Below are 144,179 nucleotides of genomic sequence, written 5' to 3' on the forward strand. Positions count from 1 at the left end.
GGGGCAGAGGGACCAAGGGACCGGTTGCAGGGCAGAGGCAGGACAAACAAGGCTACAAAGGGGGGGGGGGGACGGGCGGGGCAGGAAACAAGGGGAAAGGCTGGGGGGCCGACTCGGAGGGGAAGGGGTCAGGTTGGGGAGAGGGGTGGGGGGGTGCGTGCACCCACGAGCACTCGTGCAGGGGCTAAAGGTGTGGCTGGCTGCTGCGGGAGGCCCAAACGCTGGCAAAAGGGCGCGGCTGGCCAGGCAAGCAGCTGAGTCCCAGAGGTGGGGACCGAGGCAGATGGTAAGCAGTCCGTGGGGGCGGTGGAGGGGGGAACGGTGGGGGGGGGGGGTTGGGGGGGGGCACAGACGGACCAGGGGGGCAGGCTCCACACCACACCCCCGTGCCCCCCACAAACACAGTCTACACCCCCCCCCCACTAGAGCACAGTCAAAGAGTTACTCAGTTCCGAGGGCCCCCTCCACGGCGGTCTTCAAGGTCGTCCTGTGCACTCCCCCAGCAGCCGGCGGGCCTCTCAGGCCTCACACGCCTCCAGGCTTCAGCAGCTCCCCCGGCAAACACAGCTCTAGCAGCAGCAGCAGCCCCTCCTCCAACAACCCAGGCGGCCAGGCAGAAAGGACCCCACGCAGGTGGAAGCAGCGGTGGTGGCGGCGGTGGTGGGGTCCTGGCTTCTCCCTCCGGAGGTGGAGGAGTGGGGGCTGGCCCACAGGGCCCCCCACCCCTCGGTCAGCAGCAGTAGCAGCAGTCCAGGAGGGGAGCACTCCAGCCAACAGCAACAGCAGCAGCAGCCCAGGAAGGCAGAAGGAGCTCCAGCCAGCAGGGCAGCCAGAGAAGGGTGGGAACGCTCCAGCCAGCAGGACAGCCCAAGCAGACACAGAGCGCTCCCGGTAGCAGGATGGTGACCTGCTCCTGCCCTGAAGGGCTGAAAACAGCCCTGAGGGAAGGTTGTGGCTGGGAGCTGCTAAGCTGGGCTGATTGGGAAGTGGCTGCAATTGGGCCACTTCCCTATCAGGCCACAGCTGGCCTGTATAAAGAGGCTTGAAGCCAGGAGCCCAATAGTCTCTCTGTTTGTAGAGGGAGATGCTCCTGGCTGCAGGGAGCTAGAGATAGAGGGTACTTGAGTGACACGGGGTTGGGGAAAGGCAGAGGAGCCAGGGAGGTCCAGCTTGGAAAGCCCCAGGCTGTGCCCTAGCTGAAGGCAACAGGTATTGGGGGTTGCAGAGGGCAGCCCAGGGGTAGGCAAAGGCAGCAGGTCCAAACCCACCTTGCCAGTGATGAGTCAGCTGATAATGCAATCTGCCCCAGGGCATAGGGGCTAGACAATGACTGGCAGTAGCCTTATACCGAAGAGAGGTGGGGATAGGTGGTGGGTGTTCCCCGGGGAGGGGAGACCCTGAGAAAAAGGGGTTACTGCCAGGGGGCAGCACGGCAGACAACAGGGCACCGGGTCCAGAGGACAGACAGAGGCACTGCAGGGGTGAGTCTGCACCTCTACAAGGCCCTTTCCAGTTCGGGAAATGAACAGGATTATTAGATGACTTAAGTCTTAGTAGCGTTCATGATGTTGATTTATAGCCATCTAGAAAAGTAATTGCCTTTACAAGGCCAGTTCAGATGTAGTTTGAATCAACTCCTCTCCCCACATATTCTGAAATCAGGGGCTCATACTTGTTTTCCTGGGCTGGGTTTATCTTTAGTTGAGAGCAATTTGTTTGAAAGAGTCATTTTGAGGGATGAATGTTTTCAATCATAGTTCATAATATTTGAATATCCCCACAAATATTTCTTGTATTTCAAGATGTTTGATTCAGATTTTGACCACTTTTTTTACTCTCATTGGCTTAAATTTTAAAACAGTTTTTTTCAAACCAGAAAACTAGTTTGTTTAAAAATGTTCAAGTGGGATTTTTCAACAATTTAAAAAAAACATTCTAGTTAACAAATTCACTGAAAAAAAAAAAACCAAACCCTTTTCCCTTGAAATGTTTTCGATGTATCCACTTTTTTAATTCTAAAATCACTGAAATTCCTGACCACATCTAGGTAACTTTACAACTCTAGATTTAGGGACAAGGAACACTATACTTGGGCCACTGCATTCATGCAACTGCTAGTGCTTTAACAGGAGTTAGTGGTATGCAGTGGCTGGAAAACTGGGTTGCTAGTGCATGGCTTTTACACTCTTAACTGGCCACTGTATCCTTTGACCCAAAGCTCTGTTGATCCAGATGGACCTACAGGCCTTCAGATCTATACTTGGAATGCATGGATATGAATGGAGAAATTGTGCATGTCTGTGGGAAATTTGGGGCATGGCTCCATGATCAACTATATTATGCAGGTCAAAAACATTGAAGTCAATGAGAGAATAGAAAATCAAGAGATGGTAAATCTGTGTGTGTGTGTGTGCCTGGAACAAATTTAGAGATGGTGTTTGAGGGCAAACATTTCTGTGCAAGAACTTTTTTTTGACTTAAGTTTACTGTGAGAGGTTTTTCAAACTTTTTTCAATTCATTGTGTATCAAAATGAAGAACTTATAGTTCTGATTAGAGCCAAAGCATGTGTGTGTTATGCAGCAGTTCTTGCCACTCTTTTGGAAGTGTAGCACAACTTACCACTATAGAGTATTTCAGAAAGGGTTGCAGAATGAGTAGCAGGATCTCTATAAACTTCAAAAGTGTGGATGCTGTGGGATATAATTTTCTTGATCATTGCCCATCACAGTAAACTACTTTCAGGGACAGCTTTATGATGACACTTAAGAGCACAAAATACTACTTTCTGAACTAGTCTTTCAACTTGTATATATTTCATTGGCCATACCTTCTAATGGCTTGAGTTTTTTTAACACTTTTTTCTCCCTCTCATTCACTTTCTTCATGTTTGTGCTGCAAAAGTGGAGGTTGTGACAAAGATCAATATCTTTAGTACTGAATTCAAATCAAGAGTGGCGCACCTTCTGAATGACGTGCACTAATGTGTCAGCATGGTATTTTGAGACTGCTGCTGGAGGTCCTTTTTTAATGTGAGAAATAACATTGAGAACCTGACTACGGATCACTAAAGATTCTATAGAACTCTTTGTAAATTAGGGTGGTGACCCTTATATCTTGATTAAAATCTAAATTACTCATGGCATTTTAATTGCATAAGTCATAGGTTATTTAATTGCATAGTCCCTGGATCCCTTCCTAATGGGACACAGAAGCCAGCTGGTTGCATAATATTGGCATTTTTCAGCTGCTAAGCAGTGTCAAAAGAAAGCCAAGAAGTACATTTGATATAAAGAAAATGCTGTCACTTACACAGGTGGTGGTTTTATTTGTGAGTGTGGATGAGAAGGAAGTCATGGATTGAATCATGGATTGTCCGTGAGACAATTTTTGTGCTGTGGTGTGTTCAGCACTATGGAGGCCTAAGAATCCACAGAATTATTCTTCATTTGCTTTCCAGAACTAACCTATAGTTTTTACTGTGTATTATTAAACAGCTACTGTGTTTTGCTCCCTGCTTTCAAGAGTAGATGAAGCAATAGTTGCCCATGAATACTGATATATCAGTTTAAGTGTATTTGGCTATTAATTAAATCCCTTTCTTTTTGCATGCAAATAGGTTTTTCTTCAGGGAGTTAATTACAGAACACATTTTAAGCTCATCTATCCTTGCAGTTCAATGTAATGTTAAGCAATACAACCTATTTTTAAAATGTAGTTGTCATAACCATTTCATGAATTCCTTTTCAATATTTTTTTAATCTCTTTAACTTTTTCCAAATTGGGTAGGGGAGGGGAAATGAACAGGCCAAAGTTTACTCACTTACATCATGCAATTCCACTGAGGTCAATAAGTGAGAACAAGAGATGGCCCATTCAGTGTGGGTCTCATGTAGATAGTCTGGAACAAGCGTCTGGTTCTATTCCCGCTGAAGTCAAAATAGCAAATTTCCCATTGTCTTCAATGAGAGCAAGTTAAAACCCTATGCTCACAAGTACATCTTTTGAGAATTTTAGCACATCAGATAGCTCTTTATTTATGTATTTGTTTTAAAGAATCCTGTAAACCAAAATGTCCATGTAAACTAGCTCTGTTATGACAAATTTGGAGGAACTGATTGAGAATGTGAAGGTGGAAGGCAGCTTGGGTGAAAGTGATCATGAAATGATAGCATTCATGACTGTAAGGAATGGCAGAAGGAGATACAGCAGAATAAAGACAATGGACTAACAAGAAGGCAGACTTCAGTAAACTCAGAGTGTTATGGGTAAGATCCCATGGGAAGCAAGTCTAAGGGCATATCTAGAGAACTGGTTAAGAGACAGGGAACAAAGGGTAGGAATAAATGGTAAATTTTCAGAACTGAGCAGGGTAACTAGTGGTGTTCCCCAAGGGTCAGTCCTAGGACCAATCCTGTTCAACTTATTCATAAATGATCTGGAAAAAGGGATAAACAGTGAGGTGGCAAAATTGGCAGATACCAAACTGCTCAAGATAGTTAAGACCAAAGCAGACTGTGAAGAACTTAAAAAAATCTCACAAAGCTAAGTGACTGGGCAACAAAATGGCATATGAAATCTAATATGGATAAATGTAAAGTAATGCACATGGGGGAGGGGGGAATAACCCTAACTATACATACAATATGATGAGGGCTAATTTAGCTACAACTAATCAGGAAAGAGGTCTTGGAGTCATTGTGGATAGTTCTCTGAAAATGTCCACGCAGTGTGCAGCGGCAGTCAAAAAAGCAAACAGCATGTTAGCAATCATTAAAAAGGGGATAGAGAATAAGACAACTATATTATTGCCCTTATATAAATCAATGGTACACCCACATCTTGAATATTGGGTACAGATGTCTCATCTCAAAAAAGATATATTGGTACTAGAAAAGGTTCAGAGAAGGGCAACTAAAATGATTAGGGGGTTGGAATGGGCCCCATATGAGGAAAGATTAGAGGCTAGGACTTTTCAGCTTGGAAAAGAGGAGACTAAGGGGGGATATGATAGAGGTATATAAAATGAGAGACGTGGAGAAAGTAGATAAGGAAAAGTTATTTACTTATTCCCATAATACAAGAACTAGGGGTCACCAAATGAAATTAATAGGCAGCAGGTTTAAAATAAATAAAACTGAGTTCTTCACACAGCACACAGTCAACTTGGGGAACTCCTTGCCTGAGGAGGTTATGAAGGCTAGGACTATGACAGCATTTAAAAGGGAACTGGATAAATTCATGGAGGTTAAGTCCATTAATGGCTATTAGCCAGGATGGGTAAGGAATGGTGTCTCATAGACTCATAGGTCAGAAGGGACCAATCTGATCATCTAGTCTGACCTCCTGCACAAGGCAGGCCACAGAACCCCACCCATCCAATTTTATAACAACCCCTATCCCAGGACCGAGTTATTGAAATCCTCAAAAATGGTTTGAAGACCTCAAGCTGCAGAGACACCACCAGCAAGCGACCCGTGCCCCACGCTGCAGGGGAAGGCGAAAAACCTCCAGGGCACCTGCCAATCCGCCCTGGAGGAAAATTCCTTCCCGACCCCAAATGTGGCGATCAGCTAAACCCTGAGCATGTGGGCAAGAGTCACCAGCTAGCACCCAAGAAGGAATTCTCCGCAGCAACTCAGTACCCATTGCATGCAACATCTCCCCGCAGACCATTGAGCAGACCTGTCTGGTGGTAATTCAAGATCAATTGCCCAAATTAACGATCCTATCATAACATCCCCTCCATATACTTACCAAGCTTTGTCTTAAAGCCAGGAAAGTCTTTTGCCCCTACTACTTCCCTCGGAAGGCTATTCCAGAACTTCACTCCCCTAATGGTCAGAAACCTTCGTCTAATTTCAAGTCTAAACTTCCTAATATCCAGTTTATACCCATTCGTCCTCGTGGCTACATTAGTACTAAACTTAAATAATTCCTCTCCCTCCCTAATGTTAACCCCCTTGATATATTTATATAGGGCGAGCATATCCCCCCTCAGCCTTCTTTTGGCCAGGCTAAACAAGCCAAGCTCTTTGAGTCTCCTTTCATAAGGCAGTTTTTCCATTCCTCGGATCATCCTCGTAGCCCGTCTCTGAACCTGTTCCAGTTTGAATTCATCCTTTTTGAACATGGGACACCAGAACTGCACACAGTATTCCAGATGGGGTCTCACCAACGCCGTATACAACGGTACTAACACATCCTTATCCCTGCAGGAAATACCCCGCCTGATGCATCCCAAAATCGCATTTGCTTTTTTAACAGCCGTATCACATTGGCGACTCATAGTCATCCTGCTATCAACCAGTACCCCAAGGTCCTTCTCTTCCTCCGTCGCTTCCAACTGATGCGCCCCCAACGTATATCCAAAATTCTTATTATTAATTCCTAAATGCATGACCTTGCACTTTTCACTATTGTATTTCATCCTATTTCTATTACTCCAGTTTACAAGGTGGTTCAGATCTTCCTGAATAGTATCCCTGTCCTTCTCCGTGTTAGCAATACCCCCCAGCTTCGTGTCATCCGCAAACTTTATTAGCACATTCCCGCTCTTTGTGCCAAGGTCAGTAATAAAAAGGTTAAATAAGATCGGTCCCAAAACCGATCCTTGAGGGACTCCACTGGTGACCTCCTTCCAGTCCGACAGTTCACCTTTCAATACGACCCTCTGGAGTCTCCCCTTTAACCAGTTCCTTATCCACCTTACAACTTTCATATTCACTCCCAGCTTTTCCAATTTAACTAACAGCTCCGCGTGCGGAACCGTGTCGAACGCCTTACTGAAATCTAGGTAAATTATATCTACCGCATTTCCTTTATCTAAGTAATCCGTCACCTTCTCAAAGAAGGAGATCAGATTGGTTTGGCACGATCTACCTTTAGTAAATCCGTGTTGCAATTCGTCACAATTACCATTGACCTCAATGTCCTTAACTACTTTCTCCCTCAAAATTTTTTCCAAGACCTTACATACTACAGACGTCAAGCTAACAGGCCTATAATTACCCGGATCACTCTTATTCCCTTTCTTAAAAATAGGAACTACATTAGCAATCCTCCAGTCATACGGCACAACCCCCGAGTTTATCGATTGCTTAAAAATTCTCGCTAACGGGCTCGCAATTTCACGCGCCAGTTCCTTTAATATCCTCGGGTGGAGATTGTCCGGGCCCTCCGACTTTGTCCCATCGAGCTGTTCAAGTACGGCCTCTACCTCAGTTGCAGTAATATCCACTTCCATATCCACATTCCCGTTTATCATCCCTCCATCATCGCAAGGTTCCTCACTAGTCTTATTAAAAACTGAGGCAAAGTACTTGTTTAGATGTTGGGCCATGCCTAGGTTATCCTTAACCTCCATTCCATCCTCAGTGTATAGCGGCCCCACTTCTTTCTTTGTTTTCTTCTTATTTATGTGGCTGTAGAACCTTTTACTATTGGTTTAGATTCCCTTTGCAAGTTCCAGTTCAATGTGGCTTTTAGCCTTCCTCACTTTATCCCTACATGTTCTGACCTCAGCAAGGTAGCTTTCTTTACTGATCCTGCCTTCCTTCCACTCCCTGTAAGCTTTCTGCTTTTGTCTAATCCCCTCTCTGAGTTGCTTGCTCATCCAGTTTGGCCTACAACTCCTGCCCATGGTTCTTTTCCCCTTTCTCGGGATGCAGGCTTCCGACAGTCTCCGCAGCTGTGACTTAAAGTAATTCCAGGCCTCCTCCACATTTAAATCCACTAATTCCTCCGTCCAGTCCACCTCCCTAACTAATTTCCTTAACTCTTTAAAATTAGCCCTCGAGAAGTCAAAAATCCTAATCGCAGATCTACATTTGTTTATCCTTCCATCTAGTTTGAACTGAATCAGCTCATGATCACTCGAACCAAGGTTGTCCCCTACCACCATTTCTTCTACGAGGTCCTCACTGCTCACCAACACCAAGTCTAAAATGGCATCCCCTCTTGTAGGTGCTTCAACTACTTGATGAAGAAATCCATCCGCTATCACATCCAGAAAGATCTGACCCCTATTATTCGTGCAAGTACTCGTCCTCCAGTCTATATCCGGGAAGTTGAAGTCCCCCATAATCACACATTTCCCCTTTGTGTTTACTTCATTAAAGACATTAAAGAGGTCTCTATCCATATCCCAATCCGATCCCGGCGGTCTGTAGCACACCCCAAGCACTATCTCAGGGGAAGCTCTAGTTGCTTTTTTACCCAGCGTGATTTTTGCCCAGACGGACTCTGTCTTATCCATTCCATCGCATCTTATTTCGCTACATTTAATTTCATCATTGATGTACAAGGCTACTCCCCCACCTTTGCCTTTCTTCCTGTCTTTTCTGAACAGCACATAGCCTTCAATACCCGTGCTCCAGTCATGAGTACTATTCCACCAGGTTTCGGTAATCCCTATAATATCTGGCTTCACTTCCTGCACGAGTAACTCCAGTTCCTCCATCTTGTTACCTAGGCTCCTTGCATTAGTGTACAAACCTTTTAATTTTCTGCGTTTGGCGTCAGTGACATTCTTTCCCCCGTCGTGCACAAACTTTCTACCACCAGCATCACCCGTTACTCTGGTTTCTACTCCACTATTCCTCCTTGGATCAAATCTTGGGGCCGCAAGGGTATCCCCGCTCACTTTGTTTACTTCCCTCTCCAGGTTATGTTCTGGCGTGGAGATCTCCCGAACATTTCCCAACCATCTCCCCCAACTTTCTAGTTTAAAGCCCTCTTGATGAGGTCGGCGAGCCTCCATCCTAGAATTCTATTTCCCTCCTTGCTGAGTTGAAGTCCATCCTGAGCAAACAGTCGTCTATCCGTAAATGTGTCCCAGTGACCGTACATCCCAAAGCCCTCCTTATAACACCACTCCCTGAGCCATCTGTTGATCGCCATAATCTTGTCACTCCTTCGTCGCCCCGCTCTAGGAACCGGCAGAATCCCACTGAAGATCACCTGAGCCTTGATGTCTTTAAGCCTCTTCCCCAGTTTGACATAGTCCTCCTTGATACAGTCCAGTGAGTAACTAGCTGTGTCGTTGGTTCCCACATGAAGGATAATCAACGGATTTTTTCCCGCTCCCGCTAAGATCGTATTCAGGCTCAAGTCCACATCCTGTATCTTAGCCCCCGGCAGACAGCACACTCTTCTGTTCTCCCGATCAGGTCTGGTTACAGGCCTGTCTACTCTTCTCAGTAGAGAGTCTCCAATCACGTAGACTTTCCTTTTCCTGGTGACAATGCGATTCTCCGGTCTATCCCCCACAGCAGCTGGCTGTGATTCCTCCCGATTTGTATTTGCCCTCACAATCCTCCTAGGGCTCGTACTTGATGTCGCCTCCACTGACTGCTCCCCTCCATCTGCAGGACTAGCTGCTTGCCTCTTCTTCCTTGCCGTTACTCCTTCAGCAGCCTGCTGTGTTCCATCTTCATTTCCCAACTCAGCAAACCTATTCCTGAGTTCTATTTGTCCATCGCTGGCCCGTCTTATCCTCTGTCTGGTTCTCCTAGTGACATGCTTCCACCGTCCACTTTCCTCACCCAGCAGTCCCTCCTCAGAGTCCTTAGGTCCTGCTTTTGTCCGCTCGCCTGAGCTTGTCCCCTGTGCCTCATCATGTCTGTGTTCCATCATCTGCTCAAATCCCCTTCTAAACTCAGCCAGAGTTTCCACTTGCATCTCCAGTCCCCTTACCTTTTCCTCCAGCAGCTCTATCAGACGACACTTCATGCAGATGAAACTCCTTTCAGGTGCTCCCTCTAGGACCATGTACATGCCGCAGCTGCCGCACCCAATCATCCTCAGTGTGTCTGCACCTGCTGCCTCTGCCTCCATCGTAGCGCTGCAACTCTGTGCCTGGCAATCCACAGCTCACAGCGCACCGCAGGCCACTGACAGGCGCAGGGCTGCCTCTTCCCTGGTCTGCCTTCCCGGTTCCTCTGCCTTGGTCTCCCCTGCAACCTCCCCCTGGGAACTCCCACTGAAACTCCCCTGTTAGCCGCTCTGTTCGCCGCCTCCTGTCCCTAGACTGTTTGTCAGAGAGTGGAGATGGATGGCAGGAGAGAGATCACTTGATCATTACCTGTTAGGTTCATGCCCTCTGGGGCACCTGGCATTGGTCACTGTCGGTAGACAGGATACTGGGCTAGATGGATCTTTGGTCTGACCTAGTACAGCTGTTCTTATGTTCTTAAATACATCTTAGGATATTTAAGCTACTGGCAGAAGAGTTCTCTGAGCCATTAGTGATTAACTTGGAGAACTTCTGGAGGAGAGAGATCCCAGAAGACTGGAAAGAACAGCAAATATAATTATCTGTAAATAGGGGAATAATGACAACCCAGGGATTTATAGACCAGTCAGTAACTTTGGAACCTGGAAAGATAATGGAGCAAATAGTGAAACAGTCAATTCATAAGCACCTATAAGATAGTAAGGTGATAAGTAACAGTCAACATAAATTTGTCAAGAACAAATCATGTCAGACCAACCTAATATCCTTCTTTGACAGGGTAACGAGGCTTATTGATGTGATGAAGCAGTATATTGTGATTTGTCTTGACATGGGTAAGGCTTTTGATACAATCTTACATGACTTTCTTATAAGCGAAGTAGGGAAATAGCCTAGATGAATCTACTGTAAGGTGGGTGCACAACTCACTGGAAAATACTCAGAGTAGTTATCAATGGTTCATTGTAAGCTGGAAGAGCATATCGATTCAGGTCCTATGGGGATCTGTCCTAGGTCCAGTTCTATTCAATATCTTAAGATTTGGATAATAGCATAGAAGGTATTGTGATAAAGTTTGCGGATGATACCAAGCTGAGAGGTGTTGCAAGCACTTTGGAGAAGAGGATTAGAATTCAAAATTATCTTGAGAAACTGGACAAATTAACTGAATTAAATAGGATGAAATTCAGTAAGGACAAATGCAAAGTAATACACTTAGAAAGGAATAATCAATTGCACAAATACAAAATGGGAAATGACTGCCTAAGAAGGAGTACTACAGAAAAGGATCTGGAGGTTATAGCATACCACAAACTAAATATGAATCAACATTTCAATACTGTTGCAAAAATGCAAATATTCTGGGATGTATTAGCAGGAGGGTTGTAAGGAAGAAACGAAGTAATTCTTCCACTCTAATGATAAGGCTGCAGCTGGAGTATTGTATTCAGTTCTAGGCACAATACTTCAGGGAAAATGTGGGCAAATTGGAGAGTTCAGAGGAGAGCAACAGACGTTATTAAAGGTCTAGAAAACATGACCTATGAGGAAAGATTGAAAAAACTGGGTTTGTTTAGAGAAGAGAAGACCAGGGGCCGCAGACCTGAGAACAGTCTTCAAATATATAAGCTTGTTATGAAGAGGAGAATGATAAATTGTTCTTCTTATGCACTGAGGACAGGACAAGAAGTTATGGTCTTAAATTGTGGCAAGGGAGGCTTAGGCTGGACGTTAGGAAAAACTTTGTCAGGGTGGTTAAGTACTGGAACAAATTACCGAGGGAGGGTTGGGGAATCTCTCTCATTGGAGGTTAAGAACAGCTTAGACAAACACCTGTCAGGGATGGTCTGGGCTCTAGGTAATACTTAGCTATGCTGCAGTGCAGGAGACTGGACTAGATGTCCTATTGTGGTCCCTTCTAGTCCTACATTTGTGATTCTGATGCACTGTAGAAGCTCACCCAGAAGTCACCTGCTACAGAACAGGCCCAACAAATAAAAGTACCAGATTGCCACTAGCCACCAGCCCCCAACTAAAACCTCTCCAGCGCATCATCAAGGATCTACAACCTATCCTGAAGGAAGATCCCTCACTCTCACAGACCTTGGGAGACCAGTCTGAAGCAAATACCAGCAACTACACACCGCACAACAAAAACACTAACCCAGGAACCAGTCCCTGCAATGAACCCCATTGCCAACTGTCTGCATATCTATTCAAAGGACACCATCATAGGACCTTAACACATCTGTCACGCCATCAGGGGCTCGTTCACCTGCACATCTACCAATGTGATATGCCATCATGTGCCTGCAATTCCCCTCTGCCGTGTATGTTGGCCAAACCAGTCAGTCTCTCTATGCAAAAAAAATAAATGGACACAAATCAGACATCAAGAATTGTATCATTCAAAAACCAATAGGAGAGCACTTCAATCTCCCTGGACACTCAATAACAAACTTAAAAGTGGCAATTCTTCAACAAAAAACTTAAAAAAAAAAACTCCAACGAGAAACAGCAGAACTGGAATTAATTTGCAAACTGGACACCATCAGATTAGGCCTGAATAAAGACTGGCAGTGGATGGGTCACTACAAAGTAACTTTTTTCCCCTCTGCTGATACACACACCTTCTCAACTATTAGAAATGGGCAATGTCCACCTTGATTGCATTGGCCTCATTAGCACTGACCCCCCACTTGGTAAGGCAACTCCCATCATTTCATGTGCTGTAATGTTTATATTGCTTTCTCTATTTTTCACTCCATACATCTGATGAAGTCAGTTTTAGCCCATGAAAGCTTATGCCCAAATAAATTTTAGTCTCTAAGGTGCCACAAGGACTCTAGATTTCTCTAGAATCTGTTACCATTCTGTTGAGAATTACTTATATCCTGTAGAGTGAGAATACCCCAGAGGATTAAGGTCTCAAGCCTGAGAACACTTTCTTACATAATTATTTTACTACCATATATAGTCCCATTGAGCATTTGAAGACAAGACTAGTCTTGCATACTTTGGCTTCAATAGATATTGCCTGAATATTTTCTTTTTGCTTCCTGTCTAATTTTGCTATAAGCTTAGGCAATTTTATTAATCTGTATCACTTTTTTGTGGTGGTGGGGACTTTATCAGGCTTCTATTTTACTTGCATTCTTTTTTACAGCCAATGTCCAGTAGAGTTGACCTCAGTCACATTTCCCTTCTTCCCCTCCTCCCACCTAAACTCCAGCATGTCTAATTCACCAAGTTAGGAGTAACTATTTGAGATCTTATTGCCAGCTCTCCTCTGAGACTCTAAGTGTGAATTTTTATATAAGGGCTGTCGACTTTAATCACAGTTAACTCTCACGATTAACTCAAAATCGGATAAAAAAAGAATCACAATTAATTGCATTGTTAAACAATAGAATGCCAATTGAAATGCATTACATGTTTTTGGATATTTTTCTACATTTTCAAATATCTATTTCATACAAAGTGTACTGTGCTCAATATTTTTGATTACAAATATTTGCACTGTAAAAATTTTCAATTCACCTCATACAAGTACTGTAGTGCAATCTCTTTATTGTGAAAGTGCAAAAATAATTAAAGTGAGTACTGTACACTTTGTAGTGTCATAATTGAAATAGATATATTTGAAAATGTAGAAATCATCAAATATTTAAATTGTATTCCCTTGTTTAACAGCATGATGAATCACAATTTTTTAATCACGTGTAACCCCCAAGGAGATTAGATTCCTGGAGCTCTGTCTGCTGGCAGCTCGGGGAGGAGGAGCCAAGGCTAACTCAGTCTGCCTGGCAACCAATAGGGAAATAGCCTAGATGAATCTACTGTAAGGTGGGTGCTTACAGTAGATGAGGGGAGATGAGAAGAGAGAAGCCATTTTGAGGAGAGGCTGGAGCCAGCCAGGGGAAGGGCCGAACTGGCTGTGTGGGGAGCTGGTGAGTCCTAGGCCTGCAAGCAGGGTTTGCCCTGTGAACTGGCCTCTAGGGACCTGACCGCAGATTCCTCAGCTGGGTTTTCCTTCCCCAGAGATGATTCCCAATTGATATGTTTACTGGGTTCACCTCCAGCTCCCCTGATGAGACTAGTCCCCACGTGGTCAGCGCTGCTAGTCCAGGGCTGCTACCTGCTAGGTGTGTGACTGGAGGCTGGGCTAGGAGGCTACAGTTTGGATGTTAGGGTAGTTGTATAACCTACACCTTGAGCCCTGCACCCCTTTGTGATGAGGGGAAATCCTGGGACCAATGCGGCCTGATTCCTGCCTGAGGAGGATCCCTGTCAGCAAGCAGCAGCCACTCTGCTGCGGTGGGGACTGACAACTAGAGCTATCCCACAGTTCTCGTAGTCTCTGAAAAGCATTTGCATTCTTGGCTGAGCTCCTAATGCCTGAAGGGTCAAAAACGTTGGTGCCAGTGGCTCAGGGAATGTCGTCAATTTACTTCCCTTCCCCCCTCAAAGAAAAGGGGGAAGAATAGTTTCTCGCCTGTTTTCAATGTCACTGTATGTCTACTGGATGCTGCTGGTAGACAATGTGCTGCAGCACTAAACAGCAGCATCCTCTCCCCTGCCCTCCCCAATGGCAGACAGTACGTTACAATATGACTGATAGCCATCCTCATCATCATTCTGTGAGTGCTCCTGGCTGGCCTTGGTGAGGTCGGCCGAGGGCACCTGGGCAAAAATGGGAATGAGTCCTGGTCATTCCCTTCTTTAAGCTTTATGTCCTGGAGATTCAGTCCTGGCAGATGTTGCAATAGGGCTGCTAACGATCCTCCTCATAGCAGCTGGAGGCTGAGCTCCTCTCCCCGCCCCTTTCCATGTCTAATGGAGATTCTGGACTATCATAGCAGCAGGAGGCTGTGCTCCTCTCCCTCCCCACACCCTTTTAATGAGTAATGGAGATGTCCTGCCTGGAATATCATAGCAGCTGGAGGCTGCCTCCCTCTCATTTTATCTCATTAAAGTCAGTTTTTCTTATATCTGCATTCTTTATTACTTCATCACACACATGAGGGGATAACTGCCATGGTAGCCCAGGAGGGGTGTGGTAGGAGGGAAGCAATGAGTGGGGTTGTTGCAGGGGCATCCCTTAGAATGGTGTACAGCTCATCATTTCTGCGGGATCTCTGGGGCTCTAACCCGGAGCGGCTGTGCTCTCTGGTTCTCTAGTAGACTTGCCCCATATTCTAGGCAAGACTGACTCTATTTTTAGACAAAACATAAAGAAGAGAATGACCCGGGAAGTCATTCCCATTTTTGTCCATGGGCCCCGGCTGACCTCAGTGAGGCCAATCAGGAGCACCCATGACAGCAGCAGATGGTGCGAAAGGGCTGGTAACCATCTTTGCTACCTTGCAAAGGCAAATGAATGCTGCTGTGTAGCACTGCAGTACTGCATCTGTCAGCAGCATCCAGTACACACATGGTGACAGTGAAAAAAGGCTAAACGGGCTCCCTGATTACCATGCTACGGCATCTGCTAGGGCAATCCAGAGAAAAAGGGTGCGAAATGATTGTCTGCCATTGCTTTCACAGAGGAAAGATTGAGTGATGATATTACCTAGAATCACCCGCGACACTGTTTTTGCTCCATTATGCGTTGTGATCTCAATCCATAATTCCAATGGGCAGAGGAGACTGCAGGAACTATGGGATAGCTACCCACAGTGCAACGCTCTGGAAATTGATGCTAGTCTCGGTACATGGACGCACACTGCTGAATTAATGTGCTTAGAGTGGCTGCGTGCACTCGACTTTATACAATCTGTTTTAAAAAACCAGTTTCTGTAAAATCGGAATAATCCCGTAGTGTAGACATACCCTTAGATTTGATCTACTCTGATGAAATGTACAAACACCTTACAAACTTCAGTTCATTAAACTTCTGACGTATGTAACTAGTAATAGTTCACATTTTGACCTGTTTGAATAATGGGAAGATCTGTGTGCAAGCATGTTTGCTATATGTGAATCACAACTCTTAATTCATACATTATATCCTCTTTTGTTGAATCTCTTTGACAAATTCCTTTTACATGAATATTGGTGGAGGTGCTTTTCATCTGAATGTGAGTACTCATAGATTGAGCATATGGGCCATTCACACCAATATTTCTCCCCCACCTATATCCTCTGGCATAATGTGATTAAAGTTTAGCAGTTAGGTGGCAGAGGGGGACATACAGAATGAGGAAGCCAGTGCTAATACAATCACATGTTCTAATAGTTAGCATGAGAAGCAAAAGGGAAGAGAGTGTGTAGTGCGTGACAGCATAGCTCATTAAGAGAACAATCTCTGCTGAGACACTATCATAGTGTGACCGGGATCCTAGGGGAGCCAACTGAAGTCATTCAATAGGATGAACTGCAAAGAATGGGGAGAGACTCCCCAAAGATGGTGGACATTCCAATACTTAGATTTACCAAGCCAGCACAAAACAGCTTCTGTGATACCTCACTGGTTACCCAGAAGCCGCCAACACAGTTCCCTTAAAGTAACCCAGACAACCAAGTCAAATATGATGAGGATTACTGAAAATCTTATTTATCATATAAAAAAGTTCTACCAATCTCAAAGGATCAGACACATAGACTCCCAGGTTAATGAATACTTCAGATCTTACCGAAATACATGCTTACGGTCAATCCTTATTAACTAAACTCAAATGTATTAACAAAGAGTATTGGTTAAAATATCAGTGTACATACAGACATGAGTACAGTTCTAAGATTAGATTCATAGAGATGGTGAGGTTCGTAGTTGCAAAGAGTTCTTTCTGAATAGGTTATAATCCAATGCTCATAATCAGAGTGAATCTAGATTAGGACTGGAGATCTCAGCCTTACAATTTGATGCTTCATATAGGGGAAGCTTAAGCAGATCTGAGATGAAAAGGATCGGGACCCAAGGCACCTTTATACAGTTGCAGGCCGCCTTTGATAGGTTAGAGTCTTCTGGAGAACAATAAGCAATTATGGAGCCTTTGAAGTAGACCTGTTTCCTAAGCCTCACTGGTAATTAGCTGCACAAATTAATGTGAAGCTATTTATCCATTAGGCTGTCTATCTCAAACTTTAAAGAGACACATAGACAATGACATTATTTCACCAAAGATTGATCTAAATGTTTATGTTCCCTTTTGATCTCTGAATCAATAGCTATAGTGATATACAGGAGCTGTCTGTTTACATCTAACATTTAACAAGATAGGAGTACACACATACAATTAGCATCCCCTCTAATTTCTAACAATATAGGTTTGCATTTCAAAGTTTTAGACTATCTACCGTGGAATGGCCCTAATTACCATTTACATAATTTTCTAACATATCTGTAAAGGTGGAATCTGGGTCATTTATCCTTTCTGGTCCTGCGTCACACTTAGCCTCCTAAAATATATCAAGTTGTCTAGAATATGATCAGATGACGAGATACAAAAGTGGTGTACAGAGACAATGCTCTACAGGAGCCATCCCTCCATGTGACAGGGCCACATAAAAATGATTGCTCTGCTGGTGAGTGTGTGCATGGAGTTAGTGACTGTGGTGAGTGGGTGGTGAATGATATGAAGCTAAATGGAGGCCAGTGGATCAATCCATACACTCAGCAGATACATGAAAGAATATAGCATTGTAGTGTGGGTGATGAGGGAATGTATAGCAGCTTCTTAAAATCCGGGCTGGTACTCTGATAGTTAGACATCAAATGAGTTTGAAAAATGTCTTCAACCTTTGTAAACTGGACTTCCAATGAATGCACACAATGACTTTGACAGCATAGCAAGAGAAATAAATGTACAATCTGCTACGCAGCCCATAAATCTGACTTGTCTTCCTCTGTAACTCTGAAGAAAACTCAGCTATTTTAAAATATATATCCAAATATAATGTACCCAAATATAATGCTCCTTTTTATAAAAGCAAAAACAGAAAAAATGAGAAGTCTTAACATTGCTTGGGCTTTACCACTCTTTCAAATACTCATTACCGTCTACCTATCTGAGAGACTTGCTGCTTACATTCAAATTGTCTACAAAACTGCCATCAGTGGTAGGAGCAGGAGCAGGCTTGAAGGAGAGATTCAATAAACGTTTAAGTTCCCCCCCACACACACACACACACTTTTTCCTTTTAGCAGTTTGATAGACCCATTATCTTTTGCTTTTTGTCCCTTTCTTGTAAATGTTGAAATGTTTTTCTCTGCCCTGAAGGGAGTAAGAAACTGAAATGGTTTGTTTATTTCTGGCAAACAGCTTGAGCACTGAGCATGGAAGTCAAAGCAGAGGGTCCAATATTCACAGTAGATAAATATGAATATTCAAAGAATAATTGACTAAGAATGTCCAGCTAATCAGAGGACAAAGATTTGCATAATACAGCATTCTGTATTAAAATTTATACTGATTATGCAAACGAAACAGAACCTGAGTTCAGGAAATTTCCTAGCTGTGAAATAAACTGTTCAGTCTTCAGAAACTGCACAGGATTCTTGCATGCTGATTGGTTGGGAAACTACCATCCTAGTATAATTTTGAAATAGAATTAATCTTGTATTTTTAAACAAAATAATGGATTTCTGCATCTCCAAAATTATAAAAATTACATCTTGATGGATAACAGAGTGGTCTAAATAATAATTTGGGAAACCATACAAGTTCTGATTAAGGCTGCTTGCAGCTGACAGTTTTTAAGGGAACTATGGCTATAATTCTGAATATGCACATAAATGATAGTATCTTTGCATCCAAAATGCCCTACAATGTCTACATACTCTTTGCTTCCAGAACTAAATTGGACTGATGGATCACAATACCTATTCTTTCTTTCATGCACTGGAGGGATTGATGTTCACACTACTTAGATTTTCTAAATTCATTTTACATCAAATTATTCTGTAAAGTGAACATCCAATTAATAAACCAGCTTGGATGCCATTTACATGTTTTGGTGCATCTTTTACATCCTACAATGCAAGTTATAATGTAATTATTTTGTAAATAAATAATATATGAAATACCAACATTTAAAAATGTCATTTTTTATGGTTGTACACTTGCATTCTAAGCACTAATATCAATTCTCAGTGTTTAGCAGGCATTATTTATTGAGCAAATTGAGCTTCTGATAAGAGGGTTTGTTTGAAATGTGTCCTGGAACTTTCAGTGGCTGGAAAAAGGCCCCATATCCTTGTTACATGCTCCCACTGAGTTTGTCTTGATCCATATTGAAGGTTTGGCCATCTCTGATAATAGATTGTTCTGTCTGCCCATCAGGATTGAGTTGGGTGGGTACCTTACTGCGCACCCATCCTCAGGCAGAATTTGTGTCAATGTTTCCTAATAAGGTGGGACTCAGAAATGATGTAGGGAGGGAAATGTCATTTTCAAGCTACAGCTTTTCATACAGACTAAAAAAGCTAAACGTGGTTCTCTTCTAACTCAAGAACATTAAGAAGCCTAAGAGCATTTGCATACCAACTGACCTTACAAAAGGTAGCCAGCAACTGAACAGTGAGCACACTTAATAATAACATTTTCTGTGCTTATCTTCATTTTATTGATTTTAAGAGGCTCTCGAGTAAAGGAACTGCTATAATGATATACTAGGTAGCAGCAAGACTTTCCTATAGTTCCTAGCGTTTTAAACATAATAGACATCATAAGAAAGCATGCCTAAAATTTCTGTGGGGAAGAGGCTGCTATATGACTGTATATGGTTGAATTTTCTTAAAAAAAGTTCTTGCTTGTAATACAGGGTAGCAGTCTGCGTGACTGCTAAGTCAACCTCATGAAATCTGGAGTTCCAATGTGTATAAGCATAAAGGAGCTCAGATACCTAATATGTGTATTTCCTGTATTACAAGAAGAGACTAAAAGTACTTGGCTTATTTAACCTAGCAGAATGAATGCTGAGAGCAGGGATATGGTTGTTCTCTATAAATACACTAAATGGAAAACACTCAAAACAGAGACAAGCTATTTAAGCCACAGGACAATGGTGGCCCAAGAACAAAAAACTGGCATGAATGTTTTAGACGGAAGAGTATGAGTGAGGTTCTGCAACAACCTTCCAAAAGGAGTAGTGGAGGCAAAAAAAACTAAGTAGTTTTAAGATGGAACTTCATAAATTTATGAACTGGATTCAATTACCTGGGAGTTCCCTTCCAGTCTTATGTTCCTATATGGAAGGGGATGTGAGAACCCATAGATTGCTCAAAAATACCGCTTGCCAGCCTCTTGTTTTTCTAATTGTCACTATTCCTTGTCCCATTATGTTTTATTGCTTTGTAGCTTTCATCAGCATATATACTGGCAGATTGCAATATCCTTCTCAGAATGAGTAATGATTTAGGATCAGATTTTTCAAAGATATTTATGCATCTAAAGATGCAGATAGGCACTTGCTTTTTTTCTTTTCAAAAGTGCCTAAGCAGCTTAGGTACATAACTGCTATAACCCATCAACCATGGTGGTTACGTATAGGGAATAACCCTCCACATGTTATTAGATTTCATGCTATTTTCCCTTAATCAGAAATGAGGATTCATTTTCTAGTTTTGGATTTGTCATTTAGGTTTCTTCAGTATGAAACTGAATGGTGTGATTTTTTTTTTTGTCTCTTCAATTCTGTATTAATCATTAGTGGTTGGCTCCCATTCAGGGGCTGACCCGCAATGCACGTATTGTATATCCCAGATGCACAGAGAAAACAAAAAAAAATAGCAATCTGCTCTTTGCTATTTTTGGTAGAAGGAATCCAGGTTCCTTAGAGTAATCAGTGAATGTAGAGAACCACCCCTGCCTTTCTGTTCTCCTTCAATGGTTATCAAATTGATCACTTCATTATAACAAAAGGAATGATATTCCCACCATCCCTTCTCAGCTGATGCCTTGCAAGCAGCCTCAAGGCAACCTGAGCTTGGGTTCTCTAATCTGAGCTGCCTTTTGGCTTCATTCAACTACCTAAGTCTAGTTGGTTGGACTTCTGTAACATCTTTAACCAAGAAGTGCTGTTTTCACAATTGCTTCATCTAGCCCTTGGATCGCTGTTTTGTATGTCCTGCCCCCTCTCCAAGACAGCAACAAATTTAATCTATCATGGTGGGTACAAATAGTTGGAACATGTAAAGTGTTATATTAGGGCACATTAATTATTGTAGCTGAAAAACACCTGGCATGCTGTTGGTGTGTTATAATTGTTCCTAATACTAGTAAATTAGTTTCATTAATATATTTTTATAGCCTGATTAGTACTGATTGTAGGTTTCGCAATCCAAAAATTCAAGCCTCTAATGCACTGCATGTTAAGCATCTTAGATCTTCTCCCCTTTTGAATTCTGATCTCCTGCAAAGCAACCTGAGAAGTCTCATACTTCCAAGGGAAAAACAGTAATACATTTCTCTCCCATGTTAACTACTCCAATCTATATCTGACTTGCTAATCAGAACAAGGGATTTTATCTTTATTTAACTGAATCTTTCTGCTTCCCCAGCCCTTCCAAATGAAGTTGATTTTTGAAACTGATGCATCTCAAATGCTGGATTTAAGAATGTGGAAGGTGCAGAATTTGTGCAATTTCGGATGTTTAGTTCTTCTTTTTTTATGCGGATTGCATCTTCATTTTGCATACAAAGGGAACCCAAGGAGCATGTTTATTGTTTGTTAAATAATGCCCTTTGCTCTGAAATAGGACTAATTTCTTAATGTTCATTCTGATGCTAATAATCAAAATTGGGTAGACTTTAATTGTTTTATATTACATTTTGGTTTATTTTTTCAAATAATTAAGGAACAGGTTTATTCTTTCCTGCTTGTGCCTAATTTTTTGAAGCCTTTTTTTCCATATTAGATGCTTCTTGCTTCCTTCCAGTGATCCAGATTCTTCAGGCATAATAATTGAATATAATTGTGGTTTAACAAGGGATTTGCATTAGAGAAAAATAATTAAAATAGTTTATATGAAGTCTGAAATTCTAAAGTGCATTGATGTGCTGAGTTTGGAAATCTTCCTTTACCACAGTCCATTTATACCAAGTAAACCAATTCTTCAGTTCATCCCTCATGAGAGCATGTTCCATTCTGGGAAATACATTAGAAAAGTTTAAATTATTCAGTGTACATTGCTTTTAATGTTCTGAAATCAAATTCAAGTGTGGCAGATCTCTAGTTATGTATTAATATTGAAATAAATGTGAGTATTCTGCCAATTGCCAGTGAATTTAATCTAGGTTTCCATTTATGCTTTCCTTTTTTCTCCCTGTCATTCAGTCTCATGTTATCTCTTCAGATTTAGTTGGATACCTGTTATCCTGTTGAGAGAACACTATGTTCTTGAGTGTTCCTCAGTTCTCCACTGAGGGAACATTGAATCTTCCCTGCACTGAATTGGTGCAGCTTCATTGACTTGAGTGAAATTGCTCCTGAGTTACACTGGTGGAAGAGACAGATCAGGCTCTGGGGCTTGTGTGTGCTTGTGACAGATATGGCAATTTTCTACAATATCTTTTGGTTGAGCTTACTGTATCAACTTTATTTATCATTGGGGGCCAGGGATTGTATGTAGCTCCCTGGCGAAAGATTGCTACAGCTCCTCCAGGAACTAAGAACAGCTGGTGGGTGGGTGGTGGGTAATTAGGCAAGTTAACACAAGTTGTAAGACCTCCATAGAGAGGCTCACATATGAGTTCAAACTGGATCATCCAAAGTAAACTGTTAGATCAAGCCCATATTTAAACTGACTCGGGGCCTTGTGTCCATGGAGGGGCTCAATTCTTCCTGGGAAGGGTCAGTAGGACTTTGGCCTACTGAGACTCCATGAGGCTGATGAGTGACCTCCAGTAAGCTTTTAGTATGTGTAAATAAACTTTTATTTTTAATGTTTTCTCTATAATGCAATTGCCTTAAGAATAAATGTGCTTGCTTATAAGAAGTTGAGATAACTGCTGGTAATAACATTCATAGCCTTCAAGAAAGAAGTTAGGTATAGAAGCTGGCATGTTGAGGCAGTCTGGCTTGCTCAGAATATCACTGTGTGGGCAGGGAACTGTGCAGCCTTGGAAAAACTCTGCATTTAGATCTCGGGGAAAAGTAACAGATTTTGGAACATTCTCTCTTTCCTGCACCACAGTACGGCTCAGGTATTAGCTATGCTGCTACCGATAGTACAGCTAAAGCTGCAAACTATTGCATTCTCTGAGTCAAGTAAACAGTATAGAAGCTAAACTGTTCTTAGTACCGGTCATCTCTCTGGATTTTCCAATTGAAAATACCCCATTTTTAGAAGGGCAAAATATTGCAGAAAAGTTGCCTTCCCTGAGCAAGAATGGAGGATGATGGCTAAAGGCTAAGAACAGAGTTGAGGAGGATACCTCTAGTATTCCAGTACCCATCCTGGGACTATGTCCATAATGCTCTGTTAAGAGGATTCCGTTTGGGGCTGTAGCTTTTTTTTTGAAGAGATTTTCAACAAGGTTCTGTTCTTCATGAAATTAATGACAATTTTTGAATGAATTGGGAGATAATGTGAATTCTTCATTGCAACTCTGTGGCTGAGACCTGTAAACCTGAGATAGGAGTTATAGGAGCTTTATCCTCTGTTTAGCCAAGTCACATAAATCATAAGGAAGCCTTGACATGCAAACTAAGGGATTGTTTCCTTATACATAGGAGATAAGGTCCTTTCCTTTTCGGTGAACTTACATTAAGGCTATAAAGGTGCTTATTTTGTAGTTAGGAATGAGTCCTCAGATAAAGGTAACTGGCACACTCTGCTTATTACAGAAATTTCTATAAAAATCTCAGCAATTACTATTGTTAGTGCTAGTTCCTTGTATTTTCCTCTATTATTTTAATGTAAATAAACTTCCAGTCTTTGATATACGAAACTGATGGGTGTTTTTTCTGATGTAGCTTTAACATACACAGTAGGGAAAATAGGAGATTGCTAGTGGCTCATGTGTACACTCCTTCATTCACTGAGACTTACTGTCAATGCAGTTTGTCCTTCTTTGACCTTTTGAGATACTGATGCATGGCTTCTAAGTTAATAACAGCTGCTAAAGCAGGCTACTCTCACAAATCAGGTGCTGTGTATACAAATCACTGTAAAACATCTATGAACTTAGCTGGAAAATCAAGGCAACACAGTTAATTTCATACAACACATTAACTGCCCACCTACAAGAATAAAGAATGTTAATTTTATAGAACTGGTCACCTTGTGAGATGGTCACCTTGTGAGATGAGAGAGAGGAGAGTACACAATATTGGCAACCAGACTTCTCAGTTCTCTCCAAAACAGAGAAAATACGAAGTAAAAAATATGGAATCACTATTGTCATAGAGAATCAATGGTTTTGAAAAATCTATTCACTGATTTTTAAACTCAAATACATAGAGGCCCTGGAGCTAAGGTGACTTACACCAGCTTGAGAATCTGGCACTTAGTTGCCACCTGCTCTCATAAGTAGACTTTACTTTGATTTAGGGATATAAAAGGACATTCACTGGCTTTAGATTAGACTTGTGCAGAACCCCAAGTCCATTTTTTGTAAGAATTAAGTGAAATGGCTGTTTGGATTCAGATATTTACAGTTATATGTTTGAAAAGAAATTCAGAAGCCTTCCTCACTGATTTGCATGTTGTATTTTAAGGGTGATAGCTTTGCAAAAGCACAGAAAAAGCAATTTTTTCTTGTGGAGAAGCTACTGAGAAATAGAGGCAAGGAAGAGAAATCTCAGGTGGATCAGCTGCAGGACTTAGAAAGATGAGGGGAAACATGGCTATTTTGAGAATTGGGATGGGGAGGATGATTTTTGCAACCACTTGGCAGAATGGTAGTTTCTGCAGAAATGGAAAGATGACATATCTGTTATCCTACCCTCTGTTTCTGTCTGCAAAAGGAATACCTGGCATTAGTACAATTGCATTCAAATAAGATGACCCTGTGAGTTGTGGTTAAAGTATCTGTAAATTGACCTTCTAGAACACCATTTCATGAGGCGCTATCTTGCAAACACTTTCCAACTTGCTTGACTTTACTCACTTCGGCTTCGTCTTAGGTAGAGGAAAAAAGTATGTTCTTACCTCATGCTAGTTAACAAGTAGTAACTAACATGAGGTAAAATTCTTATGAAGATAAGGCAATTGTAGGACTAATAAGCATAGGAGGTTAATAAATCCCTAGGATCTGCCTTAGGCCTTTTCTGCACTAACACTGTAAGTTAGTTACACTAGTTACATTACGCAAGTTACATAACTTAAATGGATGTAGTTTACATCAACTTAAAGCAGTGTTGGTGCCACACTGTATTAGCGGGAGATGCTCTCCCTTGGACGTAGCTTCCACCTCACTGACGTAGATTGATTAAGTCGATGGGAGAGTGCTCTCCCGTTGACTTACCGCATCTTCACCAGACCTGGCAAAGAGCATCAATCGCACTGATGCCAATTTTAGCCTGTAGGGAAGACAAGCCCATGGTCTTCTATCTCAACCTGCTAACTTGTATGAGATCTATGAACTCTTTGCTTTCTTCACTAGGATTTTACCACCTATTAGTTATCATTTGTCAGCTAAAGTGAGGCAAGAATAGACTTTTTGTTTAGCATGGCTGCACCCTTTGAACTCAAAGGGACTAAACATTTTAAAAGTTAGGCCTTGGTTACATACAAGCTGAAGTATGAAACCACAGAGTGATTGTACCAGAGCCAATGCGTTGGGATAACAATTTCAATCCACTCTGCAACTCTTAAGAAGCTTTGGTAGTATTTTCAGATCTGTGGTGTATCTGTATATATCTGATAAGTGGAAGTGAATCACTTAAAAATTAAAGGCAGGCTGTATATAAGGAATAATCAACTCAAGACTGCATTGTTTGAAAAATTCAGTTTGGATTTACCAAAGGGAGGGGTCATTAGATCTATGTAGTGGATAAGGAAACCCAACATAAGGGTGCAGATGTAGAATGGCCTCTGTTCTAGGTTTGTGGCTGGCAAACGAGCCACGGAGAGCAACAAAACTGTGGCAAACCCAGCTAGGCTGGAGGGTGCACTCAAGTGAACAACCCAGTGATGAACTGCAACTTTTTAACCAAATCTTTCCATAAAAATGTTTACACTACCACCTGTGATAAACTCCATGTAGCTTGAGATGTGTGTGATCCAAGAGCGCAAGGTCAGGCACTGGTATACCTGGTCAATTGTTCCATTTTAAATTAAAATAAAAAAATCTTAATGGTAATTTGATTAAGGCAATATCTTGAGGGAGGAAACATTAAATTTTCTCTATTTGAGTGTCATTTACTGTTACTAAATTACATATTGGAATTATGTGAATTGCAAAGAACCAGTTCTAATTTGGATCCATGTCCCTCCTAGCTTTTGAAGAGCAGTGGGAAAGTACTAGTTCCAGAGCTGGTGTAGAGAGAGTGTGTGTGTGTGTGTCTGTGTCTGTGTATAAATACATAAAAAATAGGTAGCCTCAGCCTAGTAGCTCTTTTCCATGCACCAGTCACCAGCAGGTACTGGACAAGGTGTGCGCACACACAACCCCGCCCAACACACACACACGTACATATTCAATACCCAGTACCTGCTGGTGACTGGTGCATGGAAAAGAGCTAGTAGGCTGAGGCTAGCATCAACTAGTCTTGAAACTTCCCTTTTAGAATAAGATTATTGAGGAGGTTTTGCTGAGACATCCAGACACAGAACTGTCTCACATTTCCTTGGCCTTTGTTACTTTTGTTACAGATACAGGAATGTGATGTCAAAACATTTCATGTTCGTGGCCGGCTCTGACCTTTTTTTTTTTTTTGCTGCCCCGAGCAAAAAGAGTGCTGCCCCGTTGAAACAATCCTCCCTTCCCCCTCCCCGCCGGGCCACCCCGCCGAAACAAAAACACCTCCCCCCTGCCAATTGTCACCCAGCCGAACAAAAATCCCCGAGTGCTCCCCGACACTCCAAGATTGTCCACCCCTTACCAGGTGCCGCCCCAAGCACGTGCTTGGTCGGCTGGTGCCTGGAGCCGGCCCTGTTCATGTTGCTTCAGTCACTCATCTTCTCCTAGGTGGGTAATGATCAGATTTCCACTGATATTAGATCTGGCAGGCTGCATATGTTCACACTGGCCATAAAGTGGTGGTGACTCTCCTTTGCACACATGTGGATTGAACAGGTCTATTCTTGAGTGGTTTTATTTTGTCCTGTTTGAGAGATCTCATAGGGTTGTATTAGGGAATCAGAGAATCTGTTGTAAGGATCTCTTTTGTGGAGTGCTTAGTCTTTGTAATTAGACTTCTGCTGCACTTGGTGAGGCCACACCTTAAATTCATTTGGAAACTGAACCTGGTGCAGAATTCAGAGTTCTGGTTCTTAAGTGGTATATCCCTAAATGGCTTGTGATACACCAGTGCATTTCTCCCTGTGCCACACTGGGTGCAGTCATGGTCACTGTTTCATCCAGTGCACCTTGATTTTAAAAAAATGGAGGCTGCAGGAAATCTTCATCCAAGAAGGACCTTCTGCTCAACAATTCACTTCCTCAGTTTCAGCCAAAATAGCTCATATCTATTGACCTTCAGAGCATGCTGTTAGTCTATTTGTTTATCTGGCATTTGGGAGTGAATATGAGCTATGACAGAGGACTTGTTTACTCTATATTATTCAGATTGTTTTGCTGCAGGTTTGAGCTGACTGGATATGACTGGCTTTTTATATTTTTTATTGAAATTCTTATGATGATCTTGTAGTTGCTGTCATGGTACCCATAGCTGCTAGGGTTAGGCTGTTGAGAGAATTAAACTAAATAATACAACCAAGAAGGAAAGTGGTGAAAGTATTTGGCAAAGAAATACATGAACTGCCACATACAGGAAATCTATATTCTAGTCTTGACAAATGTGCTGCATCACAATTGAGAGTCTAATACTACGATCAACTTGCGTGATAAGGAAGAGGAAAAAGTAGGCTGAAGATTTGGTATGGGGCTGACAGGGGTATCCTACTCCCTGCATGAAGCCAGCCGAGGCGTCTCGCCGCCTCTTTCCCTGCTGGTTTCTAAATGTGTTTTTCTTTTTTGCTTTTTTTGCTTTTTTGCATTACTCTTCTAACAATTTCTAATTTGTTTTCCTCCTGTTCAGCCAGACTCAGCAAATCCTCTGTTTCACAATGAAATCTATTTTCAGTGTTACACATAAGGAATAGAAAGGGGCCTGAAGAAATACTCCAGGAGGATGAGGGTCAGAAGAAGACAGTAGATCTTGGATTCAGATTTCACAAAAACATTCCTGTTTCTATAATAGACTGAACTAAACTCACAGATCCAAACAATGCTCTAACCACTGGAGCACAAAGATGCCCTGTGCCAAATAATGGCCACATCGTTCTCACTGAAGTGAAGGAGGAGTTTTGCTATTGACTTTATGGGGAGATTATCTATACGCAGTGACAGGAGAGTAGACTACTTATTATGGTCTAGATTGTCACTAGTCCTAATATAGGTCTGCAGAGGAGTTAGAATATCCTCTCCTGTCCCTCTGGCCCTATTAGGACTATGCAGATTGCTGCCCTGGTCCTCAAGAATGCAAAGGTCATTAACTGGCCACTGGAGCTGTCTGGTTATGTAGGGTGGAGCAAGATATGTCTGGAAAGGGGATGAAGTAAATCACACCCCTTATCCTCTCCACAAAATTGACAGATTTTAAGTGATTAATGATTTGGTATTCCTTGGTTTTTGTTGCACAACCTGAGAGACTTTCAAGGTGCCTGATTTTCAGAAAGTGCAGAGCACCTGCACTCTGAAACCCATGCTCCATTAATCAGAGCACACACAAATTGTGACACCCAAAATCGCTAATTGCTTTTGAAAATCTTGGCTTTCTTGGGTGACCCGGCTTAGTTCTGCCCTTACTAAGTAGACACAAATACACAATCTAGCCCTTTTGGGAAGTGTTTTTGGTCATAAGGTCATAACTTTTGGCAATAGTCGGGAACAGCAGCGAAAAGCTCAAGCTGAAATATTGCAGAGTTATCTTTTATGGTACATTTTCATTAAGATGTGTTAAAGTTTCTGTATTGATTGGTTCAATGTTTGGTGTACAGCAACTCCTTCAATTTCTTCTCTGTAATTTACTCAGATGGCTCTGTGGGGAAAGTCCCTCCAGCAAACATTTCATACAATTGTAGCCTTGCTTGTGGTGCATCGGTTGAAAAATATACAACTCTGTCCAGTTGGGACTCTGAAATTATATTTCTGAATAAAAACTTTGCCAGAATGTGCATCAAGTCCAAGCAGAGTGAAGCAGCTCATGGATTTCTCTGTGAATCTGCAGGAATTAGGCCTGCTGCAATTCCTTTTATTGCAACACCATTCATACAGGTTTGGTCATCTGAGTGTTGTCTTGTTGCCTCTTGATTGCCTCCTTTCCCCTGTCTGGCTCTACAGCAGCACAGCTCTTGCAAGAAACGACGTTTCCTGAGCTCCCCCTTTAATCCCTTCAGAATTGGTAATAGGGAATTGTTCATTTGGCAGAGAGAAGCAGCATAATTTTTAATACGGATAGTGTCAACATTAATTTGTGATCTATGGGGGAAGAATGTGGGTTTTCCCCTCCTCTCATGGATGATCTATGAAAAGAAGCTTACGAGTCTGCTACTTCCTCCAAATTAATAGATTAGATAATTTAGCTGAAGAAAGAGGCTCATCTTTTTAGATAAAAATAGTCTCAGGTTCAGTACTCTGTAAGGGACTGTAAGCAATGGCATTATTGAAAATCTGTAAGTCCTCTCAGGGTTGGGGGTTTCTACATTCTAGCCATGCTGCCATCCAGCTATCCATATCCAAAATCCATTTAGAGCCCTATAGTTACTTTTTTCATATAGAAGTTCTGCCAGCATCTCAGGGTGAGGGATCAGCTTAGTTTGTGTTCTACACAGCTAGCCACATTTTTCTGTGATTGATGGGAGCTGATTGCCTTATCCTTAACAGAATGTATGGAGAAGCATTTATTGTCTGTCTATTGTAGGAGACAGTAAAAGACACACATGGTTAATTGAGCCCAGCAAGTCTATAACTGTGCCCAACAAATGCTTAACCCAGTAAAGTATTAAATGCCCTCTGAATAAAATATAGGGCCAGAATTTTGTATGTTACTACTGAAGCTGCAGGTCAGTAGATATGCTCTTTAGTTTCTAATCCATCAGAGTGCAATGGAGTGGTGGCCTTTGTGGCCAAAATTAATTATGGAGTAGAGCTAGGGGCAGAAAAATGGGCTACGTGTTGCAGTGCCCATCAACTGATGGTAGTCCTTCTTTAGTCAACCCCGAGCCTCAAAGTCAGCATTGGCCAGAAATATGGCTCTCAATGTTCTAGCCATACCTCTACAAATACCTCATCAACTCTGCTTTAGAGGGTAATAACTGCATATGTAATGCCAAGTTCAACTGCTATTTCGGGGAGGGAGGTTTACAAGGATGTCATGGGGTTTATTGGAACATGGAGGTACCTTTTTGGACTTGGAAGCAATTGTACAGTTTGCGCTGCATGACATGACCTACTCAATGCAAAATATTCATGTGTTTTTCATAGTTGAAATCAATGAAAGTTTCTTTCACACACTTCTGGTGCTTTGTTCTGACAGCAGGGGATTGATTATCTGTGGGATTAGAATTGTTGTGGGAGGGTGAAGGTTGGGCTATAAAATACATTTGAAAAGGGCTCTTTCCTGCAAATTAATCCTTACCTCCATCTTCTGTATTTAGGACATTGGACTCATAGAAAAGCCTGAGGTTTCATGATAAGATTGAGGATTTTCTTGAGCAGCAACCTGCATGGGGCTGGGTGTTCTGGACCTGAACACATCCATCAGGGTCATGGGTGGAACTTGGAAGTGAATTTGTTTGGCCCTGGGCTGTTAGACCACTTTGAGTTTAAGCAAATCATTGACAGTTTAGGACTTTTTTTTACCTCCATTCCTTCTACAGCAGCCAGGACACATTATATTTAGATGGCATCTTTTGTTGACATTTACATTAAAATGAAGCGGTAGCTATCTAACCTAGCACTTATATTGGTCATCATTGGCCATTGCCACTGTAGTGTCTTACATTTTGGGCCAGATTTTGCAATGCAAATACATACATGCATTTCTGGTTGTTTCTAGAGGTGTTGTACACATACCATAATAATGAACCTACAGTAATTTTATCTCTGTGGCTAGTGAAAAGTGCCCACAGCTGAGAGTTCTAGAACATTTTAAAAGGGTAAAGGGGGACAAAAATAAGATGGTGTGTGTGTGTGTATATATACACACACGTATTCAGTGTTTAGGTATATATGTATGTATATATTTTGTCTCATGATTGATGTGAAGGAACATAGCTGTGACTTGGAACAAGCCTCCAGGAATCCAACATGGATTATTTGTAATAGGAAAAAATCAAACAAAATAAATTCCATTTCATTTTCCACAAGTATTGGATAAAATGGGTTTCCATGTTTCAATCTTATCATTATTATTTTACTCTCAGAATTTGTAGGGAAGAAATTTCTTCTGTTACCTTTTTTCTTTATAATCCATGTATTCGGTATGTAAAAGATATGACCTCATTCTTGGTCACAATAGAAAATCTTGATTGTATGTATTTTTTCCATTAAATGTAAACATGACTAGTATAGTACCTGGCATTGTGTTTTTAGCTATTATTTAATGTGATAAAATGGGGAATACTGCAATTCAAATGTATCATACATATTTTGTATTTCTTTCTAAAAAACATTTTTAACTGGAAAGCTTAAGATGTGCTTGTTCTCTAATTACCTGAACATTTCTTTTCTCTCTCTCAAAAGTATTCTATAATCCTATAGAATTTAATGGACAATGATGCCCTGTCTGTAGGTTTTATGAACCATTCTATATAGCAGGAATAGGGTTCTTAATTTAATTTTATAGATAGTTCAAGAACATCTGTAGAACAGTTTTCTATGGAATTGCATAGGACTTCTCCATAAGGATAAAATTGATTCCATAAACTTATATTTTAGATTAATTTCTGATGAGATTAGAAATCTGAAGAAAAAAGTCCCTTTGGGGCCCCATTCTCTCCCCAGATGCTAACTGTAGGATACTTGTAGCTCCTGTTGTTAAATAGCAGCAACAATGTGTCAATTGTTTTTGTAGTGTTATGGTTTATACATATCACCCTTCTGGCAAGCAGTTAGCAGCATCAGTCATGGATGGGTTCAATGTATCTAGGGTCCCTCTCGAGAAATAGCTAAACCATTCTAAGCCCCCACCCCTAATCATTCCCTTCTGGGTTCTCTTAACAGGCAGCATTTCTCTACTCCCAAGCACTCTGAGAGTGTACAAGGATATCTTTGCTGGGGAAAACAGAACTTGGGAAAACCTAACAGAATGGATGTACAGATAAAGAGTAAAATAAACCTCTACACTCCTAGGCCTGTGATCACACCACTTAATCCACTCGACATACCCCCCACACAGTTTTCATCAGAGAGTAGTACTAGTCCAAGTGTCTCTACAGATTTTGTTTAAGGGAGCTATTGCTTGGAGGTGCTGCTGCCTAATCCAGTGGAGGGATTCAGTGTTATGGTGCTGGGTAGGTGGAAGCTCACCAAAGCCCACGCAGCACCTGTCTTCTGTATCATCTCTTGAAGCAAAGTTCCCATGAGAAAGAAGCCAAGAGTGTTTAAGACCCTTGAGCAGAATCCTGGCTGCTTGGAAATAAACCAGGAAATAGGGTAAAAGGTAAGAGGTCTTTCCTTTAGAGCCTCTCTGGGAACCCACAAACCTCCCCAATCTAAGTTCATATTAAGTTATGGTGACTCACTGTGTCACTATAGGAATTGTGGGTAAGTCAACTATGCAAATGAAGCTCTCTGTTGCAACACTTTCCCTGTTAATTTAGCTAGCTTGCTCAAAACAGGTGGGGATGTGGTGGCATGGGCTACTTAAGCCTGCTACACCCCCACAGGCACACATGGGTACATACTTGCTTGTGTAGCCTGAGTTGCAAATCACATGACTGACTGCAGTGTAGGTGCACTTCAAAAGTGAAAGAGAGATTGCAGCCTGAGACAGATGCAGGCTAGAGGGCCAAGACCTGAGGAGGGGGCACTCAGAGAGAGAGGGGGGTGGAGCAAGCCTGGTAACCATGATGCTGCATTTTCACTGAAAAAGTTCAGTGTGTATGCTGTAGAACCTTGTGATATTGATTGCAGCTCAAATGGAGTTTGTTGCTGTAGTTATATGAAAAGGTTTTCTGAAAATGTGCTAAGAACCTGTGCTATTGATTGTAGGATGATTGGTGTGTTGCTGAAGTTTAACAGTGAGTTGTTACTGTAAATGTTCTTACAGACCCTCTGGTATCTGACTGTCACTCACGCAAAATTTGATATGAAGTTTTTACCGCACACATCCTAAAACACTTTGGCACCTTTTTACTGACATTTAGTGCTCCAGCTTGCAGCAGCAACCTGGACAGGAAGATTGGTGTAAGATGTTTTCAATAGCAAGGGCTGGCAATGCTGCCTCTGAATGTTCTTGTTAACATGGAGCTATGCTTTCTTTGCTTGTTTTCAGGCTGATTGTCACTGACTGTCAGTCAATTGGTTGTCAGTGTTCTTTGTCACAGTAGAGATGCATTTTTTTCAGTGCAACCACCATATGAGCAGCTAAATTGCTTTAGGCAGGGTGCTATGAGCTGGGTGCTAAAATCTCTCAGAAACATGACAAGAAGAGGTGGAAGGCTGTGGCATTAGCACTTAGAGGCAACCATCCCCACTAGGAAGAAAAAAGCATTGTAGGGGGTAGGGAGTGTGAAGGAGAAAAGTAATATGAAACTTGGGTTGTGTGAAAAGCAGCGACTGAGTGAGTAGATATGAGCTACTGCTGCAAGTGAGTAAGACAATCCATGATCCTAATTTATGAGTGGTTTCCACTGGTGAGAACAGTTTATTTACAGCTGGTGTGTATGAGACCTATAGTCCCCCTGCGTATGAAAGATGCCATTCTACAGGTGTGAAAATTACTACTTCCAGGAGGAGATGCTGCTCTTCAGGAGTGTGAATGATTACTCCTTGGGATTAAGGGAAGCCACAACTGCTGCTATTTGACTTCAGCATTATTATTGGAAATAAGCACTTGTTTCTTTTGATTAATTTTATAGCAATTTTGCTTCAATTGTTCATTTTAGTTGTATATACTCTTGCTATGCTATTTTGATTTTTTTCTTCTCCATTAGTGCATGCCACTAATCAAGCCCTGTTTGTACCTTTCCTGATGCTTCCACTCTTTTGTTCTATTTTCATTCCTTTATTGTGGATTGGGGAGTTAATTCTTACCCACCTCTTAGAGAGCAATAATAAGAAAATCTGAACATCCATATTGAGTTCCACTAATGGTCTATCTAGCCCAGTATCCTGTCTTCCATCAGTGCCAGGTGCCTCAGAGGGAATGAACAGAACACATCATTTATTGACTGCACCAGGCCCTGTCGTCCAGCCACAGCTTCTGGCAGTCAGAGGTTTAGGGACATCCAGAGCATAGGGTTGCATCCCTGGCGCTCTTAGCTAATAGGTCCATCAATGGCTATCTTCTGTGAATTTACCCATTTTTTTTTTTAAATCTAGTTGTACTTTGGACCTTTACAACATCCCCTGGCAATAAATTCCACAGATTGACTGTGTCTTGTGTGAAGAAACACTTCCTTAGGTATGTTTTTAAACCTGCGGCCTATTTATTGCATTGGGTGACCCCTGGTTCTTATGTTTGAAGAGGTAAATAACACTTCCTTATTCACTTTCTTGGCACCATACATGCTTTTTTATAAACTTCTATCATACTTCCTCCCCTTAGTCGTTGTCGTTGTCTGTCTTAGCTGAACAGTACCTAAATTTTCATCTCCCCTGATATGGAAGTTGTTCTATACCACTAATAATTTTTGTTGTCTGTCTCTGTATCTTTTCCATTTCTAATGTATCTTTTTTGAGATGGGGAAACTGGAACTGCACGCAGTATTCAAAGTATGAGCATATGATGGTGGCAGTGATACTTACTGTCATTTTATCTATCCCATTCCTAACATTCTGTTACTTTTTTGATTGCCACTGCACATTAAGTACATGTTTTCAGAGAACTATCCAAGATCTCTTTCTTGAGCTGTAACAGCTAATTTAGACCCTATATTTTCTATCTATACATCTCTACCTCACTATAATGCAGTCATGAGGAGCCAAAAATTCCTACCGCGTTATAGCTGAAACTCCATTATATTGGGGTAGTGGCGGTGGGGCTCCAGCTGTAATTTAAAGGGTCTGGGGCTCCCCACAGCAGCTGGAGCCCTGGACCCTTTAAAGACCACTGGAGCCCCGCTGATACCGTGCTATATGCGAACCTGTGTTATATCGGGTTGCATTATAGTGGGGTAGAGGTGTACTTGGGATTGTTTTCCAATGTGCATTACTTTGTGCTTGTCAAGACTGAATTTTGTATGCCATTTTGTCACCCAGTTTACTGAGAGAATTTCAGGCAGTGCTGGATTTAACTATCTTAGGTAATTTTGTATCATCCGCACATTTTATGACCCCACTGTTCACCTTGTTTTCCTAATCATTTATGAATGTTGAACAGTACAGATCCTTGGGAAACCCTGCTATTTACCTCTTTCCATTGTGAAAATTGACCATTTATTTCTACCCTTTGTTTCTTATCTTTTAACCAGCTACTGATCCATTAAATGACCTTCCCTTTGATTCCTTGACTACTTACTTTGCTTAAGAACCTTTTGGTGTGGGACCTTGTCAAAGAGTTTCTGAAAGTCCAAATACAGTATAGCAACTGGCTCACCCTTGTCCGTATGTTTGTTGACACCCTCAAAGAATTTGAGTAGATTTGTGAGATGTGATTTCCCTTGACAAAAACTGTGACTCTTCCCCAATATATTGTTTGAATGATGATTCTCTTTTCTGGGACTGAAGTTAGGTTAACGGTCTAATGTAGGAGGCACCACAAATGTACGTTGGTAGAAACAGAACTGATGGAGAGACATATTTGTTGATCACCCTAGTTCTAAAACACTGCCCCCACCATGTACCTACACAAATAAGGTGAGAATTTTGTCTTAAAGCTTGCTCTAACTCAAAGTTAATCTTTAGCATGTGGCAAAACCAGTAAGTAGTCCTTGAGAAATGTCCATGTTGGAAATCTTTCTTAGGGCTAGTCTGACTGGCAATGTTAAAGTGCTGTCACGTGGCTTCTGTAGTCATAGCACTAGTGTGTGTTGTTTTTTTTTTAAAAACCTCCACAGGGGTGTAGCTACCAGTGCTGGGAGCCGTGTGCTCTTGCTCTGTTTACACTGGTGCTTTATAGCAATGAAACTTTCTGCACTCGGTGTTTTTTCACACCCCTGAGAGAGAAAGTTAGCTGGGGTGGGCAAGGATGATGTCTCTGGGGTGGATCACTTGATCACCTGTTCTGGGGCACCTGGCACTGGCCACTGTTAGAAGACAGGATACTGGGCTAGATGGACCTTTGGTCTGACCCAGTATATTTGTTCTTATGATATTAAGATGGTGTTAGGGCCCTCATCTAGGACTTCGGAGACCCAGGTTAAAGTCCCTACTCTGCCACAGACTTCCTGTGACTTTGGGTAAGTCACTTAGCCTCTCAGTGCCTCAATCTGTAAAGTGGGATGAATAACAATGTCCTACCTTGCAAGGGTGTATTGAGGATAAATACAAAATAAAAATGTGAAATGCTTGGACACTACAGTAATAGGAGCAAAGAATCCTGTGGCACCTTATAGACTAACAGACGTTTTGGAGCATGAGCTTTCGCGGGTGAATACCCACTTCCTCAGATGCATGTAGTGGAAATTTCCAGGGGCAGGTATATATATGCTAGCAAGCAAGCTAGAGATAACGAGGTCAGTTCAATCAGGGAGGATGAGGCCCTGTTCTAGCAGTTGAGGTGTGAAAACCAAGAGAGGAGAAACTGGTTCTGTAGTTGGCAAGCCATTCACAGTCTTTGTTCAATCCTGAGCTGATGGTGTCAAATTTGCAGATGAACTGAAGTTCAGCAGTTTCTCTTTGAAGTCTGGTCCTGCAGTTTTTTTGCTGCAGGATGGCCACCTTAAGGTCTGCTATAGTGTGGCCAGGGAGGTTGAAGTGCTCTCCTACAGGTTTTTGTATATTGCCATTCCTAATGTCTGATTTGTGTCCATTTATCCTTTTCCGTAGAGACTGTCCAGTTTGGCCAATGTACATAGCAGAGGGGCATTTCTGGCATATGATGGCGTATATTACATTGGTGGATGTGCAGGTGAATGAACCAGTGATGGTGTGGCTGATCTGGTTAGGTCCTGTGATGGTGTCGCTGGTGTAGATATGTGGGCAGAGTTGGCATCGAGGTTTGTTGCATGGATTGGTTCCTGAGCTAGAGTTGTTACGGTGCGGTGTGCAGTTACTGGTGAGAATATGCTTCAGGTTGGCAGGTTGTCTGTGGGCAAGGACTGTGAAAGTGTGGGATCATTGTCCAGGATGGGTTCTAGCTAAAAGCCCTCCAACGCATCATCAAGGATCTACAACCCATCCTGGACAATGATCCCACACTTTCACAGGCCTTGGGTGGCAGGCCAGACATATGCCAGAAATGCCCCTCTGCTATGTACATTGGCCAAACTGGACAGTCTCTACGGAAAAGGATAAATGGACACAAATCGGATATTAGGAATGGCAATATACAAAAACCTGTAGGAGAGCACTTCAACCTCCCTGGCCACACTATAGCAGACCTTAAGGTGGCCATCCTGCAGCAAAAAAACTTCAGGACCAGACTTCAAAGAGAAACTGCTGAGCTTCAGTTCATCTGCAAATTTGACACCATCAGCTCAGGATTGAACAAAGACTGTGAATGGCTTGCCAACTACAGAACCAGTTTCTCCTCTCTTGGTTTTCACACCTCAACTGCTAGAACAGGGCCTCATCCTCCCTGATTGAACTGACGTCGTTATCTCTAGCTTGCTTGCTAGCTTATATATACCTGCCCCTGGAAATTTCCACTACATGCATCTGAGGAAGTGGGTATTCACCCATGAAAGCTCATGCTCCAAAATGTCTGTTAGTCTATAAGGTGCCACAGGATTCTTTGCTGCTTTTACAGATCCAGACTAACACGGCTACCCCTCTGATACTCTACAGTAATAGGGTCTCTAAGTATCGAAGACAGATTTCTAGAGATTTGTCTTGAAATTTGCCACACAGGGAATTTAAACAGATTTCCTGTTAGGTTTTTGTGGTAGATTCCTGTTCAGCTTCTTGTTTGTTAGGGTTATTAGAACTGTCCATTTTTGTCTTTGACAGACCTTTTATCTCTATTTTTTTTAACACCCTGTCTTCTCATGTCATTTCCTTTAGTCTTCCTACTCTCATTTATTAATCACTCATTTAAAATTATTTATTAATTTACTGAAATCCACTGGGAATTCTTTGAACTTATTTCAGACTTGGTTACCTACTGTGCATGTGTTCTTTTCACTGACTTTCATCATGTTGATTCTTTGATCACTTGCTAATGAATTACACTTAAGAGCATTTAAATTGTATTTAAACTCAACATGTTAACTATCAGATCTCTATCAAGTCCCATTTTTCTGACAGGGCTATCTCCTTGAATCTTCTCTTCTTTCACTACCACCCTCTTCTGTCTCATTTAATTTTATTCTGTCTTATTGTCCTTTTTTCCTCATTTACAATAATTTCGAAGTATTCTTCTATAGTTGAGTCAGATTCTAACACTCTGAATCAGACCAAGTAGCAATTTCTTCCATAAGTAGTTTCACTGACTTCAATGGGACCATATCTGATGTAAAGTACTATTCAGCCTGAATAAGGATATCAGAATCAGACCCATTATGACCCATCTTCTGCAAAGGACTCCCATCTCTGAACCTGGTTTATATCCATTAGATCAACACCATCTTATTGGTGGCATTGTCATGTATGATGGCCGATGCATAGTGGAGATGGTAAGAACACAGCTGAAGGGCAAAGGACTTATCTCTTCAGTTTTCAGTTGAAGGAACCAAGGATAAGGATGAACTAAGTGGAATACAGTGTAAGCATTATACTTAAGGATATGAGCTGAAGCCAGCCAAGATGCTATGTTTAGAACCATTCATTTTCTTATCTTGAGTGCCACTCACCTGATAAAAATTCATCTGTGCTCTTCAAACAACATTGGGTTGCTTCTGCAAAATAAAAAACAGTAAATATCTATAGCAAACACTTGGCCATTAACCCAAAGCACTCCTTTCCATCCTGCCGTGCTTCTACTTTGCCTCACTGATGATAAATAGTTTACATACACTCACATTCAACAAAGAAAAACCTTCATTGTGCACTGTTTCCTGAGTCTGCCATCTTTACATTCAGAAGAATCATGAGAGGAAACAGTGGAGCCACAGGTTCTCTGTTGCGTATGCTCTGTAACCCCTCTTGCCGCCTTTCCCTCTGGAGTTCAACTGCTGGGGGTTTATCTTGCTACCCCCACACTTGTTTAAAATAAGAATTTGTCTTGGATGTTGTTGATCAGATGGAGGGAATAAATGCTCAGATTTAATACCACAAACCTAATCATGGATTCACTGGCATTCTGGTGGACAGAGCAGCAGGCTAGGAGCCAGAAATTTCTGACTTCCAGTGAAGCTTCACAATGTGACTTTGAGTAAGCAACATAACTTGGAGGGGGGGGTATGAGAGAGAGAGAGGTGTCCTTCACTAAGGAGTTGGGGGGATTTGTTGTACAGCCTTGAAAATGTAAAGAAATGTGCTGAATATATGGCCTGCTAATAGACAATGCTGTGCTTAATCAACTGTGATAACCTGTCCATAGTTGAATATGTTGTGTCCATGAATTGGGGTGCTTGTGTATATATATTTTTTTCCAGTTCATTTTGTTCTGTTGGCCATGAGGTTTCTACATTGTTAGATTTTGTATTAAGTCTGGTAATAATTATCCTGCTTGAGATGCTAATTCTTACTATGCAATATTTGTCCTTATGCTTCTAGTGTGTCCCAAATTGCTCATAGTCACACAAGGATCTTTTGGTTTCCATTCTATTCCATATTTATATACTACTTTAGAGCACTATTATTCATGCTCATAGGCTTTAGTGTCCCATTTATGCTGACAACTCCCACATCTATTTTTTAGTACCTGCTGACCCAGTGCTGACTCTCCCTTTGCTGCATGATTGTCTTTGACATTATGGTTTGGAATGGATGTAATCTAACTTTCTATATGCAGAAAAGAATGAATTTTAGCTCACAGGAATATCTTATTACCATTCTCTATATTCCTTGTATGTCATTGACTTTGATGGATGCATTATGGTATCCGACCTTACTTTCAAACTGCATAAACTTAGAAATAGCTTTGTTTGAGCTTAGTGTGACATTTGCTATTGTTAATCTTTGTTGTTGTAATGAATAGAGGACCCAATTATGATCAGGGTGGCGTATGTTAGTTGCTGTACAAATATATAATATGAGATCTGTGCCCCAAAGATCTTGCAATCTAAATAAACAAGGGATGGAAAGGGATAAACATATAAGCAGAGTGACATGTTCTTGTTTTTGTTTTTTGGTGGACGAGGGCGGGGGTTTCATTTTTCTTTGTGCATGTACCTTCTCTCCCCTTCCTCTTTAACATATATACACATTTGAGTCACATCTTTGGATGGTTTAAATCAGGATAGCTCTATTAACTTGAAGAGCCCTCTGAAAAATCAGCCCATAGATGTCTCAATTTGAGCACCCAAAATTAGTAGACTCTCTTGACAATTTGAGTCTTCGTATATCTGTGTCTGTTTCCCAGCTGTAAAATAGGAGTAATCACCTATTGTCACAAAGGTATGGGGAAGATAAATTAATTCATGTGCATGAGAGACAAGGTGGATGAGGTAATATTTTTTATTGCAGTGGTTCTCAAAGCTGGTCTGCCACTTGTTCAGGGAAAGCCCTTGGTGGGCTGGGCCACTTTGTTTACCTGCTGTGGCTGCAGGTTTGGCGGATCACAGCTACCGCTGGCCGCGGTTCGCTGCTCCAGGCCAATGGGGGCTGCAGAAAGGGCGGCCAGCATATCCCTTGGCCCATGCCTCTTCCTGCAGCCCCCATTGGCCTGGAGCAGCAAACCGTGGCCAGTGAAAGCCGCGATCGACCGAACCTGCAGATGCAGCATGTAAACAAACGGGCCCAGCCTGCTAGGAGTTTTCCCTGAACAAGCGGTGAACCAGCTTTGAGAACCACTGTTTTATTGGACCAATTTTTGTTTGTGTCTCAAAAGCTAGTCTCCCACCAACTGTGGGAAGCATTCAGACACTGAGAGTACATAGAAACAACATGAAGAAATTCACAATTTTGCATTCAATGCAAGGTTTCTACATAAAATAGGGTCTGGGGCCTCACATTGCATCAGGTAGATAAAAAGATATTTTATTCAATAACTATGCATTCACTGAATGAGGTAGGAGTATTATGGGAAAAATAGTATGTGCTCACATACTTAAAGACTGTATCATAATCCAGACATGCACATGGGCCAAATCAAGGTTCAGCAGGCAAAGGGAATTGTGGCATTTCTTAACTTTTGAGTGCTTGGTTTTGCAACCTTAACATTCTTTTAATGCAGTTTTTAGTGTAATATGACAGAATAGAATAATAGAAATGTGGGATTGGAAGGGACGTTGAGGTCATCTAGTCCAGCCCCCTGCATTGAGGCAGGACTAAGTATTCTCTCTAGACCATCCCTGTTTGTCAAACCTGTTCTTAAAAACCTCCAATGACAGATTCCCTAACCACCCCAGATAATTTGTTCCACTGCTTAACTACCCTTACAGCTAGGAAGTTTTTCCTAGTGTCTAATCTAAATCTCACTTGCTTCAATTTAAGCCCATTACTTCGTGTCATATCTTCAGTGGATAAGAACAATTTATTACCATCCTCTTTATAACAAGTTGTATGTACCTGTAAACTGTTAGCAGGTCCTCCCCCCTGCAGTCATCTGTTCTCCAGACTAAACAAACCATCCCCCCTATCTTTCTTCACAGGTGATATTTTCTAGACCTTTAATCAATCTTGTTGCCCTTCTCTGGACTTTCTACAATTTGTCCATCTTTTTTGAAGTGTGGTGCCTAGAACTAAACACAATACTACAGTTGCAGCCTTATTGCTGATTAGAGTGGAAGAATTACTACTTGTCTTGCTTACAACCTTCCTGCTAATACATCCCAGAATGACGTTCATTTTTTTTCAAAAAGTATTGAATTGTTGATTTATATTTAGTTTGTGGTACACTATACACCCCAGATACTTTTCTGCATTACTCCTTCCTAGTCAATCATTTCCCATTTTGTCTTTGTGCAACTGACTATTCCTTTCTAAGTGTATTACTCTGCATTTGTCCTTATTGAATTTCATCCTATTTATTTCAGTTTCTCCAGTTTGTCCAGATTAAGGGAGATGTTCTCGTGCAATTATATTATAATATATTATATTTATATTAGGGAGAAAATGTATTCAGTACATCCAAAACTTTAAAACATAATCAGGAAATATCTTTATCACATAGGGTATTGGAACAATATGGCACATCTGCAGCTTTAGAGGTCTCTGAAACAATGTGGGAGGTCTCCTCATCCTTGAGTCAGCAGTTACCAATCTGGTAGGTTCGCAGGAGAGGCTGTGACTCACTACACCTAAGGTAACAGTTTCATCCTATGTTCGATTACATGCACTTCCTTACCATTCTGTTAGGTCCAACATTGCTGTGAAGTTGACAATTTGTTAGCCATCCTTTGAACATAGGAGTTGTGTCAAGTATCAGAGGGGTAGCCGTGTTAGTCTGGATCTGTAAAAGCAGCAAAGAATCCTGTGGCACCTTATAGACTAACAGACGTTTTGGAGCATGAGCTTTCGTGGGTGAATACCCACTTCCTCAGATGCATGAGGAAGTGGGTATTCACCCACAAAAGCTCATGCTCCAAAACGTCTGTTAGTCTATAAGGTGCCACAGGATTTTTTGCTGCTTTTATAGGAGTTGTGATACTTTTAAACTCTGGCAGAAGTAGTTGTAAAAGCAGTAGACTCAAAAGCCCACTGAAAACAATGGGAACGATGTTGATTTAAACCAGCTTAGGTACTGGCCTTTACTTTGGCAACCACAGAGCTCCTTTGTTGGTCTATTAATAAAATAGAAACATTGAGAATACTTTAATTTTCAACATTAATAAAAACTTTATAAAGTGCTGAGAAAGTACGCTCCTTAAGGCAGGTAGATCATTGTGATGCAGGGCTGAGTGACTCTACATTGCTTCCTCCACAAACATTTTTGGAAAGACAAAATGTGGCAGATTTGTTGCCAATCTGCCTGGAGTGTCAGGTGATCAGGCTGAGGCTGCAGGATTTTTAGAGGAGGAGATAAAGGAGCACACCAAGTGACTGTTACTATTGGCCTCCTACACGAACGGCAATATAGCAAAATCAAATTTATTAGGGCAGCAACAAGTGCATACACAAGCCAGTAGTGGCTTTTGGCTTTATTAGTAACATAGCAGAACACATTTTCTTGTTGACATACATGCCACATTTGGATAGCTGTGGCAAAGACAGCTTTTTTAAAATTGAATCTGTGCTGCCACACTGTAAAGGAGGAGGCATTTGTTTGGAATACAGCGAGTTGCTTCCGGATGTGCATTAATGGGAGAGAAACATTAGGCGTAAATTATGAAAAATTAAACATAATATTTTAACTATATCAACTGTACTTTGCACAACCATGAGCCAGTGCTTTGAAAAATGTTGCACCTGAGTGTAACAGCAAACTGAGGGGCACCCTGGGGTAGGTGGTCCTCCAAACACACGCAGAGGTATTGGTGAATACGTGCCTTAGTGAGGGAATATTTTGATGCCTTCCCTTTCTAGAAGATGTGTTGACCCACCTTATAAAAGCAGCCCGGCACTACCTTTTTTTACACCTTATTTGAGGGGGTTTCATAGGCATAGTTGCCAGGTGTTGCCCTTTGCAATTCATATGTTTTGATAGTTGGAGGATGCAGTTAGCACATACTGCTTAGCTGTGGTCTCGGGGGACGCTACCTTTCACACGTCACGATGGACCATCCAGTTTGAGAGGCAGCCCTTTTTAAAGACCCAGTTGGATTTTTATAGCGGGGGCCCACGCTTCTTTTATGGGACGAAGGCCGTGAAGGAGCAGACTATGTCTGTGCACTTCCAGTTAGTGAGGCTTTAAGAACAGCAAAAAGACCACTGCTTCTGGGGAATTTGAGTGGGAATGTATTTTCCCAGTCCAGGCTTTATGGAGCAAATTTTTTGGATGCTATGGACTTGTTGGGACAAATATTGTTGGAGCTGAGAGCACACCAAATTTCACGCTAGTTGGTCCCCAGCCTTAATTATGGTTTTAATTAGTTCCACAAGGTATTTCACGTGTGGAGGGCCAATTCATCAGTATGTTTGAGGACAGAGGTGGCCACTGTAACCAGTTTGTGACAGTTGCATGGCCTTTCCTAGTTGTCCCAACAGTTTGTCTCTTATGGCCCTCTTGCTGAATATTTTAAATACTATCTGCCGAATTGTCCCCATTCCCCAAGGAGCTTACTAAGGTTTGCCTTTTACAGGGGGGACAAGGACAACATCTGAGCAAGGAGGGCAAGTTGGAGGGTGTCCCCTTCCCCACCAGTGCAATTGGGAAGGAAGGCTGCTAAAATCTGCCACCACCGCTGGTGGGGGGAGATGTGGAGGTGCCTTTTTAAAGTTATTTTCTGAAGACAAAGGGCTCAGTGAAGGAGGTGACAACTTTTAAAGGGATGCTGGAAATTGGGGCATGTAATATTTACTTCCCCACACTGGCAGGAGGTGTGTGTGGATATGTGGGTGATATACCAACATTTGGAACTGCAGGGATTAAGTTGAACCCTATACCATCTGGGGACCAATACTGCAACCACATTTTGATGCCAGTTGTCAATGTGGAGCATTGACTCGGATGGCATATTGAACTTTTTTGTGACATTGACAACCATTCCATATACCTTTTTATTGGTGGTTTACTTGAGCCATGGCTTCCAGATATTTATTTATAAATTTTATAAATTGCTGGCAGTATGGATAGAGATTTTTTTTTCTTTAAAGGTAGGGGCCATTGTTTCCAGGTGGAAACAAATTTTCTGGGAGGGGGGCTTAGAGGGAGATGGGGTACAATATAGTCCTAGGCAGCGCTGTTTTGCCAGGTATGGAGTTTTCAGGGTTAATCCCATCTGGGACCCAAGCGGGGAGGGATACGTCCCTAGAAAAATACCCTGGTAATACACGGTGCCACATTCCCAGGATGACGTGCCACAACTGCCCCCTTTCCAATGGACAATAGACCTTTTCTTTCACCATGGCCAATTTTGGAAAATGGTAAAATTAACAAAGGAGGGCAAAAACATTGGAAACCAAAGGAGTCCCGTAAAAATATGCCACCAGACATACATTGTACTAAATAAAGGATTTTGTAGGCTTGAAGCAACAAGAGCACTCCCACCACCTCTGTTCGGGGTGTTCCTGGGCCTTTTCTGTTAAAGCAAAAGAGAGAGAAAAAATAATGTAAATGCACCCATTGGGGAAACTGAGGCATATGCAAAAACTGTTATTAGCCGTCTTGTTACAGCCCTTTTTGGTTTCTGTTATGGATGTTGTTTGCTGGGTTTAGGAGGTCACAAAAACAATATTGCGTCCAGGGATCAGGGACTGCTGTTGCTTGCCAAAGGGTTTCCCATTCTAGCCCAGGCCACCACATGAGGACGAGGGTTTGTTCCTCTGGGATTTATGGAAGGTCCAGGGCCATCCACCAGGTATTTTGCTGTGGCCCTACTGTGTTTATTTGGACTATGCATTGCCTACATTCCTCCAGCCTTACGCCACATTGTGGCTCAGGCCCCGTAAGCAGCTTGAATCAGGGAGAGCCTTTGGCGGTATTTTTCCTCCTCATAATTATAATTATCCAGATAATTCCATGAACAGATGGAAACCTGGATAGTTCAAGCAGATGGCAGGTCCACAACTGAGGCCCACGATACCATGACCGGAAACCTAGGGAAAAACCTGTTTTGAGCTGATTGGCATGCACCCATTTTAGTGTGCCTGGTAGCTGAAGCTGGTACACTACCAGGGAGATGGGATTTACAATGGGGTACAGACCCACCCACTTCTCATCCGGAGTGTGGGCCCTTTTCCCCAGCTTTTGCAACATAACTTATTTTCAGTTTGCCCTCTCGGATGTCTTTTAATGACGAATCCCTTACAATTGGCCTTTTTCTTATATAAAGTGGCCTCTTTGACTTTACAGGTTTTACATATCTTTGTGCAGATTTAGAAAAAGCTGACTTTTCTGGTTGTGGCAAACAGTAAATGTGATTATTGGTAAACACAGTACATACTTTTACATATATTTACTAGTGGGTTGCTAACACTATTATTCTTCCCAGCCCACTGGCTTGAGGTCTGGGGTAGCCAACTGTGCTAGCAACGAGACAAACACAAGACAAAACAGAACACACAACGCAATTTTTGTGACAGTAGATTTATGGTATTTTGGGTTGCTTTTTAACTGTATTAGTTTTTATTTTTTTTTGAAAGACAAAAAACATGTGTTTACCCCTTTGGGGATGGCAGATTATTGCTTAAAGTATGTTTTTACCCCTTTTACAATATACGCTGCACATGTTCTGGGGTAAATGCACATTTCTTTTACACTGCTTTGTTTTTACACAGCCGAATATAAATTATCCTTCCTTTATACATTTGGGGCAGTTAAGTTTCAATAGAACCCCTTACAGTCTTTTAGGAAATGTACTAAATTGTTCATAAGCAAATAGTTTTAATTAGTTTCTTTGCCTGGATTATTTACAGACACTTTTTTTGGCATAGGGCTCATTTTTCTTTAGAATGACTGTAAAGAAACCAAGAAATTTTTTTATAACTTTATTTGGCATTTTTACAAAGTTTAACTGCTTAATTTTTTTAGCCTCTGCAGTTAACTTTTTTACTTAAATTACTTGCTTATTTTCCAAAATGACACCTCTAACTCAGACGTTACCATTTTAAGTACTATTTTAGGGATCTGAATTTCCCATGTCTGTACCTACTCCTTTCCTTACTTCTGCCACTATGCCCTTAGGGCTTCTAATATGTGTTTCAGTTTTCTTATCTGTTGCCTGCCTGCTTGTTTGGGCCTGATGCTGTGGGATTTCTTTTTTTTTTTTGGTTGAACTGTCCCTTCTCATGGGCACAGGCTTTGTTCCACTACCAATTTAACAAGGCGAGTGGGCTCCTCAGCTAGCCCCTACCTCTCCTGGTCCCTTTCCTCTTCATAATCACCCCACGGGGTGCTCTCTTCCTAGTTGGGGATGCTGTACATACAACCTTCTCCTTCACCCACTGTAATGGCTGCCGCCTGTCTAGTGGCAAAGCCCAATTTTTGGTTCAGACTTTTAATTAGACTTTTAATTTTTTTTAATTTTTTCAGAGGCTTTAGCCTGATTTGCCAGGAATTTTTTTTGCATTCCCGAACTGCCTTTTTTTACTGTAACAAAAGTTTCTTATATGTTGATTCCCTAAAGAAGGCAGCATTTTACGTTGTAAAACAATGTGGAACTAGAGTAATGAGGCTTATTCAAAAGAAAAAAGTTCCAGTGCTTAGAAGTGCCAGGATAATAGTGCACTTTTATTTTACATTTTGCTTGGGTCTCTACCCTGACTCTTTTTTTCTTTTTTTTTTTTTACTGATTGCCCTGCTGTGTATCTCAGTTCCATATTGTTCATGAGAAACACAATTCCTGATCATGTTACTCCTCTGAGAGATCTCTTGGCTGGTTTTGTGCAAAGAAAAAGATTGATTTAAAGATTCTACCATTTGCTTACATGGTATTGCTCTCTGTCTGTGGGATCTCCTCTGCTTCTGAAGCCCAGATTTTATAGATAGGTCCATTTGAAAAGGAGCTGTTATGTTCATATATTTAATGATCTAGATACTCCCTTTATTCAAAGACTGTGCCTGTCTTCAAACTGTAGGTGCAGGAATCCCTCACATTTAAAAAACAACAAAACAAGCAAACAAAAAAAAAGCCAAACACATTGTATAAAACAAAGTCGATCCAATATCTGATCAAAAATACCATGGGCCCAACATGCAATCCTAAAACTCAAACAAATGGGCATCCTTGCATGAGAAAGGACAGTGGGATAGGCCAATGTATCCTACACCCCAGTCTGGCAGTAAAACACATGTGAGGAGGCTCAGCTGATGGGGAAACTTGAAGACATTCTCCATAATGTTCGGATTGGTTAGGTATGCGGTGGGACAGAGTTAGCATCTTCACATAACAAGGCTTTGGTATCTACCTCCAAATGCTCAGAGCTCCTGGTATGCATGTGGATCCTGGGGCAGCAGTGGGAGGTTGATATATCTGGATGAGGAACCCTGTGGCTCCACAGAAGTCCTGTCGTCCTGTAGCACAACTCAACTGGATCTGTGGTATGAGGACCGGCCAGAGCTGCCCTGGGAACCCTGTTAAAAGAGGATCCTCACTGTGGAAGGTTGGTTGTGGAAAAGGATGATACAGCCATGTAAACTCCTGTGAAGCCATACAGTGGATAATATGCATTCCTCCGTTCCTCCAGCTTCATCCATGTTTTCCTATCCCTATGCAGATGCTTATACTAACAGAGGCCTTTGCAAGGTCTACAAGAAGGGGGATAGTGAGCTCAGAGGAGGCTGAGCCCTGTTTCTGCATGGAAGGAGATGCAGGCCCAGGTTTGAAAAGTACTGTCTGCCTTCCAGGATTTGGTTGTTGGATTTAGTGTGCACATGCTGGCATTGGTGGTCTGTGATATACAAAAGGTCAGACTAGATGTTCTATGACATGAAAACTTTCATTTTTAGAGTGGGGAAGAGGTAAATTGGATATAGCTTTGATTCTCTTTCTCCTCACTTGAATGTATTTAAGTCTTGTCTTCAGGCCTGCTTGTTTAGTTTTGAGTATTCACCGTGTTCCCTAGTTGGATTTGATTTCACAGGCTATCTACAGCTTCACAATGTTGACAAAGAGGATGCTGAGCTGTGAGCAATGAATGTTTTACCTTCTTAATCTTGATTTGCTTTCGTGACTGTTTGCATTGTTTGTTCCACAGTTAGATTCATTTTCACTTCAGTGGGAGAGTGTCAACCACATTCATGAACTTCTACAAATGTTCCTTAACTCTGTACATTTTTACCATGTTCAAAACTGACTATAGTCTTAAACTAACTTACTTTTGAACCATTTATGATCAAATGTGAGTCTCTTCCCCCCCCCCACCATATACAGAGACGAAGAAAGGAGTCTTGTTCTGGGGACTTCCACAATAGCTGCAGGGGAATGAAATCTCCCCAACAAACTGCACCTGCTTCATCACTTCTCCTAAACTCTAGTGGGGTTAAGGATCACAGAGAGCCACATTACAGCAGTGCTTTGTGGTACACAGAGGTTCTACAATCTCAAAGCCTAGACCCTTCAGTTCAATACAACTTTCTGTGTTCCACTTTAGTTTCGGCTTTGCATCTCCACAAAGTGGGAACAACTGAGCTAGCATTTACCTTTTATTATTGTATTTGAAATTAGACCAATCAGTTTTACTTATTTATAGTCAGCTCTTTGTGATGGTAATGAACTGTCACAGGATTCTGTTTGAATCCTAGAAGGTAGGAATGGATAAGACTTGTTGTGACTGTTCCTTCTCACTGCCATTGTACGACAGTACACAGTACTAAATTTGTCTAGTGTTTTATCCGCTGTAATTTTCAGTGTCCAGATGATGGCATGCCCAACACTTTCCTTAGGAAGTTTATTCTACAGCCTACTGTATCTCAGTGCTGAATTCACAGCAGTATATAAAGTGTGAATAGCAAAAATTCTGATGTAAATGAAAGCAATAAAATATACATAAATGACCATTACTTAATTGCCTTCAGTTTGGCCTAAACTAATGTTAGGGTGTTAATAAAAGTACACTTTCTCTGAGGTAAGTTTAAACCACTATAACTTCTCTCCAAATTACTTTGCGCCATGTTATAATTACATGGAAATTATAACAAACCAAACATTTTACCATTAAAATTATTATAAAGCGAGCAGAAGATAATTGTTTTTAAGTTGATGGATTTTAATTAACTCCATTTAAAAGTCTTAGAAACTGACTCTGAAGACTGAAAATCAATTAAATAAAATGTTTACAAATGGACACCAAAATAGTTCTACAATACTAGGAAACAGACTGTTTGCAATGCTGGGCACATATATTTGCAAAGACAACATCCAGTACAGTGTGTCTTTGATAATTACATTTTGGCTTCATATACAGAAAAAAGGAAGGATGCTTATTTTTACTTTTAATTAAATTTACTTTTTTCTTCTTTGCATCCAACTTAGTACAGCCCATTGCATATGAAATTTTATGTTTATTTCATACATTTTAGTGTAAAAGTAAAACTACATTTTTAGAAATGTGGGTAAGGGTTGGAAAAAGGGGGCAATCATCAATCTGTAATATTCCCCTGAATTTTGGTGTAGCTATCACTCAGATTTCCAAAATATTTTAGGCATGTCATTGTTATACTTGAACATACATACTAGGCATGCAGTTGTACACGTAAAATCTGCCCCATCTCCATCATCTTGCTCAGCTGTGATGTTTAATTAGATGGCAATCTTTAAAATACTGTATCTTGCATTTATGCATCATTTTTAATCCTGTACAATTTTGCATTGTTTTGCAAACATAAGCACACATGCTCATGCAAGGCCTCCCTGAAGTGAAGATTAGTCTTAATCAGTGGTTGATCTAGAACTCTCTTCCTTGGTCTGGAGGTTGTGTGCTCAACACTAAATTTGAGTAGGGCACAAAAGTGATTTCCCACTTTTCAGACTCTTCCCTGAGCATAGGGCTGACTGGGGACTTAATTGGCAAGTTAGAGAAGTATCAAGGAGTTGGATGGTAATGGTGGCCCAGGGTAACAGTTACAATGAAGCAAGATGCCAGCAACACACTAACCCTCATGTCCTGACACATACATATCCCTGGAGATATCTTAGAGCCAACTATGAGGACTATGCAGAAATGCTCCCTTGCCGGGGGAAATCTAAGGTGGCTGTTTAAGTCAGTTTTACAGCCCCTTTGCACTGTTCAATCTGCACAAAGGGAGGTAGGGTGGGGTGAGCGAGGGCCCAAATCTGGCCCATAATTTTCCTCTCCTTTACAAATTTTTGTTCTTTGCACTAAAAAGGTGAGATTTTATGTATCACTTTTAGCCATTGGGGTTTTTGACAGTTTCTAAAATGCTTTGCTGCAAAATGTAACAGATTGCTAGTCACTTATTCATGTAAATAGGCTTTCCAGGCACAAGTTAACTTTTCAAAAAATGTGACAAAACAATCTCAAACCCAATTGCATGTAGTTTTATTTTGATTGTACAGAATTTGCTCCTTGTTCTCTAGTTTCAGAAAAAGCCATTTAAGTTGATTTATTTCAAGAAACACATACAGTACAAGACACTTTTATAGTAAAAAGTATATTGTTTCAAAATAGTCATGTAAATTTGCTATACATTTACATTCTGTGTTTGAAGACAGAATATTAAGTACTAGCTGCTTCCAGAAGGTTTTACAAGTGCCTATGAATGGCTTCTTCTAACATGCAGATTTTCTGAGGATTTCAGGCTAACAGAGCAATTTAAAATTGGTTTGTATGCAATCAAATGTTTTACTTAGGGTCCAATTCTGCAAGGTTCAGCATCTCCTGGGAGGAGCAGAGAGCTCTCCATTCCCACTGGAAGCAACGGGAGTTGACAGTGCTTACTATCAAACTGCACTGAGCCCATTTTATTTGTCTAGGGATGAAGGACAAAGCATCTGCTGACAGAACTTCTCATTCAGCTACTATGTTTTTATCTTGTTTCCACTGTTGACAATGTATTCCATAGCTAATATAGTTGTCCTGGTATTAAGTTATGGCCTGCGTAATACAGCTAGTGTAATTGTGTCCCAAGTTTGGACACGGAGGTAAGTTTGAATCTTTTGGCTGGCTAATAAAAATATATTCACCAAGGAGGCGACTGATAAATGCAGTCTAGTTACAGTTACTGTGCCTGGTGACATATATGCCTTAATATATCTAGAGGATGATACAAGATATCTTTTTTCACATCAAGAAAATCTTTCTCTCTTGACAACTCATAGCTGTAAGCTAGAAACACGGTAAACAGAGAACTTCAAACAGCCCTATGCCCCTTCCTGTTGCTATTTCACTCATTGATATATCAATAGTGGGGATGAATGCAAAAAAACACAAATATTTTATCTTGTTCTATTGCTGAAGAAAGCAACATGCTAACTGGCTATCAGCAATAAACATATTAGTTTTATTAATTTCCCAATGTAAGGCTTCTTAAAATAGCCCTTGAATATAATGCCTTAAGCATTTTAGAATATTTGCACAATCTCTAATCAAACAATGTTAAGTGAACTTCTTTATTGAGCACAGAAGCAAAGTTACCAGAAGTGTGTACAGTAATGTACTTTAACACTTGCATATTTTCAAGGGGCCATGCTTACTCACATTGGTCATGGCTTACTCTGCATGTTGTGCCATTGAAGTATGAGTAAGGGTGATAGAGTTAGTCCCAAGACACTTTCTGAGAACTGGATGGCTCAGGGACAGAGGGTCAGTTCTAGTGGTATTTGCATGTAGAGGTATGAGTATATTTTATGAGAAATGCACCTGTAATGTAGCCACACAACTGAGAGTCTACTCATTTAAATCCTGTGTACAGATAAATGCATGCTGAGCACTTCACTGGCTTCTGTCAGACAGAACTTCCACTATAGAAATGAGAGAATATAGTTGTTACCATAGATCTGTAACAATCTGTGAACCCTTAGTTGATTTGTTTTTTTTTCCATGAAATCAAGCAAAAGTTTCAGAATTGGGCCTGTTAATCTTCCCAATGCCCAATATACAATAATTACAAATACTTTTCTGTACAATAATTAACCACTGAAAACCATTTAATTTCTTACTGATCAGCTAGCCACCATGCTAGTTCCATATCTAACATACATGCTGAAATTAAAAATAAACATAATGTATCTATACCCAGATATAATGCTGTCCTCGGGAGCCAAAAAATCTTACTGTGTTATAGGAGAAACTGCATTATATTGAACTTGCTTTGATCCACAGAGTGTGCAGTCCCCCTCCCCCCCGAGCAGTGCTTTACCGTGTTATATCTGAATTCATGTTATATCGGATTACATTATATCAAGGTAGAGGTGTATGTAAATCTACAACTCTTCTGATTCCTGTGCTTTTCTTGTGCAAGAGTATCACGTCTTTCTAAAGAATAGTTCAAAATACGTTTCTTTTTCACTTGTATAGCTGCTTTTATCTAAACCAAGTAAAGACAAGATGCTTGTCTGTCTGTCTGTCTCTCTGTCTGCATGCAGCAAAGAATCAATTAGTTATCCTACCATCTTCCCTCTGTCCCATTCTTCAATGTGTTAATGTATGGTTGACTTCTGCATCTGAGTCACAACTAACAGACACTGGGAACAAAATACTGATGATAATACTATACATGTGTAAAATAAAATAAACGTGCACAAGGATTTCATTATTGGCCCTTTTAAGGGTTGTACACTGTAACTGTAAGTTATTGACTTTCAGGGTCTTTTGTATTCTGTGTTCATGTTGGTTACTGTCAGATGTGCAGCTCAAATTATAAAAGTGCTTGAAAGCAGCTTCCTTTCAAGTTTGACTTGCATTTGTGAAGCTGCCAGGGTTTTCTGAAAATCTTGTATTCTCAATGTCCATCAAAGCTTTTTGCACATTTGTAGTTAACCTACCTGGAATATCATACATATTTTGACACTGCTTTTCACTGATGGGTCAAACTCCAAATTCACATTTTGTGCGAAAGTTTTCCATATGGCTCATAGAACTACTAGGTCAAGTAAACCTGATGAGAATTAGTAGGAATCTATTAATCTCTATGCAGATATAATCAACTGTATAAATATATCTGAACATGTCTTCATCTAGTTACCTGGAATAAAATAACCCACTATTGAGCCCCAATTACAATTGCTAGTCCTTTAGCTCCGTGGTCTGCATTTGAATACCACCAGTGCCTATAGGGTTTATATGAAGCTGCTGCAATTTTGTGAAGAAATGTATGTGTGAACTCACTTTACCTCAGCCCTATTGGGTCACAATTAGATAGAGTCAAAGAAAACCATTTCCCCTTCAGTTTGAAACTCAGGGCCTACTGCAAGCCTATGTGAATTGGTTCTGCCATGGAAAATTTGTATGCACATTTCAAACCAAGCTCAGCAGAGCTCTGCATTTCTCTTTTCCAGCCATTGTATGGTTTGTATCTGTCTTGCTGACTACAGATAATAACGTGCCAGTTATTTTGTACAAAGATTTTAATCATGGGAAGATGAAAGGCAGTTGAATTTTAAACAAATTTTGACCAGTTTCCAGAGCTTTGTTCTATAAAGTAAGAATACTTTCCATTTTTATGGCACTTCGGAGGAGCTCAGAATGCATACAGTGCAATTTGTCTATTACTTCTACAGTACCAAGGATCCCAAAGTACTTTAAAACTGCGTATGTGATAGAATTACTTCACTCTTCACTGAAATGCAGCCACCTCAGAGGTAGAGACACTGCAGCTGGCTCCCAGAATATTGCAATAGCCTGGGGAAAACTTTGGCCAAAAACAGGAATCTCGGGGGCTCAATCTTACCTTAAGAGTGGTGTGGTGTGCTTGTTGAGTAAATCCTTCCTAGTAGCAAGGCCCTAGTGTAATTCCTCATTTGTATATTGGAGATTGCATTAACCCGTATTTCCTCTGACCACGTCTGCCCCACCATCCCGAGAGTGAAACAGTGGGAGAAAGAGGGGCTTGAGGATCTCTGCCACACAGCTTATGGAACTGTACTTATTCTTTCACTTGCAGCCGCTCTCAGTCTCATGCTGAGCATAGTCTTGTTCTCCTTGTTCCATATACTGCAGGGGCTTGCAGAATTAAGACCCTACTTGTATAAAGAGTGCAATGCCTCCTCACTCCACTTGCTCCCCTTGTAGCCTTTAGCATCACTATACAGAAACACTCCTGGTCCCCATGACCTGGCTGGCCCTTATATTGTCCCTAGAATAGGGATACTCCAGAGTTTTCTGGCAGTAAGGGGAAAAATTGTATCGTGCTGGAGATCTTTTCTAAAATGGGTGGGATGGTGGGCATACTTTCCCTCCAAAGAAGGGGGTTCAGTCATCTTTGTAAGAGCCTTCAAGATCGAGGATACCAGCCATCCAGCTCAGACATCAGAACATCACCTTCCTCTGTGTCGTGAGGCCTTGGGCAGGATCATCTAGGTATGTCTCACTTAACCAATTTCTTGCCTCCGCAGAGGCTTGTGGGATTGGTGAGCCTTGGTCCCTCCGGTTCTCTGTGTGTGGCACAAGTCTCCTGTAAGCTGTAATACTTGGATCTAATTTCAGTTGCTGGGTTTAGTGTGCAGATGATGGGTAGTGTTGGTAGTCTGTGATACATAGGAGGTTAGACTAGATCTAGTGGTCCCCTTATGGCATTAAACTCTGACTCTGAGGAAGGGTATGAAGGGTCACTGCCTCTACCCCTCAATATAAGGCAAGTTGGGAGAAACAGACAGGAAGCTGGGGCAGGCTGGAAGGGCAGTTTAGGGGACAGCCTCAGAGAGAGTGGACTTCCCTGGCATGCCCATCCCTTCTGAGATGCGTTCCCCAAGCAGGGTGGAGAAGGGCAAACAGGATATTTGTATTCTGGGATCAAACATTTTCTATCTCAGAACCCTTTAATATAAATATAAGAGTTCATCTGTGCTGACGACAGAGTCACAATGAAAATGGCTGTGAGCACCATTAACACCTGCATTTAATCATTTATCGTGATGCATAGGGACTCATTGATGGACTCATTCACCGATTCACTTGTACTGCTACTGCAGATCAAACGGCAGATCACCTACATGAATACAGGAGAAATGTGTTAAATTAGATCCTCTGACAGACTTACACTTTCAAATATATAATACTACTAGCATGTGCTACATATAACATTTATGTAAAGAAAGAAGGCTGTGGAACTGGAGCATCATATGGGTACCACAGATTAGAATAGAATATTATAAAAACTTTGTACTATTATGTAAATAATGCACTGAAGGGAAAAAAGTGGCCCAGATAATCAGCTGTTGTAAATTAGTTATGCTAATTTATGCCAATTGAGGATCTAGCTTACTTATCACAGACCTATCTGCTTTTAAGCATGTGTGAAGTTGAGTGCACGTGGTGAAGGCATAGTTTGCACATGGAAAAGCCTGCGAGACAGAACAGAGCAAGCAAGCAACCTAATTAGTCAAACACCACTGGCAATGTTCCTGCAATTTAAGGCTGTCATATATTCTCTCGGGAATCCCATTGATATATAATTAAAGTAAGATAATAAATGATGATAACATGATGAATTACAGAACCTTTCTGACTTATTGTCATGCTTCCTGCTGTGAATCAAGATGTGTATGTAAAACGTTAGGGTGTCTGTGTGTGGCATTTGCTAATATGTTCAATAATGCATTTGAGGAGAAGGATAGAATCGTGTACTATGATTTAAATGGGAGTGATTTAAGTTGGTTCTTTTCTATTTTGTCATAAACCTGGAGCTAAGACTATCCCACTATTGAATGACTTTATACTCCTTTTATCACCTTTCTCAAGGGCATAATGTCACTGAATTTTTGTCCAAGAAGGTTTTGTTCTTGTTTTGTACACTTTGAAAGTTTTGATAGTTTGACCTGTTCTGTATGCTAAATATAATTAGCTGACCTTGACCCTAAATACTACAGATGAAGAAAATTAAGTAATTACAGAAACAAGTAGAATACAGTCAAAATGCCGAGCATTAAAAAGGTCAAAGTTACAATGTGTAGCACTACTGCTGCACTGCTTGTTACTACATCTCAGATATATTGCACTGCTGACATATATTGTAATACTGTTTGAATTATAACAACTGTATGAAATCCAGCCCCCATTGATAAAAACTACAGATGAAATCTTGTCCCCATTGGCAAAAATCCCTTTGATTTTATTTAGGCCAGGATTTCACCCTACAAGCCTGATTCTTTAAATCCTTTCACCTTGTCCATGTGCTGAATGCTTCCAATGTGACTTAGGAATGTTTTACACTCAGTTTGCATGGATGTGTGTGACTGAAAAAGATGCAAGGCAGTTGGGAATCAGGCCTATTTTATATAGCTCTAGATATTGTGCCAATTTATTTGCAGGGGTAAATGGATGCAGCTCTGTTGTAGCCAGTGAAGGTAATTCTCCATTAACACGGGGCCAATGCATTGGTTGCCATTGCTACTGCTGGTGTATAGGCCCAGATGGGGGAAGGAAGTCCCAGCTAGTGCTTCCCTCCCCAGCTCCTTGGGGTATGGGAAGCTGATGTAACTGGGGCCAGACAAGAATCAGAAATACATGCATGCCTCCCCTTAGCTATGCTGTGCTGAGCATCTGGGAACTAGATCTGCACCAGCGTTTGTCAGTTTTGCCACATACAACTGGAAATTGTACACACCGTTACTTACCCATCCTGTACACACACAACTGACTTTGCATGTGAAAATATAGATTTCTCTATGCAACTGCAGAGTTGTATGAGACCTCAACTTCAGTGCCTTTTTAAAGGCTCATTGTAAACAGGCCTAAGTGTTGATCTAGCTATTTTGCATTGTGTTTACTGTATATCTCATACATATGGAATATTTAAAACGGTCTAATTATGATTAGAATGAGTAAATACATAATACATTACCTCTTTTAAAATGCATTTGACATAAAAGCCTATCACTTGATTTTGAATGCCTCAGAACTTGGGTGCCCAACTTGAAGGGGCTACATTTCACAGGGCAGGTGGTAGTAGCATGTTCTGCAATTCAAGCCCCTTTGAAAATGTAGGCCTACATCCTCTGTATTGCTAGTGCCATTAAGCCATTCAGCCAATATTGTTAGGATTGAAAGTGCCATTCCTGAAGCCCTAGAATGAGCCAATATGTTTAATACTAAAAAATGTAAATTTCCAGTTGTATGTTTTCCCAGGAGATAAATATACAAATTATGTAGCACATTGAGGAAAGCAGAACATTTTTTCTAAAGTTGTCATATCACAATACACCATTGTTCCACCAAATACTGTATTGTGATAAAAATGATCTCTAACAATATAATAGTTATCAAGGACAGTATGTTACAATCAAAAAGAGCTAACTTAATGCACAATAAAAGAGCAGCTATGAAAGAAAACATATATTTTTACTGGAGTTCTTAAAGGAGGCAAATTAGTTTTAAAATGACTTGAGAGAGGAGATTTATTAAAACTGAAATATGCTTAAATACAAGGAGAAAGGGATAAGAAAGGTGATGAGGGGGAGGGGAAGAAGAGTAAACAAACTCCGGTTCAATGAGACCTCCCTCTCATGTATTCCATTTTAAAATGTTAGTACAACCTAATATAGTCCTACCCACATGCGTAAGAGAAAATGTGGTCACCAGTACCAAATTGAAGGTCCAAGATCATGTTAATTTTAATTGAAATGCAAGGCTAGAGAAAAATACTTAACAGAGTACAACGATCCATTCTTTTCTAGCAGAGTGAGCTGAAAATGTTTTAGTTTTAGTTTTCCCTCCTCTAGAAAATTTTGATTTGTTTCAGAAAATGAAAATCTGAAAACCATTTTTTGAGGAAGAGTGAATATTTTTTTCATAGAAAGCAGAACTTCTGGGAAAACTTTTGTTTTACCCATGAAACAATTTCAATTAAAATGTTTCAACCAACTCTACCTTTTGTGTTTGATTTTCCCAACAAAAAGAATCATGTAACATATATCAAATCTGACAAGAACTTCAAGATTGTCATGCCTGAAAATATATTAGAAATACACTATATATACGTATAGCCAATCCCTTGTAGTATAGTCTATTACATTTGGCCAATTTCTGCATATGGTTGCCTATCCTTCAGGATTGTCCTGGAAGACTCCAGGATTAAAGATTAATCTTTAAATATTGTCATGTGATGCAACCTCCAGGAATACATCCAATCAGCATTGGCAGCCCTTTCTGTGGGACATGACTACCATGGAAACCAGTGAGAATTCATGTGTGTAATGGTAATGATCATACTTAAACTTGGTGAGACGCTCAGTTGTATAGTCTTCCCTTGACACAAGTGCTTCTCGCGCAGTTAGTATTACGCTGGATACATTTGCAGTAGATAAACTACCTTTGGTTGTGTAATGCTAAAGTGAGCAGATTAACTGGAATGAGCAGAGGAGAGGGATTGCAAAACATTATATTTAACATTCCAGAGCTGCTCTATCCTGTAACAATATTGTCTAGGCATGGAAAACCAAGATTCAGTTACTCTCCAATAAGCTACAAAATGTGATAGCAAAAATTGGCCACATGGGCCTTCACCGGGGGATGGCATATAGTCAAGAGAATATTAGATATTAAGGCCACAAGGGACCATTATGATAATACAGTCTGACTTCCTGTATAACTCAGGCCAAAGAAAATCCTATCTTTTAGAAAGACTTGACGCCAGCTCCTGGAAATTTCCACTACATGCACCTGACGAAGTGGGTATTCACCCATGAAAGCTTATGCTCCAAAACATCTGTTAGTCTGTAAGGTGCCACAGGACTCTTTGCTCCTTGATTTAAAAACTGCAAGTGATGGACAGTCCACCACATCCCTAGGTAATTTTTTCTAATGGCTAATTATTTTCACTGTTAAAATTATCCACCTTAATTCTAGACTCAATTTGTCTAGCTTCCTTTCCAACTACTGGATTTTCTTATGCCTTTTTCAGCTAAATAAAAGTATTGTCTATCAGAAATCTCTTCCCCACATAGGTACTTGTAGACTGTGGTCAAGTCACTTCTTAACCTTGTCTTTAAATTGAGACTAAAGAAGCTCAATCATTTTAGTTTAATAAAGTATGTTTTTTCAGATCTCCAAATCCTAATTGTAGTTCTCTTCAGAACCTTATCCACATGGGATTAGTTTGAATATATGCTGACATGTAAAACTATGAGCTAGAGTATGCTACTTTATGTTCAGTGGTATTTTACTTTTCCAGTGATTCTGCTGAAATAGTAAAACAGTGGTTCTTAACCTGAGGAACGCACACCCCCCAGGGACGCGAGACATGCCAGATTTTTTAGCAGGCAAATAATCGAAAACACAAATTAAGCACAGAAACGTAATTACTACTTTGTTTCATCAAACCTATATTAACATTATATAATTTTTAACAATTACTGTCATATACTAACAATGTAACATACAAACAAATTTATTTTCAAGTTTTTAAGCTAATTGTAGGGGTATGAACATATTTTGAGAACCAAAGGGGTGCAGGCTGCAGTAAAGGATAAGAAACACTGCAGCAAGACTACTCAGAGTAAGGTGCTGCTTGGTGAGAGTGTAGCAGAATGTGGCTAGTTTGAATGGCATTGCAATCGTGAGTCCTTCATTAGATATAACCTGCACAATGATATATTGCTGGCTGACACAATTGCTAAGAGGATTTTTTTTGATATGTTCACATTTCTGTCTAAAAATTTACTGACTTCACTGGAACTATTTGATTGCTGTATTGTCTTCCTTTGTAGCTATCAAAAGCTTGCTTAATGTTTTGCTATTTCCTTTTCATTGCCTCGGTAACTGTTCCCCAGAAAAAAGGGGAGAGAGGAAGGCATTAAGTAGACAGTTTAGCCTTTGCTAAGACAAATCTTTGTCCATTATAAACGCTCATTTAACTTACCTTTTTTTAAAAAGGTTTTTAATTAATCAGAGAAGAATCTGCCAAGGTGTAGTCACTATTTGAATACACAGATTATGTTTGAAAGATTATTTTCTCAAGATCACCTCATAATGAACCAGCTTGTGAAGAAGTGAAATCTCCTAAAGGGAATTTACATCCAGCTGAAAAAGCAAGTAAAGTAACCCACTATTCACCAACCTAGCATGTTGCTAATCTCAGTACCTCTAATTTACATCACAGTGTGCTGCCACAATAGTAATTAAACTGGATGACACTATATGACTGTTTATTTTCAGCAAATGTAATTTTTTCCCCAGAAAGCAAATTAAAACAAAGCTTAGAGTTTCTTCACAGGCAGGGGAGCCTTTGGTCAACAGTGAGCCTGGTTTCAAATGACCAAAGAGAACAGGAGTCTTCAAAGTAGTTTGCATGTCAGGCAGAGGGACAGGAGTAAAGCAAGTGTGTATGTAGGAGGGGAGGGTACATATCAGAAAAAAGGAAAAAGAATGAAGGAAAACAATAGCAAGAAATCTGGAGCTGTAGAGGTTTGGAAAGTCAGCGAGAAAATCAACCTAGAATTAGAAAACCATGTGTAGACAGAAAAGGGTCTCAAGATATATCTTTAGATGAAATGTTACTATGTGGATGTTTGTATAAAAAGCCTTATTTTGAACTCCAGATGACAAAATTCAATGCGCTGTGTGTGTGTGTGTGTGTGTGTGTGTGTGTGTGTGTGTGTGTGTGTGTGTGTGAAGTAAAATTCACTTATTCTGCATTTGTTAAATAAGTGCTAAACATTGAATGATTTGACACATATACAGATAATCATAAGTGTATCCAGAATTATAACCGTTAATGCTAACATGGTTGCTGCAAGGGATGTTAAACTGTGTGTTTCGGGGGTTGAGGCAACCACTATTACAGATCGGGATAAGACCTAAAGTGGGAGGCAGATTATCTTACACTTTACTACTTGCACCATCTTCTGAAGCACCTGCTGCTGCCATTGTGGGAAACAAGGTACTGGGCTAGATAAACCTCAGGTCTGATCCAATGTGGCTATTCTTCCATTGCTACATATCAGCTGGTCTCTTCTTTTTGTTCCTTTGCATGATCCTGCCATCTTGTTGAGGCGATTGGATTCCTGAATAGTCATATTAAGAGAACTGCCTTTTCGCTCCTAGAGGTGACCTTTTTAAGTTAAATTTTAGCCATGCACCAGTTTCCTTAGGGAGAAATCCTAAATAAATAAATAGAAAATGATCATCTTTCGCTAGATACTTCGTACCATTCTACAGAATTTAACTGAGTTATATCCCTGCTTTAGAATTTTGTAGAAAAATTTTAAAAACACAGGAAATTGTGTTAAAATGTATCTGTTTTAGAGTAATCAGTATGGAATCTTCTAAAATTTCTTTAGACTCTATTTAGATATGTTCTTAGTTCCCATCACTGTAGTTGGCCCTGTGGTGTTTAGATGCGCTTGTAATTTTTAGAACTGGGAGCACTGGCTGTTGGGAGTCTGAAAGGACAGGAAACAGGAAGGAGGGGGAAGGAGTTGTTCAGGAGGCAGTGTGACAGTTACAGAGGGTGCAGCTGCAGCTTGGTAAAGAGGTTTCCACTGTAAAAATAAAGTCCTGTTAAAGCTCATTAGCACCTTGCCTGGTTGATACAACAGGCCCCGTGAAAAAAATGGCAAAACTCCCATTGACTTCAGTGAAATCAGGATTTCACCTGAAGTGTCAGTTTCACTTCTTCTAAATTTGATAGGATTGTAGGGGCTAATCTGAAATAAATGCATGCTATGTATTATGGGGTCCAGTCAATAACTAGGGCTCCACCATTCTATAATACAAATAATAAATGATATATGTCTGATGGATTGGAAAAGGAATGGTTCCTAGAATCCTGTTTTGATCTCTGATGGAGGGACAATAGGAAAAAGTAGAGATCATTAGCATCAGTTTTTTTTAATCGGTTTTATCCTAATACTTCTGCAAAACTAGTTTAGTAATTAAAATGTTACTCCCCTTGCACAATGTATGTCTCTAAACTAAAATATATATATTTTAACATGTACATGGACCTATGCGTATAAATGGCCTGAGAATATATCATCTTTGGTGCCTTGGTGATAAGCTTACTTATGCTATGAAATATGGATAGATTTTATCAAGAGGACTTAAATAGGAGAATTCCACTGGCATGATTTGTTTACTGTAATAAAGAGGATGGTCTAGAAGTTCATAGCACATGGGATTGCTGAAATCTCTGCAGCTTGTTTCTGCAGTCAGTGTAGGTGGGGGATGGAAATTGCCAAGCCCTTGTACAAGATATTTTTCAACTTTTTCCCTGCTGCTGCTGTTCTGGGAACTTCCTGGCTCTTACAGTTGTTAAGAAGACCACTCTAAATGACTGCACTGAAAACATTATACCTTATTTTGAGCTGGAAAATTGAACCAGCATGTGATCACAGGTAGACAACAGTTTATGGCAACTGCAAATAGTTGCATGGTTACTGAAGTATAGCTGCCACTGGAAACAAAAAACTGCACGAAGCCAGTCATAAGCTGTACTGATTTCAAGCTTGTAACATTTTAAAATTTAGAATTCAGTAATTTATTGTGGATATATTTTCTGATCAGCTGTGGTCAAATTTCTTATTTTTACTTAACCATTCCAATGGTCTGATGCATCGTATGCGAAGAAATCTTGAATAAAATGCATGGTTCCTTTGTTACGCAGTATGTCACCTGTCATATCCCCCTAAGAATGTAGTATGAATTAATTGGAGCCGCAGATAGGAAAGAGGAGATTTATTTGTTCTACAAAATTTTGCAAAACTGCTTTATTCTGTCTACAGCTGGGGGAGATGGAATCATTAATCTTGTTATGTTTACTAGAGGTCAGATATAGCCTAAAATCAATTGTAAGTATCTTTTGTCATATTAAAGATTAGAAGAGCTAAATAAGCAGTGCAATGTTTTATTACAGCCTTGATTTGAAAGGTTAATTTGGAGATCACTCTCCCATCATTCTAATAATTAGGGTTTTTCTATTTATGGGGATTTTTAAATAGTTTGTTTACCAACCCAATCACTAACAGATGGCAATGCTGCTACTGCTTTTTTTCCCCCTGTTGTGTTCTCTCCCATCTGACCTCATTCACTCTACAGCAGAGAATTTCTAGTCAGCTGTTTGCTAGCTAGTTTGATAATAGTATTATAGATTCAATTTAGAACTTCAAAATCAAAACAGTTCTATGAATAAAATGCAACAGCATAACTATATAGGCAGATAAGTTGTTAAAATGTTGGTTTATTAATAAAAATAAATCTTCTTTTATGACCCTAGACAAGTTTTCATCTGTAAAAGTATATCATCTGCAGAAAAAAGTTTGAGGAATGATCTAGTCAATGTGAAGCCTTAACAAAATTAAGGGTAATAAACAGACACGTGATTCTTCTGAAGTTTCTATTTGGGTATGGTATAAAAAGATCTACCTACTCTGAATAAATCTTACCATTTATATAGTCCTTACCCCTAAGATATATATTCAGCAACATGGATACATCATTCTTGATTGCTAGCAAATATTCATCATACTTGATTGCAAGCAAATATTCTTAAACAGAGGCAAGATAATTAAGATTTCCTTCATACGATGATTCAAATGTAACTTGGATTAAGTAATATTAGAAGCACCAAATAAGAGTTTTTTGGAAGCAGTGCTACACCCAAGGGGTTCTGTGCTATGCCAGAGTCAATGCTTGCCTACAACTCTAGGCAAAAGACTCTGTCCAGGGCCAGCTCTGGCTTTTTTGCTGCCTCAAGTAAAAAACAAACAAATGGGGTACAGGGAGGCTGGAATGGTGAACCTAAAAAACCTCCAGGGTGCACACTTTCAGTGGCGAGCCTCTGGGCGGGTGTTGGCCGCACTCTGGCTAATGGGACTCCCCGCGCTGCAGAAATGCCCCTGGCAGTGGAGTGCATGCCCCGGCCAGCGGGGGGCGGGGGGGCAGAGGAGAGGAGAGAAGGGGGACAGCCAGGGCTTCCTTCAGCCGGGGAGCTTGCCGCTCAGCCCTTCCTGCTGGACCACTGGCTGGGAGGGCTCCGTGCTGCTCCCGCTTGCAGGTGAATTGAAAGTCATCAGTCGGTGGGAAGGGAAGGACGTGGGCTTCTGGGCTTGCTGCAGACCTGGTACCGGCTGAGGCAGACAAAGCATGCAGCCTGCTCCCAGCAGGGCACTCCTCTCCTCCGTGCTGCTGCCCCTTACAGTGGTGCCCTGAAAGTTGTTGGCAAAACAAAAGAAAAACAAAAAAACCACCAGGGCGCTGGGCAGTGAACCAAAAAAAGGGCAGCCGGGCCACCCTAGGATTGGACACCCCTTAGAATCTGCCACCCCAAGCATGAGCTTGCTCAGCTGGTGCCTAGAGCCTGCCCTGGTCCTGACCTATGATAGCCAGTGGTGCAAGTAGCTTTTAACTGTTACCGATATGGTACTTATGGTACCTCTAACCCCGCCCCCTCACAAAACAATGTTCCATGACTAGACACTTGCACGGATACAAATTTATCTGTGTGGATGCCGATATCCGCAGATAGAAATCAGTATCCGCTGAACCGCAGGGCTCTCCTGGAAACCGCAGTGGTGAAAGGAGCAGAACATGGGGCTTCCACTCCCAGGATCCAGCACCCTGTGCCGGCAGCTCCTCCGGCATGGTTGTACTGCCCCAGTCCTGTTCTCTGGCAGGGCTGTACAGACCCCAGATAGGAGATGCAACTGTTTGGAAGGGCTGAGGGCAGCACAGCCACAGCGGAGGAGCTGCCAGCGCAGACTCATGGGAGCAGTGGCCCAAGGTTCTGCTCCTTTTGCAGCTGCAGTTCCTGGGAGAACATTACGGTTCTGCAGATACTGATTTCTATCCATGGATATCTGCGTCCACAGGTATAAATCTGAATCTGTGCAGGGCTCTACAGTTCATTCTTGAAAATGTCTTTCCAGCACAGCGTGCCCACAATAAATGGTACTGTATACCTGGCCGTACCCACTTATTTGCACCACTGATGATAGCCAGTACTACTCCTTATCACCTGCTACCTTTTGTTCAGGTTTTTGTTTACAGATGGTGAAACTGATTCCTATGAAAAGGACTGAGAAGGCTCTTGGTATCATTTAAACCACACCTAAACCCTACAGTAAGGGATTAAATGTTGCACAAGGCTTTTTGCAGCATGTCTGACCTGGGGTTAATTTCTCCATTCATTCTCTGGTGAAATCCTGGCCCCATAGAAGTAAATGGGAGTTTTGCCACTGGCTTATATGGGCCAAGGATTTAATCCCTTGTGCCATTTTTTCCTTAGGGTATTTGTCCAATCAACATTTATATTTGTAATAACTTAGTAATTTTTACCAGGCTGTCTCTCACTACATATTTGTTCAGTTCCAAGGACAATGAAGATCTGATTTCAGTTGAAGCCTCTACATACTACTTTCATACAAATAAAGAACAAAAATGGTGGGAGTAATTTGTGGAATTAGCAGGGCCAGGCTTTTAGGATCATTGAATTTTTAGGGCATTGGAAACCTTTTCTTTTCTAATGAGTCCAGGCCTGCTTGAGTCATTACTACTAGAAAATCTAGGCCATTGTAATATGATACATTGAGGTGACATTTAAAAAAAAAATCATATCACACTCACTTACAGTAATGGAGCAGCATTTCTGTACATGATGCTAGGCAGAGAAGATGTGGCAAGTTAAAAGTTGTTGTCGTGCTTATATAAATGTGGGTGTCCCAGGCTCTGGCCAGGGGTGTTGGCGCATTGTAGCTTTGAAAGGTTCAATTGCATACCTTCATTAAGTGGGTAGAAGTGGTATCTATGCCTGTGGACACTAGGAGAATTTGGAGAGGTGCTACAGATTTGCATTTCTGTGAATTCAGTAACCCTAACACATCTCTTAGCTGGTACAAAGGGACTGCAGCTGAATTTCTAGCCCAGAGAGGAAATACTCTTAGGCCATCAGAGTGTGAAATGGAAGCTGTATACGGCAACTGCGCAATCTGTTTGGGAGGTGGAGTTCATCTCCTTTGTCTCTTCACACTCTGAATACTCTGCCTTTATGTGGGTGGAGTGAATTTAATACCAGAAGATAAAGCAATACAGAATTCACAGCTACCTTTTACAAACTACTTTTGGTTTTGCTCTTAGAAAGTTGGCATTTTTTTGTATTTTTACACATTGGTATGTTTAAAGGCAAGTACTGTAGTGACACTTAATGATGATTTTGTTGTATCTACCAGGTAATCTGTCAGTGAATATACTTACCTTGTTGATTTATACTTACTTTTGCTCTCCTAACCCATCAACAGTGCTATTTGAGTATATCCTGAGTTTAATTTTTTAACATCAGATGCCAGTGTGATTCTGATAAATCGGATATATAAAATAGGGGAGGTCACACAGACTTTATGCATGAAGTTGCTGAGAAGGGTTTTGATAGTGGGCTGGCTTGGCAGAAAGATCTATCTCAGGGTTTTCTGTAGCACTGATCACCAAAGACCTTCCCCATAGACTTCCATCGATCAACCCAGTGCACAGCTTAGTTGCTCACTGTGTTTTGTCTCTGGTGCACCGGAGTGGATAAGAGACATCTTCACTGACATCTTCCTCAGTTTGCATATTCTTCCCTGCACCTCTGCCCCCCTCCCAAAAAAAAACCTGCTAGTACAGAGCTATTTTTGCAAGGTCAGTAGGGTTGGGAGATTCCCAGAAGGCTGGCTGGCCTGTTTTGGGAGTTGGGGAGAGATCTGTGCACATGGATCTGAGAGAAACAGTCTCTCACCTTTGGGTTTGACAGACCATGTTTTCCAGTCAGTATCTAGTGTTCCTGTTCTGAGATACAGTAGCTTTGTTTCATTTGTGAGCCCTTTCAAAGGCTGGAGTATTCGTATGGTATTTTATTCTCCCATAAATATAATGTACGACATTCATTGACAATCTTCAGTAGATTTCCAGGAAGAACAATAATGTGACCTCAGCCTGTTTGCATAGAACACATCACTGGCCATTATGGGTGGTTTATGATTTAATCTTTTTTAAAGTCTTCCTGTAACTACTTAGTTTTTTCACTTAATTATATCAGTAGTCCTTCGGGGGGAGGGGAAGAGGTTTTAGAGCATTATCCAATCATGAAGCATTGATTGTACTATAAAGCTCTTGCTCTTTTAAAGTGTGAGAATCTCTTTGCATTTGGTCTTATAAATGGGATAATACTTGTAGCAAACTTTAGGTTGAACTTTATCACAGATCAAGGTATTTCTATTTGGCAATACTCTGTTTTAACCCTTCTGTGGTATATTAGTAAACGTTTTCTACGCACTTTTTGAATTCTGAAATTTATAGTCCAATGATGACATACTTAAAGTTGTGTATTTTTTAAGAGAAACGCTCTCTAAAAGCATTGATAGATATTTGGTTATAGCTCAGAAAGCCATTTTATTTAATCCAACAGATTTGCCAGATGTGCCAATTCACTAGTTGATTTCAACAACCAACAGGGTAAGAATTTGTGAAGGTCATTGATAGCAAATAGGTTCTATTCACCATTCTCAGAATCAGCAGTGAACCATATACTGATCTCTACTGCAGAATATCTCTGGAGGGAATTTTGAGAATTATAACATACTCATGGTTAACTGATTCAGATCACAGTTCAGATAAATCTACCACTGTTACATTCACTGCAAGATGCATTTCCCACAGCCCAACATATCTCAACATCTTTTTTGTGCAGTTAAGCTTATAGGTAAGAAAGCACAGATAAGTGTAGAACATATTTTATCAGACAATGGTTTGGGGATTCTGTCATAGATTTCAGGGGATGGACTCAAAGTTGTGTAGAGCTCATTCTGCAGATGTCTGATTTGGGCCAAATCCTGGTCCCATTGAAGGTCTCTCCATAAGAATCTGCAAGACCACCTCACTGTTCTCCTGCCAATCCCTGCTTAAATCTCACCTCTGTCATGGTGCTTACAGGCAGCTGGTGCACTGTGATCACACTCACCTTCATGTTACTTTGTGCCACCCACCCACAGCCACCTGTTTCAGTCAATTACATCCTAAAGTGCCCTGTTGGATGTTTAATAGCAAACAATGTTAACACAATTGAACTTTTTCAGTTGTGAGCGTAACAGGTGATGATTTATGTAACTTTGCATTAAGTATGCAAATATCAGTGTGTCTGATATGTTTTTGTCCAAAAATGGGTGTTTTGTTTAAATAATGTTTAAAATGCCATCAGATCATTAAGTATAGGCTTAGTAAAGGCTAGATCGTGCCTTTTTAGGCAAAATCCTGCATTGACAGCAATGTGAGAGACACATTGCTCCAGGGGGAGCTTTGAAGGGGGATGCAATGCAGGAACACACAACACTTCAGCAGTGTGGATGGGAGAGTGTCCAGGCTTCATCTCTAGGATGGTGTAACCTGTCCCCCAAGTGTATCATGATTGGTCTGTGGCTTGGACAGAGGAGGAGTTGTGGTGAAGGGCCTGTCCCTTATCCTCCCTTCCTTGCATCCTTTGGCATGCAGAGAGATCAGCCTCTGTGCTTCAGTGAGCACAGGCACAGCAATTGTAACTGGCTGAATTGTAATTTAAAGCTGAAAAGAAATAAGACCTGGTTGAGAAACATGGTTCAGTTTTTTTTCTTTGTTTGATCTTTTTTTAAAGTTCCACGTTATGAACTTCTTCCAGTAAATGAATGTTTCATCTATTAGTTGTTTGGGCGCAGGGAGAAGGTGTTGACCATTAACTTACAGTAGCTCCTGTTTCTGAGGTTTTGTTTCACATCAGCCTTATGACCTGCGCTGATGACGTTTTGCAAATATGGCAGCAAATGCTTGATAAACTTAAATCTTGGCACATATTTCAGCATTGTAATAGAAAACGCTAGCTGTTCTGCCTAAATGTTTATAAACATAATAGAATATTCTCCCAAAGTACCACTGGTACTTAAGGGAGTAAATGTTGTTTCTTCTTCGAGTGCTTGCTCATATCCATTCCAGTTAGGTGTGCGTGTGCTGTGTGCACGTTCGTCGGAAAATTTTTACCCTAGCAACACTCGATGGGTCGGCTGGGCGCCCCCTGGAGTGGCGCCGCCATGGTGCCAGATATATATCCCTGCTGCCCCAGCCGCCCCTCAGTTCCTTCTTACTGCTGTGTTGGTCGTTGGAACAGTGGAGCGCGGCTTAGCTGATCTCCACCTCCCTAGCTACTCGTAGTTTTTCTCGTTATTGTGTATATAGTTCAAATTTCTATACTTACAGTTAGTTGATTATTTTCTTTAACATAGTGTATATAGTTAACAGGGTTTCGGGGATTAGCCCCTTCCCCTCACCCAGTGCTGAGGCCCATGCCCAGTTCACCGGGTTTCAAACCGTGCTCGGCCTGTCACAAGCCAATGCCTACAGGAGATCCTCATGACTCCTGCCTTAAGTGCCTCAGGGAATCCCACCTCACAGATAAGTGCCACATTTGCAAGGCCTTCAAGCTGCGGACCAAAAAGGAGAGGGACTTCCGTCTCAGACAGTTCCTGATGGAGACAGCTCTTACTCCTCCACCATCGGCACCGAGCGCCAGACAGTCTGCACCGGGGAGAAGTGCATCTTCGGCACCGCAGTGCACTGGTACTGCTAAGGTCCCTCGGCACCAACCGTCACTGGCCCAGATGTCTGCTCGGCACCGCTCCCTCTTCCCGTGGGTAGAAAAACATAAGACTCCTGTGGCTTCCGTGTCCATGCCACAGTTGGAACACCCGGCTAAGTCGGACTGCCCGGCACCGACAACTACCGTGGCACTGACAACTTCAGCACCGTCGATTCCGGTCACGCAAGAGCGTCGAATCTGGTGCCTGACAGCTCCTCGACAGCGCCATGGTTGAGCTTACTATTCCCTCCACTCCGGAGACCTTCTCTACGGCAAGGGAACTGATTGCACTGACGGAGTCTACGCTGCCTCAACCCCCGGCACCACCGGTACGAGTTATACAGTCCATAGGCAAGCCTGCCCTACTGAGACCATCCTCCGTCGGCACCGCTGAGAGGCACGGATCACGATCGTGGTCCTGCCAGCATTCTCAGTCCTATCACCGATCCGGGTCCCAACACCGCTCGCAGTCCCGGTACCGTTCTCCATCTCGGTACCGGTCGCACTTGCGGCATGGTTCAAGACCCCGTTCGCCAGCCCGGTACTCTTGGTACTGATCAAGCTCCCGGCACCGCTCATAGCACCGCACCTCTCGCAGCCGCTCCCGGCATCGAGCTTCGAGGTCCTGGTCGACCTCCCAGCACCGTTCCGGTCGCAGGTCCCAGTCTCGTTCCCAGTACCGGTATAGCGCCCGGTACCGCGTTCAGACAGACTACCCAGGGATGGAGACCATTCACAGGGGTTTTCAGCTCCTCCTTGGCCGTCTCACCATGCATCTATGTCATCCCATGCAGACAGTGCTTCCTATGCACAGGACCGTGACTTAGATGTTCCCAGCCATGTCTTTCAAGAGACCCAGGCTCAAGACCAAGAATCTCATCAGTGGTCCTTCTGGACACCTTGGGCATATCACCAAGCCCAAGGTGGACCTCCAGTGCCATCATGCTCTGTACCGTCAGAGCACTGGGTGCCGGAGGCTACTGTTAGCCGCCCCTCTCCTGGGGCTACAGAGGACGACCTCAGGACTGCTATACCTGTCCTGGAAGACAGTTTTCCTCGTAGCCATTACATTGGCCAGACGAGTCTCCGAGCTTTGGGCTCTCACGGTGGACCCACCGTATACTGTGTTTCACAAGGACAAGGTGCAGTTGCGACCGCACCCAGCGTTCCTCCCTAAAGTGGTATCGGCCTTCTATATCAATCAGGACATCTTCCTTCCAGTCTTCTTCCCGAAGATGCACTCATCACGACGGGAGCAACAATTGCACTCCCTAAATGTCTGTAGGGTGCTCCCATTTTATATCGAACGGACGAAGCCCTTTCGTAAATTGCCCCAACTCTTAGTCGCAGTGGCAGACCAAATGAAAGGCCTACCTGTTTCCTCCCAGAGGATCTCCTCTTGGGTGATGGCGTGCATCTGCACTTATGACTTGGCTCATGTTCCCTTGAGCCATCTTACCGCATATTCTACCAGGGCTCAGGCTTCATCTGCCGCCTTCCTGGCTTGTGTACCTATCCAGGAGATATGTCATGCAGCTACCTGGTCCTCGGTCCGCACCTTTGCTTCGCATTATGCTCTGGCTCAACAGTCAAGAGATGATGCAGCCTTTGGCTCAGCAGTTTTGCATTCTGTCACATCTCACTCCGACCCCACTGCCTAGGTAAGGCTTGGGAATCACCTAACTGGAATGGATATGAGCAAGCTCTCAAAGAAGAAAAGACGGTTACTCACCTTTGTAACTTTTGTTCTTTGAGATGTGTTGCTCATATGCATTCCAAACCAGCCCTCCTTCCCCACTGTTGGAGTAGCCGGCAGGGGTATATATCCGGCGCCATGGCAGCGCCCCTCCAGGGGTCGCCCAGCCGACCCACCGAGTGTTGCTAGGGTAAAAATCTTCCAACGAACATGCACGTGGTGCGCGCACACCTAACTGGAATGGATATGAGCAACACATCTCGAAGAACAACAGTTACAAAGGTGAGTAACCGTCTTTTTCAGTGGTATTTAAAAGGCTATCTTCAGACACAGAGTTTCAGAAAGTCTTCTCTAAAAATCAAACTGGTGTCACAGAATGGAGACCCAACAACTGAGACACCCTGCTTGTGAAAATCTTAGACAAATATTTTATTATATATGTATGGCTTTTTCTGTTTGAATTTCATATTAGAAAACCTGCTTTGAATCAGGAAGTATCTAAGTCACAAACGGTATGTCTACATGGGGATAAAAAAAACTGTGGCTAGCCTAGGTCAGTTGACTCACATTCAGGCTTGGGCTCAGGGACTGAAAAATTACTGTGTAGATAGGCTTGGGCTAGAGCCTGAGATCTGCAACCTAGTGTGGGTGGAGGGTCCTGAGCCTGAATGTACACAGGACAAACCTGAATCAGCTGACCTGAGCCAGCCTCAGCCATGCCGCAGGGTTTTTATCCCCATGTAGACATACCCAAAGGGTTGGATCTTCAAGGTACTGAAAGTAATGGGAGATTTGACATTGACTTCAGTGTTTCATGGTAGAACCTGGAGGCCCAAATACCATTGTATTGGGCACTGTACAAAAATCTGGACTCTGTCCCAAACAGATTCCATTCTAAGTATATGGTGTGAATCTAGAACCATGTTCTCATAGTAGTTAGTTAGCAGTTCTATGGGTCCAGCATTAACAGTTCTATGGGTCCAGTTCTGTTCACATTAAAGGCAAAAGCAAAACTATTGACTTCAGTGGGAGTAAGCATGGGCCAAAAGCTGGTCATATTATTCAAGTATGTAGTACATTTCGCATCAATGAGACTATTTGTATGAATACAATGAGCAGGATTTGATTGTAAATCCTCTGTACTAGGGCTTCTTATTGCTTTCCTTTAGTCATGTTTAGAAACCAGCATATTTAATGCTTATGGGATGCCCTTGTTCAGGTACTGGACATAGAAAGACCTGGGTTTGTGACAAGTCACTAATTCACTGGTCATTTTCAGTGATGCCAAGAGATGCCTAGCTGGAAAGTTTGGTGCTCTACAAGCAAAAGTGACATCTGCTCTGCTGGAATTTTTTCATGTGCTGCAGAACTAACGCATTAGTATCTCATGCCCCTTTATTAGATATCTGTTAATATCGGTGTGTCAAAAAGTATGATTTTATACAATGAAGGAAGGGAAAGCATAGACTTTGTGCTCTTATGACTTGCCTTATGGCTTTACTCAGGGTACTTTGTATTGAATACATGTGGGAAACATCGGAAGACAACTTAATTTAATCCAAACAGGGCTAAATCCTTCCATTCCTCCAGTATTTTACTCGGCTCTTACTCAGGCAAACTCCCACTGAAAGGAATTGGAGTTTGCCCCAGTAAAGACAGAGTAAGAGTTTTAGGAATTGGCCCATGGTGAGAACACAGAGTGATTCATAAAAATTGAGGACCCTTTCAGTCTTGACCTAAATTTAGTTCCCTGTAATAGCCTTTGTTAGGCTATTATCTCAAATGGTTTTGTCTCTAAACTCATGGAATATGGTCTTTTTAGGAGTCTTAAGCACTTTCAGAACCTCTTTAACTTGCACCATAGTACAGTGGGACTTTGTGGCAAACACACACTAATGATACACCAGTGACGTATGCTGGAACAATTTGTATAGTGGGGATACTGAGTCATTGAACTGTAAACCATTTCAAGCCACGAGGTGCGGTAGCAACCCCAGCACCCCTAGTTCTAGCACGTGACCAATGATTGAGCTGGATGAATTATCAGCACAGAACTCAAACCAAAATCCTAATCATATATCCATGTGCTTTCACTGGGTGCGCCTGCTGTCTGCAATGTACTCATTTGAAGTATGAGGGAATCGCTCACTGAATGTTTTGAAGCTCTGTTCCACTTATATTCTCTAGCATGCATCTTTTGTTTCCTTTTAAATAGTACCAAATGTGGAGCAAATTGAAACAAAAAAGCTATGCTTGCTGTTTTAGACATATTGTAATAGGGTTAATCCCTGCAAGTAGCAGTACCAAATATTAAGGCATCTGCTGCTTTAGTGTTGTACAGATGCTTGGTTGAGTCTAACTGATTCAGGCTTTCCCGAGAAGCACTAAAGTCACATTCACAAAGGCAGGGAGGCAGAAACATTGGCATTTGAGACTGATGAATAAACAAAGTAAATTGTTCCTTTAAAATGTATCAGTGCAGTCATTTTTACATAAATTCATAAGCTGGTCTGGAGCAAATAAAGTTTGGTCACCGCTTCTTGATGGCCACATTAAACAATATACATGAAAGTAGAGTGAGAACAGGAGGGTATGGTCAGGCCACTCAGGACTTGCATATGTTCTCTGGGGCTAGAGTTCTGCCAATATGTGGCTGCAGGGTCAAGTAATGTGTTTAGTGATTTTGCTAGTATTGGCACACACAGTTTTAAGTTTACTTAATTGTGGGCAATGCTATTCTTGTTTATATTGTGGTAGCACCTAAAGCCCCAGTCACGGACCCCATCATGCTAGGAAATGTACGGCACAGAAATCGTGTTACTGATTTACATCATTTATACATAAGGAACCTAATGTGCTTTGCAGACTGTTGCTAGGATAAGACTCAGGTTAAACATGGGCCCTATTTCAAATGAAGGCTGTGTGCAAGTTTGAGTGCATTAATACAATCCCCTGTTGATAGTATGCACCACACACATCTAGGGGATGGGGCAACAGAGAGAACAAGAGTGAGCACAAAGGAAACAGCTGCTCAGTGGTTTTCATATTATTCCCCTAGAGCACTAGCTGTAAAGTGGGATTTTTCCAAGCTGTGTTTGGATTGCTAGTTGTCCATGAGAGGAGACAGCCTAGTGGGCAAGAACTCTAACTGCCTGTTGCTGAGGCCAAAACCGGGGGGGGGGGGGGGAGAGGGTGGGAAATGAACCCCACTAAGTTGTAATAGTGTTTATTGATTTGGCCACTGATTCATTGCACATGCAGCAACAATTCAGCTGGGCATGTGCTATTTTGGGACTGCCTATTCCACGAGTTCTTAAAAATCATTCAGATCTGGAGGTAAACAAGGCCTGTTGGTTTGCTGCTACACACTTTTCATTTAGAGTGTGTATGTCTGCTGCTTCTGCAGGTTTAGCACAGTCTAATTTCCATATACAACCTGTTATATCTAGCTTTGCTCTGTTTAGCCATTTTCTGTTGAGTGACTGGTGGGTAGATTCTCTAAGTATCCTAGTCAGCTTGTGTCTGTTTTCTGCATTGTGCTCTTCTGTACAGTAGCAAGGGAATTATTCAAAGAATCTTCAGGAAGGTTTGATCAATTTGTTTTTTTTTAAAGGTCTCTTTTTTAGTTCTCATTCTTTGCAGCTAATGACAGGACTTTTTTTGAAAAAAAAAAAACCAAATTATACTATGATGTGCATGTAAAACCTTGAACTAATTTTTGCAAGTGATTATATGACTTAGACATAGATTGAATTTAAAGAAAATGCCCCATAGAATTTTCTGAAGGAAAATGTTATGTTCTTATTTCTGTATACAATGTGCTCTCACTATTTCCTTCTCAGTTGCTTTTAGAATAAGTTTGTTGTAGCTCCTTTCATATTCAGAAGTGTGTGTGTGTGTGTGTGTGTGTGTGTGTAATTTTAGCAGAGGGAGGAACAATTTCTTCATTCTTATAATGTTTGCCAGAAAATAACAACTCATACCTATCGTGTTCTTTTAGGATGGTTCATATAATAAGGCTTAATATGAAATTAATTTTTATTGAAATAGCTTTCTGGGAATGCACATTTTTCAGTTCTGATTAATGATTAATTTATGTGCTAAATTTTAAATCCTCTATCACCACTGGTATGGGAACACCAGTAAATTAAATCATCTATTGCTTAGGAGAAGAAGAAAAATGGTAGCACCTTTAACACACCTTTTTGGATATCCTGCTCTTAACTCAAATTTTGAGTTATGTCTATTAGTTACAATTGGAGTTGACTTTACTGTACAACTGTCTTTTGGGATCTGATCCTGCAATCTGTTTGCTTGAGTAATCCTTACTTGTGTGAGAAAAGGTTTATAAGATTGGGCTCTTGGTTTGTAAATATTGAAACAATAGAAAAAAGATCTGAGGATAGGGACAATACCATTAGCACTGAAACTGCTTGTAAGCTCTTCAGGGCAGGAATACTCTTTTTGTTCTGTGTTTATACAGCATTTAGCACTACAGGGTCCTGGTTTATGTCTGGGGTTCCTCAGCACTACCATAGTACAAATGCTAAATCATTATTTTCCAGCTAATAATTTAGCATTTTGTCAGTCAAACTTTTTGACTTTATAGACAAAATGGCAATAGATGCACAGACTGCATGTCACAAAGTGGCATAAAGACACTCTGCAACATCATTAGACCTGTTTTCAGGGGAAAAAATCCACCACCACCAACTGATTGGTTCAAGACAAGGGCAACTTAACAGCAAAGACATCAGAACTAATAAATATATGGAAGCTGTACTTTAATCAACTACTGAATGGTGAGCCAGTGGCCAATCCTCTAGATATAGAGGAAAGGGAAGATCTGGATATAGAACTAGGACCTATCTCCCAAGTAAAGGGATAGAGGATGGTGGAAAGGCATCAGAGTGAGTAACATTCCAAAAGAGGTTCTTGAGGCAGAGTTGAAGAACGCAGACAATTTGATAGGCCTCTTATAAAAGATATGGGAAGAAAGAAAAATATTAAACAAGTGGGGGGGGGAAGGGGAATATAATGAAACTGCTAAAGAAAAGGGACCTCTATCACTGTGAAAACTAGAGGTATTCTATCTACCCCAAGTAAGATATTTACACAGTATTTTAGACAGAATAAAGTGGTAGATTCAAGGTTCTAATATGAACGGGCAGGGTTAAGACGTGACACATCACATATAGATCAAGTAGCAACCCTGCCAATCGAATGGCAGTGACACTTTATATGAATGCTATAGATTTCCAAAAAAAGCCTTTGATACAGTGGATAAGGCAGTTTTATGGAAATTGCCATGCCACTATGGAAACCCTCAGAAATTCATGAACATCATTCTGGGGGTCTATGAAAATGACATGCCAAATTATAAGAGCAAACAGCAATCTGACTAAGTCATCTGAGGTTACTACAGGTGTCAGACAAGTTTGTCTTATGTCACATGTTTTGTACTGGTAGTAGACTTAGTAAAGAAGAAACTTCAGAACAATCAAGAGGTATATAATGAACTTTCCAACAGACATTAGAGGACCTTGCCTTTGCCAATGATGTCAACTTGCTATGCCAAACTCATCAAGCCATTCAAGCCAAAGCAAATGTCCTCCAGGCCTGTGCACAATTAGTAGGTTTGAAAATCAACGCAAAGAAAACTAAAACCATAAGACTCAACCACAATAAACTTTAATAACACTTTCTGGGACTGAAACAGAAGAGGTCTGATATTTCACATATCTTGGCAGCACTGTAAGTATAACAGGTAGAATGGACAAAGATATTCAAACCAGAATAGTGAAAGCCAGACCTGTCTTGGCAACTCTAAGGTCAATCTGGAGAAATAGAACTCTATCCCTCCGAGCTTAATGTCAAATATTTAACACAATTTTAAAGCTAGTCTTAGTATATGGTGCTTAAACTTGGAGACTTACCAAAACCTTACTATCTAAACTCCGAGTTTTCATAAACAGCAGCCTTAGACAAATCTTCAGTATCAGATGGCCAGAAAAAATTACAGAGAACTCTAGAGGAGGACAAAACAGAAACTAATAGGATATTATGGAATGAAAATGGAGATGGTTGGCACATACATGGAGGTAAGAACTAAACATAACAAGACAAGCATTGGACTGGAGTCCCTATGGCAAGAGGTGATAATTTAGACCAAGGATAACATGGAAACACACAATAGAAATAAAACTGAAAACTAAGACTGCAGCAGGAAAATGGGAAAGATGGAAGTTAGTGGTGAAGATGCTATATTTCACATGGAATAGAGAGGCATAAGAAAAGAAATGAAATGTTTTATACATGTTAATAGTTAATTTATTTTTTCTAGTGTACTTTTAAAGCTACACACAGTGCAGCTTGGTTTTCTAATTGTAGCTAAATTATCATGGATAGCATGTTATAAGAGGTGGCAAGCAATAAGGTATTGTGGATGTTATCTTCTGTGCCAAAACAATTTTTCCCCACAAAAAACGTGAAAAAGATGAATCCCATATTATAAAAGCAATAAGACATAATGTGGAGGATTTCATAAGGCAGTAAAACATGCCTTGTGCACTTAACCTCACAACACACTTGAAACATGAGTAAATGATCCCATAAAATAAGTCTTGACATGCTTAATTGCTTCAATTATTAAAGCATTTTAAAAAGGAATTGTAATATGTGTTGCCAAGCACTGGAGAAGCTCACATTCAATAAAGTTATTTTAGTAAAATTTCTAAGTAGGTTTGATTTAACCTTTTCCTACAGTCGTTATTTATTGGGCCAGATTCAGCCATGATTATACCAGCTTCAACCCAGGAGTGGGAACACAGCTGTGTGGCACAGACCAGAACTGTAAAGGCACTGTCAGTCAGCTAAGCTGTAAATGTGCTGATTAAGAGCATTTTTGAATGTCTGCCTCAGTGCTATTTTGTTCCTACCAGACTGAGAAGAAATCTTATTTTTGGTATTGAAGCCCCTAGTATAATGTGCTGTATAGAATCTCAGGCATGAGAACTCCTGCCATACTTAGATCACTCATCTGGAAGAGCCATTTTGTCACATTGACAACTAGGAATGGCTCATAAGATTTTAGTGAAGGTATATTTATGTATTTTTTTTCCTTTATGAGACAGTGCCTAATCCAATGATGGAGCCACTAGCACATAAGCAAGTGAACACAGATTCAATGGACAAGTTATAGTCAGGGATGGAGCTGTGTGCTTTGAAACTCAATGAATATCTGTAAAGTGCTCTGAGATCTTCCAATGCAAGGAGCTATACAGAGTCAGTTCAGTTTTATTAAAACGCTGCAGTGGGGTTAGTAATTAACTTACCATATTTTGTCAGTAAACTAGACCCAGCACTAACTCAGAGGGAACAGGCCAAGTATATAAATACATAAACAAGTTTGTTCATTTGGCAGAGTAGACTTCATCTCTTATTTTAGACAATATAGTCTGCATGGGTCTCCAATGAACTGTGGAGCATTAAGATGATTTTGGGAAAAGGAACATCTCTGTTAAAAATGAATGCATTTTATGATGTTCCCATTCTCCAAATACAGTTTCCCATTGACAGCTAATCATACATCACTTTCATTAATTTACATGGCATACTAGTTATCTATAGATTGATAGGCAAAATGTTCAGACTTTGAAACATTTTTTGATTAATGATTTAATACTATTTTGCCATTTGAAATTAAGCAATTGCGTAATTTATTTTTTATAAATTTTATATGAAAGTGAAACGAAACTGTACTAGATGCAGGATATGCACACAGACACACTTAGGGCCCACAAAAATAGAGTTAATGGATAGAGTATCTTGGTTGAATATATAATTTTTACTGATTACCCAATGTCAGGCCAGATCATGCGATTCCTATTAATTGAATTAATCTATGTAATAATGACCCCATTAGCGCTAAGGATTTCAGCAATGGACCCATTTTTATTTGCTATCTGATACATAAAATAACAGGAAGGGCAGGATCAGACACATGCAAAACAATTGATGCTGAATTGGCTTAATTCTCTTGTTAATGTATGATCCCAGCACAATGAGAACTCACTATTCTTTGGTCCGTATATGGAGAGCCATATGGTTGTACTTTATGATTTTTTATCTAGAAGAGAGACTCTCCTGAAATTTATTTAAGTAATAGACTTTTTTTATTTCAGGAACAATTTAATCTTTTTAAAAGGCTTTTGGGAAAATAAACCAGACCTTGCGGTTTGACTTCTATAAGCCATCGTCTGAAATCTTTGCAAGGCAGGAGGATTGTGTTCCCTCCCTTAACAGTTAGTTTGGTTCTATTATAATAGCTGGAGCAGGGTTTAGCATTGTGGGTAAGCAAAACAATGTGAAAAGAAAGGAGAAGGTAGGAAAAACCTGGGAGTGCAGTTTTTGGAAATCATACAAGCCAGGCAGTAAATGCAAGAGCCAAAATCTTCATAGAGCTTCATAGGCTTTCATAGTGCATTTACTTTCCTTTGTTCTGAAAACTACCATTATAAGCATGTCACTTTGTTTCCTGGTATCTGCTATGATAGATTCCTTACCATCTTGAATGCATTTATCCTCACAATACAGCTTTGAGTTAGGGAAGTGCTGCTATCCCCATGGTATGCATGGATAAGGAGGCACAGAGAGAAGTGACTTGCTCAAGTTCACACAGGAAGTGTGTGGCAGAGAAGGAATGAACCTAGGACTCCTGGGGCCCTAAGCACTGGCTCATCTTTCCTCTCTGTGAGGATCCTGTTGTGCAAAGCATCATACAATACATATCTTTTGAACTAATATTTCAAGACATTTTTAGAACTCCTGTCTGGATTGTAACTGAAGATTTAAATCAAGAATATTGTTGCACTCTGGGTTATATTTTCTTTTTTAAAGGAACAGAGGGAAGCTAAATTGGGGGAATGTTAGTGTCACCCCAGAACTTTCCTTTTTTGTTGTTTTTTTTACACCAGGAGTTGCAGCCTTGAAGAGAAGTCTATCTTCTCTGTTTAATAGAAGAAAGGAACTAAGTCAAGACTGAATGACTTGTGAATGCCAGAAGCTGATAGCAACTTATTTTTCAAGATGAAACAAATCAGTAATGAAGGCAGCATATAGTCTCAAAAGAGAACTCACAAACCAGTGCCAATCAAAAAGGACAAGGCAGTAAGATATTAAATGTTACCATAACTTGACTATAAAATCTGTGGACCAAGGACTGTTATCTGATGTATTTGTCCAGTGCCCAGCACAATGGGACATAGTCCTAAGTGGAGTCTTTGGGTATCACTGTAAGAATAAGTATAATAAAATAAAGCCAGCAAAAAGGAAACAGGAAGCCTGTGAGACATGCTTCATTTTTAAAACCTTTTGAAAACTATTTCTTTTAAAGAGATTTAACTGAAAAACAGGGAGTCGTATAGACAGATTATGCTACTCCCCAGGTGAAACCTTCCTGCCCTCCTGGTCTACTGCCCTGGTAGCACTGGTCTTGCTTGATTTATTCTAAACAGAAAAATCCTGGAACAGGATGTGGTTGAAACAATTACATGGAACTTGAAGGAGGAGCATAGGATGCAGGAGGGAAGAGTTTGGGGAAGGCACCAGTTAGTCAGTCTGTATGCATATAACTAGAATACTAGCTACAGTTGCAGCATCTCTGTTAAGTTCTCTTACTAAAGAGCCGGTTAGTTTTCAAAACATGTAGCCCTCCCATGTTATTACCCAACATGTGCTACACAAAACAGTAGTAAAGCAGTGAGTCTGAGGATTAGTAAAGGCAGCAGTAAGACTGGCAGTAGTGTCTGTCTGTCTCTCACACACTTCTCTCACTCTGTGTTGGGAGGTGAGTGTGAAAGACACTTATCATTTGTAGTGTTGTTGTTAGTTCTTGATACTCCTGCAATGCACACCTATTCTCTGTAATTTTATTCTTTCAAAGTGCTGTAATTTGAGGTTTTTGACTGGTGTATGCATTTCATAATTTTTCTCTTAAGCTTAAATTTTAATTCTTTGTGTAGTGAGTTCTAAAATGCCTAACCTGTCCTGGCTGAAGTAATTATCCCTATGATAACTTTTTAAATACATATTATGTCTAGGTCTTTTGTTTTACTGGTTGCGCACAGCCGCACATTGCCTCGATAATTGGTGCACATAACAAAATTCATTCCGTGCATGGATGAGGAAAAAAGAGGAAACATTGGCCACAGTCCTCACGTGTGCCACCAACAGACAAAGTTGGCTTTAAGTCATTTTCTCACTCCCCTAGTCCCGAGAGAGTTCTGAATTAGGACAATTATTTGGTGCAAGTGAGAGCAGTCCTTGGGCTGATCGAGCTTATGCGTAGTGCCACTATGCTGGCTTGTGATCACTGAAGTGTAGGAGAGGTCCAAACACATGTCCCTGAAGATGTCCCCTGTCGTGGCCTCAAGGAGGGGGAATGGGGCAAGAACCATTACATGGCTTTCTGCTTTTTCAGGCTATGGCATTAAGGCCAATCTATCCTAAAAGAGCAGCATAGAGTGGTCATAATGGAACCAAGAATCGGGGCCAGTGCTCTTACAGCAACATTAACCAGGCAGAGTTGTTTGGTGCTGACCTTAGCTGCTTTTCTTTATCTGTGCTTGTAGTGGATTGACCTGGATTTCTTTAGTGCATCTACTGTTTCAGTACCTGAATTTGACCTTTCTGAGGAGCTGCAGAATTGGGTGTGTTGTCCTGAGTGCACAAATGGTACACAGAGCCTGTTGTGCCAGCTGACAGAACATCTGCATCAATGAAAGTGCAGAGATCTGGAGACGGGGACTCTATAGTGGAAATGAGTGCCTTAAGAAGGTGCTTGCTTTTGAGAATAACTGCTTACTCCTGAGACTAAGTCTTAGACAGATTTAAAAACAGCCACCACAGATGACTGTATGCTGTTACCAGAGGCTGAGAGCCTGCTGTTGCTGGTAATAAGAGCTGCTGTCCTCAATATGTGAGTTGCTGTTCCTTGGCACTGAGAATCCCTGTTGTCAAGGAGAATTGCTTCTGTTCAAGAATGAAAATCACTATTCTATAAGATTAAGCATTGCCACTGCTGCTGCTACTGTTATGTGACTTTCCTGTTATTGCCAGTGAGCAGTGCATCTTGGTTTGACTCAGTCTGCGCAGTTCAATTTTGCTCAGTTGATCTTTGGAAATATTTCAAGCTGTGAAGTTGCTAATTTTCCCATAACTGAGGGCTAGTTCCATTCACTTTCCCATAACATTCAACAGGGATTTTTATTTTGTGTTTGAGGCTGAAAAATGTGCATTTATTGAGCATATCCATAAATAGTTAGATTGTGACTAGCCCCATATCACATGCAGAGGAGTAGGCGGAACAAAGGATCTTCCAGTTGGTGGACCGACTCTTCAGGGAGGCAACCCCCCCAGCACCCTATTCTGTCCAAGGCCCCACCCCCAAACCTCCCCCGTGTTCTCCTCCCATGGTGGCCGGAGGAGCCCTGGGCTGGCTGAAGCTCCGAGCACACCCCCCCACCTCCCCTGCAGCTGGAGGAGCTCTGGCCCGAGCCTCAGCCTCCCCTCCTGAGACCCCAAGCTACCCCATGGGAAAAGCAAACGCTCTTCCTAAAGAACTTGAGCTTTTTATATGTGCCATGTAGATTCCAGGGCAGCTGAGGAGGCAGTATTTGCTGGTCAGCTTCCTGGGTTCATCAGTAAACTCTCTGGAGTCCTCGAGCCTCTTGTACTCACCAACCTTCACATGGCTACATTAGAGCTACCTGGGGAGAGCTCATGGGAGCTGCATGACAGACGTTCCCATGAAGGGGGCGAGGAGGCACAGGGAGCAAGTGAAGAGGGCAGAGCCAGATCTGGTCTGATGTATGAGGAGAATATTCTCAACCCTAGAAGGGGTGGAGTTTGAGAGGAATGGTGCCCTGACACACTGCCTATTGGTGCCTCTCTAGGAGCTAGAGTGTCTGTGTCTCATGACTTATGCACAACTGTCTACGAATACAGTCTAGCCCCATATGAGGGGAAATGTAAATGTAAAGATTTAATGGGCACACGCATCAGCCTAGCACAATTGATCTCTAACTACTGACCATTTTTTGAACAGCTTTTCTCCAGATGTTCGTTGCTACTAATCAACAAAATAAAAAAATTAGAGTCCTGAAAGCATTTTTAAACTAAATGATAGATGTGGAAATTAGCTGGAGTCTAGTGTTAATAGGATTTTCGTTACAGTTAAATAAATAACTTGCCCATATTGCTCTTGAGAACATATTCAAAGGGAAAATGTTTGGATAGGACATTGTACAAATAATGATTTGTTTTTCTGAAAGGCAGACTATGCAATCTAAGCAAACAGAAATAACAATCTTAAAATAGCAAACCCTGTTTCTATTTGTATTGCTTCATCAGCTAAACTGCTTTATGACACTTTCTTTATCAAAAAGACATTTAAATCAAGGAAATGATTTTTAATATTAGGGCAGAAATTAATTTCATGCATCCGCTAGCAAATGCTACTATCTAGAACTGAGTAAACAAACATTTGCACATCTGCTACTTTATATGAAAACAGAATATGAAATTATAAAGAGCTGGATCTTCCTTTTTTTAACAGTGTATTATACTGTTGGGAAAATATTTAATTAAATATAGAGTTTGTTAGGATAGAGCCACATATTCCTGTCTTGGGAAATAAGGGAGGAAAAGGTTACAAGAAATTTCACTGGGCACCTATTGCTAAATTTCATCCACATATCTTCTGAATGGGCAAAGCTTGGGGAACCATAGAGGGCAAGGCTTGAAAGTCCCATAAAGCCTATTTGCATTGCACAGGTGGTTTCTCGGGCAGGTGCAGTTAAGGATGGGTCCCTTCAGAATGTTCCCCAAATTCTACTTTGATAGCATGGTACCCAGATGAGCCATGTTCCCATTGTGGTTTTGTTTGTTTTTTTCCTTTCCATGTCTGCTGCTTATCCCACAGGCAGATGGTGTGGTGGGAAGTTAATGTTGATGAACCTATCATTAACTCCAATGCCATTTGGAAAGGGTACCATGTCTGACCATGACATATTCCTTCTAGCCAAATTCATGCAACTTTTACCATGTGGAAGAGCTTCTGTTAGCTTCCAAGGAGAGAAGGGCACATAGAGCAGAATACCCTACCCTACCCTTTCTCCTCTGACTGACCTGGGGGCCTTTCCATCCTTTCCATGATCTCTTGAGTACTTGAACTATTAATCTAGTCCAATTGTCCAGGTACAATGTCCACTGAAGTCAATGGGAGTCTTTTCATTCACCTCTATGGGCATTGGATCAGACTAATGATGGGTCACTTCTGCAACCCCAAGAGGCTTTCACTACATGTCGCAGTGTCTCATTCCTGAGGAAAAGAATGGCTTTTAAAATAGCAATAGTTAGGAAGTGGTAGATCCACTTCTTATTTATAAATATTATGAATACCTCAGGAACATGAGTTTTGCTTCATTTATTTTATGCTCTGTAGTAAAATGTAGAATGCTGACAGTAAGCTTTGAACAGATCAGTCCTTGCTGACAGACACACATAACTCACAAATGTTAACAAGAATCACAAATAAAATTCAAAGTGAGAACCAATCCTGAAGTTATTTTCATTAACCTGTCTGTTTACAATATACTGAACTTTCTTGGAGTAATGTTTACAGAACTGCCTGAAGTGGGAAAATGATAAAATGTCAATGTTGTGCATTCCCACCTGAAATCCAAACTCCTAATAGACACACTCCCTTGGAACTAGTGTAGCCTCTTGAGCTGACCAGCTGAAGCTCCCAACAGCCATTCCAGTGCAGTTCATATACTGGACCATATCGTCCTTTCCTGGTGTATCACCTCTCCAACTCTTTCCCACACTTCAACTACTCCAGTTTCTGGTTGGCACCTCTGGCAAAGCTCGGCCTTAATTTAAAAGAAGGGAACCATGTTAGAACCAAGGAGTACTGTGCTGCAGAGCTACCTGGGACGGAGCTACATGTGACCAGAAAAAAATCCACAAGGGATGACCTTGGTAGGTTTTGAACCAGATCAGTGGCTGCTTGAAGCCAGTGTAGAAGCCATTAAGAGCAGGAAATTCAACATGTCTTTAGCTCAGGAGTTCTTCAATAGGTAAATACAGCTATATACTAGTGGGAATTCCCATCAGACTAGATGAAGGAAAACATGAGGCCAGGAGGATGTCTGCTGCCAGGGCTGGGTCTGAAACCTGCAATATTCTGGACACAGGCAAGATTTTTCAGACCACACAAACCAAATACAGCAAGTCCTCACTCAGCAGAGGACCAAGTGCTGCTGGCAGAAAAGAGCCAGTGTTTCTCCTTGCTAGTAAAGCAGAAATGTCGATTTTGGACCCGCAGCCACTCTTTGAGGTTTCTGAAAATTCAGATTATACATGGCCACATGATAGTCAAGGAAATGGTCTCTAGGGAAACTGTTTTGTACATACAAGTGTGTGCTAAAACAATGGAGAGTAAATATTCTACTGCAACTCTATTGTTGATGCAGGGTTATATGAATATGTACTGTAGAAGAATCAGAAAATGTATGAAAGTCTGTACAGGAAGGATTTAACTGCTCATCTTATTACTCAGTAGCTGTTGTTGAAGTGAGTTTAGATATCTTTCAAGGTCTATTTAAACGCCATTCTTTACAGCAGGGGTCAGCAACCTTTCAGAAGTGGTGTGCTGAGTCTTCATTTATTCACTCTAATTTAAGGTTTCGCGTGACAGTTATACATTAAGTTTTTAGAAGGTCTCTTTCTGTAAGTCAATAATATATAACTATAACTGAACTGTTGTTGTATGTAAAGTAAATAAGGTTTTTAAAATGTTTAAGAAGCTTCATTTAAAATTAAATTAAAATGCAGAGTCCCCCCCGGCCGGTGTTAGTGCCACTGAAAATCAGCTCATGTGCTTTCTCTGGCACACGTGCCATAGGTTGCCTACTCCTGCTTTACATTAAAGGTAAACATTTGTAATATGTAATGCTTCTGTTGTATTTCTCTCTGACAGTGACTGGAAACTAATTAATAAGAACTAAGATTTGATAAGAAATAAGATTTAAACTCAGTTACCCTGGATAAGACTCCGTAGTCATAGTTCATTTTATGATCCATTTATCATTTTTATGTCATGTTATGGTCAATTCATATGCTATTTGTTATCCAGGACATCACAGCTAATTATGTACTACTGCTAGTACAGATAAGGAAAAGTAAATTGGCACTTTCATCAAATGAATACGGTGATAGGTGTGGTCAGAATTGCAATACAAAAGGAGAGTTCCATGGTTGGGTAAACATGGTAAGATGCAAGGGACAGCTCCATGGGGAAACCTAGGCAGGAGCCATCCATGTAGAAATCCTAATCTACTGAGCAGTTCATTTAACCCTAGAATACCTTTTTGAGAATATGAGGATGACTACAATTATACCTCTTGCATAGGTATTTGTAGGATCTCTATATGCATGGGTAACTGTAACTTTACTTATTGTTTTATTAAAACTTGTAGCATGGATAAGACTTTATATTTCTGATTGTCTGTGGTCACTATCCTTGGACTTTGTGTTTCCTGAACTTTCCAAATTTGAGGTGACTTTCACTCTGTCATGCTTGAAACTGTAGCAACCAGAGCCAAACCCATGGTAGGCTAATATAACATCACTAAATTTTTATAAACAAAAAAAGGGCTACAACTCTGTATTATGCTTCCTGGAAAGAAGAAAATCTGGCAGGTACTCCAGCAAAAGGTTAAGTTAAAATGCAAATAGAAATATTGTAATCACAGTAGTACATAATTAGCTCTCATGTTCTGGATATAATTTTACTGCTCATGAGAACTGGTGTAACATAACTTATGTAAGGAAAAGAAAGTGGAGTGTGGGAAACAGTGAAACACAGGATGATGTAAAGCGTGAATGGTGATGGTATGTATACAGGGATGCTGGAACAATTTTTAAAGTAGGGGTGCTGAAAACCATTGAACCAAATTGTAAACTCTATATATAATGGAATCCACGTCAAGCCTGAGGTGTGGCAGTACCCCCATCACTCTTAGTTCCGGCACCTATAGTGTGTATTTTTTATAGGTATAGGGAGAGAAGGTGAGATAATCTGCAATCTAACAGAGAATAGAAACTGATACTGATAAAACTTACTCAGCAATCCTATTTCATCTTAGTTTGGTTTTATGTTAATATGTCTTAAACTGTAACAATGCTTAGAATAATTATAAATAAGAGATCATCAATTCCATCTTTTTATAAAATATTATCTATTTTACTGTTTGTTCTGTTGTACCTATTGATAGCAATGGGTAAAAACCTGGTCCCGTTGAAGTCAGTTTTGCCATTAAACTTAAACCAGGCCAGGATTTCGTCCTATATGTTTCTGGCATAGAGCGGATCTAAAGCCAAGTGAAGTCAGTGGAAGGCCTTTTTGTTTTTAGTGTAATATATATGATAACTCGCGATGCTGAGTTCTCATATAGGTATTTAAAAAACAATATAATACATGTTATCAACAATGAGGAGTCTGATGGTTTGAGATGCTGAACATCTTGAGCTCTGATTGACAGAGGGAGATAAAGGTGCTGGGATCCTCTGAGGATAAGGCTCCAGATTTTAAAAGTAACCCTAAATAAACTTATTAGGTGCTACAGCATGGAACATATTTGTGTTTTAAACTATGACTATGCAGAGCTCACAGAAGGCAATAAAAGAAGAAATAAGCCACAGCAGAACAAATCTTCAGAATTAAAGGACCCAAATTTTAATAGAGAGAAAAAGTGTAAGACACAAATCGCTTAAATTAAAATAACTGACTCTCAAGAGGGGTGAAACAGAGCATGGAGTAAATCTCCTCAAATGAAATACCAGCACTCTAGAGGATTAGTTGCATGCTCTATTTCCTTCCTATAAATGTGCCTCAGGGTGATGGGCAATCACCCTTATTCAGTGTTAGGGAAGGTGTGCTATCACTGTGATGCAGAGAGAGTCAATCATCATAAACCTGTTGAACTGGGTACTTAAATTGTAGTTGCTTGTTAAAGATTTCAAAAGGATCGGCTTGCAGAAAATAATGAATTTCTCATCGCACATTTCAAAACCCTCTGCTGGACTAAACAGCGATGTTTCAATTAATTGAAGTCCATGATGCTCAAGCAGTACAGGGGAGTTTCAGATCTCTCAGTTAAGGAGTTTGCATCTTGTTACTAGCAATGTGTTGAGGAAGAGAATGTGCTCTTACAGCCTGCCCTCAGTAAGGGAGTAATCCTAGCCATTTTGCTGGCTAAGACAGAAGGCATTCTTTCTCCCTCACTCCCCCACTCCTCCCCTAAACCCTGAGTGGCTAAGCACGCCCCTGCACACACACCCCCAATGAGCAGCTCAGCAATTCCACACCTCCTAGAAGCTGGCTCCTAGGGTGACTGTCATGCGCGCCTGCCCCTAGACCCAGCCCTAGACATTGCAGTGCTGTCTGAAAGGAGGGCAGAGACCAAACCATGATTTAGAGGGTATGCCTATACCCTAGGTGGGTGGTGTGATTGCAGCACATGTAGACAGACTCAAGCAGCGGTATTGGGCAGGAGGGACTAGCATGTGCTGCTGCCCATTCTGCCACCGCTTCACTGCTATTGTTCGAGCTGGCTTTGATCATGGCTCTGTCCTCATCGCAGTGCAGACACGGCCAGACTCATCATGCAGTCCCTGTTTTCCCCTTGCTCTGGGAGAGAAGTAACCTGGGCCAACTCTTTTCTGGGTGCAGCTTACTACTAACTCAGTTGTGCTAGCTGAAGACGGGGAGGGATGGGAAGGGGCTGGGCCAAGGCTCGGCTTACTTCCTGAGCCCTTTATCCCTGGTCCCACTCTCCATCCACCTGCTCAGGAAGAAAACTAATGGTTCAGTAGGAGCAGCTGCCCTCCCTCCTGCTTTACTACCCGCAGTACATGTAGAAAGTGCAGGGGAGTGAGAGCAGCTTTAGTTTCCTGTATGATTGCACAGCACGGGATCACAATCAGGCTCTTAGCTTTTTATATGGAAATAAATATTAACTTTAAACAGAATTTTGGTTGAGTAGTTTTATAGGTTAAGACGCCGCATTTATCTTAGAATGAAGCGCTACTATCCCAGGAAATTCAGTTATGTTCTGATGAAACGAATTCTACATATGTTAAGGTAAAGCTAGGCCACTCAAACAACCTCAACCCTGTTCTGTAGTGATACCCTACAAAAACAATATGATTCTGATTAAGGCATTTGATTTTTGTGGTCCCAAATTGAACTGTTTAAGACAATTTAGATTATGTTCATGTGTGTTCCTTACCCTTACCTGTGGCCACACTCTAGACACCATCCCTGTCTTGAAGACCTTACAGTTTTAAAAGAGAAATAGCATTTGAGGTGTCTGTGGGCCTGGGCAGGAAGGAGGGAAAGAGAGAGGAGGAGGGATACAATTAAATATCATCATCTCTGTCCAGGCCTGAAGAACTCTGTAAGCTCTAGAGCTTGTCTCTTTCACCAACAGAGGTGGTCCATTAAAAAATTCACCCACCTTGTCTCTGCATGATTGTATACATTTTCAATGTTTAAATAATTATATAAATTCCAACTATCCCGTTTCGCCCCTCAGCCCATCGTTAAGTTGTTTTCTAGTGGACATACAAGTAGGTCTTGTGGAGGAGGTTTTAGTGCCTTTCCTCCACTCTAGCTCTAATTCAAGTCATGCAGACGGTAACTGTTGAAGCAAAGGCTGTCCTGTAGTGTTCGCTCTCAGGCAGTCCTGAAAATGAAGTGAGACTTGCATTTTATAATGCCATTTAAAATGGATAGAGGAAAGAATTTCAAACTCTCTCTCCAGTGCATGAACACATTTTTGCTTACATAATAAAAGTGTGCAGTGAATATCATGACCTCTGTCTCTTAGGTTCCTGTCTCCACATACTAAGAAGCAGCTGTTTTGGGTTCATACTTCCTCATTCTACATAACTTATTTTGGAGGAGAGCCGACACAATTGCAGTCTGACTATTTTAGTGTGTCAGGAATATTTGCTTTTGCTTGTCACCAGCATATTCTGAGAGATAATGAAAATAACCTATATTTTGTTTTTTAGTTCTTTGTCATCTTAATGTACAAGGGCCCAGATTCTCACAATATTTAGACACTCAAATCAATGGGAGCTAGGGGCCTAAATACCTTTTGAGGATCTCAGCCTCCGTGCCTTTCAGTAAAATAGCATTGCTAAGGGAAGGCTGATGCCAGGATATTCCTGGCTGATGCTACAACTTTCTATTATTCCTTTAACAAGTTAAATAAAAGATGTGCCAAGGTCAGATTTCACCAAATTTCATGGTCTTTTGGGCAAAAAAAAGTCCTATTTGATTGCCAGGATGATAACGATGCCAGGACATGGTTCTTATTGTCTGCTCATTCATCAACAGTTCTTATGTTTCTGTCATTCGCTCTTCTTTCAGCCTGCCTTTGTCTCTGAAAAGAGCAGAGGAACAGGCAAGGGTGCTAACTAGGGGATGGAGCTAGTTTTGGCAGCAGTCCCATCTTTGCAACCAGCGGCATCGCTGTAACGTATCTGGTGAAGACACTCTTAAATTGGAGTAACTTATGTCGCTCAAGGGGGTGGCTTGTTCACACCTCTGAGTGACATAATTTAAACTGACCTAAGCAGTACTGTGTGCATGAATATGTTCGGGCTATCTAAAAGCTCCCCAGATCTGGTCAGGATTAATTTATTACAACTACAGTTCAGATTATGGGAGCATGAACCTGTTAATTCATTATGAAACAGATTGTGGGAGTTTCACTTTTGCCTCTGTTCTCTTGTACCATCTGCTGCAATGTGACTAAGTGTGTTCATCTATGACTTGGAGGGCTTGACAGCAGTTGTGGAAAATCTGCCTATAACCTTGTGTTGCAAAGCCAATAAGATGTGCTTCAAGAGTATGAACAGGCCCACCCTTTTCACTACAGCATCTGTATCTCCGCTTCTCTAGGTTAGGAAGGTATAATCCGTGTCTATTCCAAATGTGAATTTCACACATGTCAAGATGAAGAACTGCAGTCCTCACAGAAAAACAACTGCCATTCCCAAGTGCCCTGCCTGAGCATCTCAGATGAGCATTTAGGAGTATCTGCATAAGGAAAGGGAGGAAAGAACACCTCCCTGCCAAGCTGCAGAGTGGACATGGGGCAGCACCACATACCTTACCCTAGCCCAAAGTAGGGAGGACCATTGCAGGAAGAACAGGCTTTGGTCATTTAAACATTGCTGTTGAAAAAGCATTTCTATGAACAGGCCACTAAAAATGAGGGTGGTAATTGTATCAGTTGCTAGCAACTCTTTCCGGAAAGATCAAATCAGGAAAAAACTTTAGCCTAAGCAAACAGTGTATGTATATGGATGTTTTCATATTTATGCCACTTTTTATATAATCTTCTGCAGTAGTAAGAGATTATAAATGAACGGTTTGAAACAACTAAAGCAACTTCTGTCTCATCCTGAAGTGGTGCCTCATAATAAAGTAGGGCTACTCTATATTACTTTTGTGGGAATAAGACACAAAATAAAGGTGCAGCTGAAACAATCAAACCTTTGACCCCCAAATTAAAGTGAGTTTATACTTGAGTCTATCATAAAACTAGAACAGAAAAGTGCAAACAGTCTTTTATTTGTATAGGACATTGCACTGCAATGAAACAGAAATCAGAAGACTTAATTAAGAATTATAGTGATAAACAATAAAAAATTAAATTTAGGGGCACAGCCTGAGGTGGCTTAAATTAGCATAGATTTTAATACAACTGGGCTAATTTACATCAGCCAAGTATCTGTCCCATAGGCCCATTGAAATCAATGGTACTATGTGGTTTACAGCGCCTGAGGATCTGACCCACTGATCCAAATTCTCCACTTAGTTATGCTCTCTTATTCTCTGTGTGTGTGTGTGTGTGTGTGCATGTAAATATTTACTAGATTCTTTTCCATAATATTCTAGTACTGCTTTACAAAATAAATATTAAAATAGAAAACCTGAGTGTTTGGAGCCAATGATCTCCAAACAGTATAGCAGTAGTAATTGCTATTTTTATAGTAAAGGAAATGCCTTTGAGAAATAATGCTTAAAGGAATTGTAAAAGACATCAGTGTGTTATCTGTGACTACCAAAGCTTTGATTTCACTGCAAGGTAATTAAGAATGTCCAGAAACTAAGGTCTTTTGGAATAGATTTTTATCTTTCTTCACTTAAAAAAAAAAGTGTTACACAGGGGGGGGAAGCATAATTGACTTTGGGAATCTTTATAGTGTAAATGAACTATATTGTTGACTGAAATGCCAACATTTGAGGCATTTAATTTAAGCCAAGCTAATGTTGCAATGTTAAAACTGTTATTCTCTTTTACTGAATATATATATTTGAACAGTTAGCTTTAATAGTAGCTTAATGAGTTACTTTCAGGAAATTGAATTACACATTACAGAAAATGTTTGCTTACAGAGCACTTAGATCATTCACCTATCCTTTCTAATTTACACAATTATTATTGATCAGCACTTTTTTTCTCTGCAAGGCTCTCTTCCTGCTTTCTCTATTCAGGCAGAACTTTCAACATGCTTCCAAAAGACTGGAAAAGGAAAGCAGAATCGGGCCTCAAATTGTCATTGCTTGGTTATGGAGGCACAAGCTGTAGGGGAAGGATAAAATATAAGGAGGAAATAATAGGATTAGCAAAAAATTGTACAAAAATATTGATTCACAAACAGAAAATGTTCTGAATGGGCAAGCTGGTCTGGTCGTCAGGGAGGTTATAACTTTTTGGTAACTAGGAGTTACATAATATGAACTAGGATTTATATAACATTAGGGTGACCACATTTCCCAAAAGGAAAATGGGACACCGTGTGGAGCTAGCCTGAACTCTCACCTTCCCACATGAGGCTGGTCAGAGCCACTTGCTCTTGCCAACTGATTTTGCTTTTGCATTTGCTCTTGCCAAATTCTCCACTGGTCTTAATCTGGCTTAAAGAAAGGACTGTCACAGGCAAAATGGGATGGATGGTCACCCTAAAATGTAATCCAAGCTGATGCTGATTTTGTCAGAATTAAAAGGGTCTATTGTACTGTTCTTGACCAATGTCTACATTGTACGAAGCACATGCTTTCTTTGCAACAAAAGTAGGCTTTCCAGCTATGTTATTTTATTAAAAATAATTATTACTAGGACTGAAATAAGAAAAAAAATCCCCTCTAATTTTGATTGAATTCTCCCCAGTCTCGCAGTTTCTCAAGGTAGTTAAGGTTTGAGTATGGAATCTTATTCCAAACTCGTGTTTGCTTTTTTAGATCCCCTTTTAGGAAACCAGTTTAAAAAAGTAAGGGCTAATGTTTAGTGCACTCTTGCACCATTTGTGCTGTCATTTGAGGACAGAAATGGACGTGTGGTTTGTGTGGGTGGCTGGTTGTGGTTTTTTTGTTTTGCTTTTTTTGGAAGTTGTAGAGATAGCATGCATTGTTTACATCAAGGCCTGAGAGAGTATATAGCAAAATTGGCACAACTGAGTCCAAATTAAAGCATGGGAAAAAATTATTCAAATACTGATGAAAAGACCTTTTAATTTTCACAGGAACATTACTGCTGTACTGCCACACTCTGGCAAACTTATATATAAAAGTGGGTTTGGGATGGAAACTAATATGCAACCTTAAATATAGGGCTGCAGAAGGTCTAATTTTAATACCTCTTCTCCAACAGCACCCCTATAAAATTATACTGAAATTTTCCTTTTTCTTCGCTGGTGCTTATGAAGTTGGGTTTTTTTGGTTTTTTGTAAATGCAAGCCTGTATATGTCCACCTGCTGTCTCTTGCCTAATCCAGCCAGTGAATTCACTATGATAATACCTATTTCAAATCTTAGCTACCATTATCACACTCTTATTAAATCAAAACAGGAGCTGGTTGGAGAAAGGTTGAAAAATTCATTGGAGAATGGGGAAAAATGTGAATATATATATTTTTTTCTATTATCAGACCATCTCTGACTATCTTTATTTATGGTGAGTTTCAATAAAAAAAATTTATACCAAGAAAGATGACTTCTTATGAGGCCACTTAACGTCATGTATATTGTCACTTTTTTTCTTTATATATTAAGCAAAAAGATCTTTGAAATTAGTCATTTAAAACACCAATACTGCATGAGGGTGGTTGGAATTAAAAAGCAAAACACTTGTGAAAAAATTAAATCGCTTTTAAAAATTTAGCTTGTTGGCATGAATTTTGTTAGAAATATTAAATTGTGCAAAACGTTGTTTTCCATCCCCACCCCAATATTTAACCTCAGCAAATCTGCAATAACTGACATTTCAAGGAGCACGTTAATTCTGGAAGTGACTAAATGTTGTCTGAAACATGATCTTTCAAGAACTGTATTTTCCAGCAAGGGATTTGTACCCACACACCAATTGGTGTGAATCAACATTATTAATATAGCTAACTAGCATATGCTATGCATTTTTTTCTGTAATCAAAGCCAACTTTTATGCTAGAAGACTGGAATTTCCTGTGGAAAACTAGAAAGTGAGAAATCAGAGAATCTCCTTTCTCCCATTTTCTGATTGTTTTCAACTGTCAAAAGCATAGAAGCAGAATTCACTATGCATGATGGGGACTGCGTATATTGGCATGTGAGACTGGAACGGTGACATCTTTTATCATAGACTCATAGACTCTAGGACTGGAAGGGTCCTCGAGAGGTCATCGAGTCCAGTCCCCTGCCCTCATGGCAGGACCAAATACTGTCTAGACCATCCCTAATAGACATTTATCTAACCTACTCTTAAATATCTCCAGAGATGGAGATTCCACAACTTCCCTAGGCAATCTATTCCAGTGTTTAACTACCCTGACAGTTAGGAACTTTTTCCTAATGTCCAACCTAAATCTCCCTTGCTGCAGTTTAAGCCCATTGCTTCTTGTTCTATCATTGGAGGCTAAGGTGAACAAGTTTTCTCCCTCCTCCTGATGACACCCTTTTAGATATCTGAAAACTGCTATCATGTCCCCTCTCAGTCTTCTCTTTTCCAAACTAAACAAACCCAATTCCTTCAGCCTTCCTTCATAGGTCAAGATCAAGACCTTTAATCATTTTTGTTGCTCTTCTCTGGACCCTCTCCAATTTCTCCACATCTTTCTTGAAATGCGGTGCCCAGAACTGGACACAATACTCCAGTTGAGGCCTAACCAGCGCAGAGTAAAGCGGAAGAATGACTTCTCGTGTCTTGTTTACAACACACCTGTTAATGCATCCCAGAATCACGTTTGCTTTTTTTGCAACAGTATCACACTGTTGACTCATATTAAGCTTGTGGTCCACTATGACCCCTAGATCTCTTTCTGCCATACTCCTTCCTAGACCGTCTCTTCCCATTCTGAAACTGATTGTTCCTTCCTAAGTGGAGCACTTTGCATTTATCTTTATTGAACTTCATCCTGTTTACCTCAGATCATTTCTCCAATTTGTCCAGATCATTTTGAATTTTGACCCTGTCCTCCAAAGCAGTTGCAATCCCTCCCAGTTTGGTATCGTCCGTAAACTTAATAAGCGTACTTTCTATGCCAACATCTAAATCGTTGATGAAGATATTGAACAGAGCCGGTCCCAAAACAGACCCCTGCGGAACCCCACTTGTTATACCTTTCCAGCAGGATTGGGAGCCATTAATAACTACTCTCTGAGTACGGTTATCCAGCCAGTTATGCACCCACCTTATAGTAGCCCCATCTAAATTGTACTTTCCTAGTTTATCTATAAGAATATCATGCGAGACCATATCAAATGCCTTACTAAAGTCTAGGTATATCACATCCACTGCTTCTCCCTTATCCACAAGGCTCATTATCCTATCAAAGAATGTTATCAGATTAGTTTGACATGATTTGTTCTTTACAAATCCGTGCTGGCTATTCCCTATCACCTTACCACCTTCCAAGTGTTTACAGATGATTTCTTTAATTACATGCTCCATTATCTTCCCTGGCACAGAAGTTAAACTAACTGGTCTGTAGATTCCTGGGTTGTTTTTATTCCCCTTTTTATAGATAGGCACTATATTTGCCCCCTTCCAGTCTTCTGGAATCTCCCCCGTCTCCCATGATTTCCCAAAGATAATAGCTAGAGGCTCAGATACCTCCTCTATTAACTCCTTGAGTATTCTAGGATGCATTTCATCAGGCCCTGGTGACTTGCAGGCATCTAACTTGTCTAAGTGATTTTTTACTTGCTCTTTTTTTATTTTATCTTCTAAACCTACCCTCTTCCCGTAAGCATTCCCTATACTAGACATTCCTTCAGACTTCTCAGTGAAGACTGAAACAAAGAAGTCATTAAGCATCTCTGCCATTTCCAAATTTCCTGTTACTGTTTCCCCCTCCTCACTGAGCAGTGGGCCTACCCTGTCCTTGGTCTTCCTCTTGCTTATAATGTATTGATAAAAAGTCTTCTTGTTTCCCTTTATTCCCATAGCTAGTTTGAGCTCATTTTGTGCCTTTGCCTTTCTAATCTTGCTTCTGCATTCCTGTGTTATTTGCCTATATTCGTCCTTTGTTATCTGACCTAGTTTCCATTTTTTATATGACGCCTTTTTATTTTGTAGGTCATGCAAGATTTCGTGGTTAAGCCAAGGTGGTCTTTTGCCACATTTTCTATCTTTACTAACCATCGGAATAGCTTGCTTTTGGGCCCTTAATAGCGTTCCTTTGAAAAACTGCCAACTCTCCTCAGTTGTTTTTTCCCCTCAGTCTTGATTCCCATGGGACCTTACCTATCAGCTTTCTGAGCTTACCAAAATCCACCTTCCTGAAATCCATTGTCTCTATTTTGCTGTACTCCCTTCCACCCTTCCTTAGAATTGCAAACTCTATGATTTCATGATCACTTTCACCCAAGCTTCCTTCTACTTTCAAATTCTCAACGAGTTCCTCCCTATTTGTTAAAATCAAGTCTAGAACAGCTTCCCCCCAGTAGCTTTTTCAACTTTCTGAAATAAAAAGTTGTCTGCAATTCAGTCCAGGAACTTATTGGATAGTCTGTGCCCCGCGATGTTATTTTTCCAACATATATCTGGATAGTTGAAGTCCCCCATCACCACCAAATCTTGAGCTTTGGATGATTTTGTTAGTTGTTTGGAAAAAGCCTCTTCCACCTGATTAGGTGGCCTGTGGTAGACTCCCAGCATGACATCACCCATGTTTTTTACCCCTTTTAGCCTAACCCAGAGACTCTCAACACTTCCATCTCCTATGTCCATCTCCACCTCAGTCCAAGTGTGTACATTTTTAATATATAAGGCAACACCTCCTCCTTTTTTCCCCTGTCTATCTTTCCTGAGCAAACTATACCCATCCACACCAACATTCCAGTCGTGTGTATTATCCCACCAAGTTTCAGTAATGCCAACAATGTCATAGTTGTATTTATTTATTAGCACTTCCAGTTCTTCCTGCTTATTACCCATACTTCTTGCGTTTGTATATAGACATCTAAGATACTGGTTTGATCTTGCCTCCCAGCTTTGCTCTGACCCTCCTTTCTCTCTGCCATTATAGCCCGTGCTCCCTCCTGTTTCCAACCCATCTCCCAGGTCTTGTTCCCCACTTACCTGTGGGGTTTGCTCACTTGTCCCTGTCAAACCTAGTTTAAAGCCCTCCTTACTAGGTTAGCCAGTCTGTGCGCAAATAAGGCCTTTCCCCTCCTCGAAAGGTGAACGCCATCTGTGCCTAGCAGTCCTTCCTCGAATAGCATCCCATGGTCAAGGAAGCCAAAGCCCTCCTGGCGACACCATCTTCGCAGCCAGGCATTCACCTCCACGATGCATCTGTCTCTGCCCGGGCCCCTACCTTCGACAGGAAGAATCAAAGAGAATACCACCTGCGCTCCAAACTCCTTAACCCGTACTCCCAGAGCCCTGTAGTCACTCTTGATCTGCTCAGTGTCACACCTCACAGTATCATTTGTGCCCACATGGATGAGTAGCATGGGGTATTAGTCAGAAGGCCGGATAATCCTCGACAATGCCTCTGTAACATCTCGGATACGGGCCCCTGGCAGGCAGCGTACCTCCCGGGATGAACAGTCAGGGCGACAGATGGGTGTCTCCGTCCCCCTCAGCAGAGAGTCTCCAACCACCAGTACCCTACGTTTCTTATTATCAATGGTGGCAGCAGACCTCTCAGCCTTAGGGGTACGAGGCTTCGCCTCCTTAACTGTTGGGGGTGATTCCTTCTCTCCTGTATCAAGAAGAGCATAACGGTTATCTATTACCACAGCAGGAGGGTTCGCAGCAGGGGTAGAGCACTGCCTGCTGCCAGAAGTAACCAGCTGCCAGTGTCCACCCTGAGCCATCTCCTCTTCCACTGGTGTGTCAGTAGTCCTGTGAACTGAGACAGCTACGTTAGCTGTCTCCACATGGATACTGTCCAGGAATTGCTCATGGATACGGATGTTCCTCAGCCTAGCCAACTCCTCCTGTAGCTCTCCCACCTGCTGCCTGAGAGACTCCACCAGTAGGCACCTTTCACATTGGATGCCACCCCCAGCCTGGATATCAGTAAGTGGAAATTGCAAGTTACAGTCTTTGCAAGCCCACACCAGAATCTGGGTAAAAGCATCCATGCTTTAGTGCTCTGTCTGGCTACAGGCGCAGGTGGAGGAGACAGAAGCAGTGCTGCCACAGGTGTTGCAGGTCCTCCTCACCATCGTAAGCCTCCCTCTGTTAAAATCTCTAAAATTCCCGTCTGCAGCTCCCTGTCTGCTCTGCTCCCACAGATGCTGTATGTGCTCCTCCTTCACCTGGAGAACTCCCTTGCGAAACTCCCTGTTAGCAGCTCCTGTTCGCTAAGCCATATCAGTAATCATATAATTAAAGTTTTTTTTTTCCTTTTTAGAGCTACATATTTGTGTCTTTCAGTGAAGCTGCAGCCTTTTCCCAAGAAATCATTTAATATAATAGTATCTGCAAGATGCACTTATCATTATTATTGTATAATCTGTGTTGTGGTAGCACGTAGGCTACCAGTTTGAGGCTCAGGACCCCATTGTGCTAGGCACTGTACATGTAAAATATTGTCCCTGACCCAAATAGCTGGTAAGTTTTGTTTGTCAAAACATTGTTCAGAGCATCTTTTTTAACATCATTAGATACTAAAGGGCCAACTTTTCAAAACCAGGTTCCCAAATATCTAAAATATACATGGGGGGGTTACAAGCAGCTAGTTTGTAGAAATTTGCCTACACATGTATTGACAAGTGCCTAGATTGTGATCAAAACTGAAGACCATATTTTCAACTGAAATTTATCAACAAAACTGCATTGATTCATTGGGGGGAATCTTGACCCCAGTAAGTCAATGTCAAAACTCCCATTGGTTTTCAATTCAATGGTCAGGAGTTTACCCACAGACTTCAATGGAGCTTTCTGAGTAAAAATCTAGCCCATCCACGTCTATTCTATGTTGCCACAGCAAAAATTTAGGCATTTTAAAATATTTTTAAGTTGAGTCTCAATGGTAAATATCAAACAAGCCATATTTAGCTATTTTGTGAAATCTATTGCCCAAATTTCCAAAGAACAGTTGCCTGCATTTTCATGCATGTCTGATTTAAGTGTGCATACCTTGATGTCTGTGCATATGTCATGGGTTGCATGCATGATGGATGTGTGCAAAGGGAGGGCATGCACCTGTTTGAAAATATGGTCCTGATCAAAATCTTTACTAAAGTTCAGACCTAATTTTGAAACTCCTCACAATAAATTATCATCACTCTGTCTTTTTAAAACTGGTGTTCACATTAGTATGAATGGTTTATTTCAAAATAGTAGGCTGAACCTAAAAATAATCCATTAAATACTGGTTGTTCTGATATGAAAAAAAAACCTGGTCATGTGATTTGTAGAGTATTAGAGGGGTCACTGTGTTAGTCTGTATCCACAAAAACAATGAAGAGCCCATTGGCACATTAAAGACTAACAGATTTATTTAGGCGTAAGCTTTTGTAGGTAAAAACCCCAGTTCTTCAGATGCATGGAGTGAAAATTACAAGTGTGGCATTATTCTACTGACACGTGAAGGGTATGTCTACACTGCACAGTTGTCACCAAAACTTTTGTTTTTTTTCGGGTACTTAATGCTCCCTCCCCCTGCGAAAGACAGAAGTTTTGCCAATGCAAGCGGCAGTTTGAATGCAGCTTTGTCAGCAGGAGCGCTCTCAATTTTGTGTGGGTTTGTCTCTGAGGGACTGAAACAAATTTGGTTGTATTTTAGGGCTTGGCTGTAGACAATGGATTGTGTTGTGTCTTGGGTGGAAGCTGGAGGCATGTAGATAAGTATAGCGGTCAATAGGTTTCCAGTATAGTGTGGTGTTTGTGACCATCACTTATTTGCTCTGTAGTGTCCAGGAAGTGGATCGGTCCAGGCTGAGGTTGATGGTGGGGTGAAAATTATTGAAATTCAAGTGACATTTTTCAAGGGCCTCCTTCCCATGGGTTTATATGATGTCATCCAGTGTAGTGCAAGTAGAGCAGGGATGCTAGGGGACAAGAGCTGAGGAAGCATTGTTTTAATTCAGCCATACAAATGTTAGCATACTGTGGGGCTATGCGGGTACCCATAGCAGTGCTGCTGACTTGAAGGTATAAGTTGTCCCCAAATCTGAAATGGTGGGTGAGGACAAAGTCAAAGTTCAGCCACCAGGTGTGCCGTGGCCTCATCAGGGATACTGTTCCTGACAGCTTGTAGTTCATCCTTGTGTGGAATATTGGTGTAAAGAGTTTCTACATCCATGTATCAGAGGGGTAGCCATGTTAGTCTGGATCTGTAAAATCAGCAAACAATCCTGTGGCACCTTATAGACTAACAGACGTTTTGGAGCATGAGCTTTCATGGGTGAATACCCACTTCTTCAGATGCATGTGGTGGAAATATCCAGGGGCAGGTATATATATGCTAGCAAGCAAGCTAGAGATAACGAGGTCAGTTCAATCAGGGAGGATGAGGCCCTGTTCTAGTAGTTGAGGTGTGAAAACCAAGAGAGGAGAAACTGGTTCTGTAGTTGGCAAGCCATTCACAGTCTTTGTTCAATCCTGAGCTGATGGTGTCAAATTTGCAGATGAACTGAAGCTCAGCAGTTTCTCTTTGAAGTCTGGTCCTGAAGTTTTTTTGCTGCAGGATGGCCACCTTAAGGTCTGCTATAGTGTGGCCAGGGAGGTTGAAGTGCTCTCCTACAGGTTTTTGTATATTGCCATTCCTAATGTCTGATTTGTGTCCATTTATCCTTTTCCATAGAGACTGTCCAGTTTGGCCGATGTACATAGCAGAGGGGCATTGCTGGCATATGATGGCGTATATTACATTGGTGGATGTGCAGGTGAATGAACCAGTGATGGTGTGGCTGATCTGGTTAGGTCCTGTGATGGTGTCGCTGGTGTAGATATGTGGGCAGAGTTGGGATCAAGGTTTGTTGCATGGATTGGTTCCTGAGCTAGAGTTATTATGGTGCAGTGTGCAGTTACTGGTGAGAATATGTTTCAGATTGGCAGGTTGTCTGTGGGCAAGGACTGGCCCGCCACCCAAGGCCTGTGAAAGTGTGGGATCATTGTCCAGGATGGTTTGTAGATCCTTGATGATGCGTTGGAGGGGTTTTAGCTGGGGGCTGTATGTGATGGCCAGTGGAGTCCTGTTGGTTTCTTTCTTGGGTTTGTCTTGCAGTAGGAGGCTTCTGGGTACACGTCTGGCTCTGTTGATCTGTTTCCTTATTTCCTCGTGCGGGTATTGTAGTTTTGAGAATGCTTGGTGGAGATTTTGTAGGTGTTGGTCTCTGTCTGAGGGGTTAGAGCAGATGCCCTTGAAAAATGTCACAGGCCTTGGGTGGCAGGCCAGTCCTTGCCCACAGACAACCTCCAACCTGAAACATATTCTCACCAGTAACTGCACACTGCACCATAATAACTCTAGCTCAGGAACCAATCCATGCAACAAACCTCGATCCCAACTCTGCCCACATATCTACACCAGCGACACCATCACAGGACCTAACCAGATCAGCCACACCATCACTGGTTCATTCACCTGCACATCCACCAATGCAATATACGCCATCATATGCCAGCAATGCCCCTCTGCTATGTACATTGGCCAAACTGGACAGTCTCTACGGAAAAGGATAAATGGACACAAATCAGACATTAGGAATGGCAATATACAAAAACCTGTAGGAGAGCACTTCAACCTCCCTGGCCACACTATAGCAGACCTTAAGGTGGCCATCCTGCAGCAAAAAAATTTCAGGACCAGACTTCAAAGAGAAACTGCTGAGCTTCAGTTCATCTGCAAATTTGACACCATCAGCTCAGGATTGAACAAAGACTGTGAATGGCTTGCCAACTACAGAACCAGTTTCTCCTCTCTTGGTTTTCACACCTCAACTACTAGAACAGGGCCTCATCCTCCCTGATTGAACTGACCTCGTTATCTCTAGCTTGCTTGCTAGCTTATATATACCTGCCCCTGGATATTTCCACCACATGCATCTGAAGAAGTGGGTATTCACCCACGAAAGCTCATGCTCCAAAACTTCTGTTAGTCTAAGGTGCCACAGGATTCTTTGCTGCCTCTACATCCATGGTGGCCAGGATGATGTTCTCAGGAAGATTACCAATTCATAGTCATTTCCTCAGGAAGTCAGAAGTGGCTCGAAGATAGCTAGGCGTACTGGTAGCATATCATCTGAAGAGAGTCCAAAGAACCAGGTAATTCTGCTGTCAGAGTGCCAATGCCTGAGATGATGGAGCATCCAGGGTTTCCAGGTTTATGGATCTTGGGTAGCAAATAGAATACCCCTACTCTAGGGGTGTGTCCATGTAGATTTGTTCCTGTACTATAGCAGGGAGTTTCTTGAGCAGATGATGTAGTTTCTTTTGGTACTCAGTGGGATCAGAGGATAGTGGCCTGTAGAATGTGGTGTTGGAGAGTTGCCTGGCAGTGTCCTGTTCATAATCCAACCTGTTGATTATGACTACAGCTCCTCCTTTGTCAGCCCCTTGGATTATAATGTCAGAGTTGTTTCTGAGGCTGTGGATGGCATTGCATTCTGTACAGCTGAGGTTATGGGGCAAGTGATGTTGTTAGTTCACAATTTCAGCCTATGCACGTCTGTGGAAACACTCCTATGTAGAAGTCCAGTCTGTCATTTTGACTGTCAGGAGGAGTCCATCCAGAATAATTCTTCTTGTAGTGTTGGTAGGAGGGTTCTTTTGGGTCAGTGCACTGTTCAGTGGTGAGTTGAAAACTTTTAGAGAAGAGCAATTAAAAAAGATAGATGAGAGTAATATGTTTACATGTACAACAAAGACTGGTAGGGTAAGGATAGATAGGAGTCCACATGGCTTTATGTAAAATGAAGTAAAAAAGCTATGTGAGAGCTGCTGTGAAGGAAAATTTAATTAACTCAAGAAATATCTTGTTTCTGGAGAATTAGTGTTAAGGGACAATTCCAAAGTTATTTCAATACCAGTAAGTCTGGGCCCCAAACTTCTACAGTATTGGGTTTTTTTTTAAATGTACTACAGTACCTTCCCTCTCAACCTGTGTATATTTCATTTCAAACATGTACTTTAATAAATTTTTTATAAATCCCAGTTTAGTATTCATGATACAGTAGCAACGTCAACAACATTTAAAGCAATTGATTTAATTTTATGTAACATATAAGCAGCTATGTAATTGCATAAAATGGAAATGATTATTTGGTAACTTAAAATAGGTACAAGGTTCTGCAAAGGATGCAAATTAGTCATTTTACATATGTCACTAATTCTATTAATACCTTATAAGTGGCCAACAGGCCCCCAAAGTAGTTTTCCTGTCAACTCGGATAACAGGGTTGTGCTGTAATGAAGCATTCTAAAATGTATTACTTTCCCAGTAGCAGCATGATCAAGGAGAGAGAAGGCTAGCCAAGTGGTATTAATCTCTGGGTTAATAGAAACATTTCCCAGGAGAGACATGAAAGGTAGGTTATAGATTTGAAGAGGTGAGACCACAGCAGCTACCAAGTCAATTCAAGCAGCTTTAATATAACCCTCCCTTTGATTAGTTGATATAAGCTCTAATTTAGGGGAAAATGGAAAGGTGATATTAATGTTTAATATTAAGCACTTCTAATTTTCTGTTTAAGAATGGTCTGGGAGACTTTTTTATGGAGGTTTATTCTTCCATAAAAATGTTAGAAATTTTAGGTTGATAATGAAAAGGTTTCAAAGGCATGACGATGGGTGAGCACAGTCTGGAACAAATAATTTGTGGAAAAATGTGATCATTTTGCTATATTCCAGTCTACAATCCAGTCCGTCACTCCATGTGGTTGGGAGGAACTCAGATGACCTTTTTCTAAATTATATTGTTCATTATTTCTAATACAGATGAACCTAAACCTTGGCCTTATCCTATCTTTCTTTTGAGATAGGATAGTTTCAGAGCATATAGCGATATGGTTGCAAGGCTAGTTTGATCAATTACACTTATCCTGAAAATGGGGGGAGAGGGGTATGGCTGGAGTTAGTGGGAAAAGAATCCAATGGTCTGCATACATTGCTTCCCTGCATTCCTCAGCTACCTCCTTTCAGTGCCAATGCTCTGGCCAAGGACACTGACTACTACTGTCGTACACTATGAAGCTGGCAAATGGGAACTTGAATATCAAGAATACTCAGGTGAAACCCTGACCCCATTTTAATTGATTTCACTGTAGCCAGAACTTCTTCTCTGGAACCTAAAGGTCTTTCTGCTCAAATACTAGTTGTTTGTAAGTGAATTTAAAAAAGACACCATTCAGTGAGGTCCAATCACAAAGATATCATAATCCCATGGTAAGGCATATACTACTATTTCCTTTGAGAGTGCCTGTGTCTAAAGCAGCAGTAGCTAGGGTGACAGAAGCCACATTCTGCTGGAACAAGGGAATTACCACCTTCTACTGTGAGACTGTAACTGTGGATTGCTTTCAGAGGAGATGGAATGATGATGAACCTTGGCGACTTCAGAACAAAATTTAAAATCTGTTTTTTCAACCTAGTCTTTCCCAAACAGCCCCATAAAAAATCATATTTTTAAAATAAGTCTTTACAGAATTGAGGCATCAGAGGAATAAAGAAAAATAGGTGCATCAGATACTATGACAGTGGGCGCAATCTAAGAACATACACTCTCATACAATACCTGCAAGAGATTAGCAGTTTGATCAAGAGATGCTGGCTCAAAATATACTTAGGGAAGACTCAAGTGATTCTTCGAGGAAGCGAGGGGGAGGAGGGGGGAAAACAAACCAAGACCCAGACCTCACCACCCACTGAAGGCCTCTGTCCTCCATTCATCAATGCAGTACAAGTCCTTGGGGTCTTACAGGACACCATTTGTTACAGTGGCAGGAAATAACATGTTAAACATAACAGGAAACTTTGTTCCTTCTGGAGCTAATTGAAATATTTTCATCTAATTTTTTCAACAAAAATGGCTTTTCAATTTTTCATCACTGATTTCTATTCACATTCAAAGAAAAATGAGTTTTGGTTTTCAATGTTGTCTGTTGCCTGTCTCCTGTTTTCACATTTTTCCCCAATAGAAGAAAGGAGAGGGAAAAGGAGAGAAGGCTGAGAGAGGGATACACAAATGTTGTTGTTTTTTTGTTCTAGTGGAACTGAAACAGTCTTTTTAAATTATGTATCAATGGTAAGTAAATTTTCAGTTTTGAAATGACTCCATAGGAAATTTTCAGTTTCAAATAGAAGTGGAATGAATTTTCTTTTAAAAATACAAAAATTGAGGAAAAATGAGTTTTGTATGGAAAACACTTTCAATCAGCTCTGAATCCTTCATCTTGAATAACGGATCATTTGTCATCTCCAGGGTTGACTATTGTTACATATAGCCTGGAGCTAAAGGTAAAGGGAACATAGAAATTCTAGTTTTGTATAGGGCTTAAGAGGTTCCTGCCTTAGCTGGAAGGGAATTGCTGAAGGATACACATTTGGTGGTTCTGCAAAAATATCTTTTGCATATCAGGAAATACTGATTAGTTTCCCCTATTTTCTGTCAACAACTGCTCTTTGCGGCCAATGACCATAGACAATTTTCTATGGTATCTTTCCCATGTAATTCACCATATTGCTGCTACACACAGACATTATTGACAGCTGAACATGTACTTATGCTATTGTCCAAAGAATGTATGAACAGAGACAGCATTTGCTTGACTATGTAGGTCAACCTCATAGTTTACCCTTTGAATCAATTTGAAAGCCCTATTTACACAATGTAAAGTTCATTTTCATCTGGCACAAACTCAGGCTGCACATTTGGCTGTGTTGGAAGAAGAAAATAAACAATACATCTTTGCACATATCAAGCAAGCTCAAAATAAGGCAACTTGCCAATTTTCATATTTTATCCAGTAGTGGAATAAAATTATTTTAAATCATGATGGGGTCAAGAATCAACAAAACTTTTAGGCTGCACAAATTGTGTGTCCAGACATCATAACTGTCCATAATCAGTGGTTGAAAATTTAACCTCATGGTAAAATGAATAAAACGATCACACTAATCAAACTGGCAACAAGTAAATATTTGTTTTATTAGTAGTAGTATTTATATTAATTACGTATCTGTTCTTAAATTTTACTGTTTTCAGTCATAACTATCTCTGTAGGTAAACTGCCAAATGTTTACAATTGTTAAAAACTGGCAGGACTGTATTAACATAATAGCATAATGAAATATTTCTATTCTGCTCTTGGTTCTAATACCTCCGCCGTCATTATAGAATCTGAGCAACTTCCAGTGATATATTAGCCAGCAGTCATTTCAGATACTATGAATCAGCAGCAAATACAAACACCATGGAAAAGTATAATGGAATGAATGGACTGGAAAGTTCAGAAAACCTGTAATGGGGCATCAATTGCAGGAATGAAGACTTTGAAGGTACATGGCTTTTGTAATTGGATCTTATTAGTCAATAAGTCCTATGATGGAGACAGCTGTATATACTAGCTATAGCCATGTGATAAATGAACCTTTGATTGCCTCACCAACACTCTGCACTCTAAATGAGCTAAACTAAACATGTCTGACACACAAATCCTTGTATCTACCCTACCAACGCATTGGCCAGGTAAGAGAAGGAATTATGCTATACCTAGTAAATACCTGTAGCAAACTACTCCCCACCTCAGTTGCAAAAAGGGAGCAGAATGACTCATACTCAGAACACTGTGGAAAGGCTCAAACTATGCCCATTTATAGAAGGAGAAAATGAATGCTCTTTACAAACTAAAAGTCAATGTGTTATAAATATCACCCCAGTGTAAGAAAATACAGGAACTGATTTTACACTGTGCTAATTCCCCCAATCCCACTGGATGTATTCAACACTTCACAAAAACTTGTTTTATAAAACACAGGTAGGCAACATATGCCATGCAAGTTCCTTGTATGTTTTACTAAATCTTTAAAATGAAGTCTTAATTTTGTTTACTTATGGGAAAGATAATTATTGAGTTAAAGTATGGGAGTGAAGGAGGAATATATTGCTCAGAAGAGGATAGGGAGTTTTGTGATCACCCATTCAGTAGAATGGATGGAGTTAATTTGTTTTATTTAAAAATAATTTTGAAGTTCTTTTGAATTAGATTTATTGTTTAAGTCCTACCCTCCCCGTACACTGTTTTGCTGCAATAGTGAGCTACATTCCTTCATGAGCTGGCACTGCCACCATTCATTGTTTTCCATTATTTAGGAAGTTGGAAGCTGAATTGTAGCTTTGAGACATTTTAAGTCATGCCAGTTGCTGATAGGCATTTCCCCTGGAGAATGGGACTTGCAAAGAGACTAAATCAGACTACATTCTTCTCACAGCTGCCACTTACCTTGCTTTTCATTATTTATAAAAATAGATGTGAATTTTTTTATGGAAATAGAAGTCTCAAACTTTAGTGCAAAATCTCTGAGATGGGATACCATTGTTGGTATGTGCAACCCTCACCCACATACATAACCAGAATGTTCAGAAAGAACAGGGCCAAGAAGGTATATATGCAAAATTGTGTAGAGTTCACAGTAAGGTCAGAAATGGTCTGATGCTTCTGTTGCTCAATGAGTGTCTATTAACTAATTGTGCTGCCCCAGCCATTGTCATCGCCATCAGTATCCCAGCTGCCATCAGTACTCTCCCTTTTGAGTAACAGTAGTAATAATTCTAGTCCTACTTTTCCTTATAAATTCTGAGTGGTGGCCACTCTCCAGCCTGTGACATTGTCTCTGGTAGAAGTCCATGTTAGACTGTGTGCTCTTCCTATTTCCCAGCCTTCTTTTTGTCCAACAAGTGGCTGTATGTCTCAGAAAGTCCATCTTACCCTTTCCTCACTTTTCATGTGCCCTCGGTATCATTTTGGACACATGTGCCTTTGTGGCACTGTTCAGCCATTTTGGTAAGATTTTATTTTTTTATGAGAATCATGAAATAAATATATATATATATATATATATATATATATATATATATATATATATATATATATATTTAATATTTTGGAAAGATCTAGACTTATCACTCCTGGTACCCCATATATGCCATTCTATTGTAATATAATCATATTTGCTTTCTAAGATTTAGTGCAGCAATATCTGTTTTCTGAATTATAGTGAGCAAGTTCCCAATCTTAAAAATACGAGCACAACTACAGTAACTACAAAAATTGAAACATCAGCATCTGAACTAGCATTGTCACATGGAAAATCTGTTAGCACATTCGGGATTAGACCTGTAGTCTAATTTAGGCCAGTGTTCTATCTGACTGTGTCCACAAACTAGATGCTTTGGAAGAAGGTACAAATATTTTTTGTAAGAGGGTTGTCATAAACAGACAGTTAAGGGTTAATGTCTCTTTTACCTGTAAAGGGTTAATAAGCTCAGTGAACCTGGCTGAGACCTGACCAGAGGACCAATAGGGGGACAAGATACTTTCAAATCTTGGTGGAGGGAAATCTTTGTGCTTTTGGTTGGTTCGTTGTTCACTCTTGGGGCTAAGAGAGACCAGACGTACACCCAGGCTTTCCCTATCTGTCTGAATCAGTCTTTCATGTTTCGAAATTGTAAGTAGTAGCCAGGAAAGTCTTGTTTGTTTTCTCAACTTGTGAATGTGTCTTTTTGCTGGAAGGATTTTTACCTCTGTTTGCTGTAACTTTGAATCTAAGGCTGGTGGGGTCCCTCTGGTCTATATGAATCTGAGTGCCTTGTAAAGCATTTTCCATCTTGATTTTACAGAGAACATTTTTACTTTTTTTCTTTCTTTAATTAAAAGCTTTCTTTTTAAGAACCTTATTGATTTCTCCTTGTTTTAAGACCCAAGGGGTTTGGGTCTGGGTTCCCCAGGGAAGGTTTTGAGGGAACAAAGTGTGCCAGACACTAAATTCTGGCTGGTGGCAGCATACCAGATTTAAGCTAGTAATTGAGCTTAAGTGTTCATGCAGGTCCCCACTTTTTGTACCCTAAAGTTCAAAGTTGAGGAAAAAACGTTGACAAGGGTAGATATTGGATAAACAGCCTCCCAGAAAACATCTAATCCTTAATGGTTAGAAACTGAGTTAAACCCAGGAGCATGAGGTTTTGTGTCCCTTACAAATTTACATTGAAGCCCTGGCTATTCTGATTATCCATATAAATGTACAATCATTCTTTAAGACTTAGAACATTCTTGGCCTCAATACTATCCTAGGGTAATGGGTGCTCAAGATGTGTTATGTAAAAAAGAATGTTTAATCAATTTTGTACCCTTCTTCTACAGGGAATACCCTCTAATTCTTGAATTATGAAACTAGGGGAATAGAAGAAGCTTCTTTTTTTATCCCATTAGTTATTCTATATAGTTTAATCATGTCGCCTCTTACTTTCACACTCTCTAAAGTCAACAATACCAATCTTTTAAATCTTTCTTCATATGATTTTTTCCATGTCCATAATCTGTCCCATTTTCAGTCTCTGATCTGAGATGGGATGACCAGCACTGAACACAATATTCCAGATGAGTGAACCATTGGTTTATATAACAGTGTTATCTTTTCTGTATGATTGTCCATCCCATTATTTACGCATCGTACCAATTTGTTTGCTTTTTTTGACTGCACAATGAGCAGTAGTAATCATGTCCAGAATATTTTCCTCGGGTGATAGTTAATTTAGAATGCAGTCTGGTAGGTCAGATTTTCCTCTCCAATATACATTACTTTGCATATATCAACACTGAACTTCATTTGCCATCATGCTGCCAATTCACCTTGCTTGAACTTTCATTGAGATGTAACACAGGTATGGAGAACTGAAAGTGCCTTCATTATTTCAGTATTCTTTCATTTCCTCTTTTGGTTGCTGTTCTTACTTTAGCATTTGACTTCTCATTTAGAAGTTTCCTATGTTCATTTAGACTTAGCTAGCTTTTGGGACATTTTTATGTTTATGTTTGCATACCATATGGTTTGGGAGGCAGATGATTTTCTAAATTATAATGGAATTTCTATGTAAGTACACATTATATTCTCATTAATACCAAGAAAGGTCATGATTATTTTTGCTATTACAATAAATACCAAAGAATGTGTAATCTGCAATTTGAGCAATAGTTATTGAATGCTCGGGAAATAAGATTTTAATCTTGGTTTATATTCTTGACAATTCATTACCTCCTTTTATTTGACCTTTTTGACATCCGTTTGAATGTTTGAAATTTCTCTTTCAAAGAGAGCACCTGCATAGCCCTAAATCCTGTAATAAGGGTTATCAATGAACTCTGCTAAGTCTGGGGTCAAGGAAATGGCTTATTTCTGCTGGCATTAGTTATTGTAAGATTAGAAGAATCAGACACACAGTGATTAAGTACACAGGTTTCATTCCACAAGTTTTACAAAGCCATCTTGGCCAAAATCAACTGACTTGGAAGTTAAAACAAATTTCAGTGCAGTTGATGATACCCAATCTGCATTCCACATTTTCATTTAAAGTCTCTTTTTAAAATTAAAATGGAGGCTACAAAGTCAAATTCATCTGTTACGTGGATTTAACCTCAAAGAAACGTCGACAAAGTTACTCTGGAGGGAAACCTGTGTTCATGAGCGCAGAATGTTGTCTATATTCTTCTCTTTGAGGACATGCAGAATTGCCTTTTAGGTAAAGGGTGCAGTTCCCATAAGGTTAGATCAGTCATAGACACCTGTGTGATCCACACTGAACAACACTAACTTGACAAAAGCTGCAGTCTTTCAGGGCTGTTTAAAAGCATGACTGCCTGCTATAGGAATTTGAGGTTTTACTGTTGGCTGACACCTTTCAAACTTTCCAGCTTTCAATCACATTTGGGGAAGGGGATAGAGATACCAGATAAATTTCAACTACAAGGCAATCAGCAAATATTCCCTATGTTTAAGTGCATCCAGAAAATGAGACTGAAAAGTCATTTACTGTGTAGACTTCTCTGGACTTGATCTTCAGCTGTGCAACTGAGTAAGGGAGGAAAAAACAAATGTCCTGATCTGGAATGCAGTCAGGGCCTGAACAAGCCCCTGACACACAACACAACTGCAGGGATGTTCTCAGTTTCACCAGTTTGAAAGGGTCTCTTCTTACCCCTATATACCTATGAGGAGGTGGGGAGTAGATGGCTGATTAAGCCAGTGTAAGGTGCAAAGGAAACTTAACTGCCCCTGAAGATCTAGTCCTCTATTTCTCTTCCCTTTATTCATTGTCACGGAAGCTGCATGGCATGGCACCGCCAAAAGCCTATATTCAGTCTCCCATTGACCGAGCATGTTCAATCTCCATGATGAGGGCACAGATGAAACCTCATTTTGAGTTCACCACTGGCTTTTAATGAAATTACAGATGATTTACAAGTTTATTCTAGTTGTCAGAATGTCTCAAGCTTCTAATGAAAATCACAACATCCATTTCAAATGAGGTCAGGGTAGTTTTCAATATCATGAGTGAGTCACACATTAAGTGGCAGGGGGCATTGTCTGGCTTGCTGGAGGAAGGTGTATGCCTCTTTAAGGGATAAGCATGGAAAGAGTTTGCAGCAGCTTCAGAGCAGGTCAGTCTGGGCATGCTGACCCATCCCTCCAAGCAGTGGAAGAGAGGGGAGGCTATATCAGTACATGCCAGGCAGGAAACACTCTCTTTTACCTGGACCAGATAGAGCAGCACCCAGCCTTCCATCCATGGAAGTGGAGAAATACCAGGTTTGGATCTGCCATGGACACTGTGCTAGTCACTCCTTTTTTTTCCCTCACCGCCAGATTGGCCTAGGTGAAGTGGGTTTTTTTGCTTTCTCCACAGTGAATTCGGGAAGGAGGGACTTAGTTGGGGGCAAATGTGAAACAATATCATAGCCTAACTCCTGTAGCTCATTGTTGTGGGCTGGATGTCTAGTGCAGGTACTCCTAAGGGAAGGGATACAATGATCAGATAAATGGATTGGTAAGCAGAGAGTCGGCTAGGGACCAAGATGGGAAAGTGGGGGGAGGGCTGACAGAAGCCCTCCAGGTATATATTGAAATGGTCATGGAATTACCTGCACTTTTATCGCCTGGGTACTCCCAGACACTTTTTCATAGACCACAACTTTATTAACACCACATCCAGTGTCTCCTGTCCTCTCGCTGGCATAGCCAGACAAAGGAGTTTGTGAATTTGAGGGGGAGCAAACTTGATTTCTGAACTATTTAAGTAAAACATGCAGAAGTTCAAGATATTCTAGTTTGGAAAACTAGTAGTAAAGAACAGCTTCACTGAATCATAATTACTTCCCATCTCCCCATGCCCACAATCTCACCCACTCCGCCCTCACAAAGTTTAAAAAATATTTCAAGAAACTTTCCCAAAGTATGTTTTATTAAAATTGTGCTCACTACTGACACATAGATGAAACTCTTCTTTCAAGTTGAAGCTTCGGTGATTTTCATTTCATCAAGAAAATACATAAAAATCTAGTAAGAGAAAAAGCATCAAACTCCAATAAATCATTTGAAACAAATTAAAGTGATGACTGAGTTGACATATTCAGTTTTCAATAAAACAGATTTTCAACAAACTATAGACATTATTACTCAAAGATTTAAATCTGGAAAACACAATTCTGCTTGTTAGTTCACACTTGAGTGCACTAAATCAATCTGGTGGCTGGGCTATAAAGCAGAACACTAACAATGCTATACCACACAGGAGAGTGACTCAGTGAGTTGGGACCCTGGTAGTTTTTTATTATTCAAAACTACTTTTGGATTATGAAATATTTGTTTCATGTGGAATTTCTACACAAGTGATGTGAGATTAATAAGATCCTTGAAGTATTTCACTTTTAGGGTTGGATGTAAAGTTATGTATTTTAACAAGAATTGAATAGGCGTGGTGGGAGACAACTCGGAAAACTATATGCTTGGCATTTCCATTGGTCATATATCTTTCTCTATTGAATTATGCTAAACCTAGACAAGGAGACCTAATCATGTTGATAGGCCCCTAGAGCGGATAAATGCTTATGAGCAAACAATGCAATTTAAGAATGAAAAACACCTGTGCTAGTTGCCTGCCTAAGAAGCTTATGAAGTAAATAAAGACAACATTGTGAATTTCACTTTAGATAGGGGCCTACATGGGTAGTACAATGGTAGTGATGTTTTCCAACATAGCTAATGACTTCCATAATTCTCAGCGGTATGTGTTCATTCTGCAGTCTATCATTGGTTGTATTTTGATACCAAAGGAACCATTAAGTTAAACGTGTTCTGCTTTTGCAAATATAGAGCTAAACATTCACCCTAACATTTCTTGTTTTCTTGGTAAGGCCTGGTCTACAGTGGGGGAGAGGGAGGGGGAAATCTACCTAAGATACACAACTTCAGCTACTAGAATAGTGTAGCTGAAGTAGATGTATCTTAGTTTGACTTACCTCATGTCCTCCAGGTGCGAGATCAATTGCTGCGGCTCCCCCATCAACTTTGTTTCCGCTTCTCGCTGAGCTGGAGTTCAGCCGTCGACAGGAAAGTGATCGGGGATCAATTAATCGTGTCTACACTACATGCGATAAATCGATCCCCAATAGCTTTATCACTATCTGCTGATCTGGCAGGTAGCGTAGACATACCCTAAGTGTAGTGGGATACTTCTTTTAATTTGAAAACTGGCCCTATAAATATATTTTAAAAGAACTGAATGAAACAGCTGAGATTTCCAAATCCTCACTACCCATAACTGAAGTCAGATTTTGAAAACAGCTCAGAACACATTTAGACACCCAAACAAGGGCAAATTTTCTAATGTGCTCAGCAAATAAGAACTCCCATTGTGACACTAGGGCAGTTAAGCAAGAGCTCATCATCCAACATGCAACTAATAAGCTTAGTTCTTCTGGAAGCCTGGCCACATATTTAAGTGCTTAAATGAGAGCCAATCTCCTTTTGAAATCTGGGTGCTCGGTAAGGCTGGTTGAAAATTTGTCACAAGTGGTTTTTATATGGAAAATTGAGTCTTTGACTAAACACATTTTTCCATGAAAAGTATCTGCTTTCTGCATAAAGTTGTCTTTTTCACTGAAATATTTCAGCTGAAACCACAATATTTTGGATGACAGCGGGAGTTTTAATGCCTCATGAGAGTTGTACTTTTCTCCCCATGTCCTCATTCAATTGTATGCAATCTGCAGCTGGACTATGGCTCCCATAATGCACCATGGACAGGTAATCCATGTTGCACAGTTTCCTCTCACCAAAAGCGGAAACCGTCATGCAGTCCAGTTGAATGTACTGTAGCAGGAGGGTCCTGGCCTATAGAGGAGAATGGAGAGGTAAGGAGAAAACTGCAACTCATATGAGGCATGACATATCCCATATTCTACAAAAATATTTTTGGTTTCAAATTTTCACAGTGAACTTGAAACCTCCCATGGAGAATTATGATAAAAATAAGGCATTTTTATTTTCATCAAATTTCCAAAGACAAAAAATTGGATTAGCTCCAGTGCTGAGCCTGTCTGAAATTCTGACTAGAATAGCAAATTTTCCTGTATCCCATATTAAAAAAAAAACAAGTGTGTATGTTCACTATAATAACTATATCAGGGCTATAATGCTTTTTAGTTGGTGCTGTTATATCAAACCACGGCATTTTGGTGGACAACCTTTTGATATGAGAGGCGTTTGTAGAATGTCCATAAGGAGGTTGGGGTATTAAAAGTTTCAACACTTTCCTATCACAAATGGAAAGATAATTAATTCCCTTAATAACCTAGGTCAGCAAAAAATATTTTATGGCCAGCACACTGTGTCACATTTGTCATTTGTTTCTTTCCCATATGTCACCACCTCTTACAGCCAGCAATGAGATGTGTCTGTATTTATGAGAGGTACCTAATGAGTGACTAAAAACAGTGTCAATCACTCTGACTTTTCTAGTACTCTCAGCTTGATGTGTTTCTGATTAATTAAACAGCATTTTTCAATCAAGAAGCAATTCTAAAATCCCTTTAAGTAATGTACAGTAGATGTCAATTACAGTTTGGCTTGTTCATGTTTGATTGGTGGATCCCCTCCTCCCCCACCCCATTTTGAACAGCCTCCAAATCTCATTGCCTTCAATGCTTGTGCTAGTATTAGTATATTGCAATAATGAATATAGGTGACACAAGCACATGGTATGAATACTAGCAAGAGCAATGATGGAATTCCAATTTTAATATGGGAGTTGAGACAAAATGCCTCCTGTTTTCCAGTGCCTCAATTGTATTCTTTCTGTGCTTTCCCTTGGGTGGAACAATGTGTACTATTTATCAACACGAGAAGATGTTATTGATTTTAAAAAAGCATTGATGTTACATATATCTACTTTCCACTTTTTATGAGTAAAGTTTGGATTTCTTGTAAACAGAACATAAATCTTTACCGGAGATAGCCTATCCGTAAGTGTGCCATAAAAGTGACCTGTTAAATATTTCTAGTAATTTGCAACATGATTCAAAGGTCAGTCATTAGCTGTCTGAGAGGTTGAGAAGCACATTGTACAGTTACCAATTTATTCTGGGATTTCTGCCTGATTTCAAATGTCTGTCAAGCATGATAGTAGGGTTTTACCAGGAGTTAATGTTCTAGAATTTTTAAGGACTTTATAACTATCCTAACCCAATCTTTAATTCAGTCACATAGTTTCATTTTCTAAATTCAAAAGACTGATGTGTTAAACAGATGGATCATTCCTTGTGTTTCATGTTAATGGTTCCGTTACTGCACTATTTTGATTCTATTGGTATTGATGCATTCTGGTCCCATCCTATTAACCAAAAAGCCCTGCAATCAAATCATTAGTATGAAGCCCACTAGAACAATAGTAATAGAAATTTCTTGAATAATTATAGTGAAATTGAGGATGAAGCAAATGTTCAGTTATTGCATCACCAAGACCCACATTATAGGGAAGAAAATCCTCTCAATTAATATCAGTTCCACAGAAAGACTTACACTAAGACTTTTATTTCAGAACACAGTAGCTTGACTGAGCAATTTGGTGACATTTAAGGTTATCTGAAAAGTACACCAGTTTTTTTATGAATATGCTGATTGTCTATTATAAATCCTTTTTGCTTCAGGTTAAATTAACAAAATTTGGTACATATCAGAAGTTACCATTTGTTACGAGCACATTTTTGCTACTTAAAAGAACATGTACTTTGTCATTATGGATATATTTTCTGGAAAGAATTTAACGGAGGAGAAAAAATTGTTGTCTCTTCCCTTTTCTGCCTGAATAAAAAGAGTGCCAGTAACTGAGCTTTGTGAGGCCTGGCAAAACTGTATGCATTCAACCAAGGAGCCAATTTCATTGTATCTGGTCTACAAAGCTACTTCTGCTTTTTTAAACACTTCTTAGTGCTTTTCTGCCCCACTCCACTCATTATTTTATTGTAAGACTATCGTTTGAGTTTGTTTGCTCAGCTATTTTAAATCATAAATCACCTATCATGTGGAAGAACCCATGCCCCTCCCCCCCACAGAGAATCTATGAACTTGATAACTCATGGCTTGAAATAACATTGGGAAATTCAGCGTGCCTATGATATCTCTGACCTGTATTCCTCCCTGTAGGATGTAATGTTTGCATTTTATATGTAGTCCTAGTGCTATATGAGTAGTTTATAATGTATTGTAAACTGCATATTTGAATATCTTCATTATTGTAAATGATGGGTAAAGTGGTTTAAGAAACACTGTATCTGAACCTTCTTCTAAATTGGAAGTGGACAGGACCTGAAACTACTCTTGAGTTTGGCAGCAGTACCTTATGGCTGTAAATCTGCAGTCTTTATGCAAATGAGGCAATGCTCCATGCAGAACAGCGGACACTCACCGTCGCAGCACCTCCTGCTGGTTGTCTGGGAATTAGCTCTGTTCCAGCCTCGGAGTACCTCCTGCTAGCCGATGTCTTCCTACTGGTGCCTTCTTTCTCCTGATCTCCACCACTTATAGTACTTCAGGCCCCGTGGCCCTCACCTTGGGCCTTTCAACAGCAGTGTCCACACACTCTGCGTTTCCCCTCCCCAGGGAACCCCAAGTCCACCTCACCTCAGTGATCCACTGCCAGTCTTCATCTAGCCCCTTCCCTCAGGGGCAAACTGCAGTCTGAAGTGGCCACTCATCAAGGGGGTTTGGAGCTGCTGCCTTTCTAGCCCTAGCTGCCTCCCTGCAGCCTTAGTACCTCCCCTGGCCTTTAGCAAAGCCTCAGCCTGGGGACTGACCAGGCCAGAGCTCCTCAGCTCGGCCTGCCTTTCCCCAGCCCTTCTCTGCCTCAGAAACCCTGCTTGCTCTCCCCAGCAGCCTGGTCCTCTCTGCCCCTCAGCTGGAGCAAGAATCTTCTCTCACTCCCCCTCACTTTCATCAGGGCCAGCTGCACCTCAGTTGGGTGCAGCCACATCTATGGCTGATTCCCCAACCAGCCTTCCTTGGCTGCTTTTAACCCCTTCCTAACTGGAGGGGGGTGACAGCCCTGTTACACCTCAATTTGCATAATTGCAACATTTGCATTGCTTATTTGCACAAATTTCCACAGTCAAATCCATTAGTTTGGTCCTCTTGCTCCCCATCTATTAATTCTCTGCCCTTATGCCTTAAATCCATAATTCCTCCCTTGAATTTTCCCTCATTCCCCTGATTTCCGTGCCTTCCCCTTCAAGTTTACCTCATCCCAACAGCACTTTCCCCATTATCCTCTTGAGTCTGTCCCTTCACTCCTCTGGTTCCCACTGAGGTTATGATAAGCATTCATATGTTCAGATGTTTATCTGAACAAAGCCAGCCAGACCTTCAGAGTTCAAGTCTCCTTACCTGCGTGCTCCTCCCTGCACCCCATTACTATGGTCTCGATACAGTAGACAACACCTATAGCTCTAGAAGTCAAACTGCACTGTGTTTAGCTGATTTATTATGGGGGAGAAGGTTAACCTGAAGATGGAAGGTTTAAAAACAATAATCTGGTGCAAAGTTGTTGTTGCAGCATTGGTTGTGTTGAGGAAAGCTCATTTACAGGAGCCTGAGGAAAGGGGATTGCTTGCGATGGTGCTATTGCTTTTCCCTTCTTTGCCAAAGCAATAGCACTATCACAAGCAATCCCCTTTCCTCAGTCTCCTGTAAATGAGCTTTCCTCAACACAACCAATGCTGCAACAACAACCTTGAACCTGATTAGAGTTTCAACATGGCTGTCAACCATATTTTTATATGGGGCCTGAGTCTGAGAGATGTTGAGCACTGACACCTGTCAACATTATCTATGGCTTAGCACCTCCCAGGGTCAGGCCTATAACACTTTTCATCCTAAAGATTCACAAAGCACCTTACAAATGTTAACAAGGGGTTTCTTGCTGACCTTTATGGATTATAATCCATAATATATCAGAAGCACTCTTCTCATTAATGAAGTGCAACCATCTCTTGGGTGAAACACGGCAACTGTTTATTGGTGCAGAGCAACAGTTCATAGCATGTGAAAAGGGTAACAAGAATAAGCTTTCCCAAACTACTTTAGCCAATCCTCATCTTAAGTGCTTGTTTTCTTTAAATATACATGCTTTTTGAGGTTTAAATCACTCTTATTTTTACATATTTTTTTCAAGGTTTAATCACTGCAACTTTCATGACTCCACAGTTCCAATTTATCACTCTTGTTCTTGAACATTGTTTGTTAATTACAAAAGCATGTTTAGTTATCGAACATAAAAAATTGCAATCCAAACAAAAAAGATTTTCTAAAAGATCAGAGCATTTAAAAAGCAAACATCTCTGAAAGCCAACTTTGCTGTTTACAAAGGATAATTAACCAATTAACAGTACATATTTGTACTTTAGTCTAAATAATTGGAAAACTACAAAGCACACTTACCATCATTTAATAGAGTACAAACATAGTTTGTATAACAAGCAGCCAAACATTTTTTGATAAGTCTGTATTTCTTAATGTATGGTAGATCAAAAGGGTCATAATGAGGCTTTGTGTGGCACAGTTGCATGCCTGAAGAATGAAATATTCTTCTGTTTATTTTTATATAAAGGTTTTCTGTGCCTACTGTATTCAGAGCACCAAAAGAGAAATAAAGGTTGCATAGGAAGAGGAAAGAAAAAAGGGGGATGAAAATGAAAGAAGGTACAGAACTAAGTGAAAGCTGAGATAGAAGATCCACTTCTTGTTTTTTCTCCTTAACAATAATACAACAAACAATAATTATCCATTTACTCATAATAAAGCCGGATACGTGTGCACTTATTCTTCTGGAGAATCTGAAAGCATTTCCTAAAATCTAAAGTAAGAAAGTTGTTGTTCCCATTTGTTCCCAGATGTGTAGGGAAAATGAGACAAAGTTTATGCACAATATCTACATTTTGGAAACCAATAGTCATCTCAAGCAGTGCACACAACAATGGAAATAACCCAAATTAGTGGACAATTTGGAGCTTAAATAATCTCTTCCTCAGATTTCCCCCTACAATATAAGGAAAATAATTATAGGGTTTTGTGAAACTTAATACGTACAATGTAATTAGCACTTTGAGACCTCAGAATGAAATTTTAAGTGCAAGGTATTCTTAGCATTATTTCTTGCAATTAGTATTCTATTAATTATATTAGGGTCATGTAATTTTAGGGACCCTACCTCTGCCGCCTCCATCACTGCTTGTTGAAATGTGGAGTTTTAAGGTTATGCCTCATGTTTAGGAAGTGTTTTCTTTAGCACTCATTCACTGAGCTGATCAATATGGTATTTACAAGAAAGTATCAATCTTGGTTACAAAGTTGCCTCTACTTAATTTTTCAGAATATACATAAACTTGAGACACTGAAGGTAGTGGCTTATCAGTTTCCATGCTTTCAAATCTAATCATATTTTTAGACATGGCATTAAACACTGAAGGTTAGACTTGTAACAACCCCTACCCCATTCTATTTGCTATAATAATCCTCCTTGATTAAGACTTATAGTTAAATTATACCAGAGATCAGAAATAAATTCTCATTGGAGTGACATTTATATTCTCTCTTTAAACAAGTGAGAATTATCTACATTCAAATGAAAGTGAACATTTTTGATGCAAGCATCAATTTTCCTTAGAACATTTTCTCCTAGCTTATTGTTTCATTATTGCAGGAAATAATAGTTTGTACCTGTACTTTAGCATATATAAAGGAGTATTATAATTTCATCTAGAAATTTTTGAGGATATTTTCTTTGAAGTATAATGTCCTAAATTGCCACTGCATTTTTAGTAATTCTGGTAAGTAAAATATATTTTTGTTGCGAATTCCTGAAGCTTAGAGACTACAGATACTTTAATAGAGGTGTAAAGGAGAACTTATTTTTTCCCTCAATTTCTCATCAGTGGAGAAAACTATAGGAAGAGCAGATACTACAAGACAGCAGAATGGAGTACAAATGATAGAATCCATAGACTTGCTGTTGCTTTAGGGCCTTTTCCAACTCCCAGTGAAATCAATGGGACATTTTCCACTTTCTCTGAAGGGGGGTGTGATTGGATCCCTTGAAAAGATTTCATGACAAAAGGAGAAATAAATAAATGGAATTAGATTTAAGTGTACACAAGCATTCGCTGTGGATATTTCCTTGATTTCTCAGTCCAGAGGAATACAAGTACCATGTAGCTTATAAGATTTCTAGTTAGGGTGACCAGACAGCAAATGTGAAAAATCAGGATAGGGAGTAAGGGGGTAATAGACACTTATATAAGACAAAGCCACAAATATTGGGAACGTCCTTATAAAATCAGGACATCTGGTCATCCTATTTCTAGAGGTTCTCTGCAAAGGGTGGTATTCCATCCCAAAATATTCATTTTCTAAGTGCACCTAGGTAAGTTTTATGGGGAAAATAGTATACAGTGCAATAAACAAGGGCATTACTGTGGTCCATGGTAACACCATCTGTGCAGTCCAAAATAGTTCAGTTGCTGGCACTCAGGATGCAGCAGGATACACAGTTACCCTCTACAGGCTCCTACTAAAGGCTTACCTACAGCAAGTTATCACATAGCAAACCAGGCTGTGAATCTACAGTGCACTAGCTTGCCTCACACTAATTCAGTGTAAGGATCCTGCTACAGTGCACTACAGTTGTCAAAGTGTACTATGCAACATTCAGTGCTCTGCAGGAGGATCCACATTGTGAGTTAGGGTGTGGAAAGCTAGCGTGCTGTAAATTCACTCCTTGGCTTACCACATACTAGCTTGCTGTGTAGACAAGCCCTAAGTTCAAAACAGTTAAGAGTATCTTTGCTATGTAAACTGAGCTAATCTAGAGGAAACTTTTTGGTTTTGAGTGATGTATTAGTGGATGAAAAAGAGGTCGGAGTGAATAGGTGCAAACACATTTCCAACTGAGATAGTATGGGCATAGCTAGTGATGTGTTTATTGTGTAAACTTTTGGCAGAGATTCTAACAACTGATAAGAAGTGTTAGGAGTTAAGTATGAAATATTTGGTGCACCTGAGTAACTCTGTCTACCAGCAAAATAATCGCAGTTAAATCAAATAACCTGACATACCTGCTGCTTCAGAAAGCTGTCTGATGCTAGAAATAATGCCATGAAATATGACTGCTTAGCATTAGTCCAAATATTATTTCCTGATCATTCTGTGCCACTATGTCATAGTGCGAGTGAGAAGAAAACAAGAAGGAAAGGAAATAAAACAGCAGGCTTTGAGAAGGGAAAAAATACCTGGGAAGAAAGAGTACAATGAAATCTTGACCTGAAATTTTGTTTGAGAAATTATTTTCATTAAATTATCCTTCTGTCAGAAGTAATGTATTTTGGACTATTATGATTATCCTGGAGTAATTTAGTAGCAAGTTTAACCTTTTCACTAAGAAAGTACAGTAAAGCTTCTCACGGGAAATACAATAGAGTAGATAGAGCTACTATTAGGTGGGTTCATAACTGGTTGTAAAACCATTCACAGAGAGAAGTTATCAGTGGTTCTGTCATGCTGGAAGGGCATATCAAGAGGGGTCCCACAGGGATCAGTTCTGGATCTGATTCTGTTCAATATCTTCACCAGTGATATAGGAAATGGCGTACAGAGTACACTTATAAAGTTTGCAGATGATACCAAGCTGGGAAGGGTTTCAAGTGCTTTGGAGGATAGGATTAAAATTCAAAATGATCTGGACAAACTAGAGTAATAGTCTACAGTAAATACAATGAAATTCAATAAGGACATATGCAAAGTACTCCACTTAAGAAGGAACAGACAGTTGCACACACAGAGAATGAGAAATGACTGCCTAGGAAGGAGTACTGCAGAAAGGGATTTGGGGGGTCACAGTGGACCATAAACTAAATATGGTTCAACAGTGTAACACTGTTGCCAAAAAAGAGGCAAAAAACATTATTCGATGTATTAGTAGGCGTGTTGTAAAGAAGACGCAAGTAGTAATTCTTCTCTACTCCACACTGATATGGCCTTAACTGGAGTATTGTGTCCAGTTCTAGCTGCCATATTTCAGGAAAGAAGTGGACAAATTGGAGAAAGAGCAGAGAAGAGCGCAAAAAACAAAACCAAAAACAAAAACTAAAGGTCTAGAAAACATGACCTATGAGGGAAGATTGAAAAAATTGGGCTGCTTTAGTTTGGAGAACAGAAGACTGCAGGGTGCGGGGGGGTGGGGGGCAGATGACATAAGTTTTCAAGTACATAAAAGATTGTTACAAAGAGGAAGGGAAAAATTGTTCTCCTTAATCTCTGAGAATAGGACAAAAAGCAATGTGCGTATATGGCAGCAAGGGAGGTTTTGGTTGGACATTAGGAAAAACTTCCTAACTGTCAGGATGGTTAAGCCCTGGAATAAATTGCCTAGGGAGGTTGTGGAATCTGTTGGAGATTTTTAAGAGCAGCTTAGACAAACACCTGTCAGGAGTGGTCTAGATAATACTTAGTCCTGCCTGGCATTCAGAGGACTGGAGTAGATGACCTCTTGAGGTCCCTCCAAACCTGCTGACTCTTTTCAACTACTCAAAATAAAAAAACCTGTTGTACATGTAGTATAAATAGAGCAGAAGTGATATAATATAAATTGGCATTTGGGCTTACAATATTTTGGCTATAATTAGCTAGATACTGGTAAATAGATTTTTTTTGATGGTGGGGAGGGCTGATATGGGATTTGTGTGTATTTGTGAAATGGTGCATCTTTTGTATGAGAAGATACCTTGTGGCTGACCACTCTGTATCACTATAATATATAGGTCTGATTCTTCCCTCCCTTGTGCCCTGATCCAGTAAATCATGAAGCATAGGACTAGCCATGTATTTAAAGTAATGCATATTGAAGTTGATGGGTCATCTTTCTGGCTGTTCTGGTGGATTTGAAAATAACCATGATAAAACAAATGAGTCCATAGTGCATTAAGAAACTTATTCCAAAGTAAACTCAATAAAACATGTAAGTCAAATGTAATTACATAAAACTAATCCCTTCTAACATAGGAGGGATTATTAATATTCAAAAGTAAATTATTTATTTATAGTATCTAAAAGTGTACTCATTTTTTATGTCAGATAAGACATAAAAAGTGTGCCTACTCCAAAGACTTTACCATCTAAATATACTTAAAGTTAACATTATATGGTATGTAAAGACATCTCAAAATGGTAAGTTTGACAAACAAATATTTCAAAATTTTGTGCAAAGACACAAAGAGAATTTGTGTAATCAGAACTATCATGAATATTCTGAAACATTAAGAAAAATGGGTTATTTGTAAAGTGGCTTAAGAGTCAATTGAGAAGCAGCTTCTGTATAACTTAGTCTTAAGGATGATTATTGTTCAAATGAATTGTAAAAAATATATTTCCTATGTAAATAATGGATATACTCTTGTGCTTAGTGAATCAACGTTTTTAAGGGATGTTTTTTCGTATATGATTTTATACTCTAAATTAGTGGAAAGATTCTTCAACATGTAGTTAGTTCATTCCATTACTTACAACTTGATTGTATTTGTTTTATTATGCATAGTATGTTTTATTACAGTAAACATAGATAATGATGGATTAATGTCAAAAAGTTTGGGATTTTTAAAATAGGCACATTTTATTATTTTTGTAATTGGATGAGAAACACATTTATCTCAATCCATTTTCAATTTCTCATGTTCTGTTCCTTGTAAGTGGGTCTCCTGTTACAAAGGTGTCTTATACTGGTATTGTAAAAAGTTTAAAACTTTCTTTAAAGTTGTTCAAGCCTCCCATATTCAAGGTAAGTATGATTATTATAAAATCCTTGTAATAGAAGAAGCAAAAGCCTCAGAACTCAGCTATCTGTTACCTATGTTTGAACCACAACAAAATCTGCTCCCATTTGGACCAGAAACACTATTACATTGCCTTTCTGATGATATTCTAGTGTTAGGGGAAAGGAGCATTGAAAAAGCTCTGAGTTACTGAAAGTACCTCTATATCCAAGAACAAATATACACACAAGCACAGAAGTTCCAATGTCTCATTCTCATAACGAAGAAAGATGGCACAAAATCACAACATAAGAATGGCCGTACCGGGTCAGACCAAAGGTTCATCTAGCCCAGTATCTGTCTACCGACAGTGGCCAATGCCAGGTGCCCTAGAGGGAGTGATCCTAACAAGCAATGATCAAGTGATCTCTCTCCTGCCATCCATCTCTATCTTCTGACGAACAGAGGCTAGGGACACCATTCATTACCCATCCTGGCTAATAGCCATTTATGGACTTAGCCACCATGGATTTATCCAGTTCCCTTTTAAACATTGTTATAGTCCTAGCCTTCACAGCCTCCTCAGATAAGGAGTTCCACAAGTTGACTGTGCGCTGCATGAAGAACTTCCTTTTATTTGTTTTAAACCTGCTGCCTATTAATTTCATTTGGTGACCCCTAGTTCTTGTATTTTATATACCTCTATCATATCTCCCCTTAGTCTCCTCTTTTCCAAGCTGAAAAGTCCTAGCCTCTTCAATCTTTCCTCATATGGGACCCTCTCCAAACCCCTGATCATTTTAGTTGCCCTTTTCTGAACCTTTTCTAGTGCCAGAATCTCTTTTTTGAGGTGAGGAGACCACATCTGTACACAGTATTCGAGATGTGGGCGTACCATGGATTTATATAAGGGCAATAATATATTCTCAGTTTTATTCTCTATCCCCTTTTTAATGATTCCTAACATCCTGTTTGCTTTTTTGACCATCTCTGCTCACTGCATGGACATCTTCAGAGAACTATCCACGATGACTCCAAGATCTTTTTCCTAACTCGTTGTAGCTAAATTAGCCCCCATCATATTGTATGTGTAGTTGGGGTTATTTTTTCCAAAGTGCATTACTTTACATTTATCCACATTAAATTTCATTTGCCATTTTGTTGCCCAGTCACTTAGTTTTGAGAGATCTTTTTGAAGTTCTTCACAATCTGCTTTCGTCTTAACTATCTTGAGCAGTTTAGTATCATCTGCAAACTTTGCCACCTTACTGTTTACTCCCTTTTCCAGATCATTTATGAATAAATTGAATAGGATTGGTCCTAGAACTGACCCTTGGGGAACACCACTAGTTACCCCTCTCCATTCTGAATATTTACCATTAATTCCTACCCTTTGTTCCCTGTCTTTTAACCAGTTCTCAGTCCATGAAAGGATCTTTCCTTTTATCCCATGACAGCTTAATTTACATAAGAGCCTTTGGTGAGGGACCTTGTCAAAGGCTTTCTGGAAATCTAAGTACACTATGTCTACTGGATCCCTCTTGTCCACATGTTTGTTGACCCCTTCAAAGAACTCTAAAAGATTAGCAAGACACGATTTCCCTTTACAGAAACCATGTTGACTATTGCTCAACAGTTTGTTTTTCTATGCGTCTGACAATTTTATTTTTAACTGTTTGTTTCAACTAATTTGTCCAGTACTGACGTTAGACTTACCAGTCTGTAATTGCCAGGATCACCTCTAGAGCCCTTTTTAAATATTGGCGTTAAATTAGCTAACTTCCAGTCATTGGGTACCATAGCCGATTTGAAGGACAGGTTACAAACCTTAGTTAATAGTTCCGCAACTTCACATTTGAGTTCTTTCAGAACTCTTGGGCGAATGCCATCTGGTCCCGGTGACTTGTTAATGTGGAGTTTATCAATTAATTCCAAAATCTCCTCTAGTGACGCTTCAATCTGTGACAGTTCCTCAGATTTGTCACCTACAAAAGCCAACTCAGGTTTGGGAATCTTCCTAACATCCTCAGCCATGAAGACTGAAGCAAAGAATCCATTTAGTTTCTCTGCAATGACTTTTTCATCTTTAAGCGCTCCTTTTGTATTTCGATAGTCAAGGTGCCCCACTGGTTGTTTAGCAGGCTTCCTGCTTCTGATGTACTTAAACATTTTATTACCTTTGGAGTTTTTGGCTAGCTGTTCTTCAAACTCCTCTTTGGCTTTTCTTATTACACTCTTGCACTTAAGTTGGCAGTGTTTGTGCTCCTTTCTGTTTGCCTCACAAAGATGGGTACAAACATATACAAGATGCACATCAGTTTATATGCATCAACCAGCTATATTAAGGGAGGATTCTGGTGGCCAAATTTCCTACCTCCTTTCCAAGACATCAAAATCATAGTGTAGAGGCTGCTGGTGGCCTGATCACTTCCGTACAGATACTTCCCCCTTTCACTTATTCTGCTTACCCTTGAGCAGCCCCATATGTTTTCCCACTCCAATGAGTCCACTGTTTCTTTCAAAAGTCTGTCTTATACATTCAAGTTCAGGTCTGCAGTCCTGCTTCTCCAGGACACTTGTGTTCACTTGGGTATGATTCAAAAGTCAATGGAAATAGTTACACAGGCTGGTGATAGTGCTTTCTCTCAAGAAGAAAGCTCCTTTGATGTGATACAAGCTGCATTGGTCCTCCCCTGAGAGAGATGTCATGCTAGCAGCCTGGCTTTACTGAGTGGCAAGTCCACATTACTTTATCATAGCATATCTAAAATTCTGTCTCCATTATCCTCCATGCATTTCTTTTATGATCATGAAGGAATGTATTTCTTTGAAAATAATTAGAGTTGTTTCTATTAAATCTACATAACAAGAGAGAATTCTTGTGTATACAAAAATGTCTGTATGATAAAGCAGGTAATTGCTCCCTGATGCTTATCATATTTTTTAGCAACTGAATCAATGACTCGATTCAAACATCTTTGTAATACAGTTCAAAAGTGAATCCCTTTTAAAGTGAGGGGAAAATAGATATGGTATAGTAGATAAATTTCATCTGGCTTTCCAGCAACAGGCTTTTCTGCTAGATGTGCTGATATCTACTTAGTATCCATTTACCTCTTAAAAATCAGTGCTGCTCTCTGAAGCACAATGCAGAACATGGCATTGCCAATATGGGTAAACAGTGATGTAGAGTTAGGATGACCAGATTTTTAAAGGGACAGTCTTGTTTTTTGGGACTTTCTTATTGGCACCTATTACCCCCCATCCCATCCCATTTTTTCCACAGTTGCTATCTGGTCACCCGATGTAGGATGAATTCATGAAGTCTATTCTTAGTACTTATTTCGGCAAAACTCCAATTTACTTCAACAGGCGTACTGTTGGAGTACTCAATGGACTGAGTCAAGTCCAGTTTGGAATGAGATATTTTGGGGAAAAAACACTTTCCCTGACAACAGTTCAAGAAAGGAATGCTCATAGATCATAGCTAGGTGGAGGTACCTGTGATAACTATAAGCCCATCTAGTAGCCCATGGCCTATGTCCAATTAGAAGAGTTGAATCATGTCTTCACAAAGATTATTAGGATCCATAGGGGGGAAAAGCCCAGACTGTATATGATAAATAAAATAAGTTAACCAATCACAAAGCAACATTAAAACAAAACCTCAAGACAGCAAGGTAAATGAAAAATCTTTCACTGTACCTTCATTCAAACTAGCCATCATTGCTGTTACCTGAAAGTACAGAAAGAGTGCTATTCTATTAAAGACCATATTTTGCTCAAATTTATCCTAGCTTACATTAAAAGAAGCAGAAAGCACATGATATACATGATTAAACAGTATGCAATTAAAAAAACACATAGGTTCTTTCAAGCTCTAGCATAACTCATTTAAAAACATCATAGGATAAAAATGATCCCTTTGTCCCAATGATAATTATAAAGAGTAATTTCCTCCAAATAAGTGGAGATAGTGGGGAAGTCCATGCTACAAACCCCCAAACAATCCTTAGAAATAGAAAAAGTCAATTGCTTGTCTCCTGCTCTTTATAATAGGCTATTTAGTGATGTGAAATGGGAATAAACGCTCTTCCTGGGTGTCTGGAAGCATCTCCTCCTCCTCCTCCTCCCCATGCATCCAAAATATATCTGAAATAAGGGCAAACCATGACAGTACTAATCTCCTTTTTCCTCTGATAGTGTTGGAAAATCTTTTATAACGATAAAAACTGCAAACAAAACCTGTCATTAGTTTAATCCTACAAAGCCATATCTATTGTAGAGGCATGGATAAATATTGTACGCATTTTTCAAATTGTGGGTTTTTTCCTCGCCACATAAAGTTAACTTCTCAGTGACATTTTAAAAAACTTTTTGTGGGCTGGATTTTCAGTCATGGTTGCAACTGTGAGAAGAGGGGCATCGTGTGCTGAATCCTGCAAAGAATTTAAGCATATGCTGCAGCTCTTCACTGGACCAGGGTCTATGAAAACACAGTTGTGTGTGCAGAATCAAGGCAATGACACTTCCAAAACAGATGTAAAGATTTTTTTTTTCAGATTTCACATCAAGGCACCAATATTTTCCGAACTGTGATGTGCACACTAAGTCAGAATGAGAATTTGGCAAAGAAAGCAAGTGTAGTTATAAGTGAATTCCATTGCTTGCACAAATTAGAAGGCAAAAAACTCTACATCTGGAACAGTTGATCCACTGTCAGCTGTGGGAAGCCGGCCACTAGAACCGTTTGATGCACCCAACCTTAGGAGCATCTCATGTATTCCTGTTACGGTCTCTGTTTCCCTGTCTTATTCTTTGTAATGGAAATGAGACACTGGAACTTGAATGCCATGTATATATGATCTAAATCATGTATTTTAGGTATTGGGCAACTCATCTGTCGTCTTTTCCTCTCTTTCATTCGCCTCCATCTAAAGAGTTGGGCATTGATCCCTGTGATTCAAGATGTTGTTTACTAAATGCTGTGTGTCCTGTCTCAGATAAACCTCTCCCTTGGTGAGGCCTCATCTGGAATACAGTGTCCAGTTTTGGGCCCCACACTACAAGAAGGATGTGGAAAAATTGGAAAGAGTCCAGCGGAGGGCAACAAAAATGATTAAGGGGCTGGAGCACATGGCTTATGAAGAGAGGCTGAGGGAACTGAGATTTAATCTGCACAAGAGAAGAATGAGGGGGCATTTGATAGCTGCTTTTAACTCCTGAAAGGGGGTTCCAAAGAGGATGTATCTACATTGTTCTCAGTGATACCTGATGACAGAACAAGGAGTAATGGTCTCCTTGCAGTTGCAGTGGGGGAGGTTTAGGTTGGATATTAGGAAAAACTTTTTAACTCAAAGTGGTGAATCACTGGAATGGGTTACCTAGGGAGGTGGTGGAATCTCTTTCCTTAGAGGTTTCTAAGGTCAGGCTTGACAAAACCCTGGCTGGGATGATTTAGTTGCGAATTGGTCCTGCTGTGAGCAGGGGATTGGACTAGATGACCTCCTGAGGTCCCTTCCAACCCTGATGTTCTATGATTCTATGACTATATAACAACTGCAGCTAACTTTATTACTATCTGTGGCAAAATATAATAACTAGGAGTATTGGCCTTACTTGGTCACTCAACTGCTATCCTGCTCTCATGTGAGCCTAGGTACTTAATCACACTGTGGACAAACCATACACAGTCAAACTTGCTTTTACATGGATATATCTAACTAGACAGTTTATATACTGGCACTTATGTAAAAAGTTTTCATTAATTAAAAAGAATGCATTAAGTTTTAGAGTTCTCTAAATAGTGGCCTAAAATGTGGTCATGTCAGAGTCAATTTATCTCCCTGATGCAATAACAGGCCCTGTTTCTAACACCTACTCTCCCCCAACCCAAGTGTCTTTTGTTCACTTTGAGTGTTACTTATAGCAGCATAATATCTGTCAACATCTTGCCATTGTGCTGCTCAAACCACTTGTCTCCTGTCTGGAATTGCAAATGTTATGCAAAATTGCCATAAATAAAATGGAAGTAAATTTGTATGGCAGAAGATTAATATTTCCTTAGCGATAAAAATGTGTATTGACATCTATGACAAAGTTCCTCCTCTACCTTGGTGAGTCCTGCGCTTATTGGTGGATTTGCTCACCTCAATGATCTTCCCCTCTTGTGGAACTCACAGTCTGGGTCAACTCCTCCTGTGTCTGATCAAAAGTTGGGAGGTTTAGGGGGAACCCGGGCCCACCCTCTACTCCAGGTTCCAGCTCAGGGCCCTGTGGATCGCAGTTGTCTATAGTGCCTCCTGTAACAGCTGCATGACAGCTACAAGTCCCTGGGCTACTTCCCCATAGCCTCCTCCAACACCTTCTTTATCCTCACCACAGGACCTTCCTCCTGGTGTCTGATAATGCTTGTACTTCTCAATCCTCCAGCAACACTCACACTCACACTCACACTCACACTCACACTCACACTCACACTCAGCTCTTTGTGCCTCTTGCTCCCAGCTCCTCACACACAAATCTCACTAGCTAACTGGGAGGCTTTTAACTAGTTCCAGCCAGCCCTTGATTGGCTTCAGGTGGCCCAATTAATGTAGCTATCTCCACTGCCTTCTAGAAAGATCTTAATTGGACCCAGGTATCTTGATTAACCTGGAGCAACTGCCATTTGGTTAACATGGTAGTAGGGATTTGGTTAGCTTGGGGCTAACATACCTGTTCCTTACTACTTCACTGTAGCCATCTGGCCTTGCCCCATCACACATCGTATGGAGCAATAAAATAAGATTATAAGACAGAGGGATTCAAGAAGCCTAAGGTAGCCTCAGACAGTCAAGTATAATGGGATGAGGCATACATATTAAAATAAAAGGTCACATAGTAAATTATACAGTAGTGAACCTGTGGCAGCCAAGTGATTGAAAGAGAGATGAACGTAACTGAGGAAAGGAAATTGAAGTACACTACAACAAGAAAGCAGAACAATTGTATAAGATAACTGAGGGTTAGCAAACCAAGCACTTGAAAAGACTAATGAAAGAGGAGGCACACAGAAGATTGACTGCATGATAGAGAGCACCAGCTACAGTGCATTGCAATCCTGAATGCCAAATACTTAAAGAATGTTGGCCTTCATTGCTGGAGATCATTAGCAGGCTGGGGTGTGGGAGGACAGAGCCAATCATGAGGCTCTCAGTGGCCAATGGAGGCTCTCCTTTACAATGGATGCTCTTATTGGATAGATGGTTTTCTGTTACCAAAACAGGAGTCCTTACAATCTAGAGATAGAACACATATTTACTTAGACTGTAAGTTCTTCAGGATAGGGACTGTTTTTTTGTTCTTTGCTCATACATAGGCTAATATAATCAGCCCAAGGCTGAGATTCCTGAATAATACTGGATAAGACCCACATTCCCCCTCCGCCCAGAGTAATTAGGACCTGCTCCTGCTCCCACTGAGTTCAATGATAAATTTGCCTTTGATTTCTAGGGAAGCAAGACTGACCCACTAGCTGTAGCACACTCATAACTCCACTCTGCCAAATGATCAGCAGAAGGACAACGTTCATTCTGATTTTAAAGCAGAAAGAGTTGAAACAATAGAAATTAACATACTTTCAGAATGTGTAAATTTCACATGTCCCCAGTCTGTAATAATGAAAATTACTACAGTGCATTATAATGGCTTAACATCTTGGAAACACTATGGCATTTTTTCCTATTCATACAAGAAATAAAAGCTAAAAGATGAAATATTCACAAGGGTCATATCTAATCCACTATGCAAAAGCTAACAAGCCTTTAGTCTGAAATACTAGCTTTGTGGTACAGTATTGTCAGAATTTCCCTGCACTCACTTGGCAATCTCTGTCCAGCTCACTATGAAGATTTGACTATGTTGTTATAGCAGGTTCATTCCCTTTTGTTTAGTTTCAGTGAAGTTTACTAAATAGCTAAGATTTGTAACTAAATTCTTTGCAGCACGCTCTAAATTCATAATTAATAGTTTTATTCCCATACTACGTATTTTACTGGCATTTTATTTTTCATTGCATTGCAACCCATCTTATGTTAATGTTTGAAATTACCATGATCAGTACCTACAGGCAAATTCAGTAAGAATCAATTTGCTTATAAATAAATCAGCCTAACTATATAAATTAACTGGCAACTAGAAAAGTGCTATCTAGTAATGGGGAAATAGTTGTCTTTATTGGGTAATCATGCTTATTAAACAAACTACATTTCTTTGACATATCGGTTTCAAATCTTTGAGAGCTGCAGAGACTATTTCTTAACTTATAAAAGATTTTTCCGCACTTGCTCTTTGTCTATTAATGATTTTCTGACACAATACTCTTGCTAATTTTCCACATGGTACATTCAGCTGATAGGCTGTATTAGCCCCATGTCATTTTCTTTTTTAAACGTATGTGGCCTGATTCTTAGCTGGTGTAAATTGGTGTAGCCCTGTTAACCTCAGGATTTAAATGTTAAAGGTATTTAGGTGCCTAAAGATGCATCTAAGTAGACTAGTGGGATTTTCAGAAACTTATAGGTGCCTAACTCCCACTGATTTCAGTGGGAGTTACGCGTTGTGGCACTATTAAACATCCCACTAAGTGCTCATCTACACTTTTGAGCATGGAAATACCTTTAAAAGTTTGGCACCTGGCCCATAAGCAGTATATGTAAGACACAAAAGGAGCCAAACTGCTCATTCCATGGAAGGAAAATCCTTAGAAGGGGATTCTGGTGAAGGAGCGGTATCTTTCCCCAGATAATAAATGGGAGATTTGTAGCCAAGAACCCCAGTTCTCTGAGCCACCAGAAGCCAAGGCCATCTTCCTAGAAGTCTTAACTTCTGTATTGGCTCTGGAACCTCTGCACCTCCGTGTTTACGGCTTCCCTTGAAATTCCCCTCAAAGGAAATTTCACAGCATGAAAGGTGAGCATGGTAGGCCCGCATTAACTTAGAAGATTTACCTCACCACTACTTGTGGGCAATTGTGTTCTATTATTGTCAATGACAGCCAAAAAAAGGTTGCCTAAAGCTGTGCACCTATACATTTAAACATCTAAATAATGTATTCAGTTGTCAGAGGTGCTAAGAATGCAGAGTTCTCTTTGAGTTCATGTCAATATCTGTGATAACAGTATATGCAACATGTCTACAATTCTAGTGCCAAATTCTGCATGTCCTCATCAGGAATAAGTATCAGAATGTTAATTATTTGACATCAACAAACAGGAAATTCTTCCAATGCTTTGACAAATGCTTAGAAAAATGACAGAATATCAGCATTGGATGTACCCATAAAATTGGAATGAATTTTCTTCGAACTCAATGTTTGGAATCCCAGACTCATACTTTAGTCTAAGGCCCATGGCTGGATTATTAGAGCAGAATGCTCTTTGAAGCATGGTCATACCCCTCCTCCTTGTGTGGAGGAACTGAGCTCACAGTGCAATAAGATGTGATAAAACACTACAACACAAGTATCAGAATGCTGTGATGTGGCTATCCAGACAGAGGAGTTACTTTGGCTTTACACTGATATAAAGCATGGGAAGCTGGCCAACTAAATTTGCATGATTCAAGTTTTATTCAGTTCAGCCTTTTCAAGGCCAGCTCAGTTTTTTTGCATGGACTATTCACCCACGCCCACAGAAGTTGTAAGAGAATCTTGAGAAGCTATTATTACTTTTATTCCAGAATTGTTGCATAAATCTGACACAGTGCAGATATCTAATACACTTGATTTGTGAAGAAGATTTTAATCTTCACAGAACACATTTTTTTTCTTTCAGTCTCAGGTTCTTCTTTGTCTAGGGAAAAATCCAGCAATGATAATCCCAGGAAATTTGTTTAGTGCTTCTATCAAACTGTAAACTATTGCCTATCCAGTACCTGAGATGCACTGAGGCGTATCTTGAAGCCTACTTTCATTTTGGACCAGAACTTTACTGGGAACCATGTAGAAATGTATCACAATGTAAACATGCAAGTTTGGTTCACTATCACATCTCCAACAGTGAAACACATATGAGAAGAGCTTTGTTTTGAATGAATAACTTCTCTGCTTATTCACAACTGTTAAAATAGAAAGGAAAAGATAGCGATACTAGTGGCATTTGTTCAAATCCACATCCAAAGTAACTTTAGGAGACCTACTGTAGGTATTGCTAAGTCAAAGATCATCTTCAAAATATGAACATCTGATGGTATTTCTCTCGCATATTGTAATTTACAATATACTACTGTTATAGTCTACATGGCATGCAAGTTATACATTTGTGTGTTATACCCTCTGTGGTCTTTTCTTTGGGTTAAATACATTGCCTTCTCTTATATGCATCAGTAGTGGCTTTTAATTTTATTTTTTTTAACACTTGTATGCTACAATTGGGATTTTCTTTGGAATAAATATTAATGTACCATCCGCGATTCTTCCAGTTCCTTTCCGTTAGCCTGCCACCATATCAGCATTCTCAAATATAAGCCATTCTAGTCCATGAAGTAAATGTTAGATTTATGGGATAGCCCACTACACTTTTAAAGTTTTTCCAGCTTTATTTCATAATTACAACTTTGAATGTGTATTCTGCATTAATGCATGGAGCTGCATGTTCGGAAGTTTGAGCTTTTCAAACTTGAGACAATCCCCTGGTAAGGAATCTCTAATAAAAAGAATCTCCAAGTTTTCTAGGTTAATGAGCCTCAGCACCAGTAAATTATTGAAAAGCAAGCAACAAAATATTAAACACACAACAATATTGTTTGGAGATCAAAAAGTAGCTGACGAGTGCTATTACATTGATTCTGCTTGTGAGGTGTAAGGTGACCATATAGTAAGGGTGAATAACCGGGGCAGAGAGTAGGGGGTAATTGTCACCTACATAAGACAAAGCCCCAAATATCAGGACTGTCCATATAAAATCAGGACATCTGGTCACCCTAGTGAGGTGTATTGTATGAATAGTGCAGTGCTCAAAACACACTCCCACCCAGTAGTCTTGCTTTCTTCTCTGTTTAGTTTAAAAATCACTTCCTTCCTCCTCCTCTTAGTCTTTCTGATGCTATACTTGGAGATTATGAAAGTGCTGATCTGTGATGCTCAATTTCTCCTCTCTCTATTGCCCTTTTTACATACCAATCTTATACAGACTCATCTCACAGACAGACAGCCCCCAAACAAACCCATGTTAATGGTCTTATTCACTGTCATGTTTGATTATGGAAATGCTCTCAGTCTTTCATTGCATTCCATGGTTATGCAAGCAAGCATTCAGGCACCCCTGTTATTTATCAGGCATTCAATGGTGTCCAATCTCTTGAAGAATATTGAAGCTTACTGCTGTTTTTGCTCAGAAAAGTCAATATGACTGTGTCAGTGGCACCCATTTGAATGGGTTGCAGCAGCTGTCACTTGGGAACCTAATTCAAATCTCATTAAAGTCAATGGAAAGTCATCTTGTGATTTCAGTGGACTTTGGCTCAAGCCCACAGTGCAGTTGTAACTTGTAAAAAATGATGTTATGGAATGTGTTCTCAGAATCCAAAGTGCTCCTTCTCGCCTTTTCCCATGATAAATAATGAATGCTTTGGAAGTATACATTAACATCTTAATTTTTGAAAGCATTGCACAGGTTATTTCCCATGCAACTCCCATTGGTTTAATGAAACTCACCTGGCGAGAAAATACTTCAACACCTGGAAAATAGTTATACCCAACACACAACTACTGGGCCAATGTTCTTGAGAGGCCCCATTGAACAAAGTACATTGTGAGGATAGAACTTGTTCACCAGATATCAACAGTCTCCATCAGAGATTGTCATTTATTGTCTGCTACATGGGTAGATTGTCCTTTCTGGATGCAAGTTAAAAAAAAAAATAAAACACCTGAGGATAGTCCTGGGTAAACTAAGACACTTGTTATGGCTGGTAGTGAAAAGAAAAGGAAGCTGGAATTTTGCTTTCTTAGTCTGTAGATTCTATGGGGCAGAGAATCTTTTTGTTCTGTGTTTCTGCCACACCAAGCACGTTGGTGTTCTGGTGCATAACTAGGTCTCCTCAGTGCGAACACAATACAAATAAATAATACAATACAGTAATAAACTTTTTGCTTATTTTACAGTTGCAAAAAGTGCCCAGAAATACTTTACTCTGGTAAGGCGGGTGGGAAGCTGCTGTTAAGGTTGCAACTGCTAATAATTTGCAACATTGCGATTTAGGTTGCATTCAGTGTTGCGGTACTTGTGCTGCCTCATATAATTCCTTTGAAGGAACAAGTGTTGTGGCTATTACATGCATACCTTCAATAGATTTTGGAAACAGTGAAGCTAAGCTAATATTTCATCCTTCTCTAACCTACATTTACAATAGTACACATTCATATTTATATTTCATATTTTATTTGTGCACAATGTGAAGAATTGATTTCATACCAAGTTTGTTGGTATAGCTGCACTATCTTCTCTCTTGCAGAGAGGAAAATTATTTTAATAGCAGCTGACAGTGTTGGGTTTTTGTTTTGTTTTTTTGGGAGGAGGAGTTGCAGAAGGAAGGGGGCTTGTCATTAGTTTCAATTATAAAAAAATGTAAATGAAACAAAGTTCACTGGTAGGAATGAAAGCTGCTTTGTCTGAATTTAAACTGTAGACAGCAAAACCATAAACAGCAATAATCACTTGTAGGATTAATTTCTGGGCTCTATGCCACAGCTTTGCATATGGCACAGTTCAGAGCCAGAGCACTGGAGTGATTGGTTCAGTAGACAGTCTATTTTAGTGCAGCTCCTCACATATATTAAAATAGAGTGGAGTGCTCAAGCTTCTCTCTCTGGATTAGTGTGGACCTTCTCTCTCTTTAGTAATATGTACAGACTCGTATATCTATACTTCACCTCCAAGTTCCCACTGCATGGAGCTAGGCAGTGAGCTGCACCAGAGCTGAACACTGTGTAGTGCCCCTTCCTCCCCCCTCGGGTAATTGTCTCCAAATTCTGATCCGACATGTTGCACAGCAGAAGGTGTACTGCAAAGTGTCCTCTACTCTAGTGAGGTGGGGACAGAATTTGCTCCACTGTTCCTTTGAGCTTAATGTGTGGGGTTTTTTTTGGGAGGGGAGAGAATCTTCAAAGGCACAAAAGTTCTGCACCCATTTCCCATTGAAAATGAAAGGGAGTTGGGTTCCCAAATCCCATTCACGCCTTTGAAAATCTTCCCCTTTATAAATTGCATGGAGGATTCTAAACCATACAGGAATTGCTCAAGTGAACACTGAAATGCAGACAACTCTAGGTGATATAAGGTACATTTGATGCTACAATGAAAGATTTCTTACTCAAGATTTGTTTTCTACTTTAACCTGCAAACTTTCATGGCTTTTCTTTGACTTCTACCATATATCATGAGTTCTTGCCAGCAACTCCAAATATTTAATATGAATTTCATTATTTGTTTTTTCACATAAAATCTCCTTGTGGCAATGAGACATTTTAAACAATGTGTTGATACTCAGACAGCTGTCTAGTGATGAATATGGTGCAGAAAAGTGTTTGTTATGCACATGCAGTATAACTCATTTTTATTAGATCAGTCAGGATCTAAATGGATGTAATTGCAAAATGGTTATTGATTTGAATACATGGAAAAATACTACTTTGTGCCTTTCCCCGCATTACAATAAATGTATTTGCCTTCATCTTATAGAAAGCACTAACTTAGAATAAAGTTGTTACGGAATATAGGAAGGATTTTTTTTTTCAGAAATTACTTAGGGTGATGTTTCAATGGAATACTTCTAGCCCTGAAATGATAGCTAATATGGTTTTATCTTGTCCTAGTAGCTTACTGGGGTTGTTTTTTTGTTTTTTTTTTTTGCAAGGAAATCGGAGAGAGTGCTCAGAAATAAAACTGTCTTTAAGGGGAAATTTGCAAATACCAATCTCTTCATATTCATATTTTTGTAGCATTAGAAATTAAAGTTCAGCTAGTTGCTTTATGAACTTTGGCTATTTGGATATTACAAAATTACTTCCTACTTCTGAAGTTCTAGTATTCAACATTAAAAAATTTTTTTACCCTGTAGAAGCTGATAAAGGTGACTGTAAACAAAGTATCTTAATGGTATATATGGAATTTAATGGTATACTGCATTAATAGTAGATAAAAGTGAATAAAGAGAAAAAATAGAGGTCCCCATAAACTGTGGTCAATAGTTAAGCAGTTTGGGTAAAATCCTGGCCTTGTTGAACGCCATCGGAGTTTTGCCGTTGATGTCAGTGAGGCCAGGATTCAACCCCTTAAGTTAAGAGTGAGACATAATTTACAAATGTAGAGAGGTCATAGTGGAAATTTGTTAGTTGATCTCAGGAAAGACTCATAACTGTGGTAGCAGGGGGTTAATAGGTTGGCATATGCTCTAAAATCAGTTGGGAAATCAATGAGAGTCAGGCCCTGAAGTATTTTTGAAAATTTTACTAGGTGCCTAAATGCCTTTAAAATCTGTCCTTATGTTTTTTTTGGGGGGGGGGGTTGGTTATTTTTTTAAGAAAAAAATCACTGGAGTTGGGTGCCAGAATGCAGCAGCTTTAATATAGGGATAGCATTAAAATAGACAGGCACGGTGAAGAGAATGTCTCTGATCCCAAGAAGCTGATTTCAGTGGGAATTGTGGATGCTATCATCAATCAGCCTGCTTTTCTGTTTAATCTCATTATTTATGCCATACTCATCACCATGGTATCTGAATGTCCTATAAAATAACATCAGTCTGTTTGCAAATCTGAGTTCTCTACTCTATACTCTTTCTAGGAGGAAAGGAATGGCTGCCTAGAAATTCCATTCATTTCTCTTTCCCATACTCTGAGAAGAGGCTGAGTGTAGATACTGTGGCTTTTTTTGGTCTCTTTAAGACATAATTAACATAATGGGAAAACTATGGCAAAGAAGTGGATCTTTGCTTTTCATCCTGAGGGAGTCAAGTTTGTGGCCATCCATACTACTTGTAGAAGAAATCCACCAAGCACAGGCCTGCCATTAAGAGGAAATATCTGAGGACACAGTCTACTGAGAAATTTGATAAGAGAATAAGAATAGATATAATAGAATAGTAATCATTTCTCCAAGAGTGATGTGGTCTTGTCATCTGTCAGCTCTGTCAGTGGCTGCAATGATGTATTCTACACAAGTTGATTTTTTTCAAGTAATTTTTGGTTTCATACCCAAGTGCAATGGATTTCTATAATTAATCTTGGAGGTTATGGAGGCATGACTGTGGAATTTCATGGAGTGGGCTGAAATTGGCATAAAGAGTTACAGCTTTTGCCCTGTTAAATCATAACCACTCAATGACTGTTCCTAAAGGCTGCCCATGATAAAAACAAAAACTATTGATCACTTGCACCTAAATGAGAAAACAGAAGTAAGATCTAGAATCTGTAGAAAAGTAGACTCACCACTGGCCCAGACCCTTATGGCTAGGCATGGTATAGCAGGCTCTTCTCATTTAGTGCCAACAGCAGTTCCAGCACTGTGTGTGTTTGCTTCTTCTCATGACCAGGTCAGTTAGTGTTCCACACGCTCTTCCAGGGAGTCAATATCCCAAAGAGTGTCCCACATGACACTAGTCATCCCTGTGAAGTCCTCCACCCGTCTAGCTACTTTTCCATTCCCCTCTTCTGTCAGAGTAGCGGACCCATGCTTTCTCCCTGGAGTGTCTCAACCAAATCAAAAGTGAAATAAAAAAACACAACAAAAGCAACTTCTGCTACTTCCCCAGGCTTGAAGTTTGAATACATCCTCCTCAGTTGTCCATTCTCTGCAGGACACTGGCTTTCAGTGGTTAAGTCTCTGGAGTCTTGCCCCTAGTCTGGATCCTCCCATCCCATCTGCTCCTAAGGTTGTCTGCCTTCAGGCTGGACTTTTCTCGCCCCTGCTTCCCTCTCCAATCAGTGCTGGTTCCACTTGTAAATACCCCCGAGACTGTGTTTCCACAGCACAGCACTGTTAGCGGCATGTAGGATGCGTGTGGTTACACGACATAGAAAAAAGCCTGCTGCATCCATACTGGAGTGTAACTACATCTGTCAGTGAAAAGGCTCTGGCAGGGAGCAGACAAACAGTGAGGAAAAGTTTCAGCAGCTCCCCACTACCAGAGCCGCCTCTTGCTCATGGAGTCTTTCCCTGCAGCAAGCAAAGGGAAGGCTCTGGCACGGGGGAGACAATGGGGAAAATATTTCATCTGTTCCCCACTGCCAGAGCCTTTCACTGCAACAAGGAAGGCTCTGACACGGGGGAGGCATCAGGGAAAGGCTGAGAAGGGAACTGGCAACCTTTCCCCATTGATGAAGTCCTTCCCTGCCATGAGGAAGGGCTCCAGCAGTGGGGAGCTGGAAGAGACTTTACACACAAGGAGCATCTTTCCCTGTGGTGAGGAAGAGCTCCAGCAGTGGGGAGGCAGTGGGGCACTGTACTGCTAAAAATAGCAGTGCAGATGGGGAAGTATGCTTGGGAAAGTAAAGAGTATGTAGCATACATAATCACCTACACACTCACACTCTTCAGGCATGTCTTTGCTCACTTAACCCATGCCTCAATGGCTACGCTGCTGTTTATACCTGTGCCGGTGGCTATATGAGCATATATTCTACATACCCCTGAAAGAAGCATGCAGTGTAGACATAACTTCAGTTGAATGTCTCCCTGGCTTTCTTTCCAGGAGGTCCAAGCCCTGCCTTTTTAACACAGCTCAGCATTAAAGCTTTTCCCTCCCTATCTTCCCAGAGAGAAATTACATCATCAGCATTATTATTTTTCTCTTTTAACCCCTTCTATTCTGCACTTTGTCCTTTCATAGTAACCACCCAGCTCCTCCCCTAGCTGTGACTCATCTTTAAATGAACCCAGCCTGCCCTCCAGGTGCCTTAATTGAGCTCTCAGCCCTTTGTGGAAAACCTCTCAGCTAGGTCCAATCATCACCCACGACCACCTTATCCCAGCTGATTCTGATTACAGGCACGGCTGGGCCTGATTCGTCTTAAAAGACTATCCAGCCTCTGGCAGTCTCCTGCACTTTTTTTGGCTCAGAAATGAAGGACAAAAGAATGGACAAAATGCTTCCTATCCATAGGCCACATGCCCACACAGGTGATGTTTTGACTCTCCATGGTCATATATTTTATTCATACATCCTCAACATGATTAGGGAAACATAGATGTCAGGATAGGGGACTCATACTATGTGTATGTACATCATCCCACCCAATGGGCCTTTGATCTTGGTTGGAGCTTCTAGGAGCTACTAATGTAATAGAAATACTAATAGACCCTCTCCTGAACATGGAACCATCATGTTGATTGACACACTAGGCAATGCTAAATGCACGAGTCTTCTACAGCTTGAGCTAAAGAGCCACTTTGTCGAGGGGGGCTGGGCACACATCCTCTGTAGATGGGGCACAGAAAGAGACATGTAATGCACACTGACTAGTGGGTTACATAAGTGCTTAGGATCCAGAACTCCCCAACTTTGACTGTCTCATGCATAGAGCAGTTGCTGGATCAGGCTGTTAATATGTAATTTTGTTTGGTAAAAAGAAAAGTGAGCAGTTACTTCTTGGAATGGTGCAATGTACATCATATCCCAGCAATGATTAAAAATACGTAATAAATACTTACCTGGAGGGGTTTGTAAGTAAAGGCCATAGCAGGAACACATCAAGGGCCTTTATGCTGAATGACTTTATAATCTGAGAGAGAAAATATTGATTAGTTCATCAAATATAAAAGAACAGTTAATGATGGCATTTATTAAAATCTTCACTATAATGCATAATTAACAAACTCTGCTTCCACCTCAGACACTGCCACAGCAAAGGATGGCTGCTGGGCAAACAAACAAAAAAGGGAAATGTTAGTTTTCCCTAACAAAGAATTTTATGATCATTAAATTACTTGAACCTCATTAGACAAAAATATCAAACATCTGATTTGTAAAACTTGCTATGTGCTGGCAGGATGGTCTGACTTCCATGTCAAGACTAAAAATAAT

The sequence above is a fragment of the Gopherus flavomarginatus genome, chromosome 8 (assembly GCF_025201925.1).
Source record: "Gopherus flavomarginatus isolate rGopFla2 chromosome 8, rGopFla2.mat.asm, whole genome shotgun sequence".
NCBI classification, from domain to species: domain Eukaryota; kingdom Metazoa; phylum Chordata; order Testudines; family Testudinidae; genus Gopherus; species Gopherus flavomarginatus.